General features: G+C 51.3%; 5 protein-coding genes across 7 annotated transcripts; all 5 read right to left on the reverse strand.

Annotated features, from left to right (window-relative positions):
• Positions 1-4,519: 4,519 nt before the first annotated feature.
• Positions 4,520-14,100, reverse strand: KRT71 (keratin 71). Of its 2 annotated transcripts, XM_045466127.1 has the most exons (9): positions 13,642-14,100; positions 10,484-10,698; positions 9,736-9,796; positions 9,114-9,209; positions 8,580-8,744; positions 8,254-8,379; positions 6,661-6,881; positions 6,240-6,274; positions 4,520-5,353 (listed from the first exon to the last, which is right to left on the reverse strand). In XM_045466127.1, exons 1-9 carry the CDS (start codon positions 14,083-14,085, stop codon positions 5,142-5,144), a joined length of 1,575 nt encoding a protein of 524 aa, XP_045322083.1. In that variant the 5' UTR covers positions 14,086-14,100; the 3' UTR covers positions 4,520-5,141. The 2 variants fall into 2 exon arrangements, with proteins under 2 accessions (XP_045322083.1, XP_045322084.1); XM_045466128.1 differs by lacking the exons at positions 4,520-5,353; positions 6,240-6,274 and adding an exon at positions 6,464-6,506 and having other exon boundaries at positions 6,613-6,881.
• Positions 14,101-25,002: 10,902 nt separating this feature from the next.
• Positions 25,003-33,831, reverse strand: KRT74 (keratin 74). Its single transcript, XM_045466131.1, has 9 exons — positions 33,284-33,831; positions 32,460-32,674; positions 31,956-32,016; positions 31,366-31,461; positions 30,738-30,902; positions 29,416-29,541; positions 27,733-27,953; positions 27,243-27,277; positions 25,003-26,299 (listed from the first exon to the last, which is right to left on the reverse strand). The coding sequence occupies exons 1-9, from the start codon at positions 33,752-33,754 to the stop codon at positions 26,109-26,111; spliced, it is 1,581 nt and encodes a 526-aa protein (XP_045322087.1). The 5' UTR covers positions 33,755-33,831; the 3' UTR covers positions 25,003-26,108.
• A 10,606-nt stretch (positions 33,832-44,437) lies between these two features.
• Positions 44,438-56,252, reverse strand: KRT72 (keratin 72). Its single transcript, XM_045466132.1, has 9 exons — positions 55,694-56,252; positions 53,873-54,087; positions 50,865-50,925; positions 50,605-50,700; positions 49,754-49,918; positions 49,035-49,160; positions 46,442-46,662; positions 45,774-45,808; positions 44,438-45,017 (listed from the first exon to the last, which is right to left on the reverse strand). Exons 1-9 carry the CDS (start codon positions 56,150-56,152, stop codon positions 44,827-44,829), a joined length of 1,569 nt encoding a protein of 522 aa, XP_045322088.1. The 5' UTR covers positions 56,153-56,252; the 3' UTR covers positions 44,438-44,826.
• A 6,980-nt stretch (positions 56,253-63,232) lies between these two features.
• LOC123591629 (keratin, type II cytoskeletal 73) lies at positions 63,233-74,247 on the reverse strand. 2 transcript variants are annotated; one of them, XM_045466130.1, is made up of 9 exons: positions 73,741-74,247; positions 72,021-72,235; positions 71,163-71,223; positions 70,197-70,292; positions 69,315-69,479; positions 66,726-66,851; positions 66,107-66,327; positions 64,859-64,893; positions 63,233-64,098 (listed from the first exon to the last, which is right to left on the reverse strand). In XM_045466130.1, exons 1-9 carry the CDS (start codon positions 74,185-74,187, stop codon positions 63,845-63,847), a joined length of 1,620 nt encoding a protein of 539 aa, XP_045322086.1. In that variant the 5' UTR covers positions 74,188-74,247; the 3' UTR covers positions 63,233-63,844. The 2 variants fall into 2 exon arrangements, with proteins under 2 accessions (XP_045322086.1, XP_045322085.1); XM_045466129.1 differs by having other exon boundaries at positions 63,233-64,101.
• A 21,023-nt stretch (positions 74,248-95,270) lies between these two features.
• KRT2 (keratin 2) lies at positions 95,271-102,851 on the reverse strand. The gene is made up of 9 exons (XM_045466124.1): positions 102,166-102,851; positions 100,948-101,162; positions 100,541-100,601; positions 100,206-100,301; positions 99,370-99,534; positions 98,943-99,068; positions 97,908-98,128; positions 96,203-96,237; positions 95,271-96,108 (listed from the first exon to the last, which is right to left on the reverse strand). The coding sequence occupies exons 1-9, from the start codon at positions 102,775-102,777 to the stop codon at positions 95,750-95,752; spliced, it is 1,890 nt and encodes a 629-aa protein (XP_045322080.1). The 5' UTR covers positions 102,778-102,851; the 3' UTR covers positions 95,271-95,749.
• Between the last annotated feature and the right edge of the window lie 8,104 nt (positions 102,852-110,955).

Below are 110,955 nucleotides of genomic sequence, written 5' to 3' on the forward strand. Positions count from 1 at the left end.
GGAGAGACTGGAAAAATATTTTTCTTCCCTCAAGCTGTACTGTGATAAGCCCACAGCCGACTGAGGGAACATTAGAGAATCGGGCCAGCGAGGTTGGGTGATGGGACCTGAGAATCTCCACCCCTGAGAAGGCCAGCCACTGAGGGAGCTAGACAAGAAACCATCTTTTTTTTTTTTTTTTTAATTTTTTTTTTCAATGTTTATTTATTTTTGGGACAGAGAGAGACAGAGCATGAATGGGGGAGGGGCAGAGAGAGAGGGAGACACAGAATCGGAAACAGGCTCCAGGCTCCGAGCCATCAGCCCAGAGCCCGACGCGGGGCTCGAACTCCCGGACCGCGAGATCGTGACCTGGCTGAAGTCGGACGCTTAACCGACTGCGCCACCCAGGCGCCCCGACAAGAAGCCATCTTTGCTGCGCACATGACAGGGAGCCGAGGTCCTGTGTCCTCGAGGGGGCGGTGGTCAGACTCGAAGCAGAACTTTTCTAAGGCCAAGTTGTGAGACACGAAGACTCCGGAGTCTCCTCAGAAGGTGCTCGAGAAGAGCAGCGATGCCTTTACCTGGAGTGGTTGCAGAAGTGGTGGCTGTCTTCAGCCGGCTGGACTGGCCATCGTGCCATTGTCTGGAGAAAGGACAGTGCCCGGAAGAACCCACTTACCTGACAGGGGCCACCTCCTTCGTGCTCCTCCAGATTCTTCCTGCTGGTCTAGGATTTCATTTTGATACTTCTGCTCCCACAGCCCAGCCAGCTTCTCGGGATAAAGTGCCCACCCCAGTCTGCCTCAGCTCCTTTCCCTTCAAAAGTAGCCTTCCCCGTACGCTGGGTCCACACTAGCCCACCTTCACCACCTGCTTGAGGCTCCCCCCTTGCCCCCTTCTGCTCCTTCTCCAGGGCCAATGCTACCAGCTTCCCTGGCCACCTCTGGCACGGGAGACCAGGGCTTCAAGGGGAGCTGGATCTATGTGCTGCTCTGACAGCCCCCCCAAACATTGAGGGGATCAGCCTCTATGACTGGCAGGTGACAACGTGGCCACAGCCTCACTGGGGAAATCTGAGATAGGTTACGTGGCAATTCACAGGCGTAAAAGGAACCTAGCCCGGTGCCTAGGACGTGGAGGTATCAGTCTTCAGATGATGGAACGTGATGGAAGTTCCAGCAAACGATGGGCAGGGAACCCACAGGACATCAGGGAAGGGTGGGAACGCACAGCAGATGGGTGGGCAGAAGCAGATGGTTCCCACACCGGGAGGCAGGGCGGTGATGTGGAAACAGTGTGGGCTTTGGAGAGACAGACCTCATGGAATCCTGGCCCCGTGTGCTGGCTCTGTGACCCTGGCTGCAGCAGGCCTCTGTCTTAGGAAAAACAACACCCACCTCAGAAAAGTGACGCAGGAGGCATGCCCAGCTCAGGAGATTCTGGTCCACAGTAGGCGCCCCATAAACATCGGTTTCTAATCCCTCTTCTCAGACCCCTGCTTGGTACTCTGGACCCAAAGCATAGGAAAGGGCTGGGGGACTGAGGCTTCACAGAAGGAGAGAAGGAACAGAGTAGTGATCAAGCCAAGAGGGCTCAGCCCCCTTGGTGGGCACCCCAGGTTCTATGTGGGACCCCTTTTGTTCTCCTCGCCTTCCAAAGATGGCCTGAGGGTGCCAACCTCCACATCTATGGCCAACTTGACCCACGACAGTCCCTTGCAGTCCCCCAGCTGGGCTGCTGCTATATCTGGCTTGGCTTGCTGCAGGGTCCCCTCCAGTGGGATGTCCCAAGGGCCTGCTCCCATCAGTGGCCATGGTGGCAGCCGGGAGTCAGAGCCCCATGGAGAAGGGGGTGGTTAGTCCACCAGCCTGTGCTCAGTGCAAATGGTGTGCTAGGCACAAGAGTGCAGAGGTGAGGACCACTCAGGCTTTGGGGGAGGTGATGGAAAGGACGAGTAAGGTGGGTTGGGGACTTTATTCATTTGCACCGGCTTTTCCTCCACCTGTATCCTTCCTGAGTGGCTGCTCCTGTCTGTAGGACTAGAAGCTTCCTGAGTGCAGGAACTGTAGCTTTGCTTTCTTTTTTCTGCATCCACTCCACAGAGCATCGCATAGCTGTGAGGAGAGGGAGGCAGAACAGTGGCACAGATCCAGAGGCAAGACGTGAGCCTTATTGCAACACTCTCACACACCTGTAACCGGCTCCCTTTCCTGCCCCTCACCCTCTGTTGGTGCCCCATAACCCCTGCCACCCTGTCCCTCGGCACATGGCCATGTCTTACCTGACACAAGTCTGGGCTATTAGGTGTAAATTTCCTCATTGCCCCACCCCCATGTCCCTTTCAGAGCTCATGCTGCCATCTTAATGTGTTGACCCCATCTCTACTCCCTCATTCTCAGCCCTTGCTACATTTACTAGAGTTTGGACCTCTTTCTCCACTGATTACGTTCTCAGCTCTGGACGCTCGTTAGAATCCCTTCCGCAACTTTTGAGAGATGCCGCGAATGCCTGGGCCCCACTCCAGTAGACCACCATAACTGGTTTGGGATAGTGGCTGAGACATCAGTATTTTAAGTTCCCAGGTTATTTAAAAAAATTTTTTTTAATGTTTATTTTTGAGAGAGAGAGACAGAGTGCGAGTGGGGGAGGGGCAGAGGGAGTGGGAAACACAGAATTCCAAGTGAACTCCAGGCTCTGAGTTGTCAGCACAGAGCCCGACACAAGCCTCGAACTTATGAATGGTGAGATCGTGAGCTGAGCGGAAGTCAGTCGCTTAACTGGCCGAGCCACCCAGGCACCCCTCCCAGGTTATTTTTGAGCCTTTGTGAAGAACCACTGCTTTTGGCAACCGTGATCAAATGACCACCTAGACTCATGTGACTTCATGGCCACCCTGCCTGTAAGTCATCAGCAGTATTCCATTTCCTCAGAGCCCTGCTTGTATCCCAAGTCATCCGGCAACTCCTACCTGGTCTGTCGCCCACAGCCAGCTGAGATCCCTCACTCCAGCACCTGCCAAGCTCCGTAACTTGAGTCTCTACTAACTCGGGCCTCGGTAGGTGCTCCTGACTGTCTCCTGCAGGAAGCTCCTCTCGGCCTGCAGCACCTTGATCTGCTGCTTTAGAAAATGAACTCAAAACCTAGGAGAACCCTGCCCACCCGGGAGACCCCCATGAGCCAAAGGGCACAAAGAGATATGGGAGAGTTCTTCACTTCCTTTCCAAATCTGGATGAGAAACCAGCAGGATCTAGAGAAGCAGCCTCCATCCCCCCACCCCCCCCCCACCCCGCCCCGGCCCCATTTGAGAATCTAGAATTCTTCTAAGCCTCTCAGCTGGAAAGGTCTTTCTGCTATCCCAGAACCTCAGTTCTTACTGCTGCAAAGGTAGCAGAGGCAGCAGGTGTATGTGGATCCTCTGCTGAGGGACAGTTCTGAAAGACAGTGTCTCTACCCAGTTCTGAAAATACACACACACACACACACACACACACACACACACAGGCTTCACCATGTTGACCAGTGAAGCAAACTTGCTGCTGAGTCTTGATCTGTTCATCCTCCTCCACCCACATGGTGGTGTTGACTTCCAAGTTGAGAGAGGTGAGAGGCTGAAGCTGATGGCCACCTCCTGGGTTACAGGGGTTCGAGGCTGGCCCTGGTGGCCTTGGGCTAAGCCCCAACCACTACTCTAAAGTTCTGTCTGCCAACCCAGCCCATTCGTCCCTTTCTCCAATCCCTCTACCTCCAATTTTGTAAGCTCTTCAAGCCCCCAAGGACTTCCTGACTGAGGTTTGGCAGCTCATGCTTGTCGCTGGGGGTGGGGGGTCTGTCTGTCTTCCTTACACCTCTCCTCACCCCAGGGTAGACAGCCGTCTGGGCGGGAGCCACCTGTACGGTCACTAAAATTTATAGCCTACCCTGACCCCCAACTCACTTCTCCCAAGTCCAGCCTCAGGCTCCAAAAACTTGTTCCCCATCTGGGCATCCTACAGGCCCCAAGTGTGGGGTCCCCATAAGCTCCACCCTTTCTGAGCGACCCCTCCCCCAAAAGGCCAGGCCTCTGAGCAACGAGGAAAGAGTTGAACAAACGCAGACACCTGCCTGCCAAACCCCTACCTTCCCTCTAGGAAAGAACCAGTTCTTAGATGGAGGCCAGGGTCCCAGTCGGGAGCAGGACCACGTCTGTCAGTAGACACAGGTAATTCTTTTGTTGAAAGCCACAAACCACACTGCACACACCCCCTTCCTCTATTCCTCCTTTCTTCTCTCCCTCTTCTTCTCCCTCCCTCCTCCCAAAGTCAGCCCATGCTTCATTCCCCTGCAGCTCCAACACTGCCCAGCCCCTGGGCCACGTGTGCTCTGAGAGCTCCTTTTCCTGCTCCGCAGAAAAAATTAACATAGAACTGTGGGCTGCACAGGTAATACGCAGTGTGTACTGTGTGTGTGTCTGTGTGTGCCTGTGTGGTGCCTGCTCCAGTGAGTACCCAAGGAACTGAGTATGTGCACACACCTTGACTACTCAGACACCAAGCCATCAGATTGTGCTGTTTATTGACGATGCGATAGGAGGGTTCTAAGAAGAAAGGGGATGCAGAGGGCCTCCTCTTCCCTGCTTCTGGACACAGGAGAGTGACGAGAGATGCTGAGTTGTACCGGGTCCCGCTCAGAGTGAGCCATGAGATGGAGACAAGGTGGGGTAGGGACTGGCTGCTCTTGGTTGTTGTCCTTCAGTCCTCCTTGTCTTGAACGCAGAACCAGCCACTAGCCTAGGCAGGAGCTGGGACAAAGGCCCCAGTGTGAGAGCTGGGGCTCGGTGTGAGCCCCAGGGAGCCAGACAGAGTATTTAGCGACTGAGCTGGAAGCTGTTGTAGAGGGCAGAAGTCTGGGAGCCTGGAGCCGAGCTGATGGCATAGGTGGGGGACCTCAGCCAAGGAAAGTAGTGCCAGGCATATGCCAGGAGGAATTTCCCCAGGGTTAGTCATCCACACCTGTCCAGGCTCAGGAAGACACAGGCTGGGAGAAGTGGGTGGCCAAGGCCAGCACTGGAGGTACGAGAGCAGGGCTGGGTGGAGATGGGGCTGCTGGTGGGCTGGGGAAGAGCGTGTGTGGGAGACAGCTGGGGATGCACGGGTGGCAGGAGGGCATCGGACGGCCCTCTCTACCTGCTGGCTTTCTTGGAGGACGCGCTCTGGCTGGAGCCCTTCCCCAGGGTATCCTTGTAGTCGCTGGTGCTGCCCCGGCTCCTGCCCTCCCCACCGCGGACGCTGCACACGCCCGAGATGCAGCTGCTGCTGTTGGCCACGTAGCCGCCGCTGACGGAGCTGGGCCGGAGGCCGTAGCCACTGCTGCCGCTGGTGCTGCTGATGATGGCTGCAGAGGGAGAGCAGGGTCAGCTCCCCTCAGGGGGCAGAACCAGAGGAGGTTACCCTTCCCTGGGACAGAGGGGCCTCTTGGGACGATGGGTTAGGTGAGGGCTTTGGTTATAGCCACATGCAGTTTGGATAAGGAGGAAGCAGTCCTGGGCTGGGATCCAGGAGACCTGATTGCTGGCCATGCCTCTGCCATCTGGCTGTTTGGGCTGTTGGGGCTGTAACCCCAACCCAGGGAAAATACCCCAAAGACAGCTTCCCCCATGTCCTTCCCTTGCCTTGTGCAGCTTCGACTGGCTGATTCTTAACTCCCAGAGGCCCATCGCTTTGGTACCAGCACACCCACCTATGTTCTGGATATACCCCTCCCCCTTCTAGTAGCCTTTTTGCTCAACTTCCCAGCCTCCAACCTCTGCCTCTGGCTAGCTGTCCCACAGATGGCATCTTTTGGAAGCTCTGGTTTAATTCTTAGTCCTACTGAGAAATCCAGAGATCCAATACTGTCACCTTGCTTAGCCTCAGAGGTTCCCCCTTCCCTGATCCCCTCAGCCCCCTCTATTTCCCCAGCCCAGGGCTGGTCACAACTTGCAGCTCTGGTGTCCCGGGCCTCACACACACTCATCCTTTGTTTCCCCTTCCCTATAGCGATAGCCGTCCTAGCTGCCATCCCCTGGGAACGGGGAGACAGAGGGACAAGGAGGAAGCAGTCCTGGGCTGGGAGCCAGGAGACCTGATTGCTGGCCATGCCTCTGCCATCTGGCTGTTTGATTTCAAGGTGTTTTGCTCTCTGATCCTTAGGTGCTCATGTATACACACAGTGGGGGGGACTAAGGCCCTTTCTGGTCTGCAGGTTCTACAGCTTTAGGTCCAAGCATACAAGTACTTACAGATGCTGACAGGGGAGGGAAATTCTCCTGACATCCTGTTAGGGAGAGAAATAAAATAAGACCAAGCAGCCATCCAACCCACAATCTATTGACCTCAAAGCCAGTGTCCCCAACAGCCTGATGTGGGTTTCTGAACCCAGTGGGCACCTGTGGAAATTCCAGGGCTTCTCTGGAACAAGCGGAGCTTGGAAAGCTCTGGGCGCTGCCGCTGAATCTTTGGGGTAACCGGGCGGTGCCTGGCATGAAGTGAGTGCTCACGCCAGGGCAGGTGTTATTAATTACTGTTATTATTCCCATCATTGCCACCCCTTCACCACCAAGAACGCATCTTATTCTGGAGAGTGTGCTAAGCTTTCCGCTTTCGTCCTTCTCAAATCCCCGGGGCTCTCCTGCCAGAGCACCCCCCCACACACACACACACCTGCATTCCTCGCTCTCCAGCAGTTTGCGGTAGGTGGCGATCTCCATGTCCAAGGCCAGCTTCAGGCTCATGAGCTCCTGGTACTCCCGCAGCATCCGGGCCAGCTCCTCCTTGGCCTGGTGCAGGGCGGCCTCCAGCTCGTCCAGCTTGGCCCGGGCGTCCTTCAGGGCACTGTCGCCCCGCTGCTCGGCATCGGCGATGGCCGTCTCCAGGTTGGAAGCCTAGACAGGGAGTTGGAGAAGCTCAAAAACTGGAAGGGGTAATTCGAGTCATCCAAATCCAAATCTCACTAGCGCTTGCTGATTCCCGGGCAGGGATGCCCACCTCCACCCTTCACACCTCCCATTCCTCTTCTAGGCCGGGGCCCTTCCTGGAGCTGGCTATCTCCACTCGTGTTTAGGCATTGGTAGTGATGAAAAATAGCCCGTCCTCCCCTCCTGCGATCGTGGCCAATTCAGTACCACGTCAGTTCATCGCAAAGACATTTACTTGGCCACCCATGTGCCAAGGATACAAAATGAATAAGAATGTGATTGGCTTTCTGCTCTGGAACTGTTTAAAGTCTGGGAGGAGAGACCATTGGAATATGGTGTTGTAGATACAATGATAGTGGCCACCCAGGGGCATAGGACCACCGACAAGGAGTGCAGGGAAGTAGATTTCCCAGAACCAACTATTATTTCCCAAGTGCTTACCATCTGTCTGGTACTGCACTCAGCCCTTTATATGCATTTTATGTACCTAAGCCCATGTAGTCCTGTGCAGAAGGGATAATGAACTTGCCCCACATCACAGAGCCACTAAGTGTTAGAGCCCAGGGGCAGATGGAAAGATCACTAGACTAGGAGCCACAGTTGATTCCGATCACCGCTCTGCCACTTGCCAGCTTGCAACCCTCTTAACTTCTCTGAGCCTCAGTCTCACCTGCAACAATGGGTAACGCTTGCCTCAGAGAGTCTTTGGGACGATTCAATCCGATAAAATGATAGGAGCTGCTGCTATTGATATGATACAAACGCATCTTGTCTTCTCACCTTAAAGCTGAGACTGCAGCCCATACTCCTGGGCGTGGTTCCAAGCAAGGCCTTAATAAAGCACTTTAATGGGTGCTGTCTGAGCCCACTGACCAATCATTTGATCCAAAAATGTTTGTTAAGCTTCTACTATGTGCCAGGCACTATGCTCCACGCTGGGCAAACAATGGGGAACAAAGCAGCCAGCTCCCTGCCTTCTTCCGGTCTAGTGGAAGACGGGACAGGCTGGTATCAGGCAATTGTCAAAGGGTGACAAGACAAGAGAAGTGCCGGTGCCGGCAGAGCATGTGACTAGGAAAAAGGGAACAGGGGTGTGGGCCTAGTCCATTCTGGAGAATGAGAGTAGGCTTCCTGTGGGAGAGGCTTCGAAGCAGAGGTCCTTGGGGTGAGTAGGAGATGAGATGCCTCAGGGATGTCTGCTCCAAGTACTCAAGACAGTGACCTCACTGTCTCCTTTCTTCTCGTGGGCAGAGATTTGGGAGGCTGATATCCTTGGCCAACTCATCCCCCCTTCAATTTTGCCCTCCTGCCCTGGGCCATCGGTAGCCGGTCCCCTCACCTGCTTCTTCACATTCTCAATCTCTGAGCGGATTCTCTGGATGAGCCGGGTGAGCTCCGAGATTTCGTTCTTGGTGTTTTTGAGGTCATCCCCATGCCGGCCAGCTGCCAGCTGTAGCTCCTGGAACTGGGGACCCCAAAGTACAGAGCCATAGGTAAGCATGATGCATGTGTCATGGGAGGACAAGATGTCTGGGATTGGAGATGTCATGGGGGAAGGGCATGTTGGACACTTAACTGGACATGGTCGCTGTTCTGGGAGTGTTCAGGCCCAGCCCTCATGCCTGCTGGAGTTGCCCTCCCCGGTCCTGCCTCAGCCCAGCTCACCTTGGTCTGGTACAGGGCCTCAGCCTCAGCCTTGCTCTTCAAGGCGATCTCTTCATACTGGGCACGGACCTCGTCAATGATGCTGTCCAAGTTCAGGTCCCGGTTGTTATCCATGGACAGGATGACGGACATGTCGCTGATGTGGGACTGGATCTGAGCGATCTCCTACATGGGAAACAGGGCTGGTCTCAGAACTTGACTACAGGAGGCCAACACCACCCCTCACCCACCGCCACCAAGCAAGGTTAGCAAATCCAGGAGACGCTAACTTCGAGGCTCTGAACCAAGGCTGTTGCTCCCTGGGCAAAGTGAGCTCCCTTCAGGCCCCAGACAGACTCCCACCACCATGAAGCCAGGACCTGGACTATTTCCTTCCCACCCAGAGGGTGCAGATTAGGAGCTTCTTGGGGCTAAAATGGGAGATGAATGGCCAACCAGGGGGCCTCCCTGAGAGAGGGGAGCCTCCTCCAGCCCCCAGAACAGAGTTTTACCCGCTGGCTGCCCTCAGAGGGGTGGGTGGAGAGACAGACTTACGGCTTCATAGAGGCACTTGAAAAACTTGATCTCCTGATCCATGGAGTCCACCTTGGCCTGGAGCTCCTCCTTATTGGCATAAGCTGCATCCACGTCCTGAAAGATGCCCCCCCCCCATCCCTCGGTCACTACCAAGAAGAAAACACCAACCCCAGCCTGGGTGCCCTGCACACGGAAATAGCTTCCCTCCTCTCTCTGAGAGGCTCATGGCAAAGGACAGGAACGAACAGAAGGGCCAGTCCTGCCCCATCCTGAGAATCTATGCTCTCAGCAGGAATGGGGTTCCCCTCTGAGGAAGGGAGCCCCAGCCAGACAGCTGGAACCCCAGCCATCAGTCATCCTTCTGACATCTAGGTCAAGCCCCGTGGTCTCTGGGGAGCCCCCGTGTGTCATCTTCTGCTGTTCTTTGTTGTGGACAAACCCTGTCCACGTGAAACACTCGGGAAGGCCATTATTGTCTCTGCCTTTTCATTCCCTCTCTGGGTAGTCCATCGTGGTTTTCGCTGGCCCCCCTCATTATTTTGCAATTGCCTCTCTTTCACCGAGAGCAGAGCACACTGGTAGGCTCAGCCTTCCCTGGTCCCAGGCCAGCCCCGGACTCAAGGCCTGCCTTCCCCCTCACCTTCTTGAGCAGCACAAACTCGTTCTCTGCAGCTGTCCGCCTGTTGATTTCTTCCTCATACCTGCAGGAAAGCCAGGGCTCAGCTGGTCAATGCATCTCACTTAGAACCCTCTCACCGAGAACCCTCATCCCTCAAGAAAGACTCTGAACAAGAGGCAGTGTGCCCATTCGAGGGGACAGATGCTAATGGGCCACAGAGTATTGGGCTGCTGGGGCTGCCAGGCAAGGGAGGCTTCCTGGAGGAGGGGACACGGTAACCAAGTTTGAAAAAAGGAGATTGTTGAAGATCTAGGTACAAAAATGAGGGAGGAACACGTGGAGCAAATGCTCTGTGAGAAATCTCAGAGGGAGCAAGGAGCAAATTTGAAAATTTGAATCAAGCCTTTCAAATGAATGGGGATGTTTCCTTAGTTACTCCTCTTGGCCATTCGGGGAGGTGGATGGATGTAAGTCCCCTTTACCAGTGAAGACCCGGGAGCTCTGAGTGGCTTACCCGAGGCTTCCCTCACCCAACCAGACATAATCCTTTGACCACCGTCCAGCTACCTGGACATCTGTCCTCTGTGCCAGATCAGAGGCTGGAGAATCAAGTTCCAGAGTTTTGTGGGAGTAATTCTGCCCGGTATGACAAGGAACATGGCCCCTCACCTCCGACACCTTTCAGCTGGGGTAGCTGCCACTCCTGCAGAGGGAGCTCAAAGGGAAAGGGGCAGCTGTCCAGCTGCAGCGAGATCCCTTCCCCACTCACTTCTTCTTGTAGTCCTCCACCACGTCCCGCACGCTCCGCAGCTCCGAGTCCAGCCGCACCCGGTCCCCGGACAGCGTCTCCAGCTGCTTCCGCAGGTTGCTGATGTAGCCCTCGAGGATGGGCTCCAGGTTGTTCTTGCAGTTGTTCAGGTCCAGCTGCTGTAGCAGCTCCCACTTGGTCTCCAGCACCTGGTTCTGCTGTTCCAGGAACCGCACCTGGGACCCAAAGGACAGAAACTGTTGAGCCCCCCGTGGAAACAGTCACACCTGTCTTTCACGAGGCACTGTGCAAAGCACTCTGCCTGCATTTTCTCCTTTTCTCCTCATGACAGCTGCGTGAGGTGGGCAAATCATGAACCCCACTTAATGGAGAGGAAACTGAGCCGTAGAGAATTTAGCCTCTTTCCAAGGTCCAATGGTTGGATAAGTGAGGGAGCCCAGACATGTGTCCCTGTAACTCATGCACCCAGTCGCTCAGAACCCACTGTGGCCAAACCGACTCAGGGCAGGTGTGTGCCTAAAAAATACTAGGACAGAGTCAGGCTGGGTCCATCTTTGGAAAGCTTGACCTTGCTGAAGATGGGAGTCTGTCCTTCATTTTATAACATGTCAAGTTCAACAAGGCTCCAAGGGCTTCCAGGTCATCTAAATGTCAGCATCAGGCTCCATCTCCTTCATTGCCCATGTCCTCCTCCCTCAGCCCTAGTTCTACCCCCCAGAACCATCTTCCACAGGGCAAAAACGGCACGTGGGGCATGATGGGCAGTACTCCCCATGCCACTGTGGATTCGCTGGGCCAGGAAACTGACCAGAGGGAGGATATCTACTTATTGTTCGCTTGTGTGGTTTTTTAAATGTGTCACTTAATCCACATGAGCACAGCCAGTGTCTAAATAAGATTGTGTTCCTTATCGTCATAAACACAGGACCTCGGAAAACCATCAGGGATTCAGTGTTGAGATGCGATCAGCCACCAAACTGCTTGCCCCCAGCAGATTATCCAGTCTTGCTTTGGTTTAACCAGTCCTGACTCTTTCAGGTAAATTCTTAAGACTAAGCATTAACCACAGAGTAAAGCCTACACCCAGGACACCGCAATTCACATCCGGACCACGCACTGGCTAATCGGGACCACTGATAAGATGTACTGTATTTTCTGGCTCCCTGGCGTTAGGCGACTGTGCTCCTCTGGACACTGAAGTTATTTGGAAACTGTCCAGGCCTTTGAGCTGGCTTCTCCCTCACTTTAGACAAACCACCTTTGTTCAGAAGTGACCGTCTTCATGAAGAAGGTGACTCTTCTTTCCATGTCTCCAGACTTTGCCCCTTAATGGGGTTTGACCAGCCCAGCCAAAGGTCAGTCCACTGCCATGTGACCCCCAAACTCCAAACCTCAGAGCCCTTTGATCTTCCAAATGTGAAGTGGTTTGGAGGAATAAAGAGCCACAGAGACAGTGCTGGCCCCGGAGGTGAGCAAGGGATCCTCTGAGCAGGCGTCTAGAGCTGGGGGACGGGAGTAGGCTCCAATGGCCACTGACCATTTCAACCATAGGCTTTGTTCTGGGCTGACCCGTCCTTGGTGCCTAACTGCCACATAGCCAGTGTAGCCCCCCATCCCCAGGACAGTCTCACTTTCCTTCCTTCCCATCCCCACCCCAGATGCCAAACCCTGGCATGGCATTTATCTCCATGCTTTTGCTGACTCATAGAATGGGAGTAATAATTGCTCATCTACCAAAAGTCAGGGGCTTATCTGGACTGCATGATGCCTTGAGGCCTATTCCAGACCTGTGGTTCCTCCTCTTCTCAACACCCCTCCCTGATCTCTCTGAAGATAAAAATGGTAGTAACAATAACCACCATTTGGGAGTACGTGTGCGGCACTGTGCCAAGATCTTCACAAGCATTTTCTTTTATAAACCTGGGCGACAAACCCCGAGAAGTAGGCTATTATCTGCATTGCAAAGATGACATAGAGGCAGAGATAAATAACTCTCTACATGGCTGGCTCTGCGGCTGGCTTAGCCAAGACACAGCCGGAAAGTGATGGGGCCGGAGTGGAAGCCAGGTCTGACCTCAGCGCAGTGTGGAGACATCTTTCCCACTGCACTCTTCTGCCTCTGGCTCTCCTTAGCCAACTAAAAAAAAAAAAAATTCCCATGGCCGAGCCACCCGGGAGTGACCACACTCTGATGCTTCTGATCCATCAGTCAAATGACTAGTGGAGGAGATCTGCTCGCGATGGATGGGAAAAAAAGACAGGCTTTCCTGGTTGCTCTGGGGCAGGTTCCCTCTCACTGGCTTTCCCCACGCACAGCCTGCATGGACCCCAGGCTTAGCAATGGCACCAAGCCGACCCTTGAGTGAGAAGCAGGGATCTTCCCTTTGGAGCTCCTGCCGGTACCCCCCATGAGCCTCTGCCAGCAGAGACAGACCTACCTCTGTCTTCTCTTAGGAAAGATCATGCAAGGAACCTTAAACAAGTCACCCTGATGAAAGAAAACACCTGTTTTGTGCCTCCTCATAGCTCACCTGAGGAGAATCAGTCTGGAGACATGGAAAGAAGAGTCCCCTTCTTCATGAAGACGGTCACCTCTGAACAAAGGTGGTTTGTCTAAAGTGAGGGAGGGGGCGCCTGGGTGGCTCAGTCGGTTGGGCGTCCGACTTCAGCCAGGTCACGATCTCGCGGTCCGGGAGTTCGAGCCCCGCGTCGGGCTCTGGGCTGATGGCTCGGAGCCTGGAGCCTGTTTCCGATTCTGTGTCTCCCTCTCTCTCTGCCCCTCCCCCGTTCATGCTCTGTCTCTCTCTGTCCCAAAAATAAATAAAAAAAAGTTGAAAAAAAATTAAAAAAAAAAATAAATAAAGTGAGGGAGAAGCCAGCTCAAAGGCCTGGACAGTTTCCAAATAACTTCAGTGTCCAGAGGAGCACAGTCGCCTAACCCCAGGGAGCCAGAAAATACGGGTACATCTTATCAGTGGTCCCGATGAGCCAGTGCGTGGTCCGGATATGAATTGTGGTGTCCTGGGTGTAGGCTTTACTCTGTGGTTAATGCTGAGTCTCAAGAATTTACATGAAAGAGTCAGGATTGGTTAAACCAGAGAATCCCTTCTCTGTAACAGAAGCTCGTGTTCTAAGAAGAGAAGAGAAGTTAGACCCACCTTGTCGATGAAGGAGGCGAACTTGTTGTTCAGAGCCTTGATCTGCTCCCGCTCTTGGGCGCGCACTTTCTGGATCTCAGGGTCCAGCTCCACGTTGAGGGGGGCCAGGAGGCTCTCGTTGACAGTGACCTGATGGATACCTCCGGGTGGGCACACAGTTGGACACACGGGCCCCAGGGCCACACTGCCAAACATGCTGCCAGCAAAGCCACTGGCCCGGCCCCGGCCAAATCCATAACCACTCTTCCCGCTGCCGCTGGCCATGTTGAGGGAGATGTTCCGGATGCCGCCCAGGCTGTAGAGGCTCCGGCTTCCGAAGCCCCCGCTGAGCCCTTTGCCCCCTGCCCGGTAGGAGGACGAGCTGCCCCCTGAGAGCACTGCCGAGCAGCCGCTGAAGCCCCCCTTGGCGGCAGCCCCCGACTTGCAGGTGAACTGGCGGTTCATGCTGCTGGTGGAGATGGAGGTCAGATGCAGGAGGGGTGAAGGCCAAGTCCCGCACGGGCTCTGCAGCTTGCAGTGAGGACTGGCAGGGCACCCTTCCTTATATGTGCTTGGCATTGGGGCTCGTGGATGGGCAGTCAAGAGCTTAATTCATGGGTTTGGCTTGCCTGGGAGCAAGAAGTCATTTTCTCTATGCTGAGCTAGAGATCAAGCCCTCCCCACCTCTGAAACAACATGAAACCTTCAAATTGCTGGGCTTGCAAGCCTTGCTCATGTAATTTGGGTTTTATCTAATTAACCTGCTGTTATAGGGTAATTTGCCCCAGGCCCCAGCCTCTCCAGGGGGATGTCACTGGCACTCCACCATCCTGACTAAACTTCTCTGGGTTATGGGCTTCCTCCTGGGGGCTCAGGGAGCTGGAAGGGGATGGGCTTTCCTGGACAGAGTAGGCTCCTGGGTAGAGTGTCTGGGGGCTCCAACCATAGGTGTGTCCTCGTCTTTACCGGAAAGAGACCATTCATTCTGGTCTCCTGGAGACACACCCCACTGATGGCTTCTTCCTCTAACCCAGAGAGGACAGTGGCCCTGTGTGCTGGGGTGTGAAGGATGGAGTGACCCTCATGAGGACATGAGGGGTCATAGGCTTCCGTCAGTTCTCTAGGAAATGGGGTCTCCGCACTTCACGACTCTCAAGCTCCAATAAGGCAGGCTGGAGGCTGTGCAAGGCACAATTGATGTCTAGTAACGAACACTGGACAGAATGAAGAAAAGGAGGAGGGAGTTGGAGCAGGTGGCTGAAAATTCAGGGAGTCAACTCAGGAGGCAGGGAGATGGCAGAGAGAGGCTCATCAGGGCCTGGAGGCTTCAAGGAAGGACTCCTGGGTGGTCCGTTGGCTCATTTCTGTCTTGTGTATTTGTTAGTAAGAGCGGGAACAAGCTGAGGACAGGAACCATCTGTTTAGAGTTCAAGTGGAGGAACTGCTGTCCAGGTGAAACTGAACTCCTATGCATCTCTTCAGACCCACGCAAGCCCAGTGAGTACCTTGCTGTCCTGCTCCAGCCTGCGATCCTTGCCCCAAACTCTGCCTGCTGTCCCTGCCATCTCAGATGCCTGACTCTTGGCCCGGGCCCCAGTCCTTCCCCCGTGAATGCCATTGCTGCCAAGACCCCTGTTCTGCCTGTGGCCGGCTCTGTCCCCAGAGATTGCCTTTACCCAATGATCTCTATTGGGACCCCAAGGTGGGCCGTGACTCTTGGCTGGGTGAAGCCACTGGAGAGAGAAAAATCTGGAACCAAGCTGGTGTGGGGCTCTCTCACTCTGTTTAGGAGTTGGCCTGGCATCCATTCCCTCTTCCTGCCCCATACTCCTCCTTACCCACCCCGCTGCCATTTTGTCTTCCTGGCTTACCAGAACTTTTCTCTTCCTCCCTTCTCTCTTTCCCACCTTGTGTCTCCGGCATCCATCCATCTTTCCCTCTTCCCCTTTCACCACCTCTGCTCTATTGTTCCCTCTCCCAGAGGTCTTCCTGGGTCATCCCAGCCCATATCTGAGCTCCCCTGTATCTCCCTAACCCTTAGCATGTTCTTAGTGTGTTCTGGGAGGACAGTGGCTCTGTGGGAAGCCCCCATGAGGTCCCTCTGAAGACTGTGTCACGTCATCTCAGTTTTCCTTTCTAAGGAAAGTAGAAGGTTCTCCAGATCAGAGAGACCACCTAGCTACTCCTCCCGCCCTCCCCTATCCTTCCTTTTCTCCCTTCGGTAAACGTCTATTGAGAGCTTCTGTGTGCCAGGCATGTGCCCAGTGTAGGGGACATGGGGGCTCGTGGTCTAACGTTAAAGGCCTTTCCCGGCTCTTGGAACCTGTCCTAACACGATGTCCCCTCGATGGCTGGCTGTGTGTTTCTGTGACATGCATGGCAGCTCACCAATCCAACCTTCAATGTCCCTGCAGCTGCTGCCCTGCCTTGTCCTCTCTCCCTGTCCTTGATGTTCCCTGCTGCAGCCAAGGACATCTCCCCAACAGGCCTCATCTTCAAGTGCTTCCGCAGTTCTGCCACACTATCCCTAACCAGCCTGAGACACCTTTCTCCCCATCCCTTCTCATCCATATCCTCTGCTCTTTCAAAATCCTGCGTAAAACCCTGGTTCGACCCCATCTCCTCCTCTGTGTGCTGGACCCCTCTGTCCATTGACACCTGTACTGCTGTGTTCCCTGAGGGCCCAGGACCCGGGTGAGGGTCCCATGTCTCCCAGTTGACCCCTCCCCCTGTACCTCTCCTCAGGACCCAAGACCAGCCTCTAGGCATCCCTTCCTAACTGCCAGAAGACTGACAGTTGTTGGAGAATTAACCAAACAGCATGGATGGTGCATCTTCAGGGAGCCCCTGGGCCTGAATCCACCTGGAATGCCACCAGGTAGGAGCCCAGACCAGGAGCTGGCTCCAGGGGTCTGGATCCCACTCACCACCCAGCAGCGCTTAACCTCTCCAAGCCTCAGCTTCCCCAACACAAGTGGGATAATAAACTCCTGATGGGGTAGCTGTGACGGTCCCATGGGAAGCACTCCGTATATGCCTGCTACTTAATTCAGTGTTCAGTCGATGTTCTCAAGTACCAAAAGTACAGAGTAAAGTAGAAGTTAGGAATCGACCTGTCCTCTCCTGTTCTGCTCTCTCTCCTCCTTCCTCTCCTCTGGGAGAGGATGTTTGGATCCGTACATCTCCATACAGTGTCATCTGCTGTTGGAGGACAAGAAGGGGCTGCTGTCCCCAGAGATCCTAGGCTCGAGGAATCAGTCCACTCAGACCATTCCTGATCATGGAAAACTCGCCACTAGAAATAATAATAATAATAATAATAATAATAGTAGTTGTAGTCACTGTCTACCGAGCACTTGCCAAGTACCAAACTCAGTAAGAAGCACTTTTCAAACACTACATTTACTGCTATTGATCCACTTATCAGATATTTACTGAGCACCTACCAGGGGCTGAGTGGGGGGCAATACAAAGTATCCTGTCCTCAAAGCACTTTGTTTCTGGATCCATCCAAATGCAGGTGTCCCTGGGAAAAGCATCTCATCAAGCTATTAACAAGTCATTAACACTTTAGCATGAATTAGTTAATCAGATGCTAGCCATCAGGAATGGAACACCCAATGTTGTTGATGAGGATGATGATAGGAGAGGAAGGAGGAGAGTTCGGGGCCACCCACAGGAAGGGTGGGCCCAGGTAGGGCTCCTGGAGCGCATGTGTTTTTGCTGGAGGAAAAAGGGAGGGACAGAAGGAAACCAGGATAGAACCACAGTTCAGCAAGGTCATGAAGGCCCTGCCTTAGGCTTAATTAAGACCTGGGGAGACTTAGGGGCTGGATGGGGCAGAGCCCCCTGCTTTGGGAGGCCTTGGGGCTGGCAGGAGAGACAGGCTACAATTTCCCACATCTTGTGTCCCAACTGCACCTTGCCCTCACACCCTTCAAGGTACCAGGATCACTGAGTTTTCTAGCTGGCAATTATATTCTGAGACAGGCATGGACATCTCTGAGCCTCAGTTTTACTCATCTGTGAAACAGTCGGGAAGTGTCTCAGATCCGAGAATCAAACCCCCACGTTACCAGGAACATCTAGCTTTCCTTAAACATTCAAGGAAATTTGGAATTGCCTGTTAAATAAATTACATCTGTACGGTTTTATAGCCAAAACAGGTTACTTTATTTACACAAAGAATTTAATTACACAGCTTTTTGTGTGTCTGATCAGTGTGACACACTCGTTGTGATCTCTTGGCCCCAGTCAAGACCCATTGGCTCCCTTCTGGGGTCTGATAAACCTCCAGAGAAAGCCTCAGAGGGAGAAGGGAAAATCAAGTACAATCCAAGAGGGTACTAGAGATGGAAGGAAAAAGGAAAGCCACAGAGGGGAGGCGAGCCCTGGGGACCCTGAATCCACAAGGGCTGCCTGGAGGAGGGGGTTTGGGTTCTAGTCTGTTAAGGGAAAAAGGTTTGGGTGGGCTGGCGATGGGGAATGGCAAAAGCAGCCCAGGAAGGGCATGTGTAAGGAAAGGGCCCTCCAGCTGGAGCAAGCACTAGCAAAGGGCGAATATGGGTGATGGCCCCTAGATCCCAAGCTGTGTATGTAATAGGGAGGCATCGAAGGCTCTTGAGCCAGGTAGACCCTGAGCAATACAGTTGGAGGAAGCAGAATGTAACTACTGGGTGGGTAGGAAAAGTGGGGGTGGGGAGAGGCTGGAGGCATTGAGAGGGGCAGGGTTCTCGGAGAAAATAATTGTCTCCAAAATTAGAGAGAATGAGCTGGGTGGTTTGGATGACATCAGCTCCGATCCTGCCAGCCCTCCTCAACACACGGACTCAGATAGTGAGCGTGCGGTCTGTGGACCCCCCACGGGTCCCCCTCGAGCCCTTGTGCTCCCCGCAGTTTCAAGCCTGAGGTGCGGCACTCAGGCCCAAGGTGGCGGGATGGAGCGCAGTCCCTGGGGGCCTTGGCCGCAATCAGAGCCACTCATATGGGGGCAGGACAGCTGTTCAGCAGGTTTGCAGCTGGCGAGGCCAAAGGTGAGCTCACCCCAGAGGAGCTGGGGTATAAAGGATGGAAGAGGGCTGTCCCGCCAGGCACTCAGCTCCACTCCCACTGTGTGGTGTGACTGCCAGAGAGGCGTCCTCCTCGTTCAGCTCTGTGGCCAGGAGCATCTCCCTTGAGCTTTGCTGGCCATCTCCTTCCTCCAGCCCCACCGAAGCCTCTGACGAAGTGTGTGGATTTGGGAGTGTGAGGAACCAGGTCCTGGTCCCGCCGGGTGACCTTGGGGAGGCCTCCCAGCTTCCTAAGCCTCTGTTTCCACGTCTCTAAAAAGGGGGATGCTCATATATGCTCCACCTGCTCCCAGAGGTGGATGGGAGACACCTCGTAAATAACAACGATAATGATGGTACCGAGCCTACTAATAACAGCTAACACACACCGTGACCTCTGCCAGGCACGGCTCGAAGCCGTCCGCGTGTGGCAGCTCATTTAGTCCTCACAGCAGCGTGTGAGGTGGGCACTATTATCAACCCATTTTCCAGATGAAGATATTGAGGCACAAGGAAGTTAAGCTCGTAAGTAGCCGAGCCAGGGTCCAATCCGGACAGCCTGGTGGCCGTCTGCACTCTTAGCCTCTACGCTGCGCTGGCTTTCCTGTGTACAAGTGCCTGTCCTATTCCAGGTGCGCAGGGCCAGCTCCAGCCTCCCCTCAAGTGCCGGTTCCTGGTCCCTGCTGTCCCTCTGTCATCTCAACCTCAGTGTGAAAAACGGATTTTCTCCCGTTCTTCTTCCCGCACAGACCCTCCAGCCTGCTGTAGCTGACTCCTGCTCTCCTTCTCAGCCTTCTTTGCTCTTCCGAAGAACATTAATGTAGTGTCAGGACTCAGGTGAAGAAGGTAGGTGGCGGGGGGTGCTTGTGAGGTAGCTACGTGTTTCCCACATGTATCGGCTTTTCCCTGATGTCGTGTTCTCCCAGCCCATGTGGGAGGACGTGTGTAGGTGCCTATCTGTGCATGAGTGGTCGTGAGCATGGACATGGGCAGAATGGGTGGCCAGCCAGCAGGGAGTGGCCTGGCTGTCCCAGTGGTGTGTGGCTGACATCCACTGTGATGGGCTAGTGCCTGACTGTACCGGCTGTTACGTATTTTGGGTATCTTCTGAAGACATGGGTCTGTGGGCCAATGAGCATGTGTCTGTGCATGTATACGCTGGTTTCTTTTTTTTTTTTTTTTTTCCAACGTTTATTTATTTTTGGGACAGAGAGAGACAGAGCATGAACGGGGGAGGGGCAGAGAGAGAAGGAGACACAGAATCGGAAACAGGCTCCAGGCTCTGAGCCATCAGCCCAGAGCCCGATGCGGGGCTCGAACCCACGGACCGCGAGATCGTGACCTGGCTGAAGTCGGACGCTTAACCGACTGCGCCACCCAGGCGCCCCTGTATACGCTGGTTTCTGATGACAAGGGGCCCCTGTTGGACTAGCTCTCTGTTCCTCTCCATGGGTGGCACACAGGTCAGTGTCCCATTTTCATTATATTCTTTTTCAATAATAGCCATGAGGGGCAGCATGGTGACTCCCAGCTGGTGACCATTTGAGGGAATCAAATTCATTCATCCTTTCAACATCCCTGAAACCACAAAAGTAGGAGAGGTTCTGGCTAGTTGGGCCTGAAAGAACATCTCTTCCTGGGAGGGGGAGGGGGGCAGCAGGATGGACAAGGTGACTTCTCAAGGTCACAGAGCATCCATTTCACCGAGAGCTTCTCTGCCAATGCCCACGGACGAATCAATGAGAGCCGCACACGATACCAAGTTTGGAAGAGAGGGAGAAGGTTTGTGAAGATGAGAAAACAGGAGGGTTCCAGGCAGAGGGAAAAGGCACAGGGAGGAGAGGTGGGGGAGAGCAGCTGTGGCTCCAGGAGGCAGAGCACACACACTGACTGCCGTCTTCTTAGCAACCGCTCTGGGCCAGGCATTGGCCACATACTGGGGACAGAGGAAGACAGGCTGGCAAATCCCCTGGGCTTGTCCTTGACCAATCAAATGGAGGGTTAGTTCTCTCTGTCCCCCTACTGGGCCCGACTGCTCCCCCATCTTTATCACAGGTTGCTATTTGCCATATGGTGGGAAAGGCTGGGAGCAAAGTCCAAGGACAAGGTCTCTTTGGTCTTTTTCTTGCTTCCCTCCACCCCCAAATTTTACTTTTTATTTGCGTGAGAGTCCCATAACATGAAAGTAACCATTTTAAAGTGAACGATTCAGCGGCATTTAGTATATGCACCATCACTCTGGTGCAACCATCACTCTGTCTAGGTCCATACATTTCATCACCCCAAAAGGAAATGCAGTACCCACTGGCAGGCTCTGCCCCTCCCCCAACCCCTGCAACCACCAAGTCTCTATGGATTTACCTATTCTGGACACTTTGTATGAGTGGAATCATACAATGTGTGACCTTTCATGTCTGCCTTCCTTCACTTAGCACCGTGTTTTCAAGATTCGTCCGGCGCCTGGGTGGCGCAGTCGGTTAAGCGTCCGACTTCAGCCAGGTCACGATCTCGCGGTCCGTGAGTTCGAGCCCCGCGTCGGGCTCTGGGCTGATGGCTCAGAGCCTGGAGCCTGCTTCCGATTCTGTGTCTCCCTCTCTCTCTGCCCCTCCCCCATTCATGCTCTGTCTCTCTCTGTCCCCCAAAAAATAAATAAACGTTGAAAAAAAAAATAAAAAAAAAAAAAAAGATTCGTCCATATTGTAGCACGCATCAGTACTTCACTCCTGTTTATGCCTGAATAACATCCCATTGCCAAGGATATACCACAATTTTTTTTTATCTATTCGCTCATTGTTGGACATTTGGGCTATGTCTTACCCTTCTAGGCTGCTATAACAACTATAACAAACACCACAGACTGGCACCTTATAAACAACAGAAATTCATTTCTCACAATTCTGGAAGCTGGGAAGTCCAAGGTCAAGGCACCAGTATGGTCGCATTGTGGAAGAGACCCTCTTTCTGGTTCATAGCCACCTACTTCTCACTAGGTCCTCCTATGGTAGAGGGGCTAGGGAGCTCTGTGGGGTGTCTTATTAGAACACTGATCCCACTCACGAGGGCTCCCCCCTCATAACCTAACATCTCCTAACCTCCCCCCTCCTAACCCCCCATCTCCTAACATCACCGTCTTTGGGGGTTAGGATTTCAACCTGTGAATTTGGGGGACACACAAACACTCAGACCACAGCAATGTGTTTCTGCCTTTAGTTATTGAGAACAGTGCTGTGATAAACATGCATGTACATGAATTTGCTTGAATGCCTGTTTTCAATTCTTTAGGATATACATACCAAGGAGTAGAATTGCTCATGCGACAACCCTACATTTAACTCTATGAGGAACTGCCCAGTTGTTTCCCACAATGACGAACCATTTTACATTCCCACCAGCCATGTACAAAGGTTCCAATGTCTCCTCATGCTTGCCAACACTTTTTATTTTCCATTATTATTTTTTTTATTACAGCCATCCCCAGTGGGTGTGAAATGGTACTTCACTACGGTTTGGATTTGCATTTCCCTGATGACTAATTGTGTTGAGCACCCTTTTATGTGCTTTTTGGCCATTTGTAGATCTTGGAAAAAAGAAGTCCATTAAAGTCCTTTGCTCAATTTTTGGTTGGGTCGTTTGTCCTTTGCTGTTAAGTGCTACGAGTTCCTTATATGTCCTGAATACTAAATCTTTAGCAGATGTTTGATTTACAAAGATCTTCCCTTATTCTGTGGGTTTTCTTTTCACTGTCTTGATAGTGTTGCTTCATGTACAGAAGTTTTAAATTTTGAAGTCCAACCTCATCTATTTTTTCTTTAGGTGCTTGTGCTTTGATGTCATATCTAAGAATCCTCTACCAAATCCAAAGTCATGAAGATTTATTCCTATGTTTCTTCTAAGAGATTTATGGGTTTAGCTCCTATATTTAGCTTGTTGATCCATTTGATGTAATTTTTGTATTTGATGAGAAGTGGGCATCCAACTTCATTCTTTTACATGTGGCTAGCCAATTGTCCCAGTATGTCTAGGCATGGCATTGGCATCCTTGTCAAAATGGTCATAAATGCATGGGTTTTACTCCCCCAAATCTTTTGAACGTATTTGTGCTAGGTAAAAAGATCCTAGGAGCATTATCTCCTAGGTGCCTCTGTGAGGTAAAGCTCCCTTAAGTGTAAAGCCCAGAAAAGAATAAGGCAGTCCTTGCCCTTGAAGCCCCCAAGTCTGGCCCTGATGGAATCAGTCACACAGAGAGAACATCTCAATCACGTGTGGAAATGTCATGTTGGAGTAAGCAATGGGCACTGCCAGATCCTAGAAAATAGGCACTCGGGGGGCGCCTGGGTGGCGCAGTCGGTTAAGCGTCCGACTTCAGCCAGGTCACGATCTCGCGGTCCGGGAGTTCGAGCCCCGCGTCAGGCTCTGGGCTGATGGCTCGGAGCCTGGAGCCTGTTTCCGATTCTGTGTCTCCCTCTCTCTCTGCCCCTCCCCCGTTCATGCTCTGTCTCTCTCTGTCCCAAAAATAAATAAACGTTGAAAAAAAAAAAAAAAAAAAAAAAAAAAAAAAAAAAAGAAAATAGGCACTCGGCCCAGCCTAGGGATTCATGGAAGTTTCCAGAAGGAGTGGGTACCTGAATGGAATCTCAAAGGAGCATTAAGAGTCGTCCAGGTAATGAAAGGTGCAAATGACAGTCTATGCACAGAAGCTGAGTACGAGCATCACCTGGATAGATGATTCAGCTCTTAAATACATCTTCATTGGAGGTCTACACAGAGCAAGTAAACCAGATGCTTACCCTCCCAAACAGTGTGGACACTCCCTCATTCCCCGGGGCTGCTCTCCAACCAAAAGTTCCACGCACACCTGTTCCTTCTGGTCTCTTTGTCCTGTGTGCTGAAGTCAGACCTACAGAATTGAAGTCAGTCAGCACTGGTCCTACCTCTACGATTTCTCCTTCTTGGGCTTCACAGGGATCTCCAAATTGAGTCCCAAAGCAACAGCACAGTCACCCCTGTGCACTTCTCAGGATCTTAAGTCAGCCCCAGATAACATAGAATCTGTCCATTTCTCAGGTGGATAAACTGCAACCAAAGGAGCTGCCCCTCTGCTCTCCTCAACACCCCAGCACAGGACATGTTGCCTCAGTCCCTCAAAACCACATCTACCTAGCCTCCTTCACTGTGCACCCAGGACTGGGCACAGCACCCAGGCCTTGCCACCCCATGGCCAGAGGTATGCCTGCACTGGGGCCCTAGGGGAAGTAAACCCCATGAATGGCTCATGGGTTCCTCTAAAGGCTGTTTCATGTTACAGATCCCATCCACCCATCCCCTCCCCACAGCGTCTCTTACTGGGTCACTGGGAATTTGGTCTTTGGAGAAAGGCAGAGCATCAGTGCTGGGAAGGGCTTTAGGGGTTCGTGACCCACAGAGTCCGTGGATGGCCTTTGTGGGTTTGCAAACCTCTGAACATGCAGACACATTTCTGTAGCATTTTTCAGGGGGGATGGTCCACAGCTTTTATCAGCTGGTCTGAGTGCAACCGGTGATGGTCAGTGGCCAGAACAGAGCCCCTATAACTCCCAGGGCACTATTTCTGGTACCCACAGTGATGACGGCGGTGACATCAGAGAGAGGCATTTGGGCAGAAAGCCCACCAGACTCTTGGGCTCTTGTGCTCCCCAAGGTTTATTGCATCTTGGCACACACAGAAGGGGACCTCCGTAATACATGAAAGGCACAGTGAGGTCAATGGAGGTGGCAGCTTGGGACGAGAGGACCCGCCCTCGCAAGGCCTGCCCCTGTTACCCTGAGGGCTGGAGGGGCAAACATCTCAGGCACATTTATGATACCAGATGGATCAGAAAGCCAACCAGAGGGCTGAATGCTGCAGGCCAAAGCTGAGGGACTCGGAACCCCACCCAGCCCCACTGCTCACTTTGGAAAATCTAAGACCTCCCACTCCCCACCAAAATAAGCACACAAAAGCTATCCCCAAACATACCGTGATGGTGTGCTTTAAGTTCTCTCTCCAGGAATCTACGTGCCTATCTTTCTAGTTATTTGATTAAACTTTCCTCCTCCTCCAGGAAGCCTTCTTTGCTTAGCTTCTACATCCTGGCCTCTTCTCAGCATTGTTGCATGGGACTGCCATTCCCTGATTTGTACGAGGACATGATTTGCATCTATGTCCATCTGTCCCATCAGCCTGCGATGACCTCCAGAGCAGCTTGCCCTGATCTGCCTCCTGACTTTCTAAAGGCTGGTGCATGTGGGTGGGGCGGGGCCCATTGTCATTAGGGGGTGGGCAATTTGGTGAGATTGACACACTGACAAGGGTGTCCCTCTGATATTACTCAAGGGCAGTTTATTGATTGTACAGCAGGAATCCAGAGTTCTTAACTCAAGCAAAGAAGGGACTGGGTGTGACCATTTTTAGGAATATTTACATCAAGAGCCATGACTTCTGGCCTGGGCAGTACCATCAGAGATAGATCAAGCTCCCCCCACCAAGCACAGCTCATAGCAACAAGAATTGAGAATCACCAGCACAGCAGGATACAGCCCCAGAGAGAGCACTCAAGATAAGTCACACACCCACAGTCCTCAACAAAAAGGCAACATAATCATGCTGCCCTCATCAAAAGAACCATGGGTTCAAAAAAAACTCCCTTTGTGAAAGAGGCAGTGATATGCCATGGAAAGTATATAGACCCTGGAGTCAGCCAGACCTGGGCTTGACTCGTGGCCCTGGTACTTCGTGGGTCACAGGGACAGATTCTACAGCCTCTCAGAGGATGGGGCTTCTCCTCTGTCCTGAGGACGCTGGTTGCATCCACCCAGCAGGTTGGGTAAGAAAGACAGGCATGCGGGGAGCCTGGCACGTAGCAGGTGCTTAGCATACGGTTGTAGCTATTACCAGTAAGGGAGGAGTGGTGGGTGACCCAAGGTGGCAGGCGATCCCTACGTTCTCTGTCACTTGGCTTTGTAGAGACAGATAAGCTAGTGGTCTGAGAGAGGACACCTTTTCTCCTAAATAATGGAGTCATTCGGCAAAGACCTTTCTGAGGGGACAGGCAAGGGCTGGCTGACCGCTTGCCTCCTGGATGCACATGGAATGAGCCTCAGCCTCAGCACACAGCAAAACTATTCCCCCCTCCCCTCCCGCTCCGCCACCCCCCTCCCCTCTTCTTCTGGGGAGGACCAGAGCTTCCCAGGGCCAAAAAGGTAATTGGAGCCTGTGCCCCAAAGCCTCCTGAAGGCAGTAAGGGGAAACAAGAAGTCAGAGTCCACGCGGTACTGAGAAAACAGGACCGTCAGGGGAGGCACGGCACGGGTGGCCGAGTGCACTACAGACAGTCCCGGGACTCAGGGGTGGAGGGTGGGGGACAGCAGACAACTCCAGGTGGGGCGATGGCCAGGATCTCTCTTCTCCCAGGTGCCGGGAGTTTATCGGGTAGCTTTCCTGGAGGGGGCGCTCTTGCCCCGGGCATCCTTGAGGTCTCCCATTCGTGCCCCTTTGGCCCTGGACTGTCCGGCCCAAGTGCTGCTGGAGCTGCCCGCCAGGCCACTGGGCCCCGTGTCAGCACTGCCAGAGGTGCTGGGGTGGTAGTAACCGTTTCCACCGCCGCTGATGACAGCTGAGGAAGGGCCGAGAACAGAGAAGAAGGGCAGTGAGGGTCAGTCAGCGAAGAAGCCATCCCCCCTCAACCCCCAGCAAACTTCAGCAGCTTGGAAACATCACAAAGACCCACAGACACCCTGCGATGCGTCAGGCTCCGCGTGAGGCGAGGACCACACAGCACAGACACGGTCCCTGTCCTCCTGGAGATTCTTGGACTGTTTGGCGCCCAGTGTACATTCTTTTTTTTTTTTTTAACTTGTTATTTAAAGTTTATTTTACTTGGGGCGCCTGGGTGGCTCAGTCGGTTGGGCGTCCGACTTCGGCTCAGGTCATGATCTCGCGGTCCGTGAGTTCGAGCCCCGCGTCGGGCTCTGCGCTGACAGCTCAGAGCCTGGAGCCTGTTTCCGATTCTGTGTCTCCCTCTCTCTCTGACCTTCCCCCGTTCATGCTCTGTCTCTCTCTGTCTCAAAAATGAATAAACGTTAAAAAAATTAAAAAAATAATAAAATAAAACAAAGTTTATTTTATTTATTTTTGAGAGAGAGAGAGAAAGAGAGAGAGAGAGAATCCCAAGAAGGCTCCACACTGTCAGTGCAGAGCCCAGCGTATGGCTCAAACTCACAAACCGTGAGATCATGACCTGAGTCAGCCGCTTAACCAACTGAGACACCCAGGCGTCCCTGCCCCTGTGCACATTGTTAACCCTCTCTCTGGATGACAATGCCCTGGGAAGAGACAGGAAGGAAATGGGGTAGGCACGACTTCAGTCACTGTTTCCATGGGACAAAGGGAAATAGGTTTCCTTTGAAGCCAGAGAAGCTTCAAAAGACAGTTGCAGAAATTCCCAGACTGGGGGTGGGGCAGAACCACTAAAGGAGGTGGCATCGCCCTATCCTCGTGTCCACAGCTTTCCCATCCAGCCAGAGTCCCCACCCAAGCCATCTCTCGGGGACACTTACAGATGCTCACAGACGATGGATTCTCACCAGACATCCTGTAAGACAGAAAGTTAGAGAAGGATAAAACCTCAAGGAAGTGTCCACATTCAGCTAAACCTTGATGGGCACCTGCTTTAACACGTAGATTATTTTCATTCAACCTTAAAACAATCCTCGAGATGGGGATTATAATCTCATTTTCCAGGTAAGAACATAAAGATGCAGAGACGCTCAATGATATACCAGGACTGCAGAGCTTGTGCGTGGCAAAGCTAGTGATGAAACCCAATCTGGGGTTTCTGTGTGACCCCACCTGGTATTTTCAGAGCACCCCTCATGCTATTTGCTTCATGTTTGACCTCCATCACAGGAAGGAAGGGAAGCTGAGCTCCCCAGTCAAATCACCACCTTGTGCTCATGTTGTTCATCTTCCACTTCCCAAATGTCCCCAGCCTAGCAGCGAGCCACCCACAGCCCCTTCTCCCCTGCTTCCCCCCGCCCACCCCCCCACCTGCACTCCTCGCCCTCCAGCAGCTTGCGGTAGGTGGCGATCTCCATGTCCAGGGCCAGCTTCAGGCTCATGAGCTCCTGGTACTCCCGCAGCATCCGGGCCAGCTCCTCCTTGGCCTGGTGCAGGGCGGCCTCCAGCTCGTCCAGCTTGGCCCGGGCATCCTTCAGGGCACTGTCGCCCCGCTGCTCGGCATCGGCGATGGCCGTCTCCAGGTTGGCGCGCTGAAAGCCAAAGACCGGGGAGATCATCAGAATGCAAGAGAGTTTTTAGATCTTCTGGGTTAGGTAGCACAACCCCCATTCTTTACAGATGAGGCCCGAGGTGACAGCAATGAAAAGCTGCAGAGCCAGCACTCGACCTTGGGTCTCCTCTATTTTCTGTCGCAGATGGATATTTACAGGAATTGGTGTGAGAAGCTGTTGAAGCAGTTACATGTCATGGGTATAGGAAGAAAACTTTGATGTTCGCAAAGTTGTCTAGTCCCTGGGGTTGGAGGCCACCAGTGGCTATAAACTCAAAGGACACCAGGTCCAAGAGAATCACGCTGAGACCCCAGCCACAACGCCTCTAAGGAGCAGACAGCATGCCAAGGTGCCACTGGAGTCAGATTCCTGCCTGCAGAACAGCTCCCAGTCAGGACCCTTGCTACCTGCTAGCACCAAGAGCAAGCATTTCTGGACCAATCCAGCACTCTGCAGGGAGTCTGGCTCAGTGCTCCCCCCTTGGCAGCCTGAATTGGGTGAAGGAGGCTTCCCTTAGAGCAGGAGGTTAAAGGTCTGAAATCACAACTACAACCTCAGAAACTAGATTCTGACAAACACCTAGCAGCACTGTGATGTCACGTACTGATGGGGAGGAAAGCTGTCCCCGGGCTCCCCCACATCGCCTGGAGTAGAGGCCTCAGGGAGGAGAGTAGGCTCTGATCTTTCAGTTTGGTGACTCTGTCACTGGCAGAGCTGACCTGGTTCTTTGGGGAGAACCAGGACAGGAAGGATTCCCCACCACCTTAAAATCAGCTCCCCACTGACATGGTGTTTAAGTCTTGCTGCTTCCAGGTGAGACAGGATCCCCCAGCCGAAGTGGACATCCCACGTGGCACAGGGCAGGGCCACCCAGGAGGGCTTCATCTGCTGTTGTCCTCCCTCCGTCACCAGGACTACGCCCCACCCGGAGGGCAGGAACTTAACGCGGCCATGGAGGGGCCCGGGATGCATTCCCCACGCATCCCACACGTGTTGAGTGTCCATGGGGAGGAGGAGGTGTGGGAGCTGCCGCCAGAGGGCACATCTGAAGGGTTGTACAGCAGGTTTGTTTCACACAGAAAAGGTCTGAGAAAGAGGGAAAAAAGAAAGAGGAAACCTGATTTCTAATGTTGGCTCTGTTGATGACCAGCTGGAGACCTTGGGCAAGTCACTGTCCCTCTTCAGCTCATCTTCCTTACCTATGAACTGGGAGTCAGATGAGGTAAGCTCAAGGCATTTCCCAATCCTGAGCACAGTGCCAGCTCTGACCACAGGGGTACAGAGGCAGGTGGGAAACAGGGACAGTGGATGGCTGAGGGGCTCCCACGCCCAGGTTGGGAGATTTGCTTTGTGCAAAAGGGTGGGCTCCGGTTTCTCCATCGCAGGGGATGAAATTGAACTTCACCAGGAACTTGACAATCTTTGTGAAGTTGCTGCCCACCTGCTTCTTCACATTGGCAGTCTCACACCGGATCCGCTGGATGAGCCGGTTCAGCTCTGACATCTCGTTCTTGGTGTGTTTGAGGTCATCGCCGTGCCGGCCGGCTGCCAGCTGCAGCTCTTGGATCTGGTTTCCCAGAGATAGAAAGTTGGTTATGAGACCGGACTGCATCCCCTGTCCCCCGACTTGAAGTAGGGGAAGGGTCCTGAGCAAACAATCCCAGGGCTGGGACCAACCAGGGGAGGTGGTTCCAGGGCAGGAAGTGATAGAGCGGGGGCCCGGGCACCCTTCTAGGGGTTTTGTGGTGGTTCCGGCCCAGAAGTCCACCCCCTTCTCTAAGCAGAGCCCGTGTGCTGGGTCCATCCTTTCTCCTTGCTCTGCCTGTGTTCCTTCCTCAGCTGGATGAAAGAAAGACGTAAGTCACATTTATTAAGCACTTTCAAAATCTAAGAAGTGCTTTCAGCTTGTTTAGCACCTCTTTACAGAAGCATCTGCATAGGCCAGGCTCTGCTCCAGGTACTGGAGGACATAGCAGTGAGCAGGATAGGTGAGGTCCCTGTCCCCACAGAACATAAATTCTCCCATAGCCCTTTCTCAGTGACAAGTGGAGAGCCAGGAAACTGACGGCCGTGTGTACCCTTAAGATGGCGGGATTGTTGGCTCGGGGCTCGTAGCTCATGTCTTCCCCTCTCCCCTTGCCCAGTCCTCCAGAGAAGAGGGGATGACATATCCATGGACAGGGGACGAGGAACCTGTGATCTTTGCTGTTCGTGGGATTTAACAAACATGAAAAGGGGGGCCAGAGCGTGGCAGGTGTGAAGCCCTGAAAAGCACCCAGGCAGAGTCTCCTCCAAACATAATTGCCATTGCCCAGAAGGTGCCTAGACTTTCACTTCCTCATCTTGGAAGTCTCCCCACACTGATTAGGAAAGAGCTCGGGGCTTCCTCTTCCCTCCCCACCCCACCCTGGGTCTTCCCTAGTTACTCTCCCCCATATTTGTTACTCTTCTGCCCCATAATGACACGCCATAATCCCTGGAAACACATTTGTTTTATAGCAGGAACCCCTCTCTTCTTTCTTCCGTCAATGGATTGCCTGTCCCTCTCCGTTGAATACGCCCATCCACACCAATTTTATGTTTTACCTTGGATCATAGTCTCTACTAAGAATTCTTTTCAAGTAGGATGTGGCCAAAGCATTTGGTTGTAACCATTCTTCCTTTCAGCACATCTACAAAGACGGCTCTCGAATTCACTGGTGGAGGTGTCCCTTCCCAGGAAAGGAGAGGCTGGTGGAGGACAGCGATCTCCCTGGTGCCCACCTTGCTCTGGTACAGGGCCTCAGCCTCTGCCTTGCTCTTCAGGGCGATCTCCTCATACTGAGCTCGGACCTTGGCGATGATGCTGTCCAGGTCCAGGTCCCGGTTGTTGTCCATGGACAGGATAACAGAGGTCTCGCTGGCATGAGTCTGGATCTGGGCCATCTCCTGAATTGAGAGATGAGGAGAGTCAGTGTCACCCAGCCTCCCTCTGCTGCCTATTAGTCTTCTGGGCTTACATGGTGGGAAGACGTCCCTGCTCCAGATCTGTCTGTTGGAGCGGAGGGAGAAGGCTCACAGCAGCAGGATATACCCCACAGGGGCAGCAGGCAGTCGACGGCTTTTCCCATAACTCGCAGGGTTAAGAACCTGTGCTTGAGTAGAACTTCACAAGGTCATTTTTTCCTGCCTGCACACAAGGTCACTATCATAGCCCAGGTGGGATGGTCTCTTATGTATATGGCTACTGGGGACCAAGATCCTACACTTCCGTGGTCTCGCAGTGCAGAGTTTTGCACCTTTCTATAAAAACAGGCTTCATTCTATTCATTCGAAATCCTTCTAATTGGCATCCCAGTGAAGCCTCCAGCTGGCAAGAGGCAGGGTGGGGAAAGGGTAGGAGTATCCTCACCGCGTCATACAAACACTTGAGGAACTTGATGTCTTTATCCAGAGAGTCTACTTTGGCCTGAAGCTCCACCTTGACCGTGTAGGCTGCATCCACATCCTGCCAAGAGGTGCCCAAAACATTCAGTCAATACCATCCCATCTCATCAGCTTTCCCTGTCCCTGATCCCAGAGCCATCTGATTTCCTTTTTTTTTTTTGCCTGCAAATGGAAGCATATGGTTGAATAAAATCACTCAATATTGCTTTTTCTCATACTCACTTACTCTCTGAAAATAGGGAAAGGGGAATGTTGCTTGTTACACTGGAGAAAAACAATGCCCAGAGAGGTAGAATGAGTTTCCCCAAGTCACACAGGAAGGTCAAGCTGGACCAGAGTTTCCTGACTCCCAGGCCAGAATTCTCTGCTGTCTGTCTCTCTGCCCGTCCCCTGGGTGTGTGTCCTGTCTCTCCAACTTGCTAGAGGCCAGAACAATGACTCCGTCCCCATTTAGGCGTAAGCCCCTCCCGAGGAGGCCTGGGCTGGAGTCCTGAGTGGAGGCGGTTCAGATGGGGGTGCAAGAGACCCCGGTCCATAGGCTCTTCTCTTCCTTACCTTCTTGAGCACCACAAACTCATTCTCAGCCGTTGTGCGCTGATTAATCTCCACCTCATACCTGGGAGAAAGGAGAGAGGATAGCAGAGACCTCAGTCCCACTGGCCAAGTAACCTTCCCTTCCCACTGTCCGGGCAAATGCTTGGGTGCAGAGTCCCTGCTGGATCGCCTAGCGTGGCACAGGCTGGGAGTGGCGGGACTATGTCCCTGAGTTGCCTCATTTATATTCCACTCTCTGGATCCTAGGAAAATATCCAAGTGTCCATTAGGCTCCCTAAACTGGCCACTGAACCAGTCGGTGGGTCAATGAGCATGGCACTCCTTCCGATCAACCAGATAGGACGTTCTTATCAACAGAGCACGCTGTTGTGCCACAACCGGGGGAGGGGTGTGAGCCCCTGGCCCTGGTGCTTGCTCCCTCCCCACCGAAAAAGCGGCACAGAGATTGGGTTTGCCAAGAAGCCTCTGGGAATACGACCTATGACCTTGGTGGGCCGCGCTCACCTCTTCTTGTAGTCCTCCACCACGTCCCGCACGTTCCGCAGCTCCGAGTCCAGCCGCACCCGGTCCCCGGACAGCGTCTCCAGCTGCTTCCGTAGGTTGCTGATGTAGCCCTCGAGGATGGGCTCCAGGTTCTTCCTGCAGCTGTTCAGGTCCAGCTGCTGTAGCAGCTCCCACTTGGTCTCCAGCACCTGGTTCTGCTGCTCCAGGAACCGCACCTGGGACCACAATGGAGGCTATTGTGTCCATGGACGTGGGCCATTGACTCCCAGGTTACATGAATTTTTCTAAAGTCGTTTGGCTTAAGTGCTGACTCTCCACTCATGGGATTCCATGCAAACTAGACCTTTACAAGTGCTCATTCCATAGCCTTCTGGACACAACCAATCCCTGAAATCTCGAGGAAGAAGGAAATTCCATAGCTTTCTTCCGTCACCTGACTCAGCACCTGGGAGATGCTCCCCCTGATGACTCAGCCAAGGGTTTCTTCTGTACTGTGAGCCCTCCCCTCCCAATAGTGCTGATCCTACCTTGTCTTCTTTAAAGAGCTGGAGATTCATCAAGTTGTCCTCCAGAAACCCAGCACTTCTTTCCCAAGGTGGGGCTATGCTTCACTCAGTTCTCGACCCTTCTTTGCAAAATCCCCCAAGAAAGCGGCACATTCATTCATCTCCTTGTGCTACGTAGCTTACAAGATGTTATGATCAGGGAGCCCTTCCTGACACCCAGCTGCCACCTTTCCACCCACTGTGCCCTGTCTACTCCCAGGCAACAGGGATTTGTTCCCATCTCACTGGACTGTCTCGTCCTCCTCCCGTGAGACCCACCTTGTCGATGAAGGAGGCAAACTTGTTGTTCAGAGCCTTGATCTGCTCCCGCTCTTGGGCGCGCACTTTCTGGATCTCGGGGTCCAGCTCCACGTTGAGGGGGGCCAGGAGGCTCTTGTTGATGGTGACCTGGTGGATGCCCCCGGGTGGGCACACGGATGGGCACACGGGCCCCGAGGCCGCACTGCCAAACATGCTGCCAGCAAAGCCAGTGGCCCGGCCCCCTCCACATCCAGAGCCAGGCCCAAAGCTGTAACCTCCAGTCCAAACACCACCGCCAGCCGTATGGAAGGAAATACGCCGATTCCCTCCAAGACTATAGAGGCTCCGACTGCCGAAGCCAGCCCCAGGTCCTTTGCCAGCGGCACGGCAAGAAGCCATACTGCCCACAGCCTTCCTCAGCACCACGGCTGAGCGCCCACTGAAGCCACCCTTGTCACCACCAGCCTTGATGTTCAGCTGGCGACTCATGGTGGGAAGGATGGAGTTGACAGAGCTGGAGAGAATACCAACGGATAGAGAACACTCTGACGGGGCACCCAGAGGGCTGCCTCCTTTTATCCTGTCGAGCCCAGGACACCGGAAAAGGGCGTCTCTCCACTATCTCCTTTCCTAGTGCTAAAGGGCCAGGGGCCACGGGCAATTTGTAGAATAGAGATCTCCAACCCTTCGTGGGAACAAAGCATTTCTGATAGCAAGCGGAATATGCTGTCCTTGCAGACCGGAGTGGTCTAATCTGGCATTTATCTGTGCTCTTAATTAGGGAGCAGGAAACTTATCCCCTTCAGAGATCTCCTAGCTTTATTTTTTCCAGGGCTTCCTCCGTCTTGTTTACCTATCAGGGAGGAGCAAAGGCAATGCCTGGCTTTATCCAGAGAAGACCCATCTGAAAACCCAAGGTTTCCTCCCAAGAGAACCCATCTCCCATTATTGGGTTGGTGGTAGTGAGGAGCCGAAGTATTCACGCCAGAGAAGAGGAGACTTGGAAAGAACATGGTGTCTTCAAAGATCTAGATCCAAGACAGAAGTTCCAGGAGTCATTCTTTGGGTCACTGTCGGGACCCCAGCTGTTCAGCGACAGAACGAACCATAGGAAGATAATGGAAGCAACCACACAGAGTCTGCATGGCCCTCAGCAGGGGTATTGTCTGGGGCTTTCTGTGGGTGAGGCCTGCGGGGGGTGGTGGTTGGTGGTGACCTTGATGTTGCCTTTTCAACAGTAAAAACCTTTTCAGGCAGCTGGCAGTTCCTGCAGCCACGTTTTTGCTCCCGAATAAGGTTGCCCACCCCATACTGGGTCTCCCCAACCCCTGTGATCCCTGGAGAAACACTCCACGCCCAGGGACCAAGCTGCAGGAGTCCCCGAGTTGGGGGGGGGGGGGGACTGTTCTGTCAGTTTCCTGATCATTTCAGTTCTGTCAGTTTCCTGATCATTTCAGGAAGCCACTCAATTAAGGGAAGGGAGACAGCAGCTCTTTCTTAGTTCAGGTAGTCCTGGTGGGGTGAAATGTTACAAAATTCCTTCAAAAACAGGCATCTGGTAGCTATCCTGATGCAAGACTGCAGAAGCTCCTTCTCCAGGGACCCTGTCTCCCCAGCCCCCCACCCTCCCATCCCCCACCGCCCCAGCAGGGTCTCGCCCCAGGGCATGGGTGGGGGGCATAATGTAAGTGGTTTCTTGTGGCTTTCTAAGCCATATTGCAGGTGCTGGTTTGTGAATGAGTCCCTTGACCAACACACAGCCCCAGCCACCAAGGAGCTGCGGACCAATAAGAGGAATCTCCGTAAAGAACTTAATCTGGGGCCAGAGCTCCAGACAGAACAGCACTGTGATGCTGGGGGAAGCACGCTAATTTTGACCGTAGATTTCAGGAACCTCCAGAAGGCCGGGTTAGTACCCCCCACCAGCACTCTTGGGGGTGGGGGCTGGTTCGCAGCAGCTGCTCCCAGGGGACTGACGTATGACTTGTAGTGGCAGCGATGGTGGCAGCGATAGAACCCACCCACCGTAGTAATAGTGACAGAGCAGACAAAAAGAGTTCGCATCAATCGTTCACACCGCATGTGCCCAGCATTGTGCTCAGGACCATCAGCATTTCTACTTTAACCCTGACCCTCCACACTTTTCTTGACAGGTGAGAACCGGAGGCTTAGAGATGATAAAGAATTTGCCTGAGGGCACTGGGCTAGGAAGTCAGAGCTGGCACTGGAATTCCAATGCGTCTGGTCTCAAGGCCCCGTTTCCAACCAGCACGTAATGGGATAAGATGTCAGCTAGCAGCAAAGACGCAGGGCTTTCTGTGCTGGGGGCTGGGCAGTGATAGTGATGGCGGTGATGACGGCCACGGGCTGGGGGTGGTGACGCAGAAGGAAGAGGAGGAGGCAGAGGGGACTTTCCGGACAGGTGTCATCATTGCTGCCACGCACAGGTGCCCCTCCCAGCGAATTCTAGGGAACGTAATTGCAGGGAATTGTCTCCGACCCACATTGTGGGATCTCTGGCAGTCCCGATCTTTGCTGTGATGGCCACCTTCTAATCAGCCACCACGCTCCCCACGCCAATCTTTGAGTTCACTGGGCTACTGAGCATGCCAAAGTCTGAAGAGATCAGTTCATTCAATAGCCGTAAAATTGAGTTCCTACTGTGTGTACCGCTCTCCGCGGGACAGTGAGAGAGAAACGTCTAAGACACTCTCCTTCTTCTCTAAAAAACGGAAACTGAGGTGGAGGAGACAAAATACAAGGGTGTGAAACTTGTCTGGTTGTTGCTTTTGCAGTTTTAACGCCACATGCCTGCACTGGATTACGTGTGACTCCGACAAGCAGTTACTGCAATTCCGATTTAAAAAAAATCAGAATAAAATACGTGGGGCTTGGGGCTCCCGGGGGGGGGCTCAGTCGATTAGGCACCTGACTTCGGCTCAGGTCATGATCTCACGGTTTGTGAGTCTGAGTTGGACTCCGAGCTAACAGCAAGGCGCCTGCTTGGGATTCTCTCTCTCTCCCTCTCTGCCTCTTCCCCACTTTCTCTCTCTCTCAAAATAAATAAATAATAAAAAATATACATGGGGCTTTCTGAGGTGGGGGTTGGGAAGTGAGAGGTGGGCCAGGCTGCACAGGGGCAAAAGGGACAAAAGGGAAAGACGGTGGAGTGGCCGGGACACCTGCCTTCTCCCTGCGGACAGTGCAGCATCGTGCGAGGGTAAAGAGGGGAAGAGACGTCACGCTTTAGGTTAATGAGCAGTCTCTGTGTTGCATGAGAACTGTCGGGAGACAGGTACCCCGGGGAGCCCCCAGGGAGCTGAGCCTGTAGACACCACCATCTCCTGCCATCTTGGTTAAGGATACTTCTGGAGGGTAAGAGGCCCACGCTGCAGGGCACACCACACTGGAGGTAAATCAAAAGCAGAGCCTTGAATAATCTCAAATGGACACAACCAAAGTCCCGTCTGCCTGGCTTGAGAATGGACATTGAAGGCCATTTTCCTCCAGTCCATTGGCCTTTGGACTACCCCTCAACACAGTCTAGGGAAGCAGTGTTCTGTAGCGAAAGGCCATTGATGGAGGGAAGAAGAAACCTGAAGGGTCCTTGAACGAACTTTGGGGCTACAAGACTTGGGGACACACCACCGCACCTTAGAAATGGCAAAAGCACTTGAAACTGAATTCCCTGATTTCCCTTTAAAAGTGAGCTCAGTGCAGAAACCTAAGACTCCTGACCTGTCTGAACCAGTTTGAAAGGAGGCTGTTTTTCCGTCCTTGTCCAAATTTAGCTAGCCCCAACAACAGAGTTCATGGGCTTTTCTGCCATCCTCGCCACACCCCCTCCCAGCACCCTTCCCCTCCCTGACATGAAATGCTCTGCATCCTGGAAGGTCCCATCTGACAGCAGATAGAGCACGCGCCTGCGAGGTGGGGCCCAGCCCGTTGCGGCAATCTGGGGCTCCAGACGCAGGATGAGAGGCAGAGGGGCAGACGATGTGGAGGGACTGAGACAGAAAGTTCTGCGTTAGGAAGAAGGGGCACAGGATATGAGGGAGCGCACCCCAGACAGGACGGCTGGGAGAAGTAGCTGAAGCCCGTTTTGTAGGGTGACCGACGATCCCGGTTTGCCTGGGACGGAGGGGTTTTCCAAAACACGTGTCCTTCAGTGCTGCCCCCTGGGCAGTTCTGAAACACCCGGACGGTTGATCACTCTAGCACCCTCCATATCACACTGTACAGACTAGCAAATTCTCCAGCAGTTTGTAGGGGTCACTAAAGTTGCATCTCCCCCAGTCTGTAAAATGTCAATACCCAAGCAATTCTCTGGTCTCCCTCCCTCCCTCCCTCTCTCTCTCTCTCTCTGCTAATCCCCCCAACAGCCCCCTACCCAAGTGTTAGCATGAATTCCCCCCACCCCAGATTATTGAGAAGACGGGTAGCTAGATGACATCAATTTAACTCTATTCCACACTCACTCACTTAAATGCTTGCCCCATTATAAGGTGCTGTGCTCAGCGAAATCCCAGATGGGCCATCACCATGGTCCCCACTGCCATTTCTTGGTGCCACGTTAGCATAGAAGACGCTGTACAGGACGCCTCTACTGACTACAACTTAACAGAGGATGTTTAGTGACTTGAAACTTCTCCCTGCTAGTTCTCATAGAACTTTCTACAGGCACGCCTCGGCATCTCTCCACAAACACCCTTCTCTGAGTCGAGGGCCTTCCCCACGTCCCCTCCTCCGCACCAGCATCTCTTTCCTTCTTGCTGGCATAGTCCAGCTCAAGAGGGGCGCGACTCCTCCTTCCCTCCTCAGGAGAAAAGCGGCAGGGCAGTCCCGTCCCCTGGGTGCACCACTGAATTTCAGCCCCACTCGCCCCCTCACCAGGTCCCGGTGCTGGGCACAACCCTCGTGGCCCTCAGGGCAGCCTTGGGTGGCTTGCCTGAGTCCCAAGGATGGGCTCATGACGTACGGTGAGTTGGAGCCTCTGGCCAGAAGTCTCCCTCCTCCCAACAGGAGGGTCGCCAGAGAGTCCTGGCTTCCCTGTGAGTTCCCCCCCCCCTGCTTCTCCAGGGCTGGCTGGGCTCTGTCATCCAGTCCCCTGGGTCTCTTCCTCACTGAGCCCCTGGGAGAGGGCGGTGGTCCCCCAGTTCCCACCCCTGTCCACTCTGGGCTCTATCCACAGGGAACTCTGTCCTGCCCTCCTTCCCTCTGACTGGTTCTGCAGTCTGGTTTTTGATTTTCGCAGCCTGAGTACCCTTTTGCCTTCAGCACATCCCGGACCGTGTCTCACTAAACTCCTCCATTCTTGTTTCCTTCTCTCTCTTCCTACTCCCTGGCTCCTAAGCCTTTAATGGCTGGACAGACCCCCAGTCCTTTAGTGTCGATCAAGAACTCGGTAGCTCTTTATCCGCCCCCCCCCTTTTTAAAAAGAAAAGCTCTCTAAACTCTCTACAACTCCACCCCACCACCCACCTAGTCATCACAGGGCACTTTCCTCTCAGCTCAAATGCACAGAGGTATGTGCAGACAAGCACAGTCTTGCTCTGGAAGAGGACACATTTTCTTCCATTTGCTTGTTTGAAAATACCACTGGGCCCCCATTCCTGTATTACTTCATCTGTCTCCTTACCTCAGACCCCTCCACCCCAGCCGCTTCTGGAAGACGTTTGCAAGGTATTTCCTGGTCCCCTTTATTGCTCGATTCTTTTTTTGAAAGACAATGGAGAGGCTGGAGGAAATGAAATGTCTTAATCTTTCCATCGTGACTGTGAACTTGGGTGCTTGATCTGCCTCTTCCTTTGCCCATTGCCAAAGCAAACAGGCTGGGCTGTGCAGTGGGCTGTAATTAAGCCACTCTTCACTAATGACATGCTCTCTATCTCCCAGGCGCATGGTGCAGCCCTGCCCAAATAGGAGGGGAAACCCCTCCCCACCCCCATCCGGTTCCTAGGGAGAAACAGGCGTGAGTGGTGAGCTGGGCCTGGGGGCGACGGGCACCTGCTTCAGGTGTGGGGGGAATGGCCATCCCCCTTCCCTGTGCCCTAATCATACCTGAGCCTGGGAGGTCCTGGGGAAGGGCGTTGGGAAGGGGACCGGAGAAAAAAAGAGGCATCCAGGCAGGACCGAAGCACTAAGGGGTCTGGGGTGACCATAGGCAAGGTAGGAAGTGGGAGGAAAAAATATAAAAACGGGACATCTGGAAAGAAATACAAGAAGTAAGAAAGAAGCTGTTGTTTTAGGAAAAGGAAGCTGGAAAAGACTGGGTCAGCGGGGGCGGAGGGAATGGGTTGGTCCTGGGGGGAGGGGCTAAGGCATATAGAGAGGGTACAGGAAGCGTCTCTGGAGGCAGAGGCTTGAACTGAGCTGTTCCAAGAAAGGCATTTCCATCCAGCCCCAGCCCAGGTGGAAGGGGACAGTTACCTGCAGGCTACTGTGCTGGGAGGTCCTAAGTACCACTGTCTGGAACGCCAGCCTGGCATGGACTTAGAACCTCGGGCAGGTGGGGCTTCGGTGACGCCCCACGTCGGCACCTGAGGCTGGGGTCAGAGCTCCATTCAGAGCTGAGACCTGAGTGAAGCGTCTTTATAAGATTCTGTCAACCCTCCCTTCCAGAGCAAGAGGACTGGGGACCCCAAGTCCCCTTCTCCTCAGTGCTGTGGGCTCCCACTGAGGCACATGAGACTTTATGGCCAGGCTTCTAGGTGCAACACACGGCTGTGGGTTCAGGAGGCTGGTTGTGAAAAGAGACTGCAGATCGGAGAGTGGGGGATGGGGCCGCACACCAGGACAGGAACAGTCTGGAAGTGGGAGCCAGTGAACCCAAGAGACGGGGGCGCCCTGGTTCCCATTAGGGCAGAGGAACAGCTGGGCAGCATGGAACAAGGGTGGGGGCCACATGTCATAACTGAGAGCCAAGGAGAGGGCTGAGAAGGACCAGCGGCTGTGGGAGAGAACCTTCTAGAAACCGATGTGAGCTGAAAGGGCTGACGGGAATAAGACGGGGAAGAGCTGCTGGCCTGGGATTGGAATCCAGCAGGGAATCCAGCAAGGATTGGAATCCACACAGTGAAAGAGCTGTGCTCAGGTGTAGACACCGAGTGCTCGCTTGTTGAGGGCTTGCTGGGTGCATTTTGATGCATTTCATCCTCACGCCCGTCCTGTAGGCAAATACTCTTATTTTTCCCACTTGACAAAGGAGAAAACAAAGGAGCAGGCAGACGGGGTTGCCCAAGTCACAGTTTTATAAGTGGCAAAAGAAATACTCAACCGGTCAACTGCAGACTGTGCCCTTCCACACAGGGCGACTTCCTGCACACAGGTCCCCTCTAGCCTGGGTCCACTGTGCTATGGTTCAGGTCACTTGTTTGGACCCCCTGAGAGCCCTCCTGGGGAAGATGGATGGATGGATGGATGGATTGGAAGCAAGAAGGAAGGATTCAAGCAACAAGCCTCTAAGCGGGACCACATCTACACGGGGGTGTGGTGTGGACGTTTACCAGAGGGCAGCGATTGCGCGAGGCCATGGAAAGTGGGTCACAGGAGAGAAGAGACTCTCACTGTCGCTGGCGGTTCTGGCAGCACTTGCCAGATAAAGCGATTGTCCTACAAGCCGTTGTCATCCTGAAGGTGATAGAAGTGGCGGAGGCCCTGGGAGAAAGATTGGACACAGCTAGCAAAGGGCAGCTGGAAATCTCAGAGCAGCTGCCAAATGTGACATAAAAGGTCTTTAAGATGCCCTTTCCACCTCCTCCAGGAAGCCTTCCCAGAATGTCTGTGTCTAGCTCTGATCTCTTCCTTCCTCTGTTACCCCTTGGCTGTGCCTTGCCAGCACCTCCATGCCTGTATCATCTGCTGAGAGAGACAGAGACAGAGAGACAGAGAAAGAGAGAGATCTCAGAGGGGGCCGCCCTCCATCAAGGCAGGGATTTGCACACAGTACAGATGGGGCTGGGGGAGCGTATTGCTGAGGGATGCGGGTTTCACCCCCAGGACCTCCAGATCAGCACCACGATTCTCAGGCACTCATTGAGGAAGAGCTGGCTGGAAGCCCCAAGATCTCTGAGTAGAGAGGAGGAGGTTCGGGCTTCGCAGCCAGCGCCCCTCACCCTATGTGAGTGAGAGGTCAGAGAGGAGAGGGAGGGGGCAGGAGCCAGGGTCTGGGCAACATGGAGGCTGGGGCCAGCCTGGGCACGCCAGGGAGTGAAACAGCATCTCCTCCAGCTGGCACCCTGTGGCGGGCACAGAGCCTTGTTCCAGATCATTCCACACCCTCTGCACGAAACAGAAGTCTCCTCTGGAGCTGCGGAAAACGAAGGTGCAGTACCTGGGGCTGCTGGCAGAGGGCAGTGTGTGTGCACAAAATCCAGGCTCCAAGGAGTTCTTTGTCCTGCTTAGAAATCAGCAGTTCCTGACGGCAAGGGAATGTGTTTCAATGACAAGACCCAGTGCCCCCTGTCCTGCACTTAACCCCTCTCAGCCAGGTCCTTGGGCACAGTCCTGCAGTGGACTGATGGGTCGTGAACCAGTGCAGAGCTGGCATAGAAGGCCCCTGCACGGGCAATAATATTGTAACAACCAATATCTGTTGGCTGCAAACTATATTCCAGGCAAACTGGAGTTCTTCCATGATCCTTTTTCATTTATTCCTCTACAATGAGAACCTTGTCAGTAACGAAGTGTCCCGTCTGGAAGTATGGGCTCTGCAGCTGGGCTGGCGTTCGGTTCCCAACGCTGCCATTTCCTAACTATGTGACATTGGATGGTTTCTTTCACTCCTCTGAGCCTCAGTATTCTCATTAGTAAGATGTGCATTATGATCATTGCATCTTGTAGCAATAACACCTATATCAGATTGTTGGAAGAATTAACTGAGTTGCTGGACGTAAAGTGCTCAGGAGAGTTGGGGTCGAGAACAGCGCCTGTCATAGGAAAGGCTCAGTGATGGCCAGCTTGTGTCGATCCTATCTTGCAAGGGCAAGATCTTGCACGAGGGCCACAACTAGCCATTAGAAGAGCCAGGATGGGAAGCCACGCTTATGACACTCGACTGGTATGCTAGCAGGGGAACCGTTTGCCTGAGACAGGCTGGCTTATGCCTGTCATCTGACCATCCAGTTTAGCAAGTGTCCAGATCCAAAGGGTTCCAGATTGGTTGAGAAGTTATATAAACTTCATATACATGGATGTCTATAAAACTCAAATTTATTAATACAAGTATGTTTCATTACTCACAAACCAAGTCATCAGGGCACCTGTGTATACCCCAAGCCCCTTCTCCCCAGCGAAGGTGGACTAGACTACGCCATGCATTCTTGCAGCAAACGTGTATTGAGTCCCAACTGTGATGCAGACTGGGGGCCCTGAAACACGGGGCTGAGAGGGAGTGGGGTGAGGTGACACACGTGTGTGCAACTACCAGGACACCAGGAAAATAAAGCACCAACTATAATGCAGATTCTGGAGGGGCGCCTGGGTGGCGCAGTCGGTTAAGCGTCCGACTTCAGCCAGGTCACAATCTCGCGGTCCGTGAGTTCGAGCCCCGCGTCGGGCTCTGGGCTGATGGCTCAGAGCCTGGAGCCTGTTTCCGATTCTGTGTCTCCCTCTCTCTCTGCCCCACCCCGTTCATGCTCTGTCTCTCTCTGTCCCAAAAATAAATAAACGTTGAAAAAAAAATATTAAAAAAAAAATAATAATGCAGATTCTGGAATGGTGCTGTGGATGTGTGGGGCTGTGAACCAGGGCAGAGCACAGAACCATCCAGGCCTCCATTTGCTGGCCTATAAAGTGAGGAGACAAGGAGGGATGCCTGGGTGGCTCAGTCAGTTAAGCATCCGACTCTTGATTTCAGCTCAGGTCATGAGCTCACCTTTCGTGGAATCAAGCCCATGTCGAGCCCCATATCGGGCACCACGCTGACAATACGGAGGCTGCTTGGGATTCTCTCTCCTCTCTCTGTGTCTCCCCTACTCACATTTGTGCTCTCTCTCTCTCTCAAAATGAGTAAATAAACATTTTTTTTAAAGTAAGGGGACAGGAAGAACTGTCTGGCCACCAGCTCTAATGTTCCCTCTCGTTTAATGTTCAATGACTTTGATGGAGTCTGCCTGGAGGGACCAGAAAAAGCATGAACGTGGGAGGTGGCATTTCAGCCAGGCCACAAAGGATGAGCGCGGGCTTTCCCTAAATGGGGCACAGGCACCTGCAAGTGAAAAAAATCGTATTTGCAAAGATCCTTGGGTATGAAAAGTCCTGGCCCGCTGGAAAGAAAAACCAAGGTCAAAGCTAGGGATGATGTGGGAGGAGAAGGCGTCATTGGGCACCTCGAATGCCCCCCCCTCAAACGAGGCTCATCCCTGGAAGGTGGTCTCACTCTTAGCACCTTGCTGGAACCAACGGTGGGAACTGATTCCGAGAAAACAACACGCCTGCAGAGACACGCGCGTGCCTCAGAGAGCACCCTTCTTCCTTCACTTAATTTCCACTCGTGGCAATAATCACTGCTTGACCGTGTGTTATGGATGTCTCTGTTAGTTGCGTGGTTTCACTCTTCTCATAGGCTGTCAGCTCTGTTGAGAACACAGTCTGTGCCTGTTTGTTTACTCCAGTATTCCCAGTACCTGAAGACTGGTTCGGTGAGCCGCTATTTTCTGCACCCAACAGATCCGACGCATCCAGAAACGTACACACAGGCAAGCCTCAAACTTTGGGGTGGAAAAGAATTGGCTGGAAAAACAGAAAGAGGCCCTCTGTGGGGCAGCGGAGTTAAGGTGGGTTGGCAGGAGAGTGAGGAGGTAAGGAAAAAGAAGGAAATAAGAGGCACTTAGTGTGGGTGCCTTGGAGAACCCGGGCGAGAAGCCAGGCCGAAGCTCGCGTGCTCGAGCGTCCTGGCGTGACCGCGACGTGAGCCTGTCTGCAACAGGGGTGATAGTGCCCACCTCACACTGTGTGCACAGGTGCCCCAGTGCCCCGGAAGCAGAGCCTGTCCAGAGGCATGTCAGAAACAAACCCCAGCTGCTGACCAGGAGCCGCCCTCAGCAGCACCTACCTGGCCACAACCAGACGGCAGAGACCCACGTCCGGCCTGGCACCCCAGAATTAGACCGAGGAACTTTAGAAGGGGCGCTGCCAACGTCAACTTCCTGGGCAACAGATTCAACACGGGAATCAAATGGCACTGATCATTTATTGCAGGAGAAGCGGAGAACCGGACATGACCCGAAGCAGAGGACAGAGAGACCCCCTGGGCCGCAAAGGCCCAAGAAAGGCATGGGGACAGAGGGGCTCACACCTGGCCAGGGGGAAACATCCTACGTAGATGCGTTATCTCTGCACTGGGGGCAGCGACCCAATGATAAATGGCCAAGGAGGAGGTCACCGAGAGCACTCGTGACCGGACTTCCCACAAAAGAGCGTGCACCACCCGGGCCACAGGGACAGGGGACGGCTCAGGGACTGGGGCTCCAGAGGAAGCACTTCAGGGCTGGGACAGGGTGGGGGCGGGCAGGGAGTGGGGGTGGAGCAGACGGGTTCTGCAGCTTTCTGCGCACAGCCCTTCATCTCGAGGCCTTTTTGGTTGCACAGCTGCTGCCTGAGGTCTTGGGCAGGGGATCCTTGAACTCGCTGCCACAGTTGCCTTTGGTTTTGACGTCCACGGCCGCGGGTTTAAAGCCATAACTGCTCGAGGCGCCGAAGCCCACGCTGAAGCCAGCCCCTCCTGCCCCAGCGCCAGTGCTGCTGATCACAGCTGGAACAGGGGGGAAGAGAAGACCCCTGGCCTGTGGCATCCCGGCCGCTCCTTCAATTCTCTCCCCCTGGGGACAGATTCTCTCTGCAGTGTGCTTTTAGTTTCCAAAGAGGTTTTCAGCAGCACTGATCATTTTTCAAGTATTTGGCCGCACGTAGTAGACCCTGTCCTATCGGTCTGCGTCCATCCACCAGCGACAGACTTAGAGCTCCAGCGAGCTCTGGCAGGGACCTTCCCCCACAGGAACAAAGACCCTTCGGTGCGGCCCCCAAGGAAGGGGCTGCTGGAGTACCCCCCACACACAGTAACTCCCCTGCACCGTCCCCAGCTTTCCAGCCTGTTTCAGCTTCTTCCACCGTCCTGCCCTCAGGCTCCCCCCAGCCCTCACCACCCCCAGCACCACCCCCCCCCCCCCCCCCCCCCCCCCCCCCCGCCCCACCGACTGCAAGCTAGAGCCTTGATTGTGCGCTGGTCTCAAGATCAATAGAATGTCTCCAGGCAGCCTCATGCTTACAAGAGGCGTTTGGATTATACACTACTGGGCATCATTTGATCTTTCCATGGATTGTGCTTCTGTCTTTCACGGTATCATTATTTTTCTCCATCCGCTGCTTCTCATTGGCTACTAAAGCCTCTTCACACCCCTACATCTGTCCTGAACCCTCCCTGCTGTCCTGACTTCTCTCTGGTGTCATGGAATTGGAGGCTCAGACTTCTGGTAGGTGACCAAGGGCAGAACCAGGTCTTGGTACTTACAGATGCTCACGGAACTGGGGTGTTCCCCGGACATCCTGGAGAGAGAAAGTGGGGGGGGGGGCAGATAAACCCTCTGTAAAGCAGCACTACATCTATCCAGGGGTCACAGGGATGCCCCTCAGCATGCACACTGCCCATCCATCCCTTCTTCCCACACGCCCCAGTGGGACCTCTCCGGAAAGGAACAGAGACCAAAAAAATCTGCTGTGAAGGCTCCCTTCTCCATCAGAGCGGCTCTGGAGTGGTCTGGTGGCTGGAGTGATCATGTCCCTGCTCCCCTCTATTATGCCAGTGGTCTCACACAGTCAAGAGGAACGAGCTCACATTTTCGCAGGGCCTCAGGCTTTGCCAGAGTTACCTTGCACTCAGATGACTCTTGGAAGCCATCCTGCCCGCCCCCTCCCCCGACTCACCCTCAAGCGCGCAGCACAAAGGGCCAGGGACACTCTGTTTTGCAACCGCTACCGATGTTAATATTTCCTCTCCCACTACCTCTCTGGGATTTTTACAACTCAGTCCTTCCTAGAGTCTGACTTTGGTCTTTCCTACTGCACCATGTCAAACCCATTGCCTCAGTAGGACCTGAACCGACCCAAACTGTTTGCCCTGAATCTTCCTACTCACGCAGATGGGAAACTGTTCCAGATTAGGGATATCTGGCCCCCCACCTGCACTCCTCGCCCTCCAGCAGCTTGCGGTAGGTGGCGATCTCCACGTCCAGGGCCAGCTTCGTGCTCATGAGCTCCTGGTACTCCCGCAGCATCCGGGCCAGCTCCTCCTTGGCCTGGTGCAGGGCGGCCTCCAGCTCATCCAGCTTGGCCCGGGCGTCCTTCAGGGCGCAGTCGCCCCGCTGCTCGGCATCGGCGATGGCCGTCTCCAGGTTAGAGCACTGCAGAGCGAGAGCATCCAGAGCTTTGAGCCAGAACGCAGTTCTGAGATCCTGCTCAGACACCCTCCCCTCATTTGGTCCTGACCGATAGTAAATGCGCTGAGGTCCTCCCAGTGTTCCCCCCCTTTGGACACTGCTACAGATGAATCTGTCCTTTCTCCTAACTCCAGCATGGCTCACCTCCGCTCATGCGTTGGCATGTGAAGCTGGAGCTTCCCTACCTTGGGAGAGAGGAGGAAGGGCACTGAGAAGGGGAGCTCCCTGGGCCTGTGGCCCCTGCCCTCCCCCTCCTGGTCTGTAACACTGGCTGCAAGATTCTAATGCCAACCCAAGACAAAAACCAAAAAAAAAAAAAAAAAAAAAAAAAAAGAGGGATTCATAAAGTTCCTTACTGATGAAATTTCTGTCCAGTAAACCTGCCACACTGAGTCTGGCCTCCAAAATTCCACAGAGCATCACACAAGGGGAGTAATAGCCTCAAAAGATACTCTCGTTACCAGGTTTCCCAAGCGGGCAGGCAGCTGCTGTCAGGTGGAAGGCTAACGTGCAATACAAAACTGCAGATGAGGCTCTGGGCTGCGGCCACGGGACGGCTGCCGTGGGCTTTTGGACCTCTTAGTCTTGGCGTGCGTTCCATCGCTAGGCCAAGGTTTTGGTGGGATCTAAAACTCTGGCTTCTCTTTTCTGGTGTGTCCCCTTCCTCTGCAGTCAAATTTGCTTCACCCCAAGGAAAGCAGCTGATGCTAAGGCCAGACGGAATTCTAGATTGCGGTCCAGCCGGCGCCACCCCTGTGCCAGGCAGGGCCCCAGCCGTGCAAGCACCCACAGTGTTTCGGGTGAGTGGCTCACAGCCTCAGGACCCAGCCACCCGACCACAGAAGACCACGTCCCATCCTCGGGACTGTGGAGGTCTAATCATTCAGGGCGTGGCAATACACTCTGTTGGGCTGGGGCAGGGCCTTCCTGTCTGATAGGAAAGTGTGCCAAATTCTGCCAAGCTGGCCTCTGCTCCTTTTCACTGACTGAGGTCCCGCACGGTGAGCCCAGGAGGCTTCTGGGTCTCGTGAATGTGGCGTGAGGGGAGAGGGCACGAAATTGGGGCATCCTTGACAACAATCATCCCATGGATCCTGGGGTCAGCAAATGTCAAGACAGTCTGCAGGTGAAACTATGTGCTTCTTTGGTGGGAAGGCCAGAGGGCCAGAAAGCACCCTGACTGAGGGCCCTCTGGAGGAGCTTCAAGGGGACCAAGCATCGAGAGTGACCCCCATGGGCTCCCCCACGGAGGACATCTTCCCTGACCTCCTAGGTGGTGTTCTGATTGCAGACGTCACTTTCTGGTAATAAGCTCACCCAACCGTGAACACACGGCATTTTGCCAGCTACACATTATAAGCTGATACTTGAGGGCAGCTTCAAACACCTTGTTGTTTTTCTTTCGTGTATGCAGAACTTGATTAAATGAAAAACGCCATGAGTTCTTGTGTAATGTGGTCTTTTTTCTTTCAGCTGCCAGGAGCCTGGGGCACAGAAGAAGAGCGTGTGTGTGTGTGTGTGTGTGTGTAGGGAAGGGAGGGGCCTCTAAAGAAGAGGACAAGGGGACAGGGCCACTTGACTTGTCCAGGAAGCCTTTGTGCCAGCCTCCGCCAACTCTGGGAATTTCCTGGGTTTGCTTCCTACAGACTCAGATAACCCAAATGATGCACCTGGGGTCATGGGGTCACTCAGTGCCAGGCCACCACACACAGCACTGCCACAGCAGGGCGCAAACACAGAGCAGAGCCCTGGGCCAAGTCTACGTTGGAAAGCTCTTTCTCTCCCATTCTCCTAAATTCCACCGCTGGGCTCTCCTTCCTCTGGCACCGACTCATCATCACATGAAACCTCCTTTTCACCTACTGCGTCGGGTCTAAACTCCACTGCCCAGCTTCACGGGTGCCCATAATCTGCCCCGTGCTACCCGGTGGGGTCCCGCCCCCTCGCACCCCACCCATCACAGAACTTGTGCTTGAGCTAGGTGCCTCTCACCCCTGCACACATGCCATGCGGCGCCCACCTTGGATCCGTTGCTCATGCCGGCTCCCTCACCAGGACCCCTTCCCTCTCCTTTCTGCCCATCCCCTCCCACCTCCTGGAGGAAGCCTCCCTGGGGTCTTCATTCCGCTCTGGCCACTCCGGACCCCTACAGCCCTTAGGAAGCATGTTTCACAGTGGGTGGAATGCTTCATCCTTCTATACGGGTTCAGACTATTCTGTCCTCCTGGACTGTAAATGCCCTCAGGAGGGACCATGTCTTATCCTTGTTCCGTATTTAGCCTCATACCCTTGGTGCTCAAGACAGCCCGTCAGCTGACTCATTGCATGGAACCCACCTGCTTCTTCACATTCCCTATCTCTGAGCGGATCCTCTGGATCAGGCGGTTGAGCTCTGAGATCTCAGCCTTGGTGAGTTTGAGGTCGTCCCCTTGCTGGCCCGCTGTGACCTGCAGTTCTTGGATCTGACGTTGGGGGGCGAGAAGGAGGAGCAGAGGACCATTGGGAATTCACCTCCCAAGGGTCCTGAGCATGGAGAGGGGGAGGGGGACCACATGCTGTTCTCACTGCCCAAGCAGCAAAGGTACTAGGAGGAGAGATGGGGGGGGGGGGGGGGGGGTGGGGGAGGGACTAGGAGGGAAGGAAAAGGGAGAGAAAGACCACCCTTTCCTTTCAGACAGGAAGGCCCTGCTCCAGCTCAACAGGGTCCCCAGGTCCACAAGGGTGAGAGCCTTGGTGGAGTTCTACGAAGTTGGGAACACAAAGAAAAGCCAAGATGGATGGATTACCCACAGAAACCGACAGAGTCTTCCCTGGGTTGTGGCTCATGTGACCTCTGCTGTCAGCTAGGGCCAACGGCCAAGCCCATATATGCCCCTAACACATGCCAAAGCTGTGGTTGCCCTCCCTGGACCACAGGGGGGCATTTCCACAAGGCTCAACTCCAAGACAACAGAGGTCTCAACCCAGCCCAATACACACACCCATGCACACGCACACACGAGGAGAGAGTGGCAGCCGTAGTCACTGGGCCTTGCACACCCGGCACACGGCCCACCTTGGTCTGGTACAGGGCCTCGGCCTCGGTCTTGCTCTTCAGGGCGATCTCCTCGTACTGGGCCCGGACCTCGTCGATGATGCTGTCCAAGTTCAGGTCCCGGTTGTTGTCCATGGACAGGATGACAGATGTGTCGCTGATGTGGGACTGCATCTGAGCGATCTCCTGGACAGCAGTTAGGGAAGTGGAGCCAGTTAGAGGATCCCCACGAAGAGAGCACATCTCCCAACCTTCCCTGGCCAATCCCTCACTGCCCTCCCTCAGCCTTCCACAGAGCCTACCAGTGCCGGTGTGTGCCAGGCACGAAGGGAGCGCGTTGGGCTTTCAGCCCCAAGGTGGGACTGCCCTCCCCGTCATGCACTCAGGCCTGCACCTACCCCTATTCCACACTCTATGACTTCATCCGGAATATTAGATCTGAGCGTGGCACACAGAGCTTCTCTAGGATCACCGACCACCTTGCCTTCCCCAGGCCCCTCACGGTGTAGCACAACTCAGGCCACGCATCCAGCTCCCTCAGGCGAGACCCCCGTGCCATTTTCAGCACCCCCTGAGATTTTCCTCATCCTTCTCTGGGAACCTTCCCCGGCGGCTCAGGCAGAACTCCCTATACCTTCCTCTGCTCCCCGCCAGAGCTCATCTGCAGGTTGTTTTCCCTATCGGACTGCGACTTCCTGGAAGACAGGGATCATTTATTCTCCATCAGGCCCTCCTCAAGCCCACCTCATCGCTCAGCAAACGTCAGCTGCACTGAGCTGCCAACCTTCGGTCGACACGTCCACGCGGGCCGAGGGCCAGAAGCCACTTGTGAGTGGCACAGACCACACAGGAGAGCTCAGCGATATCCTTACCCCTTCATAGAGGCACTTGAAGAATTTGATCTCGTCCGTCAGGGAGTCCACCTTGGCCTGGAGCTCAACCTTGTTCATGTAGGCGGCATCCACGTCCTGGGGGACACAGAGAGGAGCCAGCTGCCTTCCCCTGCCCTCCCTCCCTGCCACAAGGAGCCTCAGAACCCCGGTCACCCTTTCCTCAGCCTACCGACATCACTGTGTCAGGTGTTCAGGAAGCTTCCCTAGGCCTCCTCCAGCCCTTCCTGCTCCCCTCTCACCTTCTTGAGCACCACAAACTCATTCTCAGCAGCCGTGCGTCGGTTAATCTCCACCTCATACCTGTGTGCGGCAAGAGAACGGAGGTGGCGTTGCCATTGGGATAATTCAGTTCTGCACATGCTCCCTGAGCAGGTGGTGATCACCTCCATGCCCAGAGCTGCGTGGCAGTGGCCTACAAACTGGGGTTCACGTACCCTTGGGGCATGCGCAGCCTTCTAAAGGGGACGTGACGGGAACAGGTTTAAAGGAATTCACATCCAGCTCCTTCGTTCACATGTGACCTATCCTGCCGTGCAGCTGCCCTAGAATGCACCTGTGGGGGGCTTCACTGTCCCTCCTCTGTTTCACAACTACCCCGCCCTCCTGACAGCGGAAAGACGCACCCCTTCTGCCATCCGGCCCCTTAGCACAGTGCATTAGCCCATGGTGCAAAACGTCCCAGGCACCAAACAAAACACTATCCCCACCTTCGAGTTGTTTCTACTGGGGTTTTATATATATATATATATATATATATATATATATATATATACATATTTCTGTTCCAGATGAAGCAAGGCCTTAGAAACAGGATGCTTGGATAGGACTGGATGTTCTTCATGCAGATATATTATAGACTTGGGGAGACAAGAGTATAGATGACTCGAAGACCTATGTCACCTCTTACTGTTGTCAAAGAATGTTGAATAATGAATCTTAATTCATGCTAGAAAATGGCTTGTTTCCATATGATTTAACACGAGCAATCCATTTCAGCCTTTTTCCTTCTTCCTAAGGCATGCCACTGGCTGCCAAGGGGGAAAAAGGCCTGCTGAATGACTCCAGTAGTACAGGTTAGTGAAGTGGGTTCTTTTAACATGTGACTGGAACATTTTCTGAACCTGCCAGATTTTGTCAGTCACGTGGATAAAATACATAAAAAACAGTTGATATGATTCATCTCAGATTCCATGTGGGTTACTTAAAAGACAATTGAATACCTCTTTTTATCAAATAGTTGTTTCTATTACAATTTGTCATTATCTCACACTATCTTCGAAAATATTCAATCTCTCTTCCTCCCGTTAGCAAGTAAGAGTATACCCTAGTGGCAGACCGATTAGTTTTTAGCCGATCTTTCTATTCCATAAAATACATAGAAAAAGTTTGATCATGATGGCTATCAAAATTAATCACATTCATTTGGCCAGAATTTTGCATTAGGTACTTCTAGAAACCAAACAGCAGAACATACACAGCTACACCCTTTTATAAAGAAAAAGAACGCATTTCATAGCACTATTGACTTTGGAACTAACTTATAATTTACAAAATACATTATAACGCATACATAAGAGTTAAGCCACAGCCAAATGCATATTGATTTTTTTGTTTTAGAACACAGATATATTAATTATATTAAATCTCTATCACTTTAATCGTGAACGCTTCCAATAACCTACTGTACAAGATGCAGACTTTCATTTCTTGCCAAGTGGATTTTACAATAGTTCCCAATTCACATCATTATTTCATTTCATCCCCACGGTAATCCTGCGAAACAGCTTCTATTATTATCGTCTCCCAATTTTATACATGAGGCAAAGGCATAAAGCTAGTTAATAGTAAAGCTAGGATCTCAGTGACATCAGGACACAAGGCCTTAGTGTTGCCTAGCACTTTGGTTCTTTTAAGAGCTGTTAATACATTACTTTCTGGCATTACCCTCTCTCAACAGCTCGTGCAAGTGGCGAGGCAGGCAGCAGTATCTGAATTTTATAAATATTAAAGCTGAAGTTCTCAGAGGACTGAGTGACTCACGGTCATGGTGGTGACTCCAGAACACCTGGCTTCCCTGGTCTGAAAAGCCCAGAGGCAGCATGATCTTCGGATGCTTCTGACCTGGACATCCGGGCTCTGCCTGGAAATCCCCTCTTTTCCTCCAGAATTCTACCCAAATATCCAATGGGGTGGCATTTCCATCTTAACGCCACTCAATCTCAGTTCACACTGTATTCATTTCCACTGCCTGGGGGCTCGCTGAGCGTGTTCTTTGAGCCTGTCCCCATAATCTGTGTGCTTTCAGGACTATAGACTATGTCACCTCCTCCCTCAGGACTCCACGCAGGTCTCAGGGCAGAGTTCCGCTTGGGGCTACTTCAGAACAGGGGTGGACAGGCAGAGTGAACATGGAACAAGAGAAATCACTTGGCTCTGACCATCTCCATCCCCTTGAACTGTGGAAGAAGTCATCTTTCCCTAGAGATCCTGGCACCTGAAAGCCAGCTTCCAAAATACCAGAGCACACTGAGCCGGGATGGCTCAAGCCTGGGGGAAATTAAGGGGATTCAGCAGCACAGATATGCCGCAGCATGAAAAAAGTTTTGTTTTTTTTTTTTTTTTTAATTTTTTTTTTCAACATTTATTTATTTTTGGGACAGAGAGAGACAGAGCATGAACGGGGGAGGGGCAGAGAGAGAGGGAGACACAGAATCGGAAACAGGCTCCAGGCTCTGAGCCATCAGCCCAGAGCCCGACGCGGGGCTCGAACTCACGGACCGCGAGATCGTGACCTGGCTGAAGTCGGACGCTTAACCGACTGCGCCACCCAGGCGCCCCTGAAAAAAGTTTTTAAAACCCTTGTTTGCTCAGCTTTAGGCTTCGTTCTGGGATTGGCGTGATGGCTCACATCCTAGGTACTCCCGTGGAAGGCCCCTCACACAGGAGGAGCTACAATGCCACCTGGGCTGTCCATCTGGTTTTGAGACAGCCCTCTTGTCCCCATGTCTCCATTTCCAATGTGAGAATGGGCACACCATTTCCTAGGCGATTCAGGGCACCACTTGGGGTAGAGATCCTTTCTCTTCCTGTGTCTCAACCTGTCTGGATCTCCCTCCCTCCCCAGGGGAAAGGAAATCGCACATGGTATCAGCAAGGGACCTAAGAAGGCAAAAATTCTGGCTGCAAATCGAAACCTCAATCTGTCATCGAGACCCTCCAGTGGCGGATTCTCCGCCTCTCCACTCACCTCTTCTTGCAGTCCTCCACCAAATCCTGCATGCTTCTCAGCTCGGAGTCCAGCCGCACCCTGTCGCCTGTCTGTGTCTCCAGCTGCTTCCGGAGGTTGCTGATGTAGCCCTCATAAATGGACTCCAGGTTCTTCCTGCAGTCGTTCAGGTCTAACTGCTGCAGCAGGTTCCACTTGGTCTCCAGCACCTGGTTCTGCTGTTCCAGGAACCGCACCTGGAACCCAAAGGTGGTCACAGCACAGAATCCCCCTTCCGTTCTTGCCTCTCCACAGTGGGGAGAGAGGGCCCCAGAAATCAGATACAGTCGGTCTTGGATGGGAGGGAGGAAAGAGCAAGACGTCTCCAAGACGAGAAATCAGATGGAGTCTAAAAGAAATCGGGAAGTAGGCTTACGCAGTGCTATAACTGCCACCGTGAGTTATCATGTGATGGAAGTCGCTTCTTTTGCTGTAAGTGCTGGTGTTTTCAGAGCGAAGGAAGATGGGAAGCAAGGGAGGGGCAGTGCAGGGGTGGGGAATGGCATTGGAAAGTCACTCTGGCCATGAACACGTTCTCTCTTATCCGCCACCTAAGTTGCTCTTGGTTGGTTTCTTCGGTTTTCATTTCAAAGCAGGTTCTCACATCTTTAGAAGGTTCCTTCATACTTGACCAAAAGTCTTACGTGTTTGGGCTCAATTAACTTCAAGCCTCTGCTACTCGCTAGCCTTCCTCTTCTTCCTTACCTCTAGCTTGAGGGAGAGAAGGAAACGTGAGGGGGAAGAACAGACTTTGAACAGGAAAATGAGCCCTGTCCTCTGGGACAGTAGCTCTGTTTCTTCCAGTCCTTCCCTCTCCCCTCCAACCACTCCCTTCCTCTTCCTGAGCACAGCGGTGAGGGACACAGTCCTCTGTTGCTGTTCTATCAGCCTGGGCACGTTTACTGGCCTCCTGCCATGTTGGTTTCCTCACCCGCAAGGCAGAATGATAACACAATCACGGGTTGTGTGTTGATATACGGGAACCCCTTGGGACAGCACCGGGCCCTGAGTAACATCAGCTCTTGTCAGTATCATGTCCCCTGTGACTCATGGCCTAGACCTTCTGCCCCAGGTTGGATACAGAAGCATATTCCTTCTCTCCTCTTCGTTCTTTGGGGTCACTGCCTCTGAGTCACCAGAGACAGCTTCCCTTTTAACCTCCGCATGCTCCCATCCCCACAGACACATAGAGAATGCACACCTGTCACTCGACATGCCCTCCTTCTCAATCTCCCCTCTCCCCGCCCCCCCACCCCCAGCCCAGCCCCAGCTTTCAGTTTTCTGGTCCTTTTCTTTCATCTCCTCTAGACACCTTCCTGGCTCATACCCCCATCCTACCTCCTACTTGGTTAAGTCCTTTCCCTTCACCAAGCATCACGTCCTGTGATACTCCCTGGTCAGTGTCCCTCTTGAGCTCCTGTCCTGCATATACGTACCCATCTCCTTGTGTGATAATCGAGAGCTCTCAGAGGGCCATTTCACAAGTCTCCTGCCTGTGGCGCACCCCCGTTCTGACCCCGGGTCTTGTCCGCAAGGATAAAATGAAGCTTCTGTTTACCATGGGTCGGGGGTCGGGGGTGCGGGTGCCTAGCACTGTTCCAAGCACTTTAGAAACCGCCAATTCACCCTCACATCCTCATGTGGGGTAAGAGCCACAGCGTGCCCATTTTACAGAGGAACCAAGGGAAGCCCAGAAAGGATAACCGGCTGGCCCAAGTTTTCACATAGCTGTCAGTGGCAGAGCCAGCACCCCGGTGCACACTGGTCACCAACGCAAGGCCGCACCGATGCCTGAGGACCCACCTTGTCGATGAAGGAGGCGAACTTATTGTTCAGCGCCTTGATCTGCTCCCGCTCCTGGGCGCGCACTTTCTGGATCTCGGGGTCCAGCTCCACGTGGAGGGGGGCCAGGAGGCTCTTGTTGACGGTGACCTGAGGGATGCCGCCGGGCGGGCACACGGACGGGCACGCGGGCCCCAGCCCCGCGCTGCCGAAGACGGTGCCCACGAAGCCGCCCAGCCGGCCGCCGGTGCCGGAGCAGTGGCCCAGCGCGTAGGCGCCGCCCCGGCCGGCCGCGGCGCACAGAGCCAGGCGCCGGCCGCCCCCCAGGCTGAAGAGGCTCCGGCTGCCGAAGGCCGCCGTGCTCTTGACGCCGGCCCGGAACGAGGCGGAGCTGCCGCTGACCCGGCCCGCGATGACGGCCGAGCAGCCGCTGAAGCTGGGGCGCTCGCCGGCGGGGCGCTGGTGCAGCTGGCGGCTCATGCTGTGGGGACCGGGTGCGGGCGCGTGCGGAACGCGGGATAGGGGCGCGGAGGGCGGCTGCGCTGGTCGGCCTGGCTCGCCCCCAGCCCCTTAAATAGGCGGCTGGAGGCAGCCTAATTTGTAGGTCGGGAACACCTATTAGCCACCTGGGGCCTCTCCGTATAGGAGATTACCACCCCTCCCTGAGATTTGTCTCCCCCCCACCCCCAACCGTGAACTCCCCATGAATCCCCTATAAAATGGCTCGGAACCCCGCATTTGGTTTGCTCACCTCCTGCATTATAATAATTTGGCTACCTTATCTTCACTTGCTGTCCTCCAATTACTGGGGTTATCACTGTCAGGATCTGTGGTGGAAGCTTCCAGTGGGTCTGGCTGGGGTTGGGGGGAGACACCCTTTAGAGGTGGAGGGGTGTGGTACAATGGAGCAGATGGCCAGGCGGGTTCTGCTTCCGAAGGACATGAACAGGGTCAAGAATATTCCAGAGAATCATCCTTAGCTTGTGGGCTGCTGCTTTCCCAAGGCTTCTGGATAAAGACGGCTCTGACCTGAGTCCTGGAAGGAAGTCCCAGAGGGTGGAGACTTCTGGTCTGTCTACAAGGAATTCTACGTCTGTTGAGGCAGATCAGACACAGTGACAAAGTTAAGGCCAGTGGGAGCTCTGGTCACAAGAGGTGGAGGGTGAGGACTTTGGGCCAGAGCTAAAAGGGTTCTCCAAAAACATTTCTGGAATAAAAGTGAGGGAGATACTAGAGGAGATGGAACAAGAAAGCTTTAGGAAGATGGTCCTTCGTGGGATTTGCGTGTTTTCTTTTACTTTGATAGCAGAAGATGATCATTCGTCCCATGCCAGGAACCCCTGATCGGGACATTTGCTGCCTTGGCATTTCTGATTCTGGATCAAAATGTGACTGATGATTAAGAACAAGTCGAGAAGGGCTGAGGAAGACTCCTCCAATCTGAAAAACTAAGAACTAGATTCTAGAACTTCATTCCAAGTAAGTTGAAGAGTACCTTTTCCAATCGAACCCAATTTCCTTTTTCCAACTTAAGTTGCCTCTAATTCTTCTCTTCCGTTAGAATCGGCCCCTCTCAGGGGCACCCGGGCGTGTCGGTTGGTTAAGCGGCTGACTGCAGCTCGGGTTTGGCTCAAGTCATGATCTCCCAGTTGGTGAGTTCAAGCCCGGTATCTGGCTCTGCATTGACAGCCTGAGTGGGCTTGGGAGTCTGTCTCTGCCCCTCCCCCACTCTCACTCCCTTCCCATAATGCCCTTCTGACACCCTGGTGGGCTTCTGCTTCATCACTCTTATTGCTCAGTCTGTCTGAGTCCTGAGTATGTGTCCCATTTCCACCATCAGATTAGCAGGTCCTTCCGGATTAACCGTTCCCTCCCCTGCTCACTGGTGTTCAGTCCCAGCCTTGGCACCAGGGACATTCAGGATGAGTGTGAAACAGACTGGTGCTTAGGACAAGGCTCATTGCTGTGCCCTCAGTTACACCCTGGAGCCTGGACTCCCCCTTGGAACCCTCGTGGAATGGCCAGATGGTACCTGGGCGTAGTTGAGTGACACAGTCTCCACTGAACCAATCAGAGCATAATAACAGCCAAGGTGTTTACCCCACAGGGAACAAGGCTGTGGGGACATTGGTGAGTGATAGAGATGGCGCCAGCCACAGATAAACAGATAGAGGAGTCTAGAAGGTCCTGGGTGGAAAAGAGAGTGGGCTCTCTATGCTGCCTCAGGGGAGACACTACAGTCTGTCTATTCCCTCTGAAGAGGAGAGGGGCCATGTCAAAGAAGCTGGGTGACCAGCAAGCCCTTTGAGAAGTTCAAGGTTAGGCTTTCCATTATTTCATGAGATTGTTTCTTATGCCCCATAAATGTAGCCAGGTTTTTGTCCCCCACAAGCACAAGAGAGAGTTTATTAACTCTGACCATTGAGAATAGAAGAGAGGAAAAGTATTTATTGAAACAGAAGAAACTTACATAGGATTGGGTTTCAAAGGGAGCCTTTGAAGTCTCCTTTTTTTTCTGGACACTTTCTAAGAAGTTGAGACACCCAGGCATCTGGAACCAAGCCACTTCTGCCCAAGGTCAGGGAACAGGCAGGATGACCTTTTCTCATCTTCCCTTGAGGGGTTGACCGGCCAGATGAATCAGGAATTCCTTTGAAGCCCCAGGCTTACCTTCCTTACAGATTATGGAGAGACAGAAGTGATACAACCAGGTTTGGAAGGCATGGGATGTGTGGGGATATGGGCAGGTCAAAAGGTGGCTGAGGTCTGGGAGGAGGGCTTCACATTGGAGGTGCCTCTGACAGCAGCCTGCTGTCATTTGGGCTCCAGTGACTACCTCTGCCATTAGTTCCAGGTGGGAGCAACACCTGGGTTGGTAGACTAAGCCAGAAGCATCACCCTTTGAAACAAGAGCTCAACAACAAAGGATGGACGGATGGATGGATCCTTGAAGCAAGGCTTTGCAAACATACTGCAATTAAACTGGCTCTCGTTTGCCCGGGAACCGTAGTTCTTAGGAGATTAACAGGTACCGTGTAGAAAAAAAGCGTGGGGATGGATTCTTTGTTGGTTTTTTTTTAAAAAAAGGTTAAGCAGGCATCATACTGTGGGACTTTTTAGATCCATCACTATGCTTAGGAAAGCTACACCAAAGGATGCTGCGAAACTCAGTGTTTTCCAAAGATGGTGACTGGGAAGTGGTTTTTTTTCTATTTTTTAACATTTCTAAATTTTCTCATGTGAGCATATCATGTTTTTATAGATGAGTTATTGAAAAAAAAAAACTAGAGAAGAAAGGGAGGTAGACCGATTCCAGTATCAGAAATAAAGAACTGGTTTTGTCCAAAAAAAAAAAAACGTGTGTGTGTGTGTGTGTGTGTGTGTGTGTGTTCGTGTGTGTGTGTGTGTTTCCCAAGATTTTGCTTGACCATAAAGACCTCTTTTTGGCCAAATATTTTATAGGAACCAGCATTTCAAGGAATGTGCTTTAAGACACACTGAACAAGTTATCTCTATTTCACCATTAGATAGACTTACATTTCCCAAATCCAAACAGTCTTCCAATATCTCCTTAAAAATATGAAGGAGAGGGGCGCCTGGGTGGCGCAGTCGGTTAAGCGTCCGACTTCAGCCAGGTCACGGTCTCGCGGTCCGTGAGTTCGAGCCCCGCGTCAGGCTCTGGGCTGATGGCTCAGAGCCTGGAGCCTGTTTCCGATTCTGTGTCTCCCTCTCTCTGCCCCTCCCCCGTTCATGCTCTGTCTCTCTCTGTCCCAAAAAAAATAAATAAACGTTGAAAAAAAAAATTTTTTTAAAAAAAATATGAAGGAGAACTAAATATAATTACCATAGCGTGCAGCCTCATCTGGTCTATAGCACTGTGCCTGACATGACACTGTCAAAGTCAAAGGGAAGTTATTTGCTTGGACGAGGGCACATGTGCTGGTGCCATCTCAGCACTGCTCATGGGGAAAAGAATTCTCGAGCTGGTCACCTGGTTGGTTGGTCACCAACCAAAAAGGTTGTGCCAGAGACTTCTAGTGCTTATCAAGTATCCACCTTCTTGTCCTCATTTCCCAGCCTCCTTTGGGGTTTGGTTGGGGCTTGGGACCCTATTGGCCAGTTAAATGTGAGTGGTATCTAGGATGAGGCAGTTAACAGTCCCTGTGTCTCTTTCACCTCTCATCTCCCCTTTTCCAGTAAGTAACCTTGAGGCCACATGTCCCCTGTGGCCAGGCTCAAGACAGAAGCGCGTAGTTCTATGGGACGCCCACTGGGAGAATCATGTGGGATTGCTGCCCACATCGGTCTCGGACTATGAGTGAGAAATGAACTTCTATTGTGTTCAGACACTGAGACTCCAGAGTTTGTCCATTGAGTCAGTCAGTGTTCATATTCTGATCTAAGCATACGATGGTAGAAATATCTCTTAATAGCCAACGCGTTTTCTCTTTAGTTCGTTTTCGCATTTTCATCAAATAATCTGATCGCTCTCAGACCTTCTGCACTTCACATGTCAGCCTTTTTGAAAGACTAGTCTGTCCTAATAATGCTAATAATGCTAATAATGCTAATAATAATAATAATAATAATGCTAATAATGCTAATAATGCTAAGAGTGACAATGATATAATAGCAACTATTTATTGAGCACACACTAGGTGCCAGATATTGAACAAAATAATAATTCTCGTGCATTCTTCAGCTAAACTGAATTCTCATGACAACTTTATGCGGGAACTTCTAATAGTAACTTCTTTATACCGATGAAGAAACTGACATTCGTGGAGCAAAAGCGTTTTGCCTAAGTCACATTGTGAGTGGCGGAGGGGGACTGAGACCTGGGTCTGTCTGACGCCCAAGGTGTTGGCTTCTCCTGTGAGCACTACGGTGTAAGATCCCAGCTCTGTAGCCAATTGAGAGGGCCTCTCTGATGCGGCTGCTGCCGCCCTCCCCAGCCCCCCAGCACCACGGCACCCTCCCTCTCCACCTGCTGTAATCCCTCCAGCAGCCTCCTCTGACCTCCTTGGAGCTCCTCACTCTCCTCTGTGCTGTCTCTGTATCTCCTTTCGTTACCAGTATCTCACCGTGTTACAGTTACGTTTATTACCATCATGTCACCATCAAGGGCATGGACCAGGTTTGCCTACCACTATATCCCCTGTGTGCCAGGCACATGCTAGATACTCAACAAATACTCATTGGACTGATGATAAGTTCTTTACTGGCCCCGAGAATGTATTCTCTGAGACTAGCTATTCTGCCAGCCGATTCTCCTTTGGGCAATAAATAAATCGGCATATAGTTTATGAGATGGTCTCTTTAAATTTTTTTACCGTTTATTTATTTATTTATTTTTTGAGAGAGAGAGAGAGACAGACTGCAAGCTAGGGAGGGACTGAGAGAGAGGGAGACACAGAATCTGAAGCAGGTTCCAGGCTCTGAGCTGTCAGCACACAGCCCAACGCAAGGCTCCAACTCGCGAACCGTGAGATCATGACCTGAGCCAAAGTCGGACGCTTGCTTAACCGACTGAGCCACCCTCAGGTGCCCTGAGGTGGTCTCTTTAAAGTTTGGAGCTTGCAAATTGCTTTGCCACCACTAAACACCTCTTTTCAGTGAGCAGATTTAGTCAAGTGTTTGAGCCAAGAAAATCGAGGACAAGATCCTGTTTCCACTGACATTGATTAAGTATGAACTTTGTACCAGAAGTTGCATAAGACGTGCTTACATTGCCTCATTTGGGCATAATAATCATCCAGGGGTGATTGGTCTGCCTATTTTATAGCTAAGGAAATGAGGCTCAAAAGCCTTGAGAGCTTTGCTTACAATCCCAAGTCAGTTGCAGAGTCTGAATCTGAAATCAAAACCATTGACTTGAACTCTAAGATTCTCTGGACCCACAGTGACCGTGTTCAAATGCACCTGTGAGTCACAGCCTGAGTGAATGCCAGCCTCTCACTGGCTCTTTGCATCCTGACAGCATCATCACGGCCTGGGAACCTGGCAGAAGTCTCTCAGCACAGGAGTGTTTTGGAAGCTGAACAGTGTATATAACAGAGATGGCACATGCTTCAACACAACTCATACACAAATGCATTCACTTCACCAAAGACTGATGGAACACAGCTCATTGTTGTTGTTTTTTTTAATTTTTTTTTTTCCAACGTTTATTTTATTTTTTTGGGACAGAGAGAGACAGAGCATGAACGGGGGAGGGGCAGAGAGAGAGGGAGACACAGAATCGGAAACAGGCTCCAGGCTCTGAGCCATCAGCCCAGAGCCCGACGCGGGGCTCGAACTCACGGACCGCGAGATCGTGACCTGGCTGAAGTCGGACGCTTAACCGACTGCGCCACCCAGGCGCCCCAACGGCTCATTGTTTTAAAGAGAATCTACTGTCGGGGCACCTGGGTGGCTCAGTCAGTTAAGCGTCCAACTTCTGTTCAAATCATGATCTCATGGTTCCTGAGTTCGAGCCCCGTGTCAGGCTCTGTGCTGACAGCTCAGAGCCTGGAGCCTGTTTCAGATTCTGTGTCTCCCTCTCTCTCTGACCCTCCCCTGTTCATGCCTTTGTCTCTCTCTTCTCAAAAATAAATAAATGTTAAGAAAAAAAATTTTTAAAAAAAAGAATTAAACCAATTGGGGGCGCCTGGGTGGCTCAGTCGGTTGAGCGTCCACTTTGGCTCAGGTCATGATCTCACAGTTCGTGGGTTCGAGCCCCGTGTCTGGCTCTGTGCTGACAGTTCAGAGCCTGGAGCCTGCTTCCAATTCTGTGTCTCCCTTGCTCTCTGCCCCTCCCCCACCCGCGCTCTGTCTTTGTCTCTCAAAAACAAACAGACATTGAAAAACAATTTTTTGAAGACCGTCTGCTTCAGCATTTTCCCAGAGATCAGGGAGCAGCCATAACTCGAGCCCCAGACTTTCCAGAACTGGCTTCCTTCTGTCTCTTGATCAGTTTTAAATCCTGCCACAAGATAAATGCTGCCTCCCTCCCCCTGCTGATAAGTAGCACGTTCTTCATGATTGCCTGTTCACTGGAGCACTGGCTTGAGAAAAACGTGACTTGAAGGCGCAGCTACTGGGGATGGGGTAAGAAATGACTCCAGGGTATCACAAAATCCAGTGGGATCCTGCAGTCCATGCAAGGATCTTTCTCTCAGATTAAAAGATACTCTGGGGTGCGGTGGAACACACCAGACCTCGATGACCCAGGTTTCAGGTCATTTACCTCCACAGATAGAAAATATGTGGTCTGAGGGGCTCCTGGGTGGCTCAGTGGGTTAAGCGTCCAACTTCAGCTTGGGTCATGATCTCATGGTTCATGGGTTCGAGCCCCATGTCGGGCTCTGTGCCGACAGCTCAGGGCCTGGACCCTGCTTCCTCTCTCTCTCTCTCTCTCTCTCTCTCTCTCTCTCTCTCCCCCTCCCTGTGCCTCCCCTGCTCTCTCTCTCTCTCTTTCTGTCTCTCAAAAATAAATAAACATTAAAAAAAAGAAGAAGAAGAAAATAGGTCGTCTGAGATGAGGATTCCCGTAGAAGAGAGAAGCAGCCTGGTCCTGCATGAGTTTTATTAAGTTTATTGGTGAGATGCGGGAATTAGAGAGATAAGACCTGAGCAAGGACAGGAACTCACATATTGAAGGCGCAAATCCCTTCATGGATAAGACCAATCTCCAGGGCTACTCCCAGCTCTGTAAACGTGTAGGGGCCACGCAAGATAGAACCCGTAACCTCGTGTTTTGCCTGAGCTGCTGTTGCTGTAACAGGAGACAGTCTTTGTGGGTCTGTCGGTGGCCCTGTAATCCCATGAACCCAGGCAGCATGTGGCCAAATAACTCCCTAAGGCCAGGCTGTGGAGGAGGGGGGACTGCTGAGAGAGACCTTTCTCTGCAAGGGGCTGTGCGGGCCAGGGAAACATCTGGGTCTTCATCCTTGGCAACGCTTCAGGAAGGGGAGCCTGAGTTAGGGAGTCTCTTAGTATGGAGGCAGCAGGATGGGCTAGAATCCAGATTCTGAACGAAGGAAGACTAAGGCAAGAGGTAGAAGAGAGGGAATGTCAGTGGCAAGGAAAAGCAAGAAGGAGACGATGATAAATGTGATGCAGGAGTTTCCTGGAGAAGGGAGTCCAGAGGAAACCAGGGTGAGGTGGACAGTGGGGAAATACACTTTCACTTTATCTTGTGGTTTTCTTGGTGGGGGAGCTCAGAGCTGAGGTCTTCCCCTGGGCGTCCTTGAATTCGCTTGCACTGCCCAGCCTGGTTTTGGCCTCTCCACGGGAGCCACAGTTCCCACTGCCAGTGACACAGCCCCCGGACAGCATGCCGTAGCCCCCCGAGACAGAGCTGGGCCGGTAACCAAAGGTGCCAGAACCGCTGAAACCAAAGCCAGCTCCTGTGCCCGTGGTCCCGGCCACCGTGCTGCTGATGACTGCTGTGGGGGTGGAGGGAGGAGTGATAAGTGTATGTCCCAGGACAGGAGTGACACCAAGTCCCCTCCAATCTCCCACCTGCAACTAGCTTAAATGTCTCCCTCTTAAGCAAACGCTTCACGTCAACTGTGGACTCTAAGGATATATGCTCAATTCCTGAGCAGCTCAGGCACTGGAAAAACTAGCCCAGATCCCACAGGATCCCCAAATTGGGCGTGTTCTCCTTCTCTGAACAAACAGGAGTACCAAGAGTGTCCCCTGAAGCATCACATCAGCCAGTAGGGCTCTCATTTAACTTTAGAATATGCTCTTAATTTTTTTCAAAGAACTTCCGGATTGCTTGATTTCGGGAAGGTTTGCTGGCCTGTCTGAGGAGACCAGGCTGACCGCTGTGGAGCCAGCACTCACACTGGTCGTGCACAGCGTGCCTGAGCACAGGTCTCTGCTCTCAGTGAGGAGGTGGGGTCTTCCTGCTCACAGCTGCCATCATGCAGGAGAGCTGTCGTGGGACGGGGGAGGCAGAAGAGGGTGGGCTGAGAGTTTTGTCCCAACATAGGTGAGATCTCCGGGGAAGGGGCCCATGTGAAATATCAGAATGTGACGGGAAGCTGTCAGTGGGAGCTTCACGGAGGAAGAGGAAGGGGGTTGTGACCAGGTGATCTACCAGGCAGAGCCCATGGGGGCCCGGAGGCAGGCACCCATTTCCTCTGTGTTCATTAATGGGCTACAAATATTCCCCCAGAGGCATGAAATACTCACAAATGCTCACAGAATTGGTGTGTTCTCCAGACATCCTGTGCAGAGAGAAAAGGGGAGGTAAGTCTCCAACACTTGGAATCTAAGTTCCCCACACCGCAGCTTGAGATCATCAGCCACATGAGCCCAGCCTCCAACTGGCCAGATGTCATCATTGCACCTGCCTGTCTCTGCTCTGCCCCGCCCCCCAGTCTACCCTTCCCACGTCAGACATGTGCCAACCTGCAAACTCGGGGCCCCCAACAACAGCACCTCTCAGGGCCCCTCCTCTGTGTTTCTCTTTATCCCATTTCTTCATTCCTGGGAGGCTACTGCCTGAATAAATACACGTGTGGAAATGCTAGCATCAGAAGGTGCCCCTAAGGAAATAACCGTCTGATTTTAGGACCAGTAACTTCTCCTCTGCTGGTCTAAGCACTACAATGGCGCTCAGTTAGAACAAGCTTTTCACATGTCAGTGTTTTATGTACCCACTCTGACGTGCTGTGAACCTGTATGACTCACACCGTTACATACTTAGTATTTTTCATGGACTTTGCCTTTTATACCAAAAAAAATGCATTTCTCTTAACAAGAAGTTTTATGGGGCTCCTGGGTGGCTCAGTCTGTTAAGCGTCCAACTCTTGGCTTCGGCTCAGATCGTATCTCATGGTTTTGTGAGGTGAAACCCCACATCGGGCTCTGCACTGACAGTGTGGAGCCTGCTTGGGGTTCTCTCTCCCTCTTTCTCTGCCCCTCCCCTACTCACGTGCTCGCTCACTCTTTCTCTCTTTCTCAATAAATAAATTAAAAAAAAATTTTTTTAAGACATTTTCCTTCACCAGGGTAAATAGAAAACCAACACTACCTGATCAAAAAGGATTAAAAAAAAAAAAAAACAGTAGCAGTAAAAATAAATATAATGAAAATAAAGCAGTTTAAAACTTTAGGGCTAGATATTGTTGCCTTCCCGAGGCTCTGAACCTGGGATCTAGTATCTCTTTACTTATAGGGATATTTGCAAGGGTCCGAGCGGTGTTAAAGACACAACAGAACCATCCTGAGAGTTTCTCCCTGTTGTGGTCTGGAAACTGGCAGGAAAACTATAAAGGAGATTGCTGTCTCATTGACTGACCAGATGCTGTTTAAAAGCTGTTTGTCATGACCTGAAAAGCATCTCCAGCCACTCCAGCAACCTCCCCCACACTCTGGGAAACTGAGTCAGAAAAGTCCAAAAGTTCTTCCAGCTCTAAGACCCTCCCCGCCCCCCACCTGCACTCCTCGCCCTCCAGCAGCTTGCGGTAGGTGGCGATCTCCACGTCCAGGGCCAGCTTCGTGCTCATGAGCTCCTGGTACTCCCGCAGCATCCGGGCCAGCTCCTCCTTGGCCTGGTGCAGGGCGGCCTCCAGCTCATCCAGCTTGGCCCGGGCATCCTTCAGGGCACTGTCGCCCCGCTGCTCGGCATCGGCGATGGCCATCTCCAGGTTAGAGCACTGCGGGACAGGAGGTAGCATTTTCCCCTGAGTTCTAAGGGCAGGCACTCCAAGCCTCACTTCACCCCTCATCCCCTGTGTGCTGACTGTGGTCGGACCCTCCTCTGTCTGGCCCCAATTCCTACAGCAAAGCCACATCCATGGTGATAGATAGAGTCCCCTCAACTGGGTCAGGGGTGATTCTTACTCTTAGCCACTTGGCTTTCTGAAAAGACCTTTCCAATTGTTCCAGATCTCAGATGGGAGGTAAGTGTGGAGGATGAGATCGGGGGCTCCACCTGAGAAAGTGGGTTCTGAGATGAAGGATGTAGAGTAGGAGAGAGGCCTGGGGGAGTATGTGTGATAGACCATTCACACCTCCCTGGAGAGTGAGCCAGGAACCTCCAAAGCCCTTTCACCTGCTTCTTCACACTCTCAATCTCTGAGCGCAGCCTTTGGATAAGCCGAGTCAGTTCGGAGATCTCATTCTTGGTGTGCTTGAGGTCATCCCCATGCCGGCCAGCTACTAGCTGGAGCTCCTGGAACTAGAAGGACAGGGGGCAAATCAGAGACCTTGACTCAGGCCTGGTGGAGCTCAGCCTGGCAGACCATGCCTTTGCCTTCAGAGTGTGACAGAGGTGGGTAGGGGTCCCCAACTTCACCAGGCCTGTCAACAGCCCCCACTCAAACATCTATCTGTTCATGGGATTTATTTGTTTATCTTAAGCACAGTTCTCTCACTGATGGTTACATTTGGCCATAAGGACTGTTGAAAGTCTTCTCCTCTCCATACTGCAACCATATAACATACAACTCCAACTATGACACTGCTCTACTGATAGCCCTTCAAAGTCAAGGTCAAATTCAAACCATGAGCGTGGCACCAAGGTGCTTTGAGATTTGCATCCACCAGTCTCTCCGGACTCATCTTTCGCTACCCCTGCCCATCTGCCTCTACACTTGTGCTGAACTGTTCCCTAAATGTCCCTGTGCTCTGAAGTCTCTGAGACTTTGCATGAGGCTCTACCTCCACCTGGAAAACCCTTTCTCATCCATTTTCCCTTTTTCCCTAGCTAGTTCCAACTCAGCCAAAGCAGATCAGCTTCCTCCGGAAGGCCTTCCTTGATCTTCCTCGATTGGGTGTACTTCTGGTTCCGTAGTTCCTACCACTCAAGTTCATAGATCTTACCACACTGTACTATAAGCACACCTTTCTGTGTCTTCCCCATCAGACTTAGCATGACTGGATGACAGGGACCTGTATTCTCTGTGACTTCCTGCCCTTCATAGCTCAGCTGGGCCCTGGGCTACTGGAACTGTTTCTGGGAATGGAGGAACATTGTGTGTGTGTGTGTGTGCGCGCGCACGCACGCGTGTGTTGGTATATTCTGCTAGTCTGACACCACTAGCCATGAATTTGAGGTCATCTACTAGTTTGGGATCACTCCCGCCTTGATGTCATCCATTGAACAGTCAATAGAGAATATTTTAGTTCTACCCCAGAATCTGGCTTATGAGGAACTTGGAAAAGTGTGACACTCAGAACTCTGGTGACTGCACACTGCTTCTCTCTGTATAACTGGTGCTTGGCCTTATGGGTTGTCATATCTGACCCTAACAAAGCCCTAGAGTCAGGATTCCTCTTAAAAATGCCAGGTCCCCTGGAAGACAAAGAGGCTTCTCACTATGTTCCTGTGTTTTATCTTAGGTACTAATCTTGGGATGATAAACACTGGGGCAGAACAGGTGGTCTTTCCCTGCTTCTCTGCAAGGCTATGTGAGGAGGATGGCCCTCCCTACAAACGGACAGGGAGGGAGGCACTAATTCCCTAAGTTCTGACACCAAGCAGGCTCCTTCTGAAGCAAACAGACCAGTGTCCTTCTCCACTCTGTTCCTGGCCCATCCTAAGTCGTCACTATAAATGCTTCTTAACAGAGTCATGTCCTGATCTTTTGTCTGAACACTGTGGAATTTGTAGTCAGTCATCTAGATTCAAATCCAGCTCCATTTATTCCCAGCTAAGTGACCTTGGCAAATTACTTAAATGCCCTGATCCCTGCCTTCTTCATCTTTGAAAGGAGAAGAAGAAGAAGAAGCCCTTCTAATTCTGTTGCTAGAACTACACTAATGAAATTCTGGTCAGTAAGGGCTTAGCTCCAATTGGAGACTTGCAGGTATGGATAACCCCGTACTTCTTCTGGAAGGAGTTTGGGGTTAAGCACTGGCCACTGACAATCCAGAGTGTCTGGGCCACATGGCCGTCCCTGAAACTGGCTTGCAACAGTCACGTGGAGGGACTTGGGAACTGGAAACTCGGGTTTGAACACTTATCAAGGAGCCCTGGCCTGTGCTGTTGCCTGGACCTCCCTCTCTTCCTCCCAACCCTGCTGACCACATCTTTCTGTCCCTATGGTAGCAAGGAGGCAGGGGGAGAGATAAGATAAGGTCTCAAGTGTGTGAATTTCCCCTGGGAAGGAACCCGATAAATAGCATGGAACAATTAGGAAGTTGCCATCTGATCTGAGAAACTAAATTATCTAAAGAATCATTTCCCCACCCACGACCCATTAAAGGAGTTAAGATCATACTCCCCCTTTATCCTTGTAATTGGACTTGAATGAAAGGTAGGAATTACCTGATCTCAGATGACATTCAAGAGACCCCCTAATTTATTGTAATTAATGGAAGAGTTGAGATGCTAACTACCCATGTTTTCCTCCCTCCCAGACTCAGTTCAAACCCCTCGGCCTTCAGGAAGTCAGTACTGACCTGTCCCAGTTGGTCCCCTAACCTCTGTCTCCCCAGCATCCAGGACTCTGTTTATGCCACATTCATTTGCAATCAGCCACGGGTGTCTGTCAATGGCTGCCCCAGTCTTTGTGGATCAGTCCAAGAGCTTCATCTTCTCCTCCCTTTGGGAGTACCCCAGAACCCAGGACAGTGCCATGCTCCCGACAAATGTGCGGACCATGGTGGGCCATGGACTCTGAGGAGGTGTTCAGCCCACCTTGGTCTGGTACAGGGCCTCAGCCTCGGCCTTGCTCTTCAGGGCTATTTCCTCATACTGGGCGCGGACCTCAGTGATGATGCTGTCCAGGTCCAGGTTCCGGTTGTTGTCCATGGACAGGATGACAGATGTGTCACTGATATGGGACTGGATCTGAGCAATCTCCTACATGAGAAGGAAGGAAACATGAAATGCCACTTGTGGATGGAGGAAGGCCAAGGTGATGACCCTTTCATAGAGAGCCCCTAGACCCTCCCAAGTAGAGACAAGCTGTATTCTCCAAAGCCCCCCAGCCCAGATGTTTCAGTACCACATCTGAAAACTGCTGAATGAGTTGGAAGCAGCCCAAGAAGAAAACAGCCCATCTATCTGTCACTTGAAACAGGTCAGGAGTCGAAAATATAGAGGAGAAACAGCCTGGCCACCACCCAAGAGACACTAAGGACACAGGAGCCCACATATGCTTGGCCAACAGGATCAGGCTTTAAGCCAGATGATCAGAGGTAGTAGAAAGGGTGTGAGGACTCCCCCACATTTATCCCTAGAGATTCCTGTTCGAGACCCAGGGAGACACCCCAAGTGGCAGACAGAAGACAGGCAGAAATGAGAATATCCTTAGCTGAACATCAGTGTATCAAGGACCCATGGCTTCCTCAAAGATGTGAGACTGTGACTGGGAGTCCCAGGCTGGGACTGATGGTCCACATCATTTGAAGGCAACAGGAGAGATGTCATGCTTTCCTTTGATCTATATGCCCCCCAGCATCCAAATGCTGGAGATCCCCTAGGCTCTTAAAGTTACAAGGAATGAGTAACCACTCATTCACATGTCTGTCTTCCAGAAGACAGAGTTAGGGATGGGGCTGGGGGATGGAGACTTACCCCTTCATACAGACATTTGAAGAATTTGATCTCTCCATCCAGAGCATCCACCTTGGCCTGCAGTTCCACCTTGCTCATGTAAGCCGCATCCACATCCTAAAGGAATCCAGAGACCCCCTGATATCGCCCTTCTTCAAGCCCAGAAAGGGCTCTCCCAGGAACTGACATCCGAGCACCAACACTGAGATGAGCTGCCCCCGGGAATGGAGTGAGGCCTCAGAGGGCAGGAACATAACTTCCACCCAAGACTCACTGCGAGCCTCTGGAACTCGTCTGCCCCCATCCAAGATGGAATCCTGTTCCTCCCCCCTATTTCTCAAAGAGAGGCTACGGGAGAGCTATCTCCTACAGGGGGTCATTTGGCAGTCAGAGCCCAAGGCAGCCACAGCACTTTGCCAGAGACAGGCAGAGCTGGAAGGTCAGCGTGCAGCCCTCCCCAAAGCACGTCCTGTTCCCCAAGCCAAAGTGGACATAACCTGGACATTGGCTATCCACATCTGGGCTCCCACCCATCGACGCCAAATATAAAAAGCTGACAAGGTAGGGGTGCCTGGGTGGCTCAGTTGGTTGGGCGTCCGACTTTGGCTGAGGTCATGATCCCGCAGTTGGTGGGTTCGAGCCCCGCATTGGGCTCTGTGCTGACAGCTCGGAGCCTGGAGCCTACCTTGGATTCTGTGTTTCCTCCTCTCTCTGTCCCTCCCCTGCTCATGCTCTCTTTCTGTCTCTCAATAATAAATAAACGTTAAAAAAAACATTTTTTTTAAAAAGCTGACAAGGTAATGTATTCTAGGTAAACATCTAGGTGTCCCAAGATATCCCAAGCAACACATCCTTCCATCTTCTTCTGGCACTTCAGATCCTGGTCGTTCTACAAGGAGCACAGACCTCAGTTTCCTGTCTGTTACCTCCCCCGCCCTCCATGCCCCACTGCCAGGTGACAGGCACATATATGCACCTCCTCCTCACCTTCTTAAGCACCACAAATTCATTCTCGGCAGTTGTGCGCTTGTTAATTTCCTCCTCATACCTATAGGAAAAGCATCACATGAGCAAGGTATGTGTGTGTGTGTGTTCTCATCACAAAAGCAGAAAAGAGGTGTCCACTCTACGTATCTTTTAGCAGCTATTATTCTACATCTTTGCAAATCTGTCACACTCACTAGGGCTATGTGGCCAGCACTGTAGACAGGGTTTGAAAGCAACTCCCTCCCAGATCAGGGGACCAGATGATTTTGGGTCTGGATTCCCCCTGATGCCTGGGGAGTAACTAGGTTCTTCCTCCTCCCATTCAGTGTCCAAATCACAGGAACATGCTGCTATCCCTTGTAGCCATGATTCTTGCATCACTCCAGCTGCCTGACACCTTGCCAGTAACCTCACCCCATCCCAAAGTGTGAATCTAAAGGAACCTAGAACTGTCCCCGGACAGGAAGAAGGAGCAATGCCCAAATGTCCAGGACCTGAAGACAATGAGAGAAACTCCACCTCCCTGACTTGCTGGTTTGGGGAAGGGGTGGTTCCTGGAAATTTGGGGGACCTCTGAGCGAGCTGAGGAGCTGAGAGGCTTTCTCAAGTGGGAAGCAGAAGGGAGTGTGCCCAGGAGGTGGCCACTTGCAAGAACAGCCCTACCACTGCCTGAGAGGCTGACTATCCACTGTCCAGACTGCCCAGTCACCCAGAGAGGGCCCTCATCTTGCCAAGGCAGGGGAACTCGGGACGGGCCACTGTCACCCAAGCTCAGTGCCCCTGAGCAAGTGTCCCAGTGCCTGCTGGGAAAGCCCAGCTCTGGCAGGCCAGCCAGCCCAGGCATGGGGTCCTGCTCACCTCTTCTTGTAGTCCTCCACCACGTCCCGCATGCTCCGCAGCTCCGAGTCCAGCCGCACCCGGTCCCCGGACAGCGTCTCCAGCTGCTTCCGCAGGTTGCTGATGTAGCCCTCGAGGATGGGCTCCAGGTTGTTCTTGCAGTTGTTCAGGTCCAGCTGCTGTAGCAGCTCCCACTTGGTCTCCAGCACCTGGTTCTGCTGTTCCAGGAACCGCACCTGGGACCCAAATCAACAGGCACTCTGTCAATAGGGAGGGCCTGTGGGGTTTCCTTTCCTGGGCTGTGGTTGTGTTGTCCTACACTATATTAGCTTAAAGCGTAGGCCTCCGGACTTAGAAAATGTCCCTCACACCCTTCCCCATCCAGGGCCCTTTGTCTGACTGAGGTTCTCTTCGTGGGGACAGCCTCTGGTATTGGGCAGGGGCTCATCGTCTTTATTTACCACTAGTAAATGTCTAAATCTGCAGGGACCTGTGTCCATGGGCAGCCAAGTCCCTAGAGGTGTAAGCTGGCCTTGTACTGGCCTTCACACTCTTGGGCACGTCTGCTCAGGGCCAGGTAGCCTGGCCTGTGCTCTGCCCGCTCTCTGTCTCCTCCATCATGGCATCTCCCAGCCCAGCCAGAGGCAAGCCCTCAGTTGACTGGGGATCTTGGGCCCTCCCATGTTGCTTTCATGTCCAACTCTCTGGTCTCAGAGCAGTAATCTGGGGGAAGGAGCGGCATTCTCAAGCTGTCGCTTACAAGTACCATACCATTCCCTTATTCAAAATGGTCCGGTGGTTCCACATCACCCGCAGAGTCCAGTCCAAATTCCTCCTTGTGCTCTTCACCGTGTGCCCACCCCTCCTCCCCCTCCTCCACCACTCACCCAACACTCACACAAAGGCAAGTCCTCCCCGTTCTTCAAACAAGTCCTACCATGCTACACGGGACTTCTCCCTCTCTCTAGGTTTCTTTTCCCCACCTCCGTCCAGTGAACTCCTATTCACACTTTGCCACCCTACTCACTGCCGCCCTTGGCGAGCTTCCCCTGCTCCCCTGAGCTCCGGAAGTCTCTATTTCTCAAGGACCTGCTACCCCTTTTTTTCCTCAGGGGTTCTCAAACTCAAGTGGCCATCAACATCACCTGGGGGCTCCTGGGCCCCACTGCCAGAGCTTGCGATTCAGTAGGTATGAGTTGGAGCCTGAGAATGTTCATTTCTACAGGTGCCCAGATGATGCTGATGCTGCTGGTTCGGGGAGCACTTTTGAGGACCACTGCTCTAGTACATTGCTCTTCCCCATCTGCCTTCCCCCGTAGATTGGGTGTATCATATAGTCTATGAGTCCATCTTTCAACCAGGATCTGAGCTGCTCTGGGTCCCATGAGAGGAGAGATTGGGTCTCATGGCTTTATAGAAATCCTCGGCCGCCATGGGCCTCTCCTTTGTCTGGCTTCCTAGTTTCATAAACTGTCATTCTCCGACTTCTCAACTCTGAGGCCACTCGCCCTGCTTCTTGGGAACATTCCCAAATCAAGCTCCCTGGCTCTTCCTGCCCCTCTGTCCGCCCCCACCCTCAGCCCTGACGTCCAGGTTGGTCCAGTTCCTCCCTACTCAGTTCTTGGGGAGAACTGTGTCTGCATCTTGGGGAGGTGCCTGTCTCAGATAGAAAGCCACCCGAGGGCAGCAGAAGTAGAAGAAGGAAGGGGGTCTATGCTTGGCTTGCTCCAAAGAGACCCACCTTGTCGATGAAGGAGGCGAACTTGTTGTTCAGAGCCTTGATCTGCTCCCGCTCTTGGGCGCGTACTTTCTGGATCTCAGGGTCCAGCTCCACGTGGAGGGGGGCCAGGAGGCTCTTGTTGACGGTGACCTGGTGGATGCCCCCTGGAGGGCACACAGTTGGACACACGGGCCCCAGGGCCACACTGCCAAACATGCTGCCAGCAAAGCCACTGGCCCGGTTTCGACCAAACCCATAGCCCCCTGCCCGCCCACTGCCGCTGGCCATGTTGAGTGAGATGCTCCGGGCACCCCCCAGGCTGTAGAGGCTCCGGCTTCCGAAGCCCCCGCTGAACCCTTTGCCCGCTGCCCGATAGGAGGACGAGCTGCCCCCTGAGAGCACTGCCGAGCAGCCGCTGAAGCCCCCCTTGGCGGCAGCCCCCGACTTGTAGGTGAACTGGCGGTTCATGCTGGGGAGGCCAGAGAGATGGAATAATACGCTAACCCTTAGCTGAGACGCAATTCATGAGCCTACAGTCTCAGGCTCCCCCTTTATAAGGCTCAGGAGGGAACCACTGCCCTAATTTGAGGGTTTAGTTTGCCTGGGAGCGAAAAATCATTTTCTCCTAGCAATATCAGAGACACCAGGCAAATAACTTGAAAATCCCCAAAGTGCTGGGTTTGCATGTCTTGCTCATGTAATTTGAGTCTTATCTAATTAACATGGGATAATTAGCCTAACCAAATTATCCCTAGAAAGATCTTGGCTGGGAGATTTGTCACAGGCTCGGTTGCCCTTTCCCAGGGAGTGGGGAGGCTGGATTGCCGGGGTGCAGAGGAAGACCTTTAATTGACAGAGTCATCTGTGAGAGATCTCACAGCTCTACCGGCATCAGATCAGGGACCCTGGCTGAGCTGCTTTTATGTGGTTAAGAAAAGGCTTTGCGGCCTGGCCTCCCAGGGCTCCTGGAGACAGTTCTCAAGGCTGACCCACTAGGAATCCAGGGCCTCTGCTGTGCCCTCCCAGGCAGGTCTTATGCTCCCCTGTGCAGTCAGGCTTCTTTGTTGTTGTGCGTTCCTGCCATCCCACCCTTGACCTTGAAATAATGGCATTGCTACCATTCACAATAGCCAACACTAGTAAAGCACTTTACAGCATTAAAAGAGCTCCTTGCACACCGAATCTCACTGAGTCCACTCAGTCAGCTTGGGGAGGAGTATGATAACCCACATTTCACAAATGGGAAAACTGAGGCTCAGAGCACTGAGGATTGCAAACATTTCATGAGCCCTTTCTCTGTATGAATCCCAGAGGATGCAAACACCCAACAAAATGAAAGCCTTCACTTTGAGAGTCCCTGGTCTGGTCTTCTGACCCTACATACAGAGCCATATTTGTCCATCTGTTCACTTGTCCCTTCTGACCCTACATACATGAAGGCCATATTTGTCCATCTGTCTGTCCACCTGCCCACTGACCTACCCATTCATTCATCCATCCATCCCATAACAGCCCTCTGTTAAGGGCTGACTCTGTCCCAGTTACTGTGTTCGGTTCTGGGGTCATAAATTTGTAAGACAGAAGCCTAACTCACAATTCTAGGGGTGAGGACAGACACTCACGTTTCATTAGAGCCTTGACAACACCAAAGTATGTGACCCAAATGTTTCATTGTTCCCAAATCCCAAGTATATTCACAGTATATAATATCCTCCATAAAAATGCAGTTATTTCAGCAGCCAGAGTGCTTGAATGAACAGTTTACCAATCCCTCTTTTCTACTTTTGTCCAGATACTCTAGCCCTCTTCTGAATTATATATTATAATACGCCCGTGTTATGTCTCTACTGTAGAACCAAGCAATTGCCAAATTCAACCTCCCCTTCTCTTTTTATACAAAACAACTATTTTTAGTTAAGAATCATTTTCTAGGGAACCTGGGTGGCTCTGTCAGTTAAGCCTCTGACTTCAGCTCAGGTCATGATCTTGCACTTCGTGGGTTCAAGCCCCCATGTAGGCTCTGCGCTGACAGCTCAGAGCCTGGAGCCGGCCTCAGATTCTGTGCCTCCCTCTTTCTCTGCCCCTTCCCCACTCATTGTCTCTCTCTCTCTCTCTCTCTCTCTCTCTCTCTCTCTACTTGTATCTCTATCTCTCTCTCAAAAAATAAACATTTGAAAAAAGAAGAATAATCTTTTTCTTCAATGATGTCAATTTCACACCAGTAATAGCACTTGGCTTTCTTTTCCATCTTTCCATCTTTTCCATCTTTCTTCACTTAGGCACAAAGGTTTTATCCCTTTGCGATTTCTTTATAAGGCATGATGAGTGAACACCAACAAAGCTGTATTGTGATGAGGATACAGTGTCCCAGCCAGAATCCCTCCCTAATTGGCTCCTTTCAGCACACCAGCGGCAGAGTAGACATGATTCAGACCCATGGCAAAACTACAGACTGCTGTCACAAGCTTTGAGATCCCTCCCTCAAGGCTGACAGCCAGTGGCTACACTGTGAGCGTCAGCTCTGCGGGGTGGTGTGTGAGTGCTAATGGGCAGCCAGCCTCCACTCTGCATGGCCTTCACTTCCCCTCTCCCACCACAGTCTTTCCTCCCCATGAACCTTCCATATGGATACCCCGGCAAAACTTCTCTTGTCACATCTCAATTCAACTCTCCTCTCTGGTCGGCCTCCCAGACTGTACCTATTTTTTCACATGTGTCCCCAAAGTGTACCAATCTCCCTCACTAGCCAGAAACGTTCCTAAGGATGAGACCCACACCCTATCCTCCCTGTTTCCATCCCAGGACCACAGGAGTGAGGGACTCTCAGGAAGTCATGGAGGGACACAAAGACTCTTCAATGCCCCCCTTGAAATCATTCCTCCTAAGGACAGGATCCTTAGCATCTTTAAACTCCCTTAAGTGGGCCACTTCTGCTTCACATCCTGCTACTGCTCTTGCCAGGAGAAACTTGATGCCAGCTGAACACTTACTTAACCTTCACCCACTTCCCACAGAGATCAGTGCTGCCATTAGCCTTTGCTCACCTCCAGGCAGGCATCCCTGATGGGTGCAGCACACAAGAAGCAGGAAATCAACCTCCCATCACCCACAGAGGCAGTAAAATCAGGTTGTAGAAGAATATGTAGGATCTGTAATTCAGAAAGATGGAATAGACATACTTTTCCTTTCTTCTGATGCTACTAGAGCAGAAGAAATAGTGTGAACACTCTTCTTCCACTAACTATAACTAAAAACCTGAATACTATATATATATATATATATATATATGTGTGTGTGTGTGTGTGTGTGTGTATATGTATATATATATATATATATATATATATATATATATATGACATGAGAAGATTCTGAAAGGTGGAGAGAAAAAGTCATACTGGATAGGGATCTTGGGAGCCAAGGAATGGCATGGTGGTGAGTTCTCTGGTGTTCCTATTTGTTTCATACATCCCAGACTTGGGGCAGAAGAAGGCAACAGCCTGGAAGGGCACAAATTTTTTCAAAAACCCTGCAGAAGTCTAACTCTCTGGAGAGAAATAGTCAAGAATAGGGCAGCCTAGAAAGACAAAACTCAGAAACAGAAACCACTCTATTCTAGCCAAACATTACAAAGAACACTGAGGTCCCACCCCCGCCTACTCCAACAAAAGCTGAGCAGGAAGCCTAGATTCACCAGCCTATAATGAGGCACCTCAACTGCCCCCTTCCTCTGGCAACTGGGTGATGCCAGGGAAGGCCAAAGCAGAAGCTGGGACTTTCATCCCCACAAATAGAAAATTGTCCCAGGTCCATCCAACATCAGTGGATACCACATGGGGATCCCTGACTCCCACCCCCATCTGGCAATAATAGAGTGGCACCCAATCCTTTCCTCTGCTAGGGCAATGTCAGAAGAGGACAGCTAAAACAGAAGACTTAAACAAGATCATAACATAACATAATACCCAAAATGTCCAAGTTTTGATAAAAAATCACTTAGCAGACCAAGAATAAGGAAGATCTCAAGCTGAATGAATAAAAACAATTAAGAGATGTCAACCTAAAGTGACAAAGATGTTAGAATTATCTGATGAATATTCTAAAGCAGCCATGATAAAAATGCTTCAAGAGCAATTAAGAACATGCTAAGCAGATGAAAAAATAGAAATCTCAGAAAAGAAATACATATCAAGAAGAACAAAGTGGAAGGTTTAGAATTGATAAATACAATAACCAAAGTAAAAAAAACTCAAAGGACGAGATTAACAGCAGGATATAGGGACTAGAGAAGACTGTGAACTATAAGATATAATAACAGAAATTACCCAACCTGAAAAACAGAGAGGAGAGAGAGAGAGAGAGAGAGAGAAGAAGAAGAAGAAGAAGGAGAAAGAAAGAAAGAAAGAAAGAAAGAAAGAAAGAAAGAAAGGAAGAAAGAAAGAAAGAAAGATGGAAGGAGGGAGGGAGGGAGGAAGGAAGGAAGAAAGAAAGAGGGAAGGAAGGAAGGAAGGAAGGAAATGGGCATCAGGGACCTGAGGAACTATAACAAAAAATCTTACATTCATGTCATTGGAGTTTTGTGACAGAAGAAAAAGGACTGGCTAAAAAAGTAGTCAAATAAGAACTAAAAATTCCCCCAATTTAGCAAAGGATATAAATCTAAATATTCAAGAAGGTGACAAATCCAAACAGAATACATCAAAAAAATATACACCAAGATATATCATAGTCAGAATTCTGGAAACTGAGGATGAATTATGAAAGCAGGAAAAGAGAAACAACACTTTACCTATAAAGGAAACAATTTCAAAGGGCAGCTGATGCCTTGTCAGAAACCACGGAAGCTAGAAGAGACTGGCACAATTTTTTTTCAAGTGCTTGAAAGCAAAAAACTGTCAGCACAGTTTCCTATACCCAGCAAAAATACCCTTCAGGAATGAAGGGGAAATCATAACATTCTTAGATGATTGAAAACTAAAAGGATTTGTTACCAGCAGACCTAATTCAAAAGCATGGCTAATGGAAGTTCTCTAAGTAGAAAGTAAAGTATAATAATAGAAATCTTGGAACATCAGGAAAGAGGAGAAAGAACATGGTAATAAAAATTATGAGGAAATACAATAGACTTTCTTTCTCCTCTTGAATTTTCTAAATTATGTTTGATCATTGAAGCAAAAATTATAACACTCATGTGGTTCTAAATGTAATTAGAGGAAATATTTAAGAAACTATATTATGAAGGAGGGAGAGAAAAGGAATATAAAGAGCTAAGGTGTCTTCACCTGAACCGGTCAAATGATGACAGCAGTGGACTGTTATAAGTTACGTATATATCATACCTACAGCAACCACTAAAAAAGGTATACAAAGACATATACTCTAAAACACTATACATACATCAAAATGGGCTCTTAAAAAATGTTCAAGCAATTTGGGGCGCCTGGGTGGCGCAGTCGGTTAAGCGTCCGACTTCAGCCAGGTCACGATCTCGCGGTCCGTGAGTTCGAGCCCCGCGTCGGGCTCTGGGCTGATGGCTCAGAGCCTGGAGCCTGTTTCTGATTCTGTGTCTCCCTCTCTCTCTGACCCTCCCCCGTTCATGCTCTGTCTCTCTCTGTCCCAAAAATAAATAAACGTTGAAAAAAAAAATTAAAAAAAAAAAAATGTTCAAGCAGCCACAGGAAGGCAGGAAAACAGAGAGAAGTGAGAAGCACAGAGAACAAAAAAATAAAATGACAGACCTACGCTTTAACAGATTAATAATTACATTAAATATAATCTAAATACACCAGTTAAAAGACAGGTTGTCAGGGCTTATTAAAAAACATTAGCCAACTATATGCTATCTACAAAAAAAAAAAAAACAAAACAAAAAAAAAAACAAAAAAACCTTACCTCAAGTATAATAATATATCCAAGTTAAAAGTAAAAGGATGGAGAAATATACATCATGCAAATATTAATCAAAGGAAAATAGAAGTGGCTATATTAACATCAGAGTAAGTCATCTTCAGAGCAAAAAAAAATTGTGAAACATAAAGAGGCATTATATAATGTAAAAGGGCCAATCCTGCAAGAAGACACAGCAATGCTAATGTGTATGCACAAAATGGAAGAGCTACAGAATATGTGAAGAAAAAATTGATAGAACCAAAAGAAGAAATAGACAAATCCACAATTAAAGTTAGAGATGTCAGTATTCCTCTCTCAACACTTGATAGAACCACGAGAGAAAAAATCATCAAGGATATAAAAGAACTCGACAACACTATCAACCAACAGGATCTAATTGGCATTTATAGAATACTCTACCCAACAAATGCAGAATATTCTTTCCACATTAATAGTCTCAAAACAACACCTGGCACATATTAAGTGCTGGATAAATGCTGCAAGATCAACATACATAAGGAAACTGAGACACAGAGAGGTTAAGTTACTTGGACAAGACCACACAGCTGGAAACCGAGAATGGAAGCCAGGCAGCTCACTGTAGAGCCCACACTCTTACCTACTATTGCCTGAAATCTTTTTAAAACAACTCAACCCTGCGATTTTTATTCAAAAGGCTTGGGGTAGAGCCTGAGCTTATAGAGTTTCTTCAGCTTCTTCATACTTTCTTTTCTTCAGAGACTGAATCCACACTCAAGGTCCCCACCTTTTAAGGGCACAGCATGATATGATTTCAACTCACATTCCGTTGTGCAGAAGTTTGCTTCATAGCCACAGTTTTCTGCAAAGGAGGCTTGAAAATGTAGTCTGTATGTATGGCCATGTGCTCATCTGTAATTTCTATTTCTGTAGGAGAAGAGGGGAGAGGGTAGTAGGGGACAACTGGCAGGCTCAGGCACGTTCTGTCTGCTAGATAAACACTCTTGTCCCTTTATCGGTCTACTGTGTTATGCTGCGGGATGGAGTCCAAATTGCTGGGGCTAACAAAGTGGCAGGATGAGCCACCATCCTGGTTTGCCTGGGACATAGTGGGTTCTTAGGACATGGGATGCTCAGTTTTAAAACCAGAATATCCCAGGAAAACAGAGCAAGTTGGTCACTCTACCCAGAAAGGTCCTCATCAACCTCTCCTGCCACACCTCCTCCCAGCTGCCCCAGATTGCACTTCTGGGAAAGAAACCGAAGGGCCAAGCTCTTGTCAAGCTCCTTCAATCCTTCGACCAACATTTATTGACCACCTACTATGTGCCAGGTACTGCTCCCATCGCCGGAAGATAGCACTTCTGTCTAAAACACTCCCTTAACTCCTCCTTAACATTTAGGTTTGAGGGTTCAGCTTGAGGACTCTTCATCAAGGAAGTTCCCCCCATCCTGCTAATCTGGCCCCTTGCTCCTGATAGGGACTTCCCCTAGATAACACTTACATCCCTGACTCTGCACATTCTCTTGCCTGCCTTCCCCATACATAGGTCCTGGTCATCTTTTCGCATCAGTATCAAGGACAGGATGTAGCACATAGTAGGTGCTCAATAAATGACTGTCGAATGAATGAATGCTGCCTCTCTAGACACCTAGTGCCTGCTCAGACGAGGAGCTGTGCCCATCCCCTGCCTGGCCATGTTCCCTCTTCTCAGCGCTCCCAACAGACCTCATGACAGGGAACTGATGAGACTGTCCTCCCAATCCCACTCCACTGGACTCCACGCGTGCTGTGCTGGGAACGACATTCTGGTGGCAGAGTGCCCTTGTGACCTGAGCCCCCAGGCTGCGGCTTCCCACTCTACACCTTCTGGCCGTTACCTGATAATAATTCTTATAACAATAACGATAATAATACTATTATTCCTTAATTGGGCAATAATGACACCTGCTTGGCTGCCAAGCAAGGCTCGGGGACCTGAGGTTAATTGTTTTAAAAACGGAAGCTGGGCTTCTTCAAAGAGGAGGGGACGGAAGTGTCATTTTTGCCCACCTTCCAAAGCTAAATAGAAATAACACATGCTTCCGTCAGCAGAGGTAACCGAGCGTCCCTCTCTGACCCTTCCCCAGCCTGGGCTCAGGGCAGCCGTGCCCGGACTGGGCAAAGCTAAGGAAAACTAGTCCTTTTTTTCTCTGTCTTTCTCAATGGTAGGGCAACCTCCCCACTTTGCCCTTTGGTCCAGAGGTCCAGAGGGAAAGTTCGGAGGAGGTAGGGACTCCAGCATACAGGGCTGGGGCCTGTAGTATCACATGCATTCTGGTGAAATACTCTAACCAGACACCCCCCTTCCCCACCACTGACAAAGCTCAGGTTGTGTTTCAGGAAGAAGTGAGTTAAATAATCGCCCAGCATCCAGATGGTAAGGCTGACACGGGTCACTGCTGATGGACGCTCACTCATTCTCTCTCCTCTGAGTCACCCACCTACCCTCCTCGCCCTCCAACAGCTTGTGGTAGGTGGAGAGCTCCACATCCAAGGCCAGCTTGGCCCCCAGCAGCCTGGTAGTCACACAGCAGCCGGGCCAGGTCCTCCTTGGCCTGCTGCAGGGCGGCCTCCACCTCGGCCAGCTTGTCCTGGGTATGTTTGAGGGCCACCTCACCCTTTTGTTCTGCCCCCAGGAAGGTGTTTGCAGGGCAGCACTCTGCCAGGACCCATCGGCAGACAGTAAGTGGGACACGGAAGACCAGATACCTACCTCCTTGCTGGGCTTCTCTTTTGTCCACTTTCATAATTTGTTATGGAAGATGTGCAAATATAGAAAAATAAAGAAATAAAACAATCTATCTTAACCCGACCCCCTCAAAAGCTACCACTGCCACACTGGTGTCCCACCTGTTTCTTGAGGTTGGTGATTTCTGCTTCAAGTCTCTGGATGGCTGGGTTGACCTCCACCTTAATCACTTTGAGGTCATCACCCTTTCTCCCGGCAGCTGCCTGGAGCCCCTGACCCTAAAACCAGGAAAAGGCAGGAGTGAAAGGTAGCACAGGGAGAACCAAACCCAGGGCAATTCACCCCAGACCTCAAAGCTTCACCCAACCAGGACTCCTGTGCCCTGCTCCATCTGGCCATTGTAGACGAAATCAACCCATAGAGGAGCCATGTTCCTGTCTGTTGGGAATGCAGGGTCTAGCTGAGGTAAGAACATTCCTACCACCATAGATATGCAATTGCCAAAGATCACAGAGCCAAATCCTGGACAGGAACACATCTCTGGTCTGTCCTTCCCAGCCAGGCTCTGATAGGGGAGTTGCAACAGGCAACCCACAATAGGAAGAAGGCAGCAACTATGTCATGTGTGGACCTGGAATTATTATTGATGGTAAGGAACTGCCTTCAACTATGTTCCACTCAGGGAGGTAGTCGGAAGATCAGGCTCCCTGAAGATGTGCTCCCACAGACATGTGGCAGGAAAGGCAGTGGGAGCATGTGCTGGTAGAAAGAAACCAGCCTGGGTGAGACACGGGCTACAACGATGCATGGATTGAAGAGCTGGCTGTGCAAGTTTGAAAGCCTTGGTGTCTCTAAAGGCATCTGGGTCTGCGATGTTGGGTCAGCTCCCCCAACATAGGAATGGTAAGACCCCAGGAAGCCTAGAAACTTCCAGTGATGGCTGAGCCAGAGATTTCTTGGGCTCCTTCCCCACTAATCTCCAGGACAGGACATATGAAGGCAAGTGGCCCTACCAACCACCAGGCCAATGGAGCAGGTCAATCTCCATTGTCAGGGATGAGGATCCTACATGCTCTCTGGGCATAACCCGGCACAGGACAGTTCTCCAGGTGGGCATCTTGGTCTGGTACAGTGCCTTGGCCTTGACATCAGAGAGGATGCTGTCCAGGTCCAGGTGCTGGTTATTGTCACCACATTGGTACCATTAGACTGTCTGCTGTTCCTGGGCCAGTTCCTGTCCAGCAGAACAGGGATCAGTCCTCTGGAAAATCTCAGTACCCACATTAAGAGGTTCCCTGAGTGCCCTCGCCAGCAGCCATGTCCTCAGGGGAAGACCAGGGGAACTTTTCTCTCTTTCTAAGTTTTCCAACCATCCCAGGGGCCTCCCAGGGAGCTCAGACCCCAAACTCATAGCAGCATAGAAGACTTGGAGGAATTCAGTTTCCTGCTGCAGGATGTCCACTTTGGCATTGAGGTCCACTCTGACCAAGCAGCCACTGTCCACATCCTGAAAGAAAGGAAGCAATGGGTCCAGTGGCCTCAAGATGCCAGAGGGAAAGTGACATTGACAGGGAAGGCACTGGGGGAGACTAATGAAGTGGAGACAATGCCAGGTGGATTTGATATCCTATGAAATTGAAAAACAAGACTTTGGAGCCAGAAATCAGGGTTGCCTTCATTCTTACTACTTCTGACAGTCTTGCCTGAAGCCCAGTGCTGACTTGGAGGTCATTTGCATTGGCCAGGGATGCTTCACAGCTGAGGAAAGTGAGCCCAGTACAGAGAAGGTTGGAGAGCATAATGCTGCAAGAGCCCTGTCCCTCAAGACCTGAGGGACAAAGCCAGCTGCCTCTCACCTTCTTCAGCACCATGGAGTCACCCTCAGCCTTTGTCCTGCTGTTGACCTCTGCTTCACATCTGGCAGGAGTCTATAGAAGAGGAGACTGTTAGTCTCCAGACATTCCCTTTTCTCTGCTTTCCTACACTCTGAACACACATCCACAAACAGATTCACAAGTTCCTGGAAGGAGAGGCCAATTCTATGCCCTAGCACTGCTCTCACACCAGACCTGGGATCCACACGCATTTTGGCCCAACACCAAGTGTCCCACCTTCCCCCACCACTCACTTCTCATATTCTTCCATGGAACCCTGGGTGACCTTCAGCTCTGCTTCCTGCCTCATCTTCTCTGCTGCGAACTTGTCCATCTTGACTTAGCCCTCAAAGTTGGGCTCCAGGCTGGAGGTGCTGTAGCAGCACCCACCTGGTCTCCAGAATCTTGGTTTCACTGCTCAAGGAACCGCACCTGAAAACAGTGAGTCCAAGGGCTCAGCTCCACAGGACAGCCACAGTGGGCTTGGGCTTGGTGAGAGTGACAAGTGACTCCAGTTTGGTGTTAATCCCAACATGCTATGCTAGAGATTAGTTCACCCCATTATTTGTAGAGATTTCTGGTATGTTTACATAGAGGCCCAGGTTTCCCGATGTAGGATAAGGACTGAGCCTTTGGATGTTTACCAAGTTCCCTAGTTGATTCTTGTTTGCACCAAAGTTTGAGAACCACTGGCCTGCATCATTTGGAAGAGATGTCAGGAAAAGACTCATTAATGAGCCAGCAAAATAACTCACTTTCAGGAATATTCTTTTACCAAATAGCCAGAGTTACTTGATGTGGACAAAATATTTCCTTTTTCCCATGATTCTGTTTGTATTCCTGACATTGCAAGTGACAGCCACAATAAGTAGCAAAAGAGAAAAATTTCATTGATAATCAGTATCTTGAATTTGAGCACCTTCCTGGTAAAGCTCACGAGACACTGTCTCCCTGCAGCAAACCTCCTCCCCTATTCATCCCTCAGTTTCTGCCCCTACCTCTCACCCCAGCAGCCCTTATCAGGCAATGAAAGAAGAACATAGTTTAGTTTAATGTTTTCCAAGACAGAGCTTTAATCAAGCAGGAACCCCATACAACTTATCACCTTTTTTTTCAACTTCACAGAGGTATAATTGAGATATAATAAATGGTAATATATTTAAAGTGTACAACATGATGATTTGATTTATGTATACATTGTGAGAGGATTTCCCACATTTGAGTTAATGAACACATCCTTCACCTCACATGTTTTCTTTGTGTGTGTGTGTGTGTGAGAGAGAGACAGAGAATGAGAGAGAGAGAGAGACTTAAGTTTCACCTTCTTAGCAAATTTCAATTACACGACAGACACAGTGTTACCAACTACAATCATCAGGATAGAACATAGCTCCTTACTGCACCATCTACGCTGGTAAGGCAGCCTTAAATCCAGAGCTCTGGGCACATTCACCAGTTCTACTTTTCTTCTTACTGGCTTCTTCTTATGTTTTCCCAGCTCCCAGTCTATGCAGTAGTGCTAATCCATAGTTGTTCCTCCCTAAGAAAGAGCACCCAGAGAAGGGTGGGGCCAGGCAGAACCACAGCATTCTTCCCAGACAATCCTGAGCGTCCCATTGGCACAAACCCAAGATGCAACCTCCCTGCCTGCCTCATCTTTCCCAGGGCTATTCACAATAAACCTCAATCCAAGGTTGCTCTAGGAGCGCACGGTTTGGTGCAGTTAGTATAAGAAGTCTGACCTCCTTTTGGTGCTAAGACGAGATGAGATCTGAAGGTCAGGATCCCTCTGGGCTACGAAAATAGTTCACCACTTACAGCCTGGCCAACAGAATTTGGAAAACACCTGGTCAAATCATTTGCAATGGCCCCGTGCTCCTTTTCCAAGAGCCCATTAACTGGACAACATCTGATTTTTTGTGGTCTCCACTCACTGGCTTTCAGAGTGGAAATGCCGGTCTGCAGAGAAAGAAACTCCAAGACCCAGAATCACGTGGCAACTTATGGGGAAGAAACCACTTGCCAAAGTCAATGTGTCCACTTACAAGATATCCATTGACTATTTTGACTTCTTTAAAACTGAACCTGTCAGCCTGTTCTGATTCAGTATACATGCAGAACAGATTTGCTTTATTTCAGGGTAACACCGTAAGGCCCTAGTTTGATGGGGTGGTGACAAGTAGCTGAAGGTCAGATCCAACCTCTTAGGGAGGCTTGGAGAACATGAAGAATAAAGTAAACACCTTCCTCCAGGGCCAATTAAAAGAGACAGAAACTGGGCTAGCTGACCCCAGATAATCTAGACCAGCACAGTCCAATATGGCAGTCACTAGCCCATTTCTGTCCTAGGAGAAAGACCTTTCTGCAGATCCCTGAAGCTATCAAGGGCTGGTTGTCTGACCCCCCAGGCGTGAGCACTCACCTTGTCAATGAAGGTAGTGAACTTGTCATTGACTTCCTTGATCTGCCCCCTCTCCAGCTGCTCACCTCCTGGGCCTCAGGGGCAATCTGCACATCCAGTGATCCATTACAACTTCTTAGATGCTCCCAGGGCAGACTGTTGGACATAAAACCTCAGCCCCTCAAAACCACCACCAAAGCCAAACCCAACAACACCGAGGCTGCCCACCCCATAACGCCTATCCCCATAGCTCCCCAGACTGCGGCCATGGCCCAGACCTCCAGCTATACTGATGGAGATGCTCTTGCTCCCGTCAAAGCTAACGAGATTCCGGCTACTGTAACCTTGCAGACTGGCATGGCCTTGGCAACAGCCACCACTCTTACAGATGGACAGTGAGCTTTCTGTCCCTCTCTAGCACCATCTTGGCAGGATGGCCAAGCCTCTGCCAAAGCTCCTGATCTGACACTTCAAGGCATAGACCTGCCAGCTCATGGTGACGCAAGGGACGTGAGTGGCACTGAAGAGGCGGGAAGAGGCTGCCTCAATGTTTCTCCACTAGGGTGCAGAGGCATCCCCTCATATATCTCCTCGAGTTGCCAGCTGGCCAAGGAAAAGTTCTTTGATTTGGTTCCCCTGAAGCTGAAAGTGACAAGAAAAAAACCGATACCCTCTACTTGGGGACAGTATGTCAGATAATTATCGCTTAGTGAGCAGGGGTTTCTTATTATTTATGTATCAGCTATCTGTTGACCTATGCAATACAAGGGGTGTATGATTACATCCAAAAAGCTCTCAGATAAGGTGTTTTCTTAGACCATTGTGTTTCAACCTTTTAGTTTTTAGAAGGGTGGTATTGAAGCTCAAGGTACATCTTCTAGAGGTTTTAGACAGTGACACTGAATTAGAAACTGATCTGGAAAGAATGGTGATTCAGAGAGACCTATTCGATGGAGTTTTCAATAATTGGTGGGAATCACTTCTGCTTCTCCACCCACCCGGCCAGATGTGTGTGTGTGTGTGTGTGTGTGTGTGTGTGTGTGTGTTCCCAAAACAGATGTGTCCAAAACAGAATAGAAATTAGTTAAATAAGCTGCATCCATAAATGGAATATTATTTAGATAATTTAAATGATGGTTACAAGTTTTATGCAAAAGAATTTTTTTTTTCTGTTTTATTGTTAACTGAGAAAAGGGGCAATCAAGATTGAATAATCTTGGAATTAGACCTGGAATAAGATTGGAGATAGAGTCTGAGAGCAGCTATATATATATATATATATTTTTTTTTTAACTAACTAAAGCTAAATACATTTATTATTTTTTTAATGTTTCTTCATTTATTTTTGAGAGAGAGTGTGTGTGAGTAGAGGAGAGACAGACAGAGATACACAGAATCCAAAGCAGGCCTCAGGCTCCGAGCCATCAGCACGGAGCCTGACACGGGACTCGAACCCATGAACCGTGAGATCATGACCTGAGCCAAAGTCAGACAGACGCTTAACCAATTAAGCCACCCAGGCACCCCTAAAGCTAAATACTTTAGAAAAGTATGTTCAAAATATTATACCTATATTTCAAAGTCTCAACAATAGTTATTTCATGTAATGGCTGGTTTAAAATTTCTTTCACCTTTTACATTTCTAAGTTTGAAATAATGAGCAGGTGTTATTTTTGTAATACAAAGTATCAAGCGCCGTGATGTTCCAAACCCCTCTGCGGGGAAATGAAACAGCCCTTCCTTTAGCAAATGCTCAGGCAGACCAAGGACACTGGTCTCTTCTTTTGGTCACCCCGTAATTATGAGGACAGCCACCCAAGGGCATATGTGGACTCAGGCTCCTCTTACTACTTGTCACCCAGGCCAGGAAAATGCAGGTTACCACACTGACCAGCGGCCCCATCTCAGGCCCTTAATTCCCCTCTCCCCCCCTGAATCTGCAGGTGTGACAGCAGGCACCTAGCACACGTGAGCATTCACACATGCACAGGCAGGGCTCAGCGATCTCTCCCAGTTGGCTTCCTCTCCAGACCCAGACTGAGAAGCTGAGATGTCTCCCCCACCCTCTAACCCTGTATCCTCCCTGCTTGGCCCAGCCCCACCCATTGTACAAACAACCCTAATCTGATCACTGGGAGGAGATCCAGGCAAAGGAGGAAAACAGAGTGAGGTATAATGGAAGTGACGTGGGATGTAAGATCTATACCTCCGGTTTTTTATTCCATTCCCATTACTTCCCAGTGTCGTGTGTGTGGGCTTTTCGGCTTCGGTTTTGTCACCTGCCCAAATGGGGTGATAATAACATCTGTCCTTGCTACTTAACTAAGGTGTTACATAAACCATTCAAGAGAATGGATGGGGCACCAGGGTGGCTCAGTTGGTTGTCAGGTCATGATCTCATGGCTCATGTGTTCGAGCCTCACGTTGGGCTCTGTGCTGGCAGCTCAGAGCCTGGAGCCTGCTTCAGATTCTGTCTCCCTCTCTCTGCTCCTCCCCTGCTCGCACTCTCTCTGTGTTTCTCAAAAATGAATAAACATTAAAAAAATTGTTAAGATAGGGGTGCCTGGGTGGCTCAGTCGGTTAAGCGGCCAACTTCAGCTCAGGTCACGATCTCACAGTCCGTGAGTTCGAGCCCCGTGTCGGGCTCTGTGCTGACCGCTCAGAGCCTGGAGTCTGTTTCCGATTCTGTGTCTCCCTCTCTCTCTGACCCTCCCCCGTTCATGCTCTGTCTCTCTCTCTGTCTCAAAAATAAATAAACGTTAAAAAAAAATTTTTTTTTTAAATAAAAATTAAAAAAAAATTGTTAAGATAAATGTTACGCCCACATGTTTCTCCAGCAGCAATAATAGCAGCACCCCAACACTTACTGCCTGATTATTGTGCTCCAGAGGGTGGTAAGCGCTTTACAAAGATAATTTCATTTAAGCTTCACAGCAGAGCTCTATGGTAGATAGTACCATTATGTTCAATTTTTACAAGTAGAAACTAAGGTTCAAAAGATTAAGGGGTTTGCCAAATAATACAACTATTTAAGAGGCAAAGGCAGGATTTGACCAAGGCTGACTGATTCCAGAACTAAATATGTACATGTCAAACTGATTCAGATATTGAACCCATAAAACGCGAGGAGGCGAGGATTGGGAGCCCTGCTGGGAGGTGGTGCATTTTGACCACCAGCCCAGCCCAGGCCCACTGGACGTGAGAACTGGAAACGAGGGCGTCTGCAGTGGAGGGACCGGGTTTCCCAGGCAGAGGCAGAGCATGGTTGAGCCACCCCTTCTGTTTTGTCCTCTTCCTTCATAGACAAGGCCGGGATTCTAAAGGAAGTTCTTGAGCCCTCCAGGTCCATTTGACCCTGGATAGATCTCTGTGGAAGGTCATGAGCTGGAGAAAGTGCCCTCCCAGCCCTCGGGAAGTTTCTAGTCAAAATAGTCAAAGAAAGAGCCAACTGCAGTGGGTGCCCAAACTGTCTTCTGCTCCCAGCCTCTCCCCAGGCACCTTAAAGCGCCCTCCTCTGGACCTCCCAGGCTGAAATCCCATCCCCGGTCCAGCCCTTTCCCTGCGGCTACTGGCTTCGTCCCCCTTCAGACGCTGCACAGAATCCTGTGTGTTCCTCATGCTCTACTGCGATGGACATTTGGAAAAAAAGTAGACCTTCGTGGCTTTTTTTTAATTATGAGAGAAATGTATGCTTTGAGCAAAAACTCAAACAATGGGACAAAGTATAAAGTACAGAGTAAAAGTTAACCCTCTTCACACCCTTTCACTCTCTCCTGTCACAGGGTCACTCCTAGCCCTTAGAGCATGCTATGAAAATTAGACACCCCTCCTGCCACACGGATGCAAAAATACTCAGCAATCCGGCAAACCGAATCCAGTAGTATATAAAAAAGGCTAACAAGGTCACGATCTCGCAGTCCGTGAGTTCGAGCCCTGCGTCGGGCTCTGGGCTGATGGCTCAGAGCCTGGAGCCTGTTTCCGATTCTGTGTCTCCCTCTCTCTCTGCCCCTCCCCCGTTCATGCTCTGTCTCTCTGTCCCAAAAATAAATAAACGTTGAAAAAAATATATTTAAAAAAAAAAAAAAAAAAAAGGCTAACATAGCGTAACCAAGGGGAGTTAATTCCAGGAACACAAGATTGGTTTAACATCTGAAAGTCAGGCACCTGGATGGTTCAGTCGGTTAAGCATCCAACTTCAGCTCAGGTCTGAGCTCATGGTCTGTGGGTTCCAGCCCTGCGTCGGGCTCTGTGCTGACAGCTCAGAGCCTGGAGCCTGCTTCAGGTTCCGTCTCCCTCTCTCTGTTCCTCCCCTGCTCACACTCTCAAGAATAAATAAACATTGAAAAAAAACCTCTAAAAAATTAAAAAGGAAAAATCTGAAAATCAATCAGTATAATTCACCATATGAAGAAAAAGGAAGAAAAATTATATGATCATTTGAAAAATTTCAAAAAAGCACTAGACAAAATTCAACTCTCATTCAAGATTTAAAAAAAAAAAAACCCACATTTAGGGGCGCCTGGGTGGCGCAGTCGGTTAAGCGTCCGACTTCAGCCAGGTCACGATCTCGCGGTCCGTGAGTTCGAGCCCCGCGTCAGGCTCTGGGCTGATGGCTCAGAGCCTGGAGCCTGTTTCTGATTCTGTGTCTCCCTCTCTCTCTGCCCCTCCCCCGTTCATGCTCTGTCTCTCTCTGTCCCCAAAGTAAATAAACGTTGAAAAAAAAAACAAACCCCACATTTAATATTATAGATAATGGGGAACACATAAATGCTTCCCTATAAGATTGGGAACAAGGTAAAAATGTCCACTTTGCTACTCTATTCAACATTATACTGTTGTACCGAAGGTTCCAGCCATCGCAATGAAGCAAGAAAAAGAAATAATACCAAACAGTCTGAAAAAGAGGAGACAAAAATCTTTATTCATAGACAACGTAACTGTGTACATCAAAATCTTAAGGAATCTACGAAAAAGCCACTAGAACTAATATATGAATGTAGCAAGGTCAGGGTCAATATATTTTTTATTGTATTTCTGTGTACTCGCAACAAATAATAACTTTAAAAGTTTAAATGTCATCTGCAACAGCATAAAAACACAAAATACTTGGGGATAAATGTAACACAATACGTGTGAGACCCATACCCTGAAAACTACAAATTGTTGCTGAGGAAAATTGAAGAAGATGTATTAATCACGGGTTTTATTTTCTGTGTTGTATTATGTTTCAACATCTTCAGGCTGAGGAGGGCCTGTTTTCCTGGGCTTGGCCCAGAACAAGTCTTTCATATGCAAACCAACCAATCCTGGGTCCGTACCCTCTACTACATCCTTATCAATCTCTCCCACCCCAGAGCCAACATTTCCTTTGCCCTAAATCATCCCAGGGCCAGATACCAGGGAGCTAGAGACCACCACTATGCCCCAAAGCATAGTGGAGTCATTCAAATTAGCCAGTCCTAAACAGTTTCATCTGCCCTGCCCTGCCTTGCCTTGCCCATGGAAACTGCGATCCCATGGCCTTGATGTTGCCCTCCTTTCTGCTTCCTGATTGACACTGTGACTTCCCCCGTGACCCAATGTGGTCTGCAGTGACCCTGCCTCTGGGACCTGGGAGTATAATAGCCCTTTGCCTTCCAAGCTCCAGTCTTATTTCCTCCCAGCCTAGTGGGAGGCCAACTCAACAGCACAGATGGGGCTCTTTTATCCTGAGCTGGAGAGATATGCAGAGATCATCTCATTCGATCTCCTTGGAAGGAGAAATGACCAGTCTGATACAGCATAGCAATTCCCCCCAAGGTGAAGGTCAGCATTAAAGTCTCCCAACTTCTGGGGCGCCTGGGTGGCTCCGTCGGTTAAGCGTCCGACTTTGGCTCAGGTCGTGATCTCGCGGTCCGTGAGTTCAAGCCCCGCGTCAGGCTCTGCGCTGACAGCTCGGAGCCTGGAGCCTGCTTCGGATTCTGTGTCTCCCTCTCTCTCTGACCCTCCCCCATTCATGCTCTGTCTCTCTCTGTCTCAAAAATAAATAAACGTTAACAAAAAATTACAAAAAAAAAAAAAAAAGTCTCCCAACTTCCAGTCAAAGGCCTTCCCCTCCTCACAGCAAGTAGGAGCATGAATGTCCCGCTCAAGTGGGTTTTCTGGAGGTGTTGAGCTGTCCAAGCACTGTCATTTGAGTGGACAGGGAAGGAGTGTGGTAAAGGGGTAAAAGGAGGAAAGAAGTTCATCTGAATTCATACGAGGACTCACAGGTAGAGAAAAGGAGGGAACCACAGGCGGGAAGGTGTCCTAAATTGTCTGCCACATCATCAGGATGTAAATATTTAGCCCAGTTCCCTATGGAAATAGAGCTTGTAAAACCCTTCTGCCTGTGCCCATCTCCCTTTTGTAGCCCAGGACCTGATAAGTCAGCTACCAGACCCGGTGGAAGACGGGCAGAGGCCCTGGTAGGAGGGGTGTGACCCAGATTCTAGACTCTCCCAGATACTAAACTCTCCTAGATTCTCTCCTCCTGTGACACTTAGGAGGAAAGGAGAATCTGTCCCCCAAAGCTGGTCACTCATTCCATTAGCTGCTTAGAGCCAGACTTCATTCAGGCTTCAGGCCTGTGTCCCCCTGAGCTCATCTACACAGCTCATTTTGCTATTGGAGTCCAACATGAAAACAACCTGTGTTTGCGTGGATCTGAAGAGAAGGGCTCCGTCTCAGGTAGAGTAGAAGCGAGGAGAGTGAACCATAGAAGGGGCTGGAAACTCACAGCACCGATAATCTGAGCAATTAAAGTAGCTGGGAATAAAAGCTGTCGCCTTACCTGCTTCACCTTCTTTCCCCTCAGAAAGTTATCAGAACAGCTCACCATTCCCAACGCCTTGAAAGAATACGAGAACTGGGAAGCAGAGGCCAAGTTTCTATGCCCGCCCTGGACTTTATCTGTTTCCTTCCCTAAACTGAGGATTCAGAATCACAGCCCTAAATGTGTGGGACACTAGACCCTGTTTAGGGCCTTGTTCATGCCTGCACAGTAAATATACCCTAAAACAGCCAGGCCCCCACATTTCTCCTTCCTAGTAGGCACCCTCACCTCCACAGACCTCTCCCACCTAACCAAGCTCCGGGAGCTCTCAGGGTCCATCTCCGAGCAGCACATCAGCCTGACTGGCCATCCTCATGTATTATCACCTTGCCCCCTTCAGCCTTCAGACCTCTTCCTGTCTCGTACCCTCGAATCTGGGGCCAGCTGGTCTGGGATCAGGAAAAAACATCTATTCTCTATTAATGCCTCCCCTACATTGTTCAAAGCCATCTCAACAGCCTCTAGGGATGCGGAAGAGTCTCACAGACTTAACCAAGGCCTCGCCAAGGTTTTGGAGCTAAAGTAAAATGAGAGAGAAAAGAATCCCCCCAGGATTTTTTTTTATTTGAGTTATTTTTTTTTTCAACGTTTATGTATTTTTGGGACAGAGAGAGACAGAGCATGAACGGGGGAGGGGCAGAGAGAGAGGGAGACACAGAATCGGAAACAGGCTCCAGGCTCTGAGCCATCAGCCCAGAGCCTGACGCAGGGCTCAAACTCACAGACCGCGAGATCGTGACCTGGCTGAAGTCGGACGCTTAACCGACTGCGCCACCCAGGCGCCCCTTATTTGAGTTATTTTAAGACACATCTGCTACATCTGAATACCCACACATATATCTCGACCTGACCCAATCAAAGACACCAACTCCCATTTTGGCAACTCTGACTAGTCTAATACCAACCCCAAGAGCCCAGCCCTTCCTGAGTTCCCAGGAAGCTGCAGTCAGATGACAAGGCCTTTGTGGGGAAGAGGCTGAAATCGTCCCCATGACCACAGGAGAAGGCTGCCCTGATTGGGGTGTCCAGGGGGAGGGGCTCCCAGAGGGCTATTGCATGGTTGGGGGCAAGGGGGAAGCGGGGACAAAAGGGCCCATTATCTGCTGAATGCGTTGGAGAACTTCTCTGGTGGTAGTGGAGAAATGTTCTGTGAAAAAAAGCAGTTTTTTATTTTGGAGATCACTTTAGAGTCCTGCAGAGACTTCCCCAGGTCCTCTCCTTCAGCCTTTGTTGAGAACTCCCACTGGGTACTTAGGTCTGGGTACTGGGTACGTACAGCACCCAGTGACCTAGGTTGAGCTAAGAAAATACTAATTCCGCCTTGGAAGCTTAGAGCTGCAGACAGCCTGGCTGGAACTCAGGGGGGCCAGCTGATTTGTCCTGAGGAGCAGGGACATCAGCTCGGAACTCTTGTCAGAAGGTGGGGGGAGGGGGTGGCATCTGTGGGAAAATGCTTTTAAGAAGAGTGGCTTTTTCTGGGGAAGAGAATTTTCCACAAATCCCCCTGTCACCCTCCTGGCAATATCCCAGTCCCCAGATCTCACAAATACTTTTCTAAGAACATCACATCCACACCCTGACTCCAGGGCTAGCCCCTCCAGTCTCTGTTCTTCAAGACTTCCAGAAAAAAAGGAAAACACACTGCCCTTGGCTTCTCCCAGCCACACTGCCTCAGGGCCATATGTCCCTGCCCCAGGAAGCTTCGCTTTTATGTATTTCCCAATCTCTCCCTTTTCTGGTGTCTTAAATTAGACAGCAATGAGTAATAACAGCTCCTGACTGCCCATTTCTGCCAAGGCTTGACATTAAACGCACATCACATGTTATAAATTGCAGATGAAGTTTATTGTGCAGACACCAAGACCACAGCACTTTAGATGCAAAGCCAACAAGGCGGGCTATATACACAGAAACATGTTTCCCTGGGGGGCAGGCCCACGAGAAAGACGCAGGCTTTGAGATGGGGCCTTCAACAGAGTAGTCCTCAGGAGGAGGACCACCAAAGGGGCAATGCAAGGAGGGGCCAGGCAAGGGGGCATGGCTGGAAGTACAAGCCTGGGCGATGCAGCTTCTTCCGGGGGGGGGGGGGGGGGGGGGGGGGGGCGGGGGGGGCGGGGGGCAGAGGGTGTCACTGGCTCCAATCAACTGGTTCGGAGAGAAGATATTTCAAAAACCATATGTGAGCAACCCTTTCCCCCAAAATGTCATCAGGGGTGGAGGACAAGTTTTGATTTGCTGCCAATGGGATGTACAGAGACAGGCTTCTACATTCTAAAGCGGCAGAATCGAGAGTAGGACTTCATCTTTATCTAAAAGAGAAGGTCACGCTGGAACTGTAACCTTCGCCTGAGCCAGAACCACCCTTTTCAGAGCCGGAGCCCCCTCTGGAGCCGCCTCCAGAGCCATAGCCCCCTCCAGAGCTGGATCCGCCTCTGGAGCCCCCTCCAGAGCCATAGCCCCCTCCAGAGCTGGATCCGCCTCTGGAGCCCCCTCCAGAGCCATAGCCCCCTCCACTGCCCCCTCGGGAGCTTGATCCTCTGCCTCCAGAGCTGTAACTGCCACTTCCAGAGCTGTATCCTCCTCCTCTAGAACCGGATCCTCTGCCTCCAGAGCCAAAGCCGGCCTTAGATGTCATGCTCGAAGACACGGTGCTGCTTGTCACAGCTGCGGGGAGAGATGGCATCCCCGTGGAGAGTCTGAGTGCCTCGGCATCCTCCCGACACACCACCCACAGGGCAGGAACACCCCCACTACTTACACACAGTCACGTTGCTACTGAGGTCTCCAGACATCCTGTCAGAAAGAGAGAAAATAGCTTATGGCAGAGCCCTTGGGTTCTGGGTGGCTCAGTCCGTGAAGCGTCCGACTTCGGCTCAGGTCATGATCTCATGGTTCGTGAGTTCGAGCCCCGTGTCAGGCTCTGTGCTAACAGCTCGGAGCCTGGAGCCCGCTTCTGATTCTGTGTCTCCCTCTCTCTCTGCCTCTCCCTCACTCACGCTCTGTGTGTGTGTGTGTGTGTGTGTGTGTGTGTGTGTGTCAAAAATAAACAAATATTAAAAAAGAATTTTTTTAAAGAAAGCAAATTCCCTTCTGATTTGCAACCCGTGTTTGTATTTAAATCCATCTGAGAGGGGCGCCTGGGTGGCGCAGTCGGTTAAGCGTCCGACTTCAGCCAGGTCACGATCTCGCGGTCCGGGAGTTCGAGCCCCGCGTCAGGCTCTGGGCTGATGGCTCGGAGCCTGGAGCCTGTTTCCGATTCTGTGTCTCCCTCTCTCTCTGCCCCTCCCCCGTTCATGCTCTGTCTCTCTCTGTCCCAAAAATACATAAACGTTGAAAAAAAAAAATTTTAAATCCATCTGAGGGAGTCCACTATTCAGAATCCCAACCACGCTAGAAATTTTGAAACAAGGCTGCACTGTGAACATTCAGCTGGGAAAGAACTGTAACCCTGTACAGCCTCCCTATTCTCCCCTCCTGCCCCGCCCTCCTCTGCTTCGTCTGAAATCTGTCCCACTTCTTCCTGCAGGGCATGGCCTCGAAGACGAGTCCAGAGCAACACCCTGAGCAAAGCGGCTCCTGCCCCATCATACTGGCTTGCTGCTGGCCTGGGGTAGCTTGTCCCCTTCCAGCTGCTTCAGCCAAATAAAACCACTGGGGATGCTGGTGACACTGACAGAGGGCTCAGACAGCGTCGTCAAACGGAGGAAGAAACGTTCCCTTTGGCGGGTTAGCGAAGGGTTCAGTCTGTCACTCCAGAAATCTGCAAAGAATCGGGTCTGGCACCTGCTGCAGGGGAGCTGTCAGCCAGCCAGCATGGTCCAACACGTGATCCCCCTGTTCTGGGTCGCAAGGTGGAGGCAGACAAGGCCATCCACCCAGCAGACCCATAAACCAATGTCTCGTACTCTCTAGGACCAACGTGATTTCACAGCATGTTAGTTTCTCTTTCAGAAAAGACCAAGATTGATGTACTGCTTAATCTACTTTGATTTAATTTCACTTCACTGGGTGTAATTTAATCTGACTTGTTAGTCATGCCATATTATTTTTTTTTTTCAACGTTTTTATTTATTTTTGGGACAGAGAGAGACAGAGCATGAACGGGGGAGGGGCAGAGAGAGAGGGAGACACAGAATCCGAAACAGGCTCCAGGCTCTGAGCCATCAGCCCAGAGCCTGACGCGGGGCTCGAACTCACGGACCGCGAGATCGTGACCTGGCTGAAGTCGGACGCTTAACCGACTGCGCCACCCAGGCGCCCCAGTCATGCCATATTGATAAATCTACAACTGTACGTTAATGCTTTGGGTCCTGAACGGCTGCTTGGCGAATGTGGTGACATCAGCTCTCACCTGTCAGAGGTCCTGCTCCACCCCTGCTTTCCCGGCCTTTGCCTCCAGCCCCGGTTCTAGGAGAGAGGGGAGGGTGGACCACGTGACCCTCCTGCTTCCCCAGTGGCCCCACCTGCACTCCTCGCCCTCCAGCAGCTTGCGGTAGGTGGCGATCTCCACGTCCAGGGCCAGCTTCACGTTCATCAGCTCCTGGTAATCCTTCAGCAGCCGGGCCAGGTCCTCCTTGGCCTGCTGCAGGGCGTCCTCAAGGTCAGAGAGCTTGCCCTGAGCATCTTTGAGGGCATGCTCTCCTTTCTGCTCCGCATCCGCAATGGCTTCTTGCACACTCTTGCACTGGGAGAGAAGGAGAAAAGGTTTCTGTTAGTCTGGAGAGCTGAGTCTGCCTGGCAGAGGGGGAGGGGAGCAGATGTGTTTAGGGTGTGAGAAGCCAGACTCACTGGCCCCGGAAGTGTAGGGTCCCCCTGGAGTTGACGCAAGTCGCAAACAAGGATGCTGAGACTTGCTGCCATCTCTGGGGCATCGCCTTCCAGCTGCCTCTGACTGGACCCTGATGCGTTGCCCATAATGACCCTTACTTCACAGCACAGGGCCAGAGGCACTGTCCCAGTCTATAGTCGCAAATGAAAACATCCCATGTGGACAACTTCACAGAACCCCCGCTGCCTCTGGAGTCCATTCTCTGCCCCACATTATCTCTCCCAAGCCACCATCCATCCCCCGGCCAGCTCCCTGCCGCGGCTGCTGCCCCACCACGGCACCGCCACTGGTGTTTCAGGACAGTGCCAAGCATGGAGGGCAGGCTCTGTCTGCCACCCCCACTCCCCTGCCACCGGCCAGATGACTTCTTGCCTTATTTATTATCACTCCCTTCCGCTCATGGAAGCAAGCAATCCGAAAGGTAGCACAATTCTTTCCCTGCACTAATCCTCACTTTGGAATGTCTCTTATACCACCGTAAAAATTGTGCTAAGCCTTAAATTTTGTTACACTCAAGGTGGTTGGGATCGACATATGCTAGATTCGAATTCCTCAGCTTCTCCTCTCTCTCACACACACGCAGTCGCACACACTCACCCATACACAACCTCCCACCCACCCGAACCTCACTTGACCCCCAGAGCCGCACAGCCTTGGGGGTCACGCCCACCTGCTTCTTCACATGGGCGATCTCCCCTTGCAGCCTCTGGATCATGCGGTTCAGCTCACTGATCTCCATCTTGACCTCCTTCAGGCTGTCTCCGTGTTTCCCTGCAGTAATCTGGAGCTCCTCGTACTGTACGGGAAGAGGGCAGTGGCAGCGTGGAGGAAGCTTGGCCCAAGCCAAGGTAAGTCTGATGCAGGCTGGGTCAACCAAGCTGCATTTGTGGGAGGTGGGGGACCGTCTCACGTCCCCTCAAGGACTTGGTGCCATTGTCAGTTGAGGGCAGTTGAGGCACTATGGACACTTGCTTGGGAATGATGCCCAACTTCCATTAGACAAAAAGCACCAGTAATCTCACGGGACACGTTCCGGCCGGGGTGAAGCCCAGCTTGTTAGACGGAGCTGAGGCTCTCTGTGCTCTCCTTGCACTTGCCTTGCTGTGGTACAGGGCCTCGGCCTCTGCCTTGCTCTTCTGGGCGATCTCCTCATACTGGGCACGGACCTCGGAGATGATGCTGTCCAGGTCCAGGCTGCGGTTATTGTCCATGGACAGGACAACGCTGGTGTCGGTGATACTCTGCTGCATCTGGGACAGCTCCTGCAACACACGGGGAGGTCTGGCCATGGCTTCCCTGCCCACAGCCAAAGGCGGTGAGGAGACATTCCCCTCCCCGGTGTTGAGGACGTATGGGTTCTCAGACTAAGCCGGGTGGGATACACTGGGTGGGATTAAAGCAAACATAAACACCAATCCCAGGCTTCTGCCGAGGGTGACCGGAGAATTATGGGCGTCGGCATTTGTGAGCCTCCTAGTTTATAGCTTTGATCACTTACGCAATTTTGATAAGTTTGATGCCCCCAGAAGGAAGCCTGTGGATGATAAATTCCTTACATTTGACTTCCTGTTTCAGAAGCTGTGTGTGCACCTGGGCAGGGAGGGAAGGTCTGCTGCATTTTGATCTCTGAAGTACATTAGACGTAGGGATGGGGACAGGATAGATCTCTTCCTAAGGGGAGCTGGACACTTGAGGAATGGAGTGAGGGAAGTTGTCCTCTGTTTCCTGAGCCTTACTTCTTGTGACATCAGAGGAGAAAGCTCCTCTCTTCCAAGACCTACATCACCGAAACCTCCTTAGTGGCTTGCAATGATGGCAGGTTGAAGTCAGCCAGTCCACAGACCCCACTCCTCCCACCTTTTCACAAATTGGGAAGGGCTTCCTTGGTGGGAAGGGTGGGAAGCCAGGGTGTCTCCAGGAGCAGCCTCCTTACCGCATCAAAAAGGAATTTCATGAACTCGAGCTCCTGATTCAGCACATCTGTCTTGGCCTGCAGCTCCACCTTGGTCATGTAGACATTGTCCACATCCTGCAGAAAATGTGAGGGGCCTCTGGTGAAACTCACGCACTGCTCAGTGTGCGGGCCCCACTCCCTCTCTCTGACCCTCTCTTCTACCCAGTCCCTGCTAACTGTTCTCCCACATCCCAGGCACCTCAGGTGAGTCTTGTCTCCACGGGAGCTCATTTGTTCTCCAGCCTGTCTGCTTGGACCCAGCGGGCTTCCGAAGCCCCCTCCTTCCCACCCAGCCGTGACATGCTCTGGCTCACCTTTTTAAGTGTCACAAAATCATTCTCAGCAGCTGTGCGCTTGTTGATTTCATCCTCATACCTGTGGGGACCCGGGGACACGGCCGTTAGATTAGTTCCAGCTTGTTTACTTTTCTCTTTCTCTTTTCCGACTGGACCCACCCTGAATTCTCCATTCTCTGAGAATATTAAACACTCTTTTCACGATCTAAATTGTAACCATGATGTTCCAAATAAGGGTGCTCTTCTACAAATTAACTTGCAAACGTGGGGGAAAAGTCACGATCTCTAAAGCCCTACATGTCTTCCTCGCAAATGATCGACACACGAATCGACCCCACAAACGCAGTGGGGAGAGGCGTGGCCTCCTGGGGGATGACTGGACAGCTATGATCAATATTGATCTCCATTCGGTGTTTGCCACCTACTTCTTCTTAAAATCCTCAACAAGATCCTGCATGTTGTTCAGCTCTGAATCTTGTGATGCTCTCTCTGCAGAGAGCGTATCCACATGTTTCTTCAGTTTGGCAATGTACATTTGAAAGATGGGCTCCAGGTTGGTGGTGCGGGTGCTGACGTCCATTTGCTGTAGCAGCTCCCATTTGGTCTGCAGTACCTGGTTCTGCTGCTCCAGGAACCGCACCTACAGGGTGACCGGAAGGAGAGCACATGAGCTCTGGATCACCCTTCCCCCCCCCCCCCCCCCAGCGGGCCACACTTGCCGGAGTCCGTTCTGATCCTGCTTCGGGACTTAGAGAAGTTTCCACAGCTTGGTGCTCACTAGCCGGATGCTGGATCCGGCTTGAGCTCCCTGCCTCCACACTTGGAAGGTCCTACAGACTCCTAATGTGATAGCTGGCACTTTCCGTGCAGAGAACTCTTTTTCCTACTTCACCGCCCACTGTTTTGTTTGTGGCTGCTCCCAAGACTCCAGGCCATTTCTCTCTCCCATCCTAGTTGAATTTGCGGCAAAAGTCCCATAAGGTCCTGGGCAAGCCAAAAATAGGCATCCCCTGGCACTGATCCTAAAGGTGCTGAGTGTGAGAGCACTGGAGGGCAGGGCTCCTCGGTCTGATTTTTACAAGCCTCATAAATTTCTTAGGCAAGTTCATCTGCCTTGAAACAGGGCAAAACCCTGTAATGCTCAAAAGGGACACCAATAAAGACTTTCTGGGTCACCAAACTGAGAATGCTTCTCTTAAAGGCAGGAATCTCTTTCATCCCCAAACAGATGTTTTGGGTGCAGCTTCCCAGGACATAATGGACTAATAGCTTTTCGGGAAGGAAAGACTATCTCAGAAGACGTCTTACCAATTCCTTCCAAAATCGGCTGGCACGTGGCCTGAACTTCTCAGTCCATTTTACTGGCCTCTATCAGTGTTTCCACGATTTTCAGACTTTTCCATAAATATTACTTATGTGGGCTGAAGCCATAAAGCCAAGGATGTAAATAATTCCTAACTGCAGACTGTCTCAGAAGATGTGGCCCATGAAGCCAGCACGTTGCCCATTTGGGAAATACACCAGGCTAGTTTGACTACACCAATGGCTCCTGGAAGAAATGAATCTGTGCCGTTGGCTCGTCAGGTAGAAGTGGAAGTAGGGCATCCTGAGCATCAAGAGAGAGCCAGCTTCTCATGACTCACCTTGTCAATGAAAGAGGCAAATTTGTTGTTGAGAGTTTTGATCTGCTCCCGCTCCCGAGACTTCACATTCTGGATCTCTGGGTCAACTTTCACGTTGAGAGGCTGCAGGAGGCTCTGGTTGACAGAGACTTCGTGGATGCCTCCGCCAGGGAATCCTCCAGGCCCCATGCCACCAGGACCCCCAAAACCTCCAAAGCCACCGCCACCTCCAAAGCGGCCGCCGCCGAAGCCGCCTCCACCGAAACCGCCTCCACCGAAACCGCCGCCTCCAAAGCCGCTGCCGCCACCAAAGCCGCCGCCGCCTCCAAAGCCGCTGCCGCCTCCAAAGCCACCTCCTCTGCCACCAAATCCACCACCGGAGCCGAAGCTGCCACCTCCTCCAGCCACACTAATGGAGATGCTCTTGGTGCCTCCAAGACCAACAAGGCTCCGACTGCCAAAGCCGCCTCCACCGAAGCCCCCTCCGCCACCGCCATGGCGGCTCAAGCAGGAGAAGCTAGTGGCCGATCTCCGGCTCCCACCGGAGACCACGGCTGAGCCACTGCTGAAGCCCCGGAATCTTCCTCCACCTCCTCCTCCTCTTCGAGATTTGCACGAGATCTGACAACTCATGATGCCTTAGCCCAGTGAGGGAAAGGGAAGGTTCCCAGACGAGTTAAGGCTAGAGACTCCGCTCTGCTACTGGGAGACTGTCAGGGCCCCCTTTTATACCTGCCAATGAGGTATCGATGTGCATGGGCGTGGGCAGACTGATGCACGGGTTTGGTCTGCCTGGGAGCTACGCCTGGTTACCGATTATCAAGCTAACAGCCATTAAAAATCTACTAATCAGCTCCATCCCAAAACTTGCTTCGACTGCAAACTTCTCCTGTTTATCTGGGCATCTGTCACGCAATTCGATTTTTGTGAAATCATCAAAAGAGGAGATCAGGATGTGGGTTTCTCAATCTGAAAAGAGACCTTCTGCAGAATGCTGTTCCCTGCTCTGGACCAACCCAAGGGAGGGCAACTGCCACTGGGCCTGTGCAGGCTTGCCACCCAGTGAGGCTGATGAAAGAGGTGGCAAATTTAGAGACTGAAGGGGCCCCTCAATAGCAGCCTTCGAGTCCTCGCTTTTCCCTCTGCTCCAGGAAGAGTTTCAACCAGTGCTTTTGTAGAGGACAAACGTAACGCGAAGAACTATACATACTCTCATAGAAAGAAGTCAGCCAAGGGTGTGTCAAAAGAGTTGTTGTTTTGACTCTTTCCCATGCCATACCAGGAACGCACAATAGCCAGTCATTGAGGAGAGGACAAATTTTCTTTCCTGTAACCAGAAGTCCTCATGGCCATCAACTCTGTCATCTTTCGACATGAAAACCCAGAAGGTGAGGGGCTTACAGAAAGTGTCTCTTTTCCTGGGTCTGACTCTGGGCACCCAACAAAAGGTTGCAATCAAAAGCCTTACATAACTCCAAGGTGCAAGTGTATTTTGATTTAACCAGTCAGTGATCACATATCGTCAAGTGATTCTGCTAACCAGTCAGGAAGTCCAACTCCACGATGAGCACCAGGGACGGATGAATATCAGAAAACCCATCGAGCCACCAAATGCACAGAGCATCCACTCCTAAACTCAATCATAGTCCTTCCTTGGCGTGTGTGGCCGGACACTGTGAGTACTGGAATCGAACGTCCATCTGGGTTTGAGTCCCAGTTTGTGACTTCCTGGCTCTGTGACTTTGAATTAAATGTTGAGGCTCTGTACTCTTAGCTAGAAAATGGAAAATTCACCCCAAGTGTTTTGAAGATCATGACAAGACACAAAGGTTAGGTATTCACTATTGTTTTGTATGAAGCAAAGGTATCTCCTCTTATCTTATGCTAAGACGATGCATTCCACATAAGCCCCGTGAGTCACAGAACTAGGATTTCCCAGGTCCCAACATAAGTTTTGAGTTTAAGTCTCAGTTTCATCGTATTTTAGTTAAGTAACGTTGGATGATTCATAATCCTCAAGCCTCAGTTTCCTCATTTATAAAGAGAACTATTTGTCCGTTGTAAAAACAGAACAGGTCACATACACATGTGCTAAACACAGTTCCTAGTTAATAGCAGAAACTCCAGAAATGTTATTTCCCTTCTCACATCCCCTCCACCCAAATCTCTAATCCTGTGTCTTCACTACATGGCCACAGTGGGAAATGAGGGTGAGGAACAGGGAACCAGCTCTTCATGATACTTGACATGCAGTACAAGAATGCTGAAGGAAGCAAACCCATGTGTCTCCTTGATTTTTTTCCCCCAATCTGGCTTATATAATCATAATCATGCAAATAAATCATAAAGCTAAAAGCTTTGGAGACAGACCCAATCCAAAGTCAAATGTGTCATTATCTATGGGTATCTGAGCAACGCCCTTAGTTGGCCATTACTCCACCATGACCGTGCCCAGGCCACGCCAGCTTCAGGAGCAGCTTGGTCCGTCTGTGAAGGAAAGGGATGAACATTTATGGAGCATCTGCTATGCCCCAGGCTGGTGCCGGGCACACAATCTGCATGATTCACCTCTCTTTGGTTCTGCTTTCACACCGAATCTCCCTTCCCATTCTCTCCACTGGGCCCCTTCCCTTTCTAGACTCATTTTGCCAGTTTCTGAAAGGCAAGTCGAAGAAGGAGAGTCATCCTCTTCTCTTGAGATGGGGAGGGTAGAATTAATGCAACTTAGGTGTTATATAACATTTTATTTCCATATCTTTACCTTTTACATAATCTCCATGTGCTTAAATATTATATAACATTTTATTTCCATATTTTTAAACTTTACCTCAGCATGCTCGTCCAGACAACATGTTCTGCATTTTTTAAGGGCATGAAATGGGACTTCAGACTAGTTCTGGCTGTGATTTTGCTGCTGACCTCCACTGTGGTCCTCAATTTCTTCACCTATAAAACGGGAACATTGGGGCACTTAGGTGGCTCGTCAGTTAAGCATCCGACTCCTGATTTTGGCTCAGGTCATGATCTCGCGGTTCATGAGTTTGAGCTCCGTGATGGGCTCCACGCTGTCAGTGAGTCATACCTGCTTGGGATTCTCTCTCTCTCTCTCTCTCTCTTTTTCTCTCTCTCTCTCTCTCCCCTTCCCCTGCTTGTACACACATGAGTGCTCTCTCTCTCTCTCTCTAAATAAATAAACATTAAAAAAAATAAAATGGGAACATTTATCCTGGATCCCCACTGTCCCATAAGGATATTAACCTGTTGGTGTCATGAGTCTCTGATAACAGAACAGGGATCCTATAGGACAAAATCCTTCTTTCAACAAGCTGCTGGCAAGCCCAGACCCCTAAATGCTTTTCCTCATCAGGTTTCAAAAGCATCTAGGTTGGCCAGTGGAGAAGAAAAGCAAACCCCAGTGCTATGTGAACTGTTCAGCCAGCGAGACATACATATGGATGCTGACGTCAGATTCTCCTGGTAGAAATGAATCCCCCAGCCCCATACTCCCTTGGCAGCCCGTGTACCTCCCTCACAGCCTATTGTCATCCTCTTGTATTGTAATGAGCCATGTCTCTGGACTCCTGCAGGGCAGAGCCAGGCTCACATTCATCTTTACCCCATACCCCCAACCCCTCACTCAGAGAACAAGCCTAGGACCCAAAAATCATTTTAGGGTTTGGGATATGGAACTGCCAGTCTTCCCTGACACAGGAATGTGATGCTAGCAGTGTTTGAGCCTTCACTGCCTCCCATGCACCTGTTCCCTAAAGATCCCACCTGGACCTTGTCTCAGGTTTCTGACTCCATCAGGGAGGGGCTTCCCTCCAGAGGCCACACAGGTTAGTCTCCCCTTCCAAGGACTCAAAGCATCCCTGAACCAAGCTGCTGAAACCAAGTGTTTGGATTTCAAAAACAAAAACAAAACAAACAAACATCGGACCCTCCTCTTCCAGCCCCTGCCGCTGAGTTCAGGGTGCTCTAGGGGCTAACAGCCGTACAGAGACCAATAACATCGAAAAGTTCAGGAACCCCACAGGCCGGAAACAAGCCGTCTACAGGCCAGCCTGCAGCCGAGACCCCTAAGAGGAGCGGATGCCTCATCCTGGTCCCCTTACTGGCTGCTAAGCCAGGCACACTCCATCAGAGTGCCTAGACGCTGCTCCAGAGAGCTCTCTGGTGGCTCCCGGGGCCAAAGGAAGGTGGGACAGGAGACTTCCAGGCTCCCAACAGGAGCCACCTACTCAGTGTCTCCCCTGGGGCACTTCATTGTCAATGATTATCTTAACATTCCTCACTCAGTCTCTAGTCCCAGGGTCGTCCATTGCAGCCCAGGAGCCCACCTTTCTTACCTGATGTGTCCTGTTTGTTGTTTTTTGACTCCTTTTTTTTTTTTTTTTTTTTTTTTTTTTTTCACTGAGAACCCTACAGCTATTGATTGTAAGGTGTCCTGGCCAAACTGGTTGTAATTGAGAAGCAGGGCTGGTGACCATCCAGGCACTCACAACACTCTGCTGTGTGGACTCCATTTGGAATGTGGAGTCTCTGGAACATACTATGTAACCAGCATATCAGGAGATCGGGGTGTGCCCACCGCTCAGAAACAGCACAGACCCCAGAAACAGAAGAGGGACAAGGGCAGGAACACTGCCCAGGACACAGCAGGGCCTCAACACATGTTGGTTAAACCAACGAAGCAATCCAGCAATCCAGCAATGAAGCCTCCAACGCCGTGCCTGACACACAGCAGACACTCAACAAGTCACTTCCTTTCTCACTGCTGCAGCCACAGATGTCACATGGAGTTCTAATTCCCTAAGTGGGAATTTTCTTTTCTTTTTTTAAATTTTTTTAATGTTTATTTATTTTTTAGAGAGAGCGCGCAAGCAGAGGAGGGGCAGAGAGAGAGGGAGACACAGAATGGGAAGCAGGCTCCAGGCTCTGAGCTGTCAGCACAGAGCCGGATGCGGGACTCAAAGTCATGAACCGTGAGATCATAACCTGAGCCAAAGTTGGACGCTCGGCCGACTGAGCCACCCAGGCACCCTGGGAATTTTCTAATTCCAGTAGATCTGCGGCAGTGGGAAGCTACACATCCCTGCTCTGTTCCCCATGGGGTCGGTCCACAGCTGAATGAACTCGGTCTGTCATGGCTCCTACAACCCACTGGGGCAGGGACCTGAGTGCTTCCACGTGGTCTAGTTAACGATATCACTCCGACATTTCTGCTTTCGTGTTCTCACCTGCAACACGCCTTCACTCACACAGAGAGAGCTGAAAACGGGTCTTTGTGGAAAGTTCTTGCCCTTCCCAGCCTCATCCCTTCCCCATTCCAGTCTATTTCCCAGACCAAGTTTTCCTCTCACACTGGCACCAATATTCTAACTCTTGCCCGTTGACCATAAAGCCACCCCAACATGGAAAGACAAGACAGCCATCACAGGTATTCATCCCATCTTGGTAGTGATTTCAGAAAAATGGGGGTGTCATAATTATACCGCTCAAGCCTTCCTCACAGATCAAAGATGCCTCCAGGCTTCCCCAGATTTAATGCTGCCTCTTTCTTCCCCTACCCCTCACTCTTGGGGTGTCTTCCGGCTAATTCTGTATTACACTGCTGTCATTCACAGCTATCACTCACCCTCAGTGCCTCTACCTGGGCACTTGCCATTTCTTCAGCAGTGCCTCTGTGCCAAGTTTTCAGCCCACACCTTTCCTTCCACCCTCAGCACCCCCCCCACCCTTCCCCATCATTTAAATCTGCCCCCCATGTGACCTCTTTTATTTCTTTCAAGGCTTCCTGTGTTGGGCTGCCTGGGGATAATGGTAAGAGGAGGCAGGTGAAGAAACATGTCCCCCCCAAAAAAGGAGAGAGACAGGAGTGCCTTGGTGGCTCAGTTGGTTAAGCATCTGACTTCAGCTCAGGTCATGATCTCACAGTCCGTGGGTTCGCGCCCCACATCGGGCTCTGTGCTATCAGTTCAGAGCTTGGAGCCTGCTTTGGATTCTGTGTCTCCCTCTCTCTCTGCCCCTCCCCCATTCACGCTCTCTGTCTCTCAAAAAAAATGAATAAACGTTTAAAAAAATTTTTTTTTTAATTTTTTTAATGTTTTTATTTATTTTTGGGACAGAGAGAGACAGAGCATGAACGGGGGAGGGTCAGAGAGAGAGAGGGAGACACAGAATCGGAAGCAGGCTCCAGGCTCTGAGCCATCAGCCCAGAGCCCGACGCGGGGCTCGAACTCATGGACCGCGAGATCGTGACCTGGCTGAAGTCGGACGCTTAACCGACTGCGCCACCCAGGCGCCCCATAAAAAAATTTTTTTTAAGGAGAGAGAGAAAAGCATGAAAACAAATGGAATCGTAGAAGACCAAACAAATCTCCTCTCATTTCAAGAGATTCCCACTCCTTGTTGTAACAACAAAGCTCTTTAAGCTCTTTATAAGATGCCTTCAGACCTGTGGCTCAGGGATGCCTCAGTTGGGAGGAATAGCCAAAGGGATTGATTCTGGATAACATGCTAGCCACAGGAATTTTTATTAAGAAAAAAGGATAATTGTTCAAAATTTTCAGGCCAGCTTTTTTTTTTCCACGTCAAAAATCATGGGCCTTTCAAACTCTTCTTTATTTTTTTTAATGTTTTATTTATTTCTGAGAGAGAGAGAGAGAGAGCACGCGCGCACGCTCACATATGCAAGTTGGGTAGGGACAGAGAGAGGGGGAGACACAGAATGCAAAGCAGGCTCCAGGCTCTGAGCTACGGGACTCAAACCCATGAACCAGGAGATCATGACCTGAGCCAAAGTCAGACGCTTAACCGACTGAGCCACCCAGGTGTCCCTCAAACTCTTCTTTAAAAACCTTTTAGGGGCGCCTGGGTGGCGCAGTCGGTTAAGCGTCCGACTTCAGCCAGGTCACGATCTCGCGGTCCGTGAGTTCGAGCCCCGCGTCGGGCTCTGGGCTGATGGCTCAGAGCCTGGAGCCTGTTTCCGATTCTGTGTCTCCCTCTCTCTCTGCCCCTCCCCCGTTCATGCTCTGTCTCTCTCTGTCCCAAAAATAAATAAACGTTGAAAAAAAAAAATTAAAAAAAAAAACAAAACAAAAACTTTTAAACCTACGGGTGCCTGGGTGGTTCAGTCAGATGAGCTGCTGACTCAGTCTCAGGGTCGTGAGTTCGGGGCCCTCATTAGACTCTGCACTACGCGTGAAACCTACTTAAAAAAAAAAAAACTTTTAAACTTTAAAAAAAAAGCAAATGAAATCTGCTAATTAAACAGTGAATGTTTAATAGGACTAGTGCCATCATTCTGGATGCATTACATTCATGACATGAATTATAACTTTATGAGCTAGAGGCACTCTCCATAGCGTGTCAGATATTCAAAGCCAGTGTATTTGTTTCTATTTAGCAGTACTTTTATAAAGGAAGCTTTGTGATAAACTGAGAAAAGCATGGTTAGTTGTAAAGGTCGAGTCCCCCTGCCAGAAAGTAACTGTGTGACCTTGGCTTGTCACCCCTCTTGCCAGGCTTACCTTTCCTGTGGACTAAGGTGCTTGGAAACCAACAAGAATGGGAAGAACATTGGAAGTGGAGTCAGGGGATCTGCATCCTCTTTGCAGCCCTGCGACCAACTGACTCTAGAACCTAGGGGCAGCCCTCCGCCTTTCTGAGCCTTGGTTTTCTCATCTGCAAAATGGAGGCATTGAAAACCAGTCCCAGAAGAATCACTTCAGTTCAGAAGTCAGCTTGTGCTTTGAGCGGACATGAAGAAGTAATGCCCTGGGAGAGGAAGCAGACCCTGGAAGAACCTGGAGAGCAAAACGTGCAGACCCAGACCCCGATTTTGTTTATTTTCTCCCTGAAAATAAAGAAATGTCAGGAGGGAAGGGTGGGGGGGGGGGTGGGAAATGGCAGCAGCAAGGCAGACAGAGGGAAACCGTAGAGGAAGGAGAAGGTCAGACAGGTGTGGCTTCAGCTGAGGGAGAGCTTGGCCAGTGGGCAGGAACTGAGATGCCCCTGCAGGCTTGGGCAGCTAGGATCTGAGAGGCACGATTTCATTACATCTTGGGTACCCAGCCAGAAGTTCCTCCAAAGCTTGTATCTCTGTTTTTCAAAGATGCCTAGAAATAGAGTTGATAATAAATAGTTGTCTCCTAGAACTTTGTTATTTTTTAAGTTTATGTATTTTTGAGAAAAAGAGAGAACGAGCAGGGGAGGGGCAGAGAGAGAGAGAGAATCCCAAGCAGGCTCCGCACTGTCAGTGGGGAGCCCATGGCGGGGCTCAAACTCACAAACCCTGGGATCATGACCTGCGCCAAAATCAAGAGTCGGACGCTCAACACCTTGAGCCACCCAGGAGCCCCAATAATTGTCTCTTTGAAATAGCATTTCTCCAGACGCTGACCACAGCAGCTAAAACCCAGATCTGCTGCTTCTCCATTCATCTCCTCTCTTGGGCCTCACAGTTCACTGGCACCACTGGGAGCAACAGAGAACTTTGCCTCTTGCTTCTGGGGCTCCACATTAGCCAGTCAGAAACATTTTAAGTAACGCCCATCTGGCCAGGATTTGGAGCCCCTGGGATGTGAAGTCTCCAGACTCTCTCCCCTCCCTAGGGTGGAGGTAACTTTGCTGTTTCTGGCATTTGTCTAAACCCGGATTGGCTTGGGTTTGCATGTTTTTGTGCTGTATCTCTCCCACACAGAGCAAGATCCAGAGACGGAAATGTCATGGGGCTTCTCAGGGAAATTCCTTGCAGGAGGAGGTGAAGATGGAGAGTCTGTACGGGCCCCGCCCTCCCCACCAGTTCTC

Source organism: Leopardus geoffroyi, chromosome B4 (assembly GCF_018350155.1).
Source record: "Leopardus geoffroyi isolate Oge1 chromosome B4, O.geoffroyi_Oge1_pat1.0, whole genome shotgun sequence".
NCBI classification, from domain to species: Eukaryota; Metazoa; Chordata; class Mammalia; order Carnivora; family Felidae; genus Leopardus; species Leopardus geoffroyi.

Bases quoted from the DNA above. Each gene is read 5' to 3' on its own strand.
- KRT71 (XM_045466127.1), bottom strand. From the start codon at position 14,085: ATGAACCGCCAGTTCACCTGCAAGTCGGGGGCTGCCGCCAAGGGGGGC. The intron at 9,210-9,735 runs GTGAGGGGGAAG...GGCATCTTTCAG, and splicing joins AGTTTGTGCTGCTCAAGAAG to GACGTGGATGCAGCTTATGC. The intron at 6,882-8,253 runs GTGAGGGGACCG...CTCCCTGTCTAG, and splicing joins TTGAGAATGTGAAGAAGCAG to GCTTCCAACCTGGAGACGGC.
- KRT72 (XM_045466132.1), bottom strand. From the start codon at position 56,152: ATGAGCCGCCAGCTGCACCAGCGCCCCGCCGGCGAGCGCCCCAGCTTC. The intron at 54,088-55,693 runs GTGGGTCCTCAG...TTTGGGTTCCAG, and splicing joins TCGCCTCCTTCATCGACAAG to GTGCGGTTCCTGGAACAGCA. The intron at 49,919-50,604 runs GTAAGGATATCG...ACTGCTGTCCAG, and splicing joins TCAAGTGCCTCTATGAAGGG to GAGATCGCTCAGATGCAGTC.
- LOC123591629 (XM_045466129.1), bottom strand. From the start codon at position 74,187: ATGAACCGCCAGTTCACCTACAAGTCGGGGGCTGCCGCCAAGGGGGGC. The intron at 72,236-73,740 runs GTGGGTCTCTTT...TTTGGGTCCCAG, and splicing joins TCGCCTCCTTCATCGACAAG to GTGCGGTTCCTGGAACAGCA. The intron at 66,852-69,314 runs GTGGGCTGAACA...CTGTCCTTCTAG, and splicing joins AGGCCCTGTACCAGACCAAG to TTCCAGGAGCTCCAGCTAGT.
- KRT2 (XM_045466124.1), bottom strand. From the start codon at position 102,777: ATGAGTTGTCAGATCTCGTGCAAATCTCGAAGAGGAGGAGGAGGTGGA. The intron at 98,129-98,942 runs GTGGGCGTGACC...CTTCTCTCCCAG, and splicing joins TCGCCCATGTGAAGAAGCAG to TGCAAGAGTGTGCAAGAAGC. The intron at 96,238-97,907 runs GTGGGGCCACTG...TCTTTCTGACAG, and splicing joins CTGGAGGGCGAGGAGTGCAG to GATGTCTGGAGACCTCAGTA.
- KRT74 (XM_045466131.1), bottom strand. From the start codon at position 33,754: ATGAGTCGCCAGCTGAACATCAAGGCTGGTGGTGACAAGGGTGGCTTC. The intron at 29,542-30,737 runs GTGGGCACCAGG...CTGGGAAACCAG, and splicing joins AGGCCCTGTACCAGAGCAAG to ATCCAAGAGCTGCAGCTGGC. The intron at 26,300-27,242 runs GTAAGTGTCCCC...GCCCTTCCTCAG, and splicing joins TCCATCGTCTGTGAGCATCT to CTGTCATCAGCGGCGGTGGA.